General features: G+C 40.6%; 4 protein-coding genes across 8 annotated transcripts; 2 read left to right on the top strand and 2 right to left on the bottom strand.

Annotated features, from left to right (window-relative positions):
• Positions 1-9,755: 9,755 nt before the first annotated feature.
• Positions 9,756-26,749, bottom strand: LOC119776163 (homeobox-containing protein 1-like). 3 transcript variants are annotated; one of them, XM_038274440.1, is made up of 10 exons: positions 26,564-26,749; positions 13,610-14,101; positions 13,154-13,239; positions 12,969-13,079; positions 12,741-12,897; positions 12,508-12,590; positions 12,281-12,376; positions 11,461-11,555; positions 11,113-11,196; positions 9,756-11,036 (listed from the first exon to the last, which is right to left on the bottom strand). In XM_038274440.1, the coding sequence occupies exons 2-10, from the start codon at positions 14,098-14,100 to the stop codon at positions 10,734-10,736; spliced, it is 1,506 nt and encodes a 501-aa protein (XP_038130368.1). In that variant the 5' UTR covers position 14,101; positions 26,564-26,749; the 3' UTR covers positions 9,756-10,733. The 3 variants fall into 3 exon arrangements, with proteins under 3 accessions (XP_038130368.1, XP_038130369.1, XP_038130370.1); XM_038274441.1 differs by having other exon boundaries at positions 11,461-11,552; XM_038274442.1 differs by having other exon boundaries at positions 11,461-11,549.
• A 2,689-nt stretch (positions 26,750-29,438) lies between these two features.
• tdp1 (tyrosyl-DNA phosphodiesterase 1) lies at positions 29,439-53,369 on the bottom strand. 2 transcript variants are annotated; one of them, XM_038274443.1, is made up of 16 exons: positions 53,205-53,369; positions 49,667-50,276; positions 48,019-48,062; positions 47,750-47,805; positions 47,495-47,591; positions 47,371-47,405; positions 39,448-39,540; positions 39,179-39,349; positions 39,010-39,088; positions 36,715-36,891; positions 36,542-36,590; positions 36,206-36,272; positions 34,129-34,236; positions 33,910-34,012; positions 33,599-33,704; positions 29,439-29,639 (listed from the first exon to the last, which is right to left on the bottom strand). In XM_038274443.1, the coding sequence occupies exons 2-16, from the start codon at positions 50,235-50,237 to the stop codon at positions 29,566-29,568; spliced, it is 1,830 nt and encodes a 609-aa protein (XP_038130371.1). In that variant the 5' UTR covers positions 50,238-50,276; positions 53,205-53,369; the 3' UTR covers positions 29,439-29,565. The 2 variants fall into 2 exon arrangements, with proteins under 2 accessions (XP_038130371.1, XP_038130372.1); XM_038274444.1 differs by having other exon boundaries at positions 53,230-53,364.
• Positions 53,370-53,711: 342 nt separating this feature from the next.
• Positions 53,712-93,166, top strand: eprs1 (glutamyl-prolyl-tRNA synthetase 1). 2 transcript variants are annotated; one of them, XM_038274432.1, is made up of 35 exons: positions 53,712-53,891; positions 57,969-58,053; positions 62,931-63,030; positions 63,093-63,249; positions 63,353-63,489; positions 63,581-63,675; positions 63,756-63,882; positions 66,487-66,679; positions 66,763-66,934; positions 68,056-68,289; positions 68,377-68,461; positions 68,721-68,780; positions 74,653-74,763; positions 74,875-75,011; positions 75,085-75,292; positions 75,373-75,485; positions 75,570-75,687; positions 77,386-77,565; positions 77,655-77,834; positions 78,096-78,317; positions 80,246-80,467; positions 82,224-82,445; positions 84,634-84,923; positions 86,779-86,830; positions 86,919-87,128; positions 87,388-87,460; positions 87,543-87,622; positions 87,714-87,815; positions 87,895-88,050; positions 89,420-89,617; positions 89,693-89,866; positions 91,324-91,484; positions 91,618-91,696; positions 92,209-92,273; positions 92,430-93,166. In XM_038274432.1, the coding sequence occupies exons 1-35, from the start codon at positions 53,849-53,851 to the stop codon at positions 92,578-92,580; spliced, it is 4,992 nt and encodes a 1,663-aa protein (XP_038130360.1). In that variant the 5' UTR covers positions 53,712-53,848; the 3' UTR covers positions 92,581-93,166. The 2 variants fall into 2 exon arrangements, with proteins under 2 accessions (XP_038130360.1, XP_038130361.1); XM_038274433.1 differs by lacking the exon at positions 78,096-78,317 and having other exon boundaries at positions 92,430-92,580.
• A 2,736-nt stretch (positions 93,167-95,902) lies between these two features.
• Positions 95,903-107,749, top strand: glo1 (glyoxalase 1). Its single transcript, XM_038274431.1, has 6 exons — positions 95,903-96,056; positions 104,005-104,087; positions 104,290-104,430; positions 106,908-106,975; positions 107,149-107,238; positions 107,361-107,749. Exons 1-6 carry the CDS (start codon positions 95,991-95,993, stop codon positions 107,450-107,452), a joined length of 540 nt encoding a protein of 179 aa, XP_038130359.1. The 5' UTR covers positions 95,903-95,990; the 3' UTR covers positions 107,453-107,749.
• Positions 107,750-122,249: the final 14,500 nt, after the last annotated feature.

Raw genomic sequence — 122,249 nt, 5'->3', positions numbered from 1 at the left:
CAGTTTGGATTGCGTACATAAAAAACGCCTTCCAGCCGCTGCAGCAAACCGCGAAGAGGCGATCGGGCCATAGGCTGCTGAGGAATGGCATTAATAGTGACAGAGCACCGCAGGTGTACGGGGGTCTGAGTGGCTCCCACAGAAATAATATTGGATGGTAATCTGGATGAACTGACAATGTTTTCAGGTGGACTTTCTCACTTCAAAGTAGATTCAAAGTACTTTTTACCCACTGATCACAGCAAATATAGCTGCCATTGTTACAGGCAAAGAAAGGGTAGAGTAACTCCAGTGGCTAGCTTCCAGCCATGGCGTCCTGCACGAGCATTGGGGGGTCGATTCGTGGGACAAGCAGACGACCATGATTGACGTTTCAGGAACCAATCGTGTACAACGGACCGTCTTTTGTGATTGGTTGAGGTTATTCATTGATGTCTCACTGTAGCGGGGAGCATTTATTTTAGTTTCACTTCCAGGCCTCCTATTTCACTGCTTGCTAAGCAGCTGTGGGGGGATCTTTAAGCCACATGGTTAAAAATACATCAGAAAAGATCTCCTACGGCACCTTTAAAAGCTCATAAGTTTAATTTGAAATCTCTGGCTCTAAGGTCACACTACTAATAATCCTTATTGAATCACTCAGTGCGACTCCTAACCGGCTCATGACTCATGCAGTTATTGTTCAGCTCCAAGGCCTGGCCCTTTGGAGTCCTCTGATTGGTTGTCTTGCTGTACTGCGACCGCCTGCTTCTTCTCAGGTGGTGTTGAAGGAGGTCAGGAAGCGTTCTGATCGTGAGCGGCCCTCTCTGTGCGTGTGGATGGAAAGCGTTCCCCAGCTGCTTCCTGTCAGGCTGCTGTCGGACCGCAGCACGCCTGACGGGAGGGAATGGGGGCTGAGATCACTTCAGACTTCTGGTCGTTTCTTTTCGTTGTCGTGCCTCAGAAAACCTTTTCCTCATATTCTTTATATTAGATCAACTGTACTTTGCACAGAGGGGGGGTAGAAGTGCTCAGATCAAGACGACGCAACTGTTTGGGATTATGTTTTTATTTTTACTCATTTAAATATTTAATGATCTTGAGCTACAAGCTCTTCTTTTATTAAAAACGTTGATTCTCTTTCTGTTTTAAGTTAAAAAGCAGAAAAAAACAAATTTCTATCAGAGGTGCAGCGACCCAAGCAGACTGTCTCCTCTCTGGTGGGCTGAGCGATGCACATTTATCTTTAGAGCAACAAAATTTGAACTACAATAAAAGTTGTGTTGTTTTTACACTGGTGCCAAGCCAGCTTTGTTATTTATGGATCTTTATCAGCCATTAGAGGCACTTTATGTTGTGTTTTTTATTCCCAGATGGATCTAACATATTGAGTCTGTATGAGCCTTCAGACCTTCACACTGTTTTCTGTTTTTATCGTGGCGTTCAGAGTGCTTCGTATTTAGCAGCCCCTTGCCTTTAACGTGGCCTTCAGTCTGGATCAGAACAGCCTCACTTTTTTAGGTTCACCATGTTTCTCTGCAGGTTGTTTACTCACAATAATTAAAGAGCCCGCTCTACTTTCCAGCTGCAAACAGACAGAATCCTTTAGGTCAGGGGTCTGCAACCTGTGGAGCCACAAGTGACACTTTGGACCCTCTAAAATAACCGGTAACAGTGACTTAAAATGATAAAGAGCCAACTATTAGTTTATAATGGAGTAAATTAACAAATGCTTTTCTTTTAAAGGACATTTTAATTTAACTTCCTCTACAGAATGACATTAAAGATCCAGGAATATGTTTTATATTGTATTAAGCTTGGAAATTCTGCGTTTATTTTTACACAGCATAAAATCTTATAGAACAAGATCCAAAATCACGGCTTTGTCTTTATGAAACTGTCATTTTTTGTCCTATTTTAAAAACTAAAAAAAGAAAATAAACTGTTTGCTGTTTAAAATGGCTAAATATTTCGTATCAAAGATATTTAAAGAAACAATAAGTTGGGTTTTATATAAAGGCAATGCAGTATTTGTGGCTCTAAACATTTTTTTTAGACAGGGCTGTTTGGATTTAAAAATGTTGCAGACCCCTGCTGTTGGTCTCAGGAGCTGTCAGGTTGATCACTGCCCTCTTCCCCAGAAGGAAATGTCGCCCCCTAGTGGCTGCCGGAAACTGTCAGCCAAAGGAGGCTTGTCTGCCATGCAGGGAATTTTTGGTTACAACCAGAAAATGATGATCTGTACTCAACTGGGATCATAACAAATAAATTCTAGTTTCAGGAATTTTCTTTTTGGCTAAAACAGAATTTAAAATTTTGTTTCACCTTTGAACTACCTCAACTCCTGCTCCAGTCTCATTGATCGTTCTCCCTCCTGAGTACCTGCTTCCCAAACAGCAAATAAATAAATGACCACAGCAACTAGCAATACAAGGCTGGCAGGTGGAGCCACAGATTCCAGATCCGTTTCCCTGATTACAGGCGAAGGCTCATAAGGATTTGAAGGTTACTCCCCCTCATGCAGCGGAGGATACACTTCAATGCTCACACGTTTGTTTTGAGGTCAGCAGTATTATATCATGGGTCACTGCTGCTGTTGATTCTGTGGAGCGTCGTGTCTGCCTGCATCGTTTCTGTGTTTTCTCTGGATGTATGTGTACATATGATCATATTAAGACTTATAAAGGAGAGAAATCTGAGCACAAGTTTGGGTTTTGATTAATTTAATTGTTTTATGTAATAATTTCATGCTGCAATCCAAAGAATAAACGTGTATTATAATGCGTTTATTTTTATTTCTAATGGTCTGAACAGTAAATAGATTTAGGGGGATTTTTTGTACGTTTTTCTCTTTTTACATTGAAAAAAGTTTGTTTGTGTACATAAAATAAAAAGGCCAGATTTGGGGCAAATTAGTGACACCTGCTGGCCAATAAGGAGAATTAGTAGAGGTTTAATGGTGTGATTAAAGGGATACACATCTGTGAAGAAATACATTTAAAACTAACTTAAGTAAGGGAAAAATTATGCTTTTTAAATATTTAAATGATATTTATTGCCAAGAATGAGAGCCAAGTATCTTTGATGACACCATCTCCTACTTTTTTCTGTGGTGCAAAAAATGAAACATTAAATCAGATCTACAGGTAAACACGACATGATGCCACTTTTCTTAAAAGCTCAAATGCAAGGAGAAAAAGGGAAACCTGTCAAGACTTGCATTCAGTGGAACGAGCCCTTAGAACACATCTAGTATAAAAATGGTCTAGTCAAAGTCCTGCACAGAACCTAATGCATTTATTTTTATTTCTAATCGTCTGAACAATAAATAGATTTAGGGGGATTTTTTAAATGTTTTTCTTAATTTTACATTGAAAAAGGTTTTTGTTTGCTTACGGTACATAAAATAAAAAGGCCAGATTTGGGGCAAATTAGTGACACCTGCTGGCCAATAAGGAGAATTACTAGAGGTTTAATGGTGTGCTTAAAGGGATACGCATCTGTGAAGAAATATTTAAAACTAACTTAAGGGAATAATTATGCTGTTTAATTATTTAAATGTTAAAGTTAATTTCACTAAGAATTAGTTATTAGAAATTTTACCATAAACATGTTCTGAATAACAGAATCTTCAGATATCTAAATGGGAGTAAAGTTCTAATAAAAGAGCCCATTTAGCTTTTGTCCCAGCAGTAGAATCACATGCAGTTCAAACTCCCATCACTAGGTGGCAGCGATGCAGTTCTAATATGATCCTTGCTGTGATATTTTTCATCCTAGACCTGAGCTGCATAAACAAAGTCTGCATATTTATTACCAAGAATGGGAGCTAAATATATTTGGTGACACCATCTCCTACTTTTTTCTTCGTTGCAAAAAAAATGCATTTAATAAATGAAGCATTAAATCAGATCTACAGGTAAACACGACATGGGGCCAGTTTTCTTAAAAAGTCTAATCCAAGGAGAAAAAGGGAAACCTGTCAAGACTTGCATTCAGTGGGACGAGCCCTTACAAAACATCTAGTGTAAAAATGGCCTAGTCAAAGTCCTGCACAGAACCTAATGTGTTTATTTTTATTTCTAATCGTCTGAAGAGTAAATAGATTTAGGGGGATATTTTTTTCGTTTTTCTTAATTTCACATTGAAAAAGTTTTGGTTTGCTTACATAAAATAAAAAGGCCAGTTTGGGGCAAATTAGTGACACCTGCTGGCCAATAAGGAGAATTAATAGAGGTTTAATGATGTGCTTAAAGGGATACGCATCTGTGAAGAAATACATTTAAAACTAACTTAAGTAAGGGAAAATTATGCTTTTTAATTATTTAAATGTTAAAGTTAATTTCACTAAGAATTAGTTATTAAAAGTTTACCATAAACATGTTCTGAATAACAGAATCTTCAGATATCTAAATGGGAGTAAAGTTCTAATAAGAGCCCATTTAGCTTTTGTCCCAGCAGTAGAATCACATGCAGTTCACACTCCCATCACTAGGTGGCAGCGATGCATTTCTAATATGATCCTTGCTGTGATATTTTTCATCCTAGAACTGAGCTGCATAAACAAAGTCTGCATATTTATTACCCAGAATGGAAGCTAAATATATTTGGTGACACCATCTCCTACTTTTTTCCGTGGTGCAAAAAAATGCATTTAATAAATGGAGCATTAAATCAGATCTACAGGTAAACACGACATGGGGCCACTTTTCTTAAAAAGTCTAATCCAAGGAGAAAAAGGGAAACCTGTCAAGACTTGCATTCAGTGGGACGAGCTCAGACAAAACATCTAGTGTAAAAATGGCCTAGTCAAAGTCCTGCACAGAACCCATCACTAGACTTTTAACTGATTTTCTTTCTAAATAGACATACTTAAGAAAGAGTGACACAGTTTGAGTCTGATCAGCTTTTATTCCCTTGTAAATAGAATATCGATAAAAACACACCTTAAAAGTAACAAATCAACGCTTCGAACAGATGAAAAAGTAACAAAAGGCTTATGTAGATTTTCTACATAGCAAATACACAACAGTCTACTTGTCCAAAAAAGGCACTAAATCTTGAAATAGAAATGAACAAGAGAAAAAAAATAAAAAATGATCCAACATCCATCCAGTTGACGTTCAACATTTGTGTTACAGAGATTAATTAAAGAGCTTATTGCCAGAATGATGGGGCAGCCATCATTATTGAACTGTTGGAGAGGTGTTTGTTTTTAAAGTAGCGCTTCCAGTCCCTGGCTGACAGAACAAAGTAAATGGTGACCTTATGAGAGACACACAAAGCTGTTGCCACGGCGACACGGGTCGGACCGAAGCGGAAGAGCAAAGCTTCTGGGTTCTCCATTCATAATATCTCTGAGTGATTACATCACATGTTCCAGCACAAGAAGAGGTCATCAGAACCCAGAGAACCTAAATGAACAATAAAAGAGGAGACGGAGGCTGCAGGTATGAAACCAGGGGAGGGAGGGGTAGCTTATGTTAAATACTGGCAACTAAAGCGCTCATTTGTTTTAGTTTATGCAACACAGCAATGCGCCCTGAATGAATGACTCCTGACAACAGGATACAGAATGACGGGGGAGGGGAAATTAAAAGATCTGATTTCAAACGGCTTCCTCCGATCCTTTTCATGCCTCTGGTTAGTAATAAATACAGTACATGTCCAATGATACTCTTGGTTTATAATAATTTCAAAATGGCAACACCACAACGATTAAAATCTACCGTGAAGGCAGCGAATGAAATTATTTAATAATCTCAGGGCAGCAGATTTTCCTAAACTAACCTACAGCTTCCTTTTACAAAGGTTTCTGCTAAGCAGATTTAAACAAGGAAAAAAAAAAAACTTTGGTGTAAATAATTTAAAAAGATGACTACATAACTGATAATGCAGAGGAAGCTTAAAGCAAAGACACGGGCAGCTCAGCTGCCACAAAAATAAAAAAAATATTGCATCACCAAAACACTGATGATTTGGCTTCAAATCAACAAATTAGGAAGGATTTGAACATTTCATGACAAACACGTTTGACTCATGAACTTCCCTTTATATTCAGCTTTAATATATATTGGATCTTGTTTGAGAATCAGTTTCCCTAACAACATTTAGCTTTTTCATTTCTTATATTTCTTTAAAGAACTTCATCACAGTTTGCCGACAGCGAAGCTGTTCTGGGATCTCTTTGTTTTATTGACAGCCTGAAAACTGGAAGCAGCAGCAGAGGAACCTGGGAGGTGAAGTTTCTAACAGAAGAGGAGTAACTGAGGTATCTGTGTCGTGAACCAAGAAGCCAGTCTGTGCAGGACTTGCTGACCTGCTCTGCATGTACAGCCATTATAGAGCAGCACCTCATTTGCTTCCATTCAGATCTGACCTAGGGCTGGGCATTCATTGCATTTGCAATATAATCGCAAATATAATAGCAAATTTAAAAAACTCAATTTTCAAATCGCAGAGCCGCAGATTTTTAAATAACACTATAATCAACAGGAGTAAAGACCGATTTATGCTTCTGATGCATAGTCTGTGCATCCGTCAAACTTGTCTCTGTGCGCGACCACGCCCTCCGCGCAGAGGCTCTTCAACCGTCGTCGCGCACCTCAAAAAAATCCTGACTACATGGGAAGGCCGGAAGGTCGCAAACCTCAAGCGGAAGTGCCCAGACAAAAAGCAGCTGTGATTGGTCCTTGGTATGCCTTTCCGTGTGGTCGTCCTTCTCGATTCGGTGCTGGGGCGCGCCATTTTTAAAAACCGAGGAGTAATAACAACAATGGATAACTACGACGATAGGTTGATTGAGGAGATTCAGAAGTACAACCACTTGTATGATGCCTCAGACGTGTTGTTTTGGAAAATAAACACTCACGTCGGCTCCGTCGAAGAATTTCTCGTGACCACTCTCGCGAGTTCTCGAATAAGCTCCCCCTTGCGCTTTGGAGGGAAATGGCTGTGCGTCCCTAGAAATTCCAGACCGATGATGCAGAAGCATAATCCGCCCATTCGCGTTGGACCCACAACCTCAAGTGGAAGTGTGCAGACAAAAAGCAGCTGTGATTGGTCCTTGGTAGGCATTTCCGGCTGTCTGCGTGGTCGTCCTTGATTTGATGCTGGGGCGCGCCATTTTTAAAAACCGAGGAACAATTACAATGGACAACTATGACGAAAGGTTGATCGAGGAGGTTCGCTCCGTTAACAGAAACTGTTCCTCTTTGATGTCTAGCAACTCTAGATCCATCTCTGTGACCATGATATCTTGCAGATGTGCCATTGTTGTTTTGGAAGATAAACGGTCCCGCCGGCGCCGGCGAAGTTCTCATGACCACCCGCCGAAGTTCTTGCGAGTTCTCCAATAGGCTCCCCCTTGTGCTTTGGCAGGAAATGGCTGTGCGTCCCTAGAAATTCCAGACCCGACGATGCAAAAAGCATACCAGCAAAACTGGTTTACGACCAGACCCAAACGACATTTGATGTGTGCAGCTGCAGAAGTATAATCTGCCCTCTTGTGGTCATTAAATAAATGTGTGACAAAAAGCTAATGAACATATTAGACTTCTATAATGGCTGTACAGTCAGGTTATTATGATGAATGTTTATTTTTCAGTTCCTTAAATAAAGATATTTAACCATCTAGTTTGATTGTTTTAATCATCTGCAGAAGAATAAACTAAGAAATAAAAACCAAGCTATTATTTCCCTCCTCCTCCTCCTACGGCTGCTGCTCTGGCAGATCCCTCCAGGGTAGAACTAAAGGTTGGAACCAGCCGGGACTCTAAGCACCGTGGCCTTCAATAAAGTGTCACTCAAATCAAACAAAGTAAAACAAATACAATGTGTGGCAGTTTGTGTTTAAAACACGCGGCGCATCAAAATCACAGATATGCCTTAAAAAAAAAAAAAAGGATGGCATCGTTCACATGATTATTTGACACATCTAATGCGCCTTGGATTAGCATATAGAAACCATCCATGACTTGAACTCACCTTTAAACAGAAACAAATAATAAACTCAATACTTTGGTTAATGTTCCACACACCGTTCACCAACAACACTCACTCAGGATGAGACTTCCTCTCAATAGATGCTATAATGTTATAGACAGTATACCATGTGGGTGTGTGCACACTTACACCGTATATGTAGAGTCGTGGTAATAAAAAATAACAAGTACAGACTGGGAAACCTTCAGACGGAAGGAGAGCATGCTTAGGTCTTTTTTTTTATTATTATTATGACCGAATATCTTCGTCAAACTTTTCTGGACCTCTACATCCAAAGGCAGATCTCACAGTGATCAATCGCTCCTGGATTCAGATGAATAAATAATAATAAACCAATCAAACCCAGCTCTGTTGCCATGGCTATATTATATACAAACATCTGTGGTTCTGGCTTCCTTTTAAATCTTAATAAAATCTAATACTGTGTTTCTTTTTTCATATCTACCCAATACGGCTGTTATAAACAGTAATACATATATAGCATTAAAATAATCTCTGCTCACCAAGCAGCTTGTAGTTTAAATTCCTATTTAGTTTTTGAAGGGCATTAAAAAATAAACAATAAAATAATAAAATAACCTTTAAATTTTAAAGATCGTCCGAACAAAAACAAAATATAAAAGATAAAGCCCTGAACCTGGACTTATAAAACATGGTGTATTTTATTTTCAGTGCTAGAAAACAGACATTTTTTAGCCCTGGCTACATTTTATTCACTCCCCTTGAACTCTTCCACATTTAACGGCCAAAACTGCCTCACAGGATTAATACTGCCACCACCGTGTTTTAGTCTTTAATAGTGTGATCAGAGTGCAGTGTTTTGTAAGGGTTTGTGGCCTCATCTGACCAGATCATCTCCTTGTCAGAGGTTTACGATGCAAATGGATTCATAGCTGCTTTAAGCTTCTCTGTTTTTACTAATGAGGCGTCTTCCCAAGCCCAAAAGAGTTTTATATTCAGAGACTTTAACAGGGGGTTTAATTTGTTAGAAAAAAAAAACAAAAGTCCACCTTATAATTACGAACCATTCTGTGTTGGTGTGTCGCTCAAAACGCTGTTAAAAAAGTCGTAGGGAAGCAGCTGTTCCAACCGTTGCATTTCTGAATTCTCTGACTTTACACAAGTGAATAAAGTGAATGCGATTGGTCGTTTATCTAGGGGGCGGGATTGTTGTGGCAGAAGGTTTGCAAGCACGTTTGGTTGGCGGAAGCATCTTGCTAACCAGTTAGCAACTTAGTGCTAGTAGGTTCCCAATGGGAAATTCCATTGGGACAAAGTAGCACTAAATTGGTGACTTAGAAACGACACTGTCAAGGAACGCTATGGACAGCGGAAACATGCAAGAGGAGGAGAGTTTAGTGTTGGTGGTCGTGGATGAGTCTCCTCCATCATCCATTTTTTATTTAGAGGAGGAAAGTAGGGACGAAGATGTTGTGGAAGAGGACGCCAGGGCGGCAGAAGCTTGGTTTGGTGTAGAAGGCTTCCAGCCGTACATGTTTGAGCCCTTGCCTCGCAACGCTGCCAGTTCTGTTAGCTCTACACCTGCTGAAGACACAGACGTCCATCCCCGTGAACACTGGGATGGAACTCAATGGGAAAGGAAATTATTCTTATTTCAACCGCTGCGTATATTAGCTGCGACACATGAATCAAGCTCTGACCGAAAAAATTTGATTGACAGATGACCGTTGGTATATGATTGGCCGAATTTAGGTGTTCAGGCTGACGTATAACTAACTGGTCTGCATAAAACTCCCACAGATTTTAAGACAGGATTTTTTTTAATAGAAGTTTTGTAACTTTTGGGACAATATCATCTGATAAGAAGTACATTTATATACATGTTTAAGCCAGAATGATTTGACATTTAAATATGACTTCCCTACGACTTTAAAAATGGAGGTTCTAAAGTTACAGAATGTGAAAAAGTTCAAGGGGAAAGGAAATGTTACTGACACAAAGAAACTAAGATGTTCTCTCTAATTTCATACCTATATTTTAGAGCCGTTTAGCGTTTATATATTAAGATTATTCTTAGACGAGATTATTCTATTTCTGCTTCTTTGAAGATTATGTTTTTATTGTCATCTTCAGCTCAAAGAAATTTTGCAACCTTAAGCTTATTCTGCGCCTTCACAGATTCTCCTGCCAGAAATCTGCCATGAAATGCGACGTCGACTCCTTAAAGGATTCAGGAAAAAGGAAAAAGAGAAAAGTTTGTATTTCCTAAACACTGAGGCTGTTCAGTTGATATCACAGTGCGAGACCCTGAAAGCATTTGATTCCCAAGCCAAATACAGCGTAGCCCTGCTGAGAACGCTGCAGTCTGCTACGGAAACCTGCACAAAGCTTCATGTCCTGTTTGAAAGCCATCTGTGGAAGATTTAAATAGAAAAAAAAATCCTCAAAGAAATGGTCTGGGACCGCCCCCTGCTGTTTCCCTTGGAGTGGCACAGCAGAAAGGTCCAAGTAGTGAGCTTTCTTCTAGGGTTCGGCTTAAGTTGTGAGATTTGAATCTTCCACAGACCAGAGACGACTTAACGTAGAAAGGTTTGTCATTAATCATCATATTACACTATTAACAGCTATACGAGTGTAGCAGAGTAGGTTGGTGGTTGGAGGTAGGGTTGGGAGGTATCTCAGGAGTGGAGTTTACACGTTTGGTCTTTCTGTTCACTTATAACATTCCTAGAAAATCTGCTTGCATATAATGACACCTGTTCTGACGGCTCCAGCGTCCGCCGGCCCCGTCAGTCATGATCCATGCTTTCCATCTTGATCTGATTCCCCGCGATGCATCCTGCTCCATCCCCCTGATTGGCTGGGCTGTTGCGACCGGCTGCCGTCTTGTCTGACGTGAGCGGCTCCTGGGGGTCAGATTCTTCCTGGAGGGACGGGGACGTGGGGGACCAGGATGCGCCTGTCGTTCTGGATCCTTCTGCCTGAGAGCTGGACCCCGACACCAGGGAGCGTCCGATCAGGGAGGCGCCCCTCTGCCCGGAAGCGGCTCCTCTGGCCAGGGCAGAAAACCAGCTGGGGAGCTGCGGAGGAACCTGAGCAAAGGGGAGGAAATAGGAAAACTGTTAGCTTCTGTAGAGAGAAGCAGAGACAGTTACCTGGGTTATATACCTGGGTTGGAGAGGACAGGTCTGCTCGACTGAAAGGAAACGGCCTGGCTGAAGCTCTCTTTTCAAACAGGGAAACATCACAGCCCTGAAACAAGCAATGAGTTTATCTTTAGAGCAGACAGGCGGTACCGTGGATTTGAAAAGAACAAGTATTTGATCATCCTGCTATTTTGCAAGTTCTCATAAATTGTGATTTCAGGATTTTTTTTAGATCATGTCTCTCACAGTGGACATGAACCTACGAAGACAATTTCAGACCCATGATTTCTAAGTGGGAGAAGCTGCAAATTAGCAGGGTGTTCAAATACTTATCTTCCTCACAGTAGGTCGCGGTCCAGATCCGGCTCACCTGATCGGGGAAGTCGTTGCCGTCTACCTCGTCGCCGTTGGACTGACCTCCTGGACTCTCAACCTCGATACCATGGCTCTCCAAGATGGCTGCTTCTTCAAAAACACAAACCTTATCATAGCATATCGAAGTTGGAAAAGCAAGAGCTGATGGACTAGTCCCAATAACATCAATAAGCTTTTTGAATCTAAGACGAACATGAATTACTGCAGCATTTTAGTTACGTTACGTCTAATACAGATCCATAGAACTATTACTGTCACCTTAAATGATGATTTCCAGCTCTGACTTGAGTCATTTTCCACCCAGGTTAGCCAATTTCCAAACTTTCCACTTTACTAACGACACGTTTTGGATAGATCCCTGCTTTCCTAACATAAAGAAGCTTATCAAAGATAACGGAAACAATTTGTTTCATTTTATAGCTTAGTTTTACATTTTGAAGGGATCATGATGAAAAATGATGAATGTCTGATGATAAATTCCTCTCGACACGGATTATTGCTTCCCTGCATCAGATTTGGCGCCGTTTTATCACCCTAAATTAATAACACCCAAACCACTGAACAGGAAGCCTAAATTAGATCTAAATCAAATTTAAAACCGGGTTGTTTTAAGGAATCAAGCTCTCCAGCTTATGCTCGGGAAGAGAAAAAGGTTATGAGAAGCGATATAACGGAAAAACATTAATTCAAAGATCTTTCTTGGGGGTTTAATTTGTGTGATGAAGTGAAAATAACATGTGAACAGCTGCAAATGTCGTCTAACCTCATGTAAGGAAGTCTAACAGAAGCAGAAGCATCACTGAAGTAAACATTACCTATGTTGGCGCGCCTCTTGATGTCTTTGCGGCGGTTGGCAAACCAGTTGTAGACCTTGAGAGACGTCACTCTCTCCAAATCAGATAGCTTCTTTCCTGCAAAATGCAGACAAGATCTGTGAGCTGCTTCCTGCCAGCCTCTGTGTCTCCATGGTTACCGTGCAAAGGGTGGCACTGTTGTTTCGAGGTAATAAAAGGATAAAAGAGTGAAAATGAATGAATAATACCTGGTTTTTGAATGACAGCGTTGCAGGCAGTAGCGATCTCCTCCCTCTTGGCTTCATCGGGGTACTGGTTATCACTGAAGTAGCTGTAAATACAGGGATCATTGTAGCCATATCCTCTGGATTTACAGGCCTTGAAGTATGTTGTCATATCATAGGTCCCATGTCTGACCAGCACCACATCAGAGAACATTAAAGCTGCAGAACTAAACTGCTTAATCTCTGATGTTCCTCACCTCTCCATGACAGCCAGACACTCCTTCCTCCAGGTGAACCTGCTGCCTCGTCTCAGGCGGAAGCCTCCCGGGGCGGAGTTAAATGGGGGCGGAGTTTGATGCCAGTCCATCACGTCCTCCAGAGCCAGAGGGGCGGCTCTCATCGCTAAGGTGGCACCTGTTGGTTGGGTTGCAGACGTTAAACATGTACCTAAACATGTCGCATGGTTTTCATTCGCTGACCATTACCAGGGTTGTTCTTCTCCAGCTGGTACCAGCGGAAGAAGGCCCGTTTCTTCTGCTCGCTCAGGTCCGATCCCTGCTGCAGGAGCCAGTGGGAGATCCGACTCTGACTGATCCCTGGAGGAGGAGCGGCTTGTGTCACTAAATGAGTGTTTTCAGAGTTTGTTTTGCTCCTTCAGGGCAGTACTCACCTGTTACCTGAGCGACTACAGCCTGGGAAATCCGTCTGTTCGCCAGGAAGGACTTGATCTCCTCTTTGATAGCGCTGCTGTCCCTCCTACAATACACAGCCACAAAGTAGGAAACTAAATCTACGACATCAGAGGAGAACATTAGTTAACACTTACAGCTGCAATGGTCGTAAAATATGAACAAAATGGATGAAGGTGGGAGGAAAGCTAAGGGGCGTAATTTCATTTTCTTTTCCACTACTTTAGATTCATGTTCTCACATTTTCAGATCAATACTCCTGAGATGGCAGCAGTCTGCCTGGAGACTACATATGAGACACATTAGAGTCCATGTGTGTTCGTTTGCATCCGGCTTCAGACGGAGCTGCAGGTAATCTGGGCCGTGTGGATTCTTTGGACCCACCATCTTTCTCAGGCTGCATCTAAACAGTTTCTACAGTCTTAATCTCATCTTACCTCATCAAGAACTCCACTTTATCGTCCAGATCCAAGTCTTCTTCACTGGCCTCGAACCCAAAGCCTGGTGCAGCCACACTGCCACCAACCACAGCCAGAGGATACCGAGGCGGAGAAAGCTTCCCGTTGGTGGCGCCGGAGAGGCCATTCTGGACGACAACGGGCGAAGCTGTGGGGACGGGCAGAGGCGGGGAGACGGTGTCCAGGTTGGTGCCGGGAGACAGCGAGAGTGGGTTTTGTGGGAAAACCGTCTGAGTGGAGGCGGAGGTGGTGGAGGAAGAGGCAGAGACGGAGTTGGAGGAAGACAAGGAAGAAGTGGGCGGCAGGTAGGAAGCTTTACGGCTCTGCTTGTGGCCATTCTGGCGGTCCAGGTGATCGAGGGTGTCCAGGGCGTGGAGGACCTCCACCTGAGTGATACCGGTTCGTCGAAGCCTCTGGAGGAGATCGATCTGTTCAATGGTGAAACGAGGCTCCTCACTCTGCTGGAACATCCTGGAATTGATAAAGAAACAATCAAAAGCAGAACAGAAATTTAGATCGGCCTCTAAAGTACTGCTGGAACTAGCTGAGCTTGTTAGCTTCTAGTAAGCTCATATCAGTTACCTATGAAGGAAACCCAGACTACTCAACCTCCAACCAATTAACCAATCAAATCTAGACAACATCAACATTCAGCAAAGTTGTCTATAGTAGTCAACCAATAACTACAAGAGCAGCAGCGTCTGAAGTAGGACTGAAACAATAAGATTTATCATGATTAATCCATTATTGAAATAATCAGCAACTAATTTAGTAACAGATTAATCTTTAACTGGAGTACAGAGACTGTAAAACATGCCTTTACTGACAGAGCGACACACTTAGAGCAGGAATTATACCAAAATTGTAAAAGGATATATAAACATTTTGTATTTGAGGTTTTAAAAAAAACTTTTATGTCTGTCAATATGCTCCATCAAGAACTCCTTGGGTAGAAAAGTTTTAGTTACAACTGGTTTGATTTCGTTAAAAATATTTTTTAAGTTATCTGATTACTAATCAATTAACACCCATGATTAATCGATTTGTAACAATTGTTAAGTGCAGCCCTAGTCTGAACCTTTTTAACCATCAAGATCAAAACTGTGAGGCCAAAATAATTATTTTTCATTGTTTATTTACCGATTAATAATAAAGTAAACGCATTAGTAGTGACGTCTTTTTCATCAGGAAACAGAACAAAAGAATAACAAACATAAAATAAAACAACTATGGAAAGAGAGAATTGTTTAAATGCTGGGTTTTTCATCTCAGCGCTGTGTGTCACGAGCCCGTAACATCATCAATGACCCCTCACCCCCCCACCATGGACTGCTCTGGGAAGAGGCTTCACAGCATTCAATGCAGGACCAGCAGGTTCAGAAACAGCTTCTTCCCCACCTCCATCAGACTGCTGAAACCTTTGAGAAAACTCTAAATCATGTCACAGACTCTGCATCACCAACTTTTCATTTCTACATAGAGTGTACACGCTTGTTGCAAACTCTGTGTACAAAATGACAATAAAAGCTGAAGTCTACGTCTAATATATTAAGTGAGTCACAAAGCCAAGGATGCAGATCCCTGATCTAAGAGATGAAAACTGATTCTATTTTGGTACGGCTGAAGCTCAAAGCTGACTGTAACTTATAAATAACCTTTAGAGTTCACATATTAACTAGAGTTTAGGGAATAATCTGTTACAGTTTTCTGCAAGGCAAGGCAAATTTATTTGTATAGCACAATTCAGTACAAAGACAATGCCTTGTCTCCCTGTGGTTGCTGTAGGTCCTTTGGTAGAGGGGTTCAGTTCACTTCCAGCCAGTCAGCCACATGGTGAGCCGCTTGTGCATCCGTTGATCGGCCATCTTGTGAGGGGGTGGGGCGAGTATAGGCAAGGGTGATGCGATACCATATCACAATATTGCAATATTACATTATATTGTGATATTCTACTCAGCTGATATCAAAATTAAATGTATGTTGTTGCTTTAGTGGCCATGTTGTTTGGGTTTTGTGTCAGTCTGGCTCTTCCACCTTGAACACCTCTACAACAGAAAAGCCACAGCGCCACACTGCAAAACGCTTCACAGCACCATCTTTTAGAGCCGTGGTGCGAAAGCAGCGTTCTCCCCCATTGTTTTATTCATTGCCTGCAAGTCGAGGGGAGCACTTCTCCAAACAAATATTACAGGAAAGTCCTGCAATAATAAACTTTGGACAAGCAAAGCTCTCATAGGTCATGAAAAAACTAAAACCCTGGAGAAAACATCTGCATGCTTGTGGTTAGTGTGAAGGAAAGTCGCAATAAAATTGCTATCACAACTTCAGTTGAAAATAATCGCAATTTTGATTTTTTTTTTTGCAAAATCAGACAGCCCTAATTAGGAGCAGAAGAATTCTAAATAGTTTAGCAGAAAATCGTGATATATCACTACTTCGGTTTTTTTCCCCACACCCCTATGAGAGTCTGCTAGTGTAAGACTCAATGGAATTTCAGCCACATGATTTCTGATTGTGTGTCATGCATCGTGTAGTATACAGGGGGTAATCAGTCTCTCACGACCACCTCCCGATGAGGAGAAAATCGAACGTTTGATTTTCAGTCGACCGTCGTGGGCAAATCGCTCAGTGCGCAAACATGGACTCCTCTTCTTCCTCTTAGATGAAAACACAGAAGTATGGCTTCATGGGGTGCGAGTGAAATGGAGTTCTTTCTGTAAAATTGACAGACCGTAGTAGCCACATTTGCCCAGCCAGGTCTTTGTCCAAATATGTTGCAGTTTTTTCTTTTTAGGGAATTCAGCACAAAATTTCAAAATTTCATGAACCTCATATTCCTCTTCTACTGGTTTGGCTTCCGGATAGACGAGTCCCAGTAGTGCGATCTCTTTCCGGTGCTGAGTCCGATTTGGTTTTTAGATGTGCAGTATGAGCAGGTAGATCTGATTAGAGCGTCGGATCGAACATGCATCGTGACCAGTGAACCTAAAATGCACGACGAAACCCTCCAGTTCGACGTATAGTGTGAGCTGCATGCCCGGCTTTAAATGATTTCAATGTTACCAAAGACCACTGCTACACATCTATATGCTGTACATCATCTGTGCTGCTGATACAGCAGACATTTTCAGTGCCTCACAAAAGTCCAGCTAATTAACTGAATGTTATCAAAGACTTTACCTCAAGGTCTCGTTGATTTCCATCAACGTTAACTGGTCCTTTTATCCACCAAGTGTTTATTTCAGTAGTTTGTTCACATAGTTAACTAAGCAAAATAATAGAGTGATAAGGGGTATTAGGGTAATAAAAATGCACCCTAGTTTAATTTTGATGGTCTGTGAGTATTTCATAACAGTGACTGAACGTTTCTAAGAGCTGAATCAACTTCCTTTTAAATTAACAACCTGAACAGACAGAGACAATATTTTTCTTGGTGTTTAATGATTAATAACTCTACTTGGAATTATAATCCAAGTTACTGACATTCACTGGTGGTGAAGAGAACAGACTTTAGCAGAGCTGGATATCCATCCTCACAGGTAAGAGAGTTACCTGGTAATTAAACCAACAATCATTATAATCGTTGGACTAACATTCATATTATTGCTTATCCTTTATTGGAATGATAAATTAGTTAACTATGACCTCCAGTTATATTTTTTTAATATATAATCAAACCAGTAAGATTGCATAACACTCCTTGAATCAAGGGACACTAACTTCCAGAAAAATTGGCCAACCGCTACAGACGCACTGGCCCTGTTGGCCCCTGTCTAGAACCGCCCATGTGCATGATATTCAAATAAAACAAGCAAATTAGTTGAAGAATGTGATCTGTAATTACTTGCATAACAACACTAACGAGAATAAAAAGTAGAGGTTTCACAGTTTGCCCTAAATAAAATCCCAAAAAGTAGTCCAGTTTTCATTCTTGGTCTGACTTTGTCTGGGTGTGGACCCACTGGTTCTTTAGGGAAAGCCACTGAATGTTGTGGTCCTATTTACTCTATAGTTAAGAAAAGCAAACAAAAAAACATCAAGGCTGATAAGTAAATGCATGATGTAGCACCTCACATTTGCTATTGACAGACGATGGCCTATGTTGGTGATAGACGGGCCAAATAAACCAATCAGATCAACGAAGCATATGACGTACTAGCGACAACGAAAACACAACCACAAGCCAGGCACAAGCCAATTGATAGATCAAACTCTTGCCGAAACCAGTCAGGAGAAGAGCAAAAACATCTTTTCCTCTGAGAAAAGCCTCCAGAGCAGTGTTTTGCTCTTCTTTCAGTGAAGAAATACTCTGTAATTCCGATAAAACTTGCTCGATAGCCACGCTAACGCTAGATTCATCGGCTGAAGCCGCCATGTTCTTTAGACTGAACTGTCGCGCTTCTCGTTGCGTCACATCTCAACCCGCCTCAAAGCCAACGCTGACTGGACGTTCGTTTGGTGAACTGCTACAAATTTTCTTTAACGGAAAGCAGTCAGACTGATCTGCGAGTGAAACCTTGCGAGATCAGGATGGTCTCACGAGGCTACTGCAAAGGGCCCTCGGGTTGTACTTTGGACACACCTGTCCTATAGACTACAAATGTATTGAACCACTGTTTCAAGGTGACAGTACTAGTTTTACCATCTTAATTAGCTATTTTGCTTTTAAAGCAACGGGAACTAAGAAACCTTTCTGAACATATACATTTTTCTTGTTGGGTCATAATTATAAAAAAATAAAAAATAAAGTAAAGAATGGATAAAAAGGGTGGGGGCATAAGGAAGACGGCTCATTTCTAACAGGTCTCATCTCTGCAACATTCATATCTCAAATAACTATTTGAGGTGAATCCTTTTATATTTGTTGGCTCCTATATTCCTAGTTAATATTTTGTGTTTGAAAATCAAACTCCAAACTCTACCTGTTGTTATTGTTCCTGTGATTTGAAACGCTTTTCTCTAACACAGGTGGTCAATCAATGGAACATGAAACTACAGCAAAACTTTTATTTAGAAAATTAAGCTCGAAGCAGGAAGCAGACCGAACGGCCTCCTTTGAAGTCATAGGGAAAAGGCTGTACGAACCGTTGCATTCACTCCCACTCCCTGAACTCTTCCACATTTAACGGCCAAAACAGCCCCACAGGACAATACTGCCACCACCATGTTTTAATCTTTATTAGTGTGATCAGAGTGCAGTGTTTTGTAAGTGTTTGTGGCCTCATCTGACCAGATCATCTCCTTGCCAGAGGTTTACTATGCAAATGGATTCATAGCCGCTTTAAGCTTCTACTACTTCTACTACTTTAAGCTTTTACTAATAAGGCGTCTTCCGAAGCCCAAAAGAGTTTTATATTCAGAGACTTTAGCAGCTGTTGGGAGTTTAATTTGTTAGAAAAAAAAAAAAAAAAAAGTCCACTTTATAATTATGAACTATTCTATGTTGGTCTGTCGCTCAAAACGCTGTTAAAAAACTTTAAAGTCGCAGGAAAGCGGCTGTTCCAACAGTTGCACTTCCGTATTCTCCCAGTGGTGCCCGACTTTACACGAGAGAATAAAGTGTATGTGATTGGTCGTTTATCAAGGGTGCGGGGTTGTTGTGGCGGAAGGTTCGCAAGCATGTTTGGTTGTAGCCGGTGCCTCGTAAGCATTTTGCTAACCAGTTAGCAACTTAGTGCTAGTAGGTTCCTAATGGGAAATTCCATTGGGACCAAGTAACACTAAATTGGTGACTTAGAAACGACACTGTTAAGGAACGCTATGGACAGCGGAAACATGCAAGAGGAGGAGAGCTTTGTGTTGGAGGTCGTGGATGAGTCTCCTCCGTCATCCATTTTTTATTTAGAAGAGGAAAGGAGACGAAGATGTTGTGGAAGAGGACGCCAGGGCAGCAGAAGCTTGGTTTGGTGTAGAAGGCTTACAGTCGTACATGTTTGAGCCCTTGCCTCGCAACGCTGCCAGTTCTGTTAGCTCTACGCCTGCTGAAGAAACAGACGTCCATCGTGAACACTGGGATGGAACTCAATGGGAAAGGAAATGATTGTTATTTCTTATTTCAACTGTTGTGGATATTAGCTGCAGCATATGAATCAAGATGCTATGACCGAAAAAATTTGATCGACAGATGCCCGTTGATATATGATTGGTAGAATTTAGGTGTTCAGGCTGACGTATAACTAACTGGCCTGCATAAGATAACGTAGAAAAATAAACAACGGATTTCAATACAGAATTTTGTTTTATAGAAATTTTCTAACTTTTGAGACAATATCGTCTGATATAGAGTACATTTATATACATGTCTAAGCCAGAATGATTTGACATTTAAATATGACTTCCCTACGACTTTAAAGGCCATCTAAATACGCAGGTATTAAATCTATCTTACTGTTCAATTTCTTGTTAAATACATTGTGTTTTGGTTTTGTTCTTGTTGTTTTTCTCTTACTTGGCTGATTATCTTAAATGGTGCCATATATAAGAAAAAAATTAAATACTAGTATTGGCATGTCAATGTTACAAACATACATGTTCTACTTTCCTGGTCTAACCGGCTAACAAAACTCTGCAGGCGAAAACTAGCTAACACAATGTGCCATGGTGATATTAGCTCAAACTAAAAGTAAGACATCATTTTCAAGGGTCACCTATTGATTTAACAAATCCAACTGGCTCTAATATAAACACATCAGCCAGCTGATACATGGTGGTGGGTCCATCATGCTGAGGGAGTGTTTTGTTTTGGAGTTTTTTTGTCTTGCAGGGTCAGAGTTGATTATAATGAATGTGTGGCGGAGTAGCGCAAAAACCTCCCATTCCAAAGACTGTACCCATGTTTGCATGGGTACAGGCAAAAAGTCAACGTTTAGGCTTGTTCTCAGATTCAATCTAAAAAAAGCTGCTTTTAACTACAGCTACATGTTTGAAGCTGCGAAGCTAGAAAGAGGAAGCACTAGTGTGTGAATACTTTCTGTCCCTGCAACTCTTCCAGTCTCAGATAAGATTTAATGTTCATCATTACATCTAGAAATTCCAACAATTAAATAAGTGCTCCTGAAAACACAACTTTATTTGCAGCATGGAGCGATGAAAAAAAAACCAATAACGTGGTGAGGAATGACGAATTTGCATTGTGACAGCAGTAATGAAAAACACACATGGTCTCTTGAACGGCGCTCTGCAGCTGCTATCCAGATATGAAGCACATTCCTCCAGATTCAATCAGGCTTTTATCAGAGCCGAGACATTTTCAGCCCCAGTAATCATATATGGTTATGCAAATGGGCCCAGTTCAATACGTGCTGATTTCAAAGGAAACGCACCCTCAGTTCGATGCAGATTTAGCATGTGAAATGCAAAGTTCAAATCATTGCTTCTGCTGTTAAACCCGGTATCTTTAAGCATACAGTGAATACTTTATACAGCCTGATAATAACAACAAAGCTGGCCTGTGCTTGGGGTGGGGCGGGGAGTGGGGGAGAGTAAGATAAACAGAAATAAGAGATAACACATCCGTCTTGATGCATTTCTTTCTGGAGCAGAGAAAAAAAAGAGAGAGAGAGAAGAAACAGACAACAGAAGAAAATTAAAGTCAGCAGGCACATCTACGCATATAAAAAGAAATAGAGATAGAGAGGATATGTGTGTGTGTGCTTGTTTGTTTTGGGACAAATGCCAAGAAAATTTTACATCTCTGGCAGCCAAGCTACATACTTTCTCGTTCTGCTGCAGAGGATGACTCATGGTATACAAAGTCAGACTGAAATAAATACAAGAGGGCTGTGAAACTATAGCAGAACGGCATCATGCTATACACATACTTACATAATATATATATATATATATATATATATATATATATATACATACACACACACACACACACACCTCTATACACACATATATAAACAAACACATATATACACACACATATACACATATATACACATATATAAACAAACACATATATACACATATATACACACAAATATATACATTGATAGACATATATATGTATACATCTACATATATAGACAGATATACACACACACACATATATATAAAAACACACACAAATATACATATGTATATACATTAGGGCTGCAACAACGAATCGATAAAATCGATAAAAATCGACGTTTAAAAGCGTTGGCAACGAATTTAATCATCGATTAGTTGTGTCGCGCGATTAATGCGTCATCCGCCGCCGCCGTCATCCCGGGGAAGAAAAAAAAATATGGCGGAGCGAGTCAGCGCCGCAGTTGCAGTGTTGCCAACTCAGCGACTTTTCAGACCCCTCCAGCGACTATTTTTTTAAAAAGCGACTAGCGACAAATCTGGCGACTTTTTACGGTGTCACTGGCGGCTTTTGGTGACTCTTACGTGAAAGCATGTATCGTTCCTACTCTTGTCCTCCAGCGGCAGCTGCTGCCGTGGGGCGCCTCCCCCATCCCAACGCCTTTCTCCCTCTCCCACAGGAATCCCTCTCAGCGTGCAGTCCGAGCCGCAGGATTTTAGTGAGGAGTTTACCCTCAGCGTCCAGACTGCAAATGAAGCGCGCATGCCCCGGGATTGACGGCGCAAATTGATCACAATAATTAAAATAGCCTGCGCTTTGTAAAGTGAAAAAAGTCGTAACATGCAACTTTTGTAAAAAACAAATGAACATGGCACGGAAGCACCACTGTTATGACGCAGCACCTGAAAAGAAAACACGTTGGAGCCTTCAATGGCAGTGAAGAGAGCTGATCAGCAGGATGAGTAACCATGTTTGTTTCATTTTAAAGTGGGGAAACGTAAGTTAGTTTCTCAGATAGCTCATCTGATGCTTTCCTTAGCTTGTTAGTAGGTTACAGACAGTGATAAGGTTGGCTTCTTATTTTACTTTTAATTTCATTTGAATTAGCTTAAGCAGCGTTTATATTTTCTTTATAAATAAATAAATTTGCAAATTATGAGGGCAAGGCTTTTAAAGTTTAAATCTTCTGGCAAAGAAAGTAAAGAAGATCCTGCAATTTATGGAAGTAAAGCAGAATAAAATCCAGCAAGATCAGTAATATGTCAATTAATTATATGCCACATTCCCATGTAAATATCTGTCTTTGGAGGATGTGTTTTTTTAACACCCCTAGTTCTCTCATTTTTACAATTTATAATTTGAATCACAGGGCTATTTTTATCTCTATGGTTAAGTATTTTCTTAAGTAGCAACTTTAACTGCTATACTTTCCTGTCTTAAAAGGCAGAACTCTTCTAGTCTAAAAAAAACTCATTTGTTGAAATGGGGGGACCTATTGTTTGAACCCCTTAGGGGCTTTTAAAAACAAAAATGTCTTTTTTTGCGCTTTATGAAACAAAGTACCCTATATTTTGTGGATGTACAGCTACATTTCTCATGTAAGTTTGCATAGTTTTAACACAAACATTTATTTTTCATATAGCACCAGTACAGTTAATGAGAAACCTGTACTTGTGTGCTTGTTTGTTCTGTCTAAAATGTTTATTTTGGAATAAAGAGGTTAATATAAAAAAAATATTTTGTGTCCGATTCATCGATTAATCGAAAAAATAATCGTCCGATTCATCGATTTTCAAAATAATCGTTAGTTGCAGCCCTAATATACATACTTATATATATACATATTTATATATATATATATATATATATATATATATATATATATATATAAATATAAACACACACATATACATTAGGGGTGGAACGTTAAACAAAATCCACGGTTCGGTTCGATTCACGGTTTCGTGGTCACGGTTTTCGGTTCGTTTCGATTCGGTATATGTTGATTGTTACACCGAAATCCAATAAAAATTTATGAAATTAATGAAAAAATCCCCCCAAAAATAATGGATTGTAATTATTAAAAATGATTTGCGGAAACCCTGGATCATTTCCGTATGTTTTGCTGCTTTGAATTTAATCATCTCGCGCATGCTTTCTACCATCTCCAAGGGACTCAGAGGGGAGTGGACGGGAGCCACAGTGGGGGCTGTAGGCTTTGCTTTGAGCAGCCGGTCTGGAGCGCAGCGGGGCGGAGCGGGGGTTGCTGACGGAGTATGAGGGATTTCGGGGTTAGCATGACATGTTGGTCATGTTGCTGTTAGCATAAACAAAACGTGTTGCAGAATGCTTGCACACTGTTGCACTTTTATCCACAACTTTCTTTCCGCCGTCATCGTAGGTCACTCTAAATGCAAAGTGGTCCCATACAGCAGACCTATAAAGTGCTGCTGGCGCGTCTTCCAACTCCTGTTCTTTCCCACTCGCCATTCCGACACAATTCTCCAAAACAAGTGATTTTTTCCCCTGCTACACCCGCCGGCTAAGCTGCTTCGCTTCTTCTTCTTCTTGTTTACTACTGGTGGTTGGCTTTGGTCGCAGTACCCCCACCTTCTGCTCTGGAGTGTAAACGCTTCGCCTATGAGAAAAAGGAGCAGCGCATGAGCCGAACGAAACACACGCGAATCGAACCGAGACAGTCGAACCAAAGGGTTCGGGCGGTTTTCATAAATCGTCCCATCCCTAATATACATATATATATAAACAAACACATATATGTAAGGAGAGAGGAAAATGATAGGATGTTCTCTAGCTTCTTTACAAATCACATTAGGATGGCATTTCAGGACTAGTGGGAAGAAAAGGGTTACTAAAAGAAGTTCAATTTGAAGTTTGCTGGAAGCCATATAAAAAACTGCGTTTCAGCGAGTTCTGGTTGGATGAAACCAAAACTGAGTGAAAAAAAAAACTAACATTGAACAATCCTATCAACTCAGCACTGCCATGGTGAAACATGGTGGTGGCAGCATTATGCTGTGGTGATGCCAGTCAGAGTTGAATGGAAGATAAGCTACTGGAGCTAAATACAGAAGATTTCTAGAATAAAAAAGAGGTGTCCACTGTCCATCGGCATGGCAACAGCACACCCAAAGCCAAAGTTAGAGCAGAGTGGTTTAGATTGAATTAAATCCTGTTAGAATGGCTCTGTTATATATGAGAATCTTTGTGAATCTTTAATCTGCAAACAGTTCTTCCAAAGACGGGCAATTCCAGAAGCTCCAAATGCACGCCACACTTTTAGGATTTTACCTTGTGAAAAGAAAATTAAACTATCTATGCTTTTTATTCCTCTTCAAATTTAAGCGCAACTTTGTGTCAAAGGCATAAAATCTAAACAAAAACATATTGTTGAAATGCGATCAAATATTAACCAAAAAAAAACTAAGGAATAAAATACTTTTTCCTGTTTGTTCTGCTCTAATCAAAGTCTCTTCTGAGGTTGATTCTTGAAAACCACATGTGGCTTTGTGGCTTGAAAGATACAGTTCATCATAATGTTTGTCATCTTTCTTTAAACAGATGTTTGCATCAAAATGAGCCTATGAGCAATATGAAACGGCAAAAAACTTCAGAGTGAAACAAACTGGGAAGCTTAGATGCAAAGCGAGTAGAGAAAAAGAGGGTCAATCCTATAACGCTGACAAGATGCTGGGAGCTTCTTATAAAGTGTCTCCAAAGCAGTGTGGGGATTACATGAAAGTGCATGCACTGGCAGAAGGATGTTTGCACCAAACAGCTCAAAATCTGGTATTTCAAATGACAAGCAAGTGGCTTAGGAGATGGGGATTTAAAAGATTCTAGTTAATGAGGTTGACCTCAGTCTGATACATGCCTAAAGAGGATTAGACAACAATAAAGAAGTCCTGCACATTTATTATCGATGCCTGGACGGACGGACGGGTCAATGGATGGATGGATGGATAGATGGGTCGATGGATGGATGGATAGATGGATGAATGGATGGATGGGTCGATGGATGGATGGATGGAATGGTCGATGGATGGATGGATGGATGGATGGATGGATGGATGGATGGATGGATGGATGGATGGATGGATGGATGGATGGATGGGTCGATGTATGGGTCGATGGATGGGTCGACGGATGGATGGGTCGATGGATGGATGGTCGATGGATGGATGGGTCGATGGATGGGTCGATGGATGGGTCGATGGATGGGTCGATGGATGGGTCGACGGATGGATGGGTCGACGGATGGATGGGTCGATGGATGGATGGGTCGATGGGTCAATAGATGAGTCGATGGATGGATGGACGGACGGACGGACGGATGGAAAACAAACTGGAACCAGGTTTGCTCTCCTCCCTTCATCAAACCTTTCCATTCTTACTCAGGCATTAAAAACACTCAGACCTCATCTTCCAGCAGCTTCTCTATCAGACTGTAAAGGAAATCTGGATATCGGGTTCATTTCTCCAAGAATAACTGAAGGACATGTGGAGCGGATCCCTCCTCCAAAGGAAAGAATAAACTTGTTAAAGAATAACTGCAGAGCAGTGGCTGAACCCAGTGAACTGACCATCCTAACCAGACGTGGCATGGAGCCTGATCTCCTGCACACATGTGGAGCCAAAGATCAACTTTAAGGCTGGACTCACAACTTCAAGTGCATCAAGAAAAAAACAAGCAGTGCTAAGAAGTTCTGTGATTTATAATAAATCATTTCACATGTCCATGAGATTAAAATACAGTCCTGTTTAACTCATATAGAACAGCTGCAGTTGTATGTAATTGTGCATCAAACCAACATCTGGGCTGTTATTAGCATTTACCACCGGTTAGAAAAAGTTGACTCCATGTAAGACTGAGGACAGAGCTGCACATTTACCAACAATAAGTCTAGACCTTGGCTTTTATTTCGCTTAGGCCGTTTGGGAGGTGAAATACTAACTAAGTGAGGGGAAGCCAATCGGCTGTGGGGATTTTAAAGGACTTTTCAGTTATCGTCTTACTGCGAGGAATGAAAAAAAAAAAAAGGGAAACAGATCGGAGCTAGCAGCAGCAGCAGCAGCAGGACCGTTAAGACAGCAGTTGTTGGGGCAGAAAGACTCACCTTATTCCAGTCTGAGAGCCTCCACAGATGTTAGTTGGATCATAGATTTCCCTCCTCGGAGCGCAGAGATCCAGGGGCTGTTAGTTTCCCCAAAATGTCTCCCCCCTTCTTCTAATTGGGTTTCAATCCGCCGTCAGACAGATTCGCCTTTTGTCCGGCAGACAGACGCCATGTTGACACTCTGACGCAAGGGCCGATGGGAATTGTAGTTCAAAGGGTTGCTTTTTTTTTTGCCTTACCAGAAGATAGTGGCCGATTAATCGCAATAAGGTTTAAGAAACAAGTCGTTTTTCTGTGATATTTAATATAAATACTTTAAATTTGTAGGGCGCTCAGTGAAATACTTTAAAATTAATTTATATTTATTATATTTTTATGGTAAAAATTTATGTCAGTGAAAAAAAACAAGAAACGCCAACTTGCCCGAATATATTAAGAACAATAACAAAAATGCTTCTATAAGAAATTCATGAAAAACACTCAGAAAGAACCCCTTTTCTTGTCCAACATAACCTTAGATGTATTAATGCTGATACTGGCACTTACATTTTTTTGTTTATAAACCTAAATCGTTAACTAGGCTTATTAACTTTTTAACTTTACTTTTTAATTTTTTCAATTAGCTTTTTACCTTTTTTTTCTAACTTATTTTCCAGTAGGTAATATATCAATCAAGGTCTCATCTAATTGGTCAAATGCCAAAATAAGATGTACAGCCATGTAGCAGGGGCTACATGGCTGGAGCTTCTAGATCTCACTAAGGTGGTGGTGATGGGGGGGGGAGACTCCATTTGTAAGGGGTATGCAGTGATCAAAAACGCTAACTTTCCCTTTAAAGGGTTAAATCAGAGTTTGGTTTATAAGAAACCAAAAAATAAAAATATTACTTGATCCTCGCTTGCTATGTTATACTTTACAAATGTATATTTTTTTATTTTTCCAGCTATGACAATTAACAGGTTTTTGTTAGAAATTACCTCACATGCAAAGCAGGGGACTCTTGTTCATTTTTTCTTTTAAAGTCAGCTAGCACATTTAAGATCAGCTTCTGCTCACATGAGGATCTTCATGTTTTCACTCGATGTCCTGATAAAGAACCAACTCTAATGGGAGCCTGGTTCCCCCACATTAACCAATTAAACGTGTGGGAAGATGATAGATTTCTAGTTTGACTCAGTGTTGATCTACTGATGGTGAAATATAACAGATGAGTGGTGATGGCTGCAGGAGATGATGGAACTGGGCCTTGAACCAACCTGGTTTTTCCCAAACCTTAGAGCGGAACCCAGTTTGTTTATTAAAAAAAGACGGCGGCTGGAAAACATCACATGACAGATCAGATTCAGGGATGCAAGAGATTCCACTTCCATTCCTTCTTTAAATGGACATGGTGATTATGTCTTAAGTTCCTTATTCATTTTATTACCTTTTGGAGCTTTAATGATGTCAATACAAAAGCTCTAAAAGTCTTCAGCTGCTCATGCAGGACCTTTGTCCAGTTATCCATCTTAAATGTTAATGTAGAAAAAATAAATAAATCAAGTCAGCAATTCTTATGTTCCCTCTACAAACACAGTAAGGGAAAAATGTATAGGATTAGTCCTGGAACATTTTATATCCTTTTAAGTACAATGAAGAACCTGCAGATGTTTTACTTTTACTTAATTAAAGGAGTTTAATCTGTACTTCAGCAGAGTGTTTTTTACACAAGTATCCATACTTTTACATATCTGGTTTTCTAGTAGCTGTAATGTGGCCATGTGAGCAGTGGTGTCAAAAGTACACACCTTTGTTACTTAAGTAGAAGTATAGATACACAGTTTAAAAACACTCTGGTAAAAGTTGAAGTATCAACCTGACCTCTTTACTCCAGTAAAAGTGAAAAAGTATGTGCTCCAAAAACTAAAAGTAAAAAGTACCCTTTAAAAAAAAAACAGCCAGATGCCACTTTATGAATTGAAAACTCAATTTTTCGACTATTTCTAAAAATTCTTTGAGATAGGGCCAAGGATGAGGGAGGTCTTGTTGGTCTCCATCTCCCAATACGCTCTCACCTGTGTCCGACCTTTCAGACATTTCAACATCTTTTTCTGAATAATGAAACATTGTAGCATGGCATAGACAATTCACGTTTACAGTTTGAAGAACACCTGCTTGCTTCTGATGATTTCCTTCAGCTAACCAATGAGTTGTTGCGTTCTATGACTCATCCAATTACACTAGTTTTCACTAGATGCGGATGGAGCCAATGATCTGCATTAGATGGCAAACATGACGTGAAATAAATATTTATAAACATTAAACCGAAGCCAAGAGTAACAAGTAACGTTTGTTTTAAAATATAAGGAATAGAAAGTACAGATACTTTAGTGAAAATGTAATGAGTAGAAGTCAGAAGTAGGAAGAAAAATAAGTAATGGAGTAAAGTATAGATACCTAAAAAGTGTACTTAAGTACAGCAACAAAGTATTTGCACTTCGTTACTTGACACATCTGCATGTGACCTGTCTGCATGTACACTTTCATTTTCACTACTTTAATTGGGTGATTATGCATTTTGTTTTGATAGAGATTCTTGTGAATCCGGAATGAAGCTGCAACTTCATTGACAGTCTGGACAAGAGTGGAACTTCCTGGACTGCGAGAAGTTGTTACCTCACCCGGATCCATCCCTACTATGATCGCATTCCTTATTATGGATTTATATCACATAAAAAACTGTAACAGTCTTAAAAATGAAACAAAACAGAAAAAAAAACAATTTATAAAAAAAAAAAATAAATAAAAAAAAAATTTAAAATTAAATACCCTTCTCAACACAAATCCTGTTGCAACATCTGCAGGAAGATAGGTGATCAACAGAGCAGGGCAGACCAAAAATGATTTTATTTATTTATTTAGTGAAAATGGGAGTCTAGAGTAGAGTATAAAAATAGCTTATGTTCAGCTAATGGCTACAGAGGGGGCTATCAGGTACCAACAGTTTGGGTACAGGCGTGTTTCTAAGAGGGAACCCAGATATTGCCGTGGGTGTCCGGCTCCTGGCTGTAGGGGATGTTCCAGATCCACGGCTGGTCTGAAAGACACGATAAGAACAAGTGAAACCAAAACCAAAATAATATCTCTGTGTGCTAAATATCTTCAATTCTGCTTTTTATTGTGAAGCAGAAACAAAAAACTATTGTGAAAACATGTAAATATCTATCATGACAGAAAATGGGACTGCCACTGTTAAATGGAACTGAATTTGAAGTTGCAGAGAAATATAAAATATAGGTTTGTAATTGTAGATTTTTTTCCTAAGTTTTACACCTACAAAGGAAAGTTACACATCTTATAACTGGGAATTTTTAAATCCAGAACCTCTTGCATTCTCAGTTTTTCTCCAGTTGTTTAAAAGCTATGGTTGCACAGCTGTTTGTGCATTTTAACCTTTAGTTTTGTAATTGTAGAGTTTTGCTTTCTTTCACAATTACAAAAAAGTTTCACCTCTTCATATTCTTGAATACAACTGCATAAATTTTACTTTGTGATTCACACATAAAAGACTGTATTCTCAGTTTGATCCAGCTGATCTAAAATGAATGGTGCAAAACAAATCAAACGCTTGCATTGATATCTTCCCATTCTTTTATTATAATAGTTTTGTCCTTAACGCAACTAAAAATGAGGGAATACAGCTGCTCAAATCTGCTGAGTCACAAATTCAGCTTTACATGTTACACCTTTGCTAAGACATTTGCTCCAAATGTCATACTGGATTAGAGCAAAAATCATCTATGGTTTGTGGGTAGTACACAGAGCTGAACAGGAGAGGGCGCTGTCTGCTCAGTCAGTCTTCACCAAGCCTAAATACATATAGGACCCCATCTCTCCATCGAAGGACCCCAAACCCTCCTAGGTAGACCTTTAACCTCTTAACATCAACCTCATTTTGGTAAATTATCGCCTATTTTGCAGACCCAAATGGAGAAGCAAATAGCTTAGGAACTGCAAGACCAAATTACATGTCATACATTATTTGAAAGCTAACACCCTCTAGTTTCTGAATATATAAATTAAATTGGGTGACGAGAACACAGACCAAGCTGCATCAGTTCAAACATGACTCAGAATTACGTTTTTTTTTAATTCTCGGACATGATAGGTCTTTTTTGAACAGCAGTAATAAAGACATAATTGAGAAAATGCTGGTCTCATTTTCATGTCAACCACAACTGCAGAAAATGTCAGACCTCTAGCTACAACAGTTCCAGAGCTGTGGGGCTTTGAACTTTTGGTGTCACCAGCGTCTCCAAACCTCTCCAAATGTGCCAAATGCATTTTGATGGCCACAAAACATTCATGAAGCAAGTATTTTCCACTTCAGAATCAGTGTATATAACAAAATGTAGAATTTTACACCTATAATAACAAACAAATCTATAAAAGATAGTGGAACTACTGCTTTTCAAGTCAAAACAAGCCCCAATGCCTTTTCTGCCTTTTGTTTTATTAGGCATTGTAATAAAATCAGCGTCCAAACTTAAAAAAATCTGGCCGCTGTGTCACTCAGCTTGGAGCTCTCAAACCGCCTCAAACCAGGGGCGTGAAGGAAGCCATCTATGTTAAGGGAGAAAAAACAACTTAAAACAGAGGTGGTGGACTCAGATTCCAGCTTCCAAAAACTTACAACTCAGTTATAGAGATGATCTCTTCCAGATATCACCGCACCCCCCACCCCATCACAGAGGAACAAAGTACCTCCCCTCTCCAGTCGGTGAAAAATATCTCCTTAACGACCGACCCTTAACAATCATAGGCAGGTTTCAGGTATTACAGGAGACAATCCCCCCCCCTTTAACGACCGACCTTCAGAATCATAGACAGGTTTGAGATATTAAAGGCTAACAATGCAACCAAAGGACCCACTCATCGGTTTTCCATTTGCATGTTTCCAAGCAATACAAGGCCTTGCCTATATTAAGACTCAAACTCACTTCGGATCCAGACATTTGAATTGAGAAAGCTTCCTGGAGAGGTAGCGAAACGTCTTCAAATCTTGGAAACCAAAGTGGATTGTTTTTTTGTTTTTTTTTACTTTTACGGAATGACTATGACCTGGATGACTGAGAATCTTCATCAGTATCAATTCAGATACCAACTTCAGCTTCACTAGTCACCTCAGCAGTGGGGGATTCACTGCAGCGCATGCAAATAAATCACAGGAAACTCCATCAGGACCCAAATGGTAACTTTTTTTGGGCCACCATTACGCTGTGCCCCATCTACACAAACCCTACAGCTAATAGGAAAAGGGATACCAGATCGATTTACATCAATAACTGATCCATCTTAGTCATCATCCTTAAGACACACCTTTATTTTGAAATTTGTGTTAACCAGGTAATCTGTGATAACAGTTATTTTTATAACTAGAAGATGCTGTTTTTGATTCCAATATGAGGTGCCTGCAAGAGGTTAGAAATTAAATCCCATCTCTTTGAGATGATTTGATTAATGCTATTGCATCGTATCGATCGCAGACTTGTAAACTATTTTGACAGACTTTGTGCTACTGGCATCCATATCATCTTACATAAGCTTAGCATCAGTGAGACCTAGTTTTCTGCACCTCAAACCTGGGAAAATTTGTAACTATGCAGACATTTCAGCGTAGAAAACAGCTCCTACAAGTTCAATTCAATTCAGTTTATTTCTATAGCGCCAATTCATAACACGTCATCTCAAGGCACTTTACAGTTCACCAGATCATCCAATCAGATTGATCCAAAGTTTTCTATCTAAGGAAAACCAGTTGATTGCATCGACTCATTGACTTAAATGCATTCCCTCACACTAAGCATGCCTGTAGCGACAGTAGAGAGGAAAAACTCCCTTTTAACAGGAAGAAACTTCCAGCAGAACCAGGCTCAGTGTGAGCGGCCATCTGCTGAGGCCGACTGAGTCAGCCTCGGCATTACTCGCTGTAGTACTCACTGGTACTTTAGTGAGCATTTACAAATACAAATGTTTGTAGACAACATATAATCTGGTCCATAACTATCGCTACGATTAACAGATTGTAAACAACCCTTGGAGATAAATTATTGCAATCACAAAGATATAAAAAGGTTTTGAAAACTTTTTTCTGTGTGTCAAGCATAACCCAGCCTTTACAGCTCTAATGCCTATTATTAAAAAACACTAATGTAGGAAGTAGATGCATTTATACAGATTCAGCTCCGTTATAATAATCATTTTAACAAGTAAGTCAACTTAAAAAAACCAACTGCTACCTTTCAGTACAGATTAAAAAGAAAAACAGATATAGATTATAATGGAGACTTATAAAGCCTAGAGAGAAAAACTAAACGGAGATCCAAACTTCAAACAAAAGCAGCTAAGTTCTTTTACTGGCATTCATTACTTTAACAGTAGCTGGAGGAAAAAAGGTTCCAAATACGTTAAAAAAGTTAAAAACAATCCACTGGACTCTGTTCCCAAGTTTGAAGACATTTCGCTTCCCGTCCAGGAAGCTTTTTGAATGGAAAAATTGATTGGATTGTTCTTTTTTTTACTTTTTTTGGGATGACTATGACCTGGATGACTGAGAATCTTCACCAGAGTAAAAAGGTTGAAAAGGTTTGGTCTATTTGTCTGAGTGTCAATAGCCCTGCCTGAATGATGGTGGAGCCATGTCTGTTTACACCACTACTATATGTGCATTCATTTAATATACACTGCAAAAACGATGTGAAAATAAGAAAATAAAATCTTAAATTAAGTGTATTTAACCTTAATTTCGGTAGGTAAATAAGATGATCTACCAATGAAATTAGTATTTTTACTCTTAAAAGAAGATAATTAGATAATATACACTTGAAATAAGACAATGGAATTGTTTTTTCTTATTTTAAATGTAAATTGTCTTGTTCCATTGGCAAAGTGTCTCACTTACCTCCTCAATTCAAGACAAAATGCACTTATTTTAAGAAAAAATGACTTATTAAGATTTACATTTTTTGCAGTGTACCTGGAAAATAACAACTGTACCTTTTGATGTGTAGCTGGTAGGGGGGAGGTCAAAGGGTACCGGGAAACCGGATGTAGGGGAGGAGGCGGGAAACGGGTTGGTATCAACGGGGAATGTCTTCATGTTCTGTGAGAGACGCAGTCGTAAAAACTCAAATATCTTCACAAACTATGAAGTTAGGATTCACGTTAACACATTTACAATACTGATATGAGCAGTTTTATTAAAACACTCGTATCTGGACGTTCTATGCATTTAGAGAAGAGGCCCTTAATATAACACAAGCAGTACTCGAGTTAGTGGGGATGGTTTGTGCGATTGCTTTACTCACAAATGCTGATGGGACGTAGAGCACCCCCAGCTCGTATGACCGCACCATTATCTGAGTGTTGTTCTTCTCTAGTGCCCCCCATGCTGCCTTAGACAGGTTGGCACTGATTCCCCCCATTCATACAGTCATAAAAGAGACAAAGATCAATGCAAACATGAATCTGTACATAATTCAGAGAATAAAAACTAAGAGTGCAGCTCTGCAGGTCTTCAAACACACCTTGTGACGAGGAACCAGGCAAGCTGGGTGAAATCAGGTGAAACCCTCATGTAGGTTTTAATGTGCGGCATGGCGTGACTCCTTCCTGTCCGGCCTGCCTTCCAGCGGCTGCAGGAAAGTAAAAACACACCGACAGGACAGAACGGTCTCAGTTTTGGAGCCAAGGTAAAGAAAGGCAAAGATGTGCAGATGCATGCTGTCTAGATGATTTTATTTGTGCAAAAGAACCATGATTCCTTTTCTTTTGCTTATATTCATGTCTTCATGTTTACTCCTTGAGAAGAAACATTTAGGGTTGTAGGCAATGGCGGCTGGCCAATAGGGGGCGTTAGGGAGCCGCCCCAAACACTCGCAAAAACAAATCAAAATTTAATAATTATAAAATTGAAATATATTAACATATTTTTTTAGATGTGCAAGATAAATATTTCATAATTAATGACAAGTAAGGCTGGTTCGTTGGTGGTCAGATTGGTGACATATTTCCGCCCCGGGAAGCAAAAATCTTCCCCCATAGACTCTGGTTAAAAGTTATCGAGGTGCAGCAGCTCCTCCTCAATGCTAAAGATAGGAGCATCCTGGGGAGCAGCTCTCCTGCAACCAGAGCTTAAAGCAGCTTTATTTGCACACCACCTCCCGCCACAGCGCTGACATCACAGTCGTCTGTTAGAAAGTGCAGCTGAATGACAGGTTTATAGAATTATTTAACGACAAGGCTTGGCTAACTGCATGCAGTGAGGCTAACGCTTTATTATGCTTTCCCTCCCTCCTTTCTCAAGCGACAGGATCTGACCCCATTGATAAAGACAGGTAGGACTGATTTAAAGCACTTTGCAGAACATTTAAGAATATTGTTTTTCGGTTGTTGGTGTTCATGTAAATATAATCTTGTGATACCTTAGTGTTTTTCCCCCCGCTTTTATGGTCATTAAACTGGCACAAGTACAGAGCAACGGAATTCCCTCTCTGCATTTAACCCATCCCCTTGGGGAGCAGTGGGCTGCCATTGTGCGGTGCCCGGGGAGCAGTGTGGGGTTCAAGGTTAAGGGTCTTGCTCAGGGACCCAGAGTGGAGGCTGTGGGAGTGGGGCTCAAACCCAGAACCTCAAGATTCCAAGCTCTGTGCACTGACCACCACGCCGCCACTCCCCCATACATTTGATTGGTTTTTGGTATACGTCTATTTTGAAGTTATAGACCACCCCACCCCGGAGAAAATTCCACCAGCCGCCACTGACTGGTTGTGGGGATTTTAGCCTTTATAATAACTAGCCTAACTTTTAGTTCAAAACTTGCACAGTGATTGCAGTAAAGGCTGATCCAGCTTTAGATTCTCCCTATTATATCATTGACAATGGTGGACACCAACAGGAGGATGAAGGCCATCTGTAAAGCACATTTAAGGGACTTTTATTCATCACTTTTATTGTATTATTTTCTCCTTTTTTTCTGGATTCAAAGCCTTTCATAATGGAGCTCACAACTGAATGGCTTAGATCAGGGGTCTTCCACGTGTTCCAGGCCAAGGACCCGAAACTGATGGCGAGATGGAGCGGGGACCCCCTAATTATATATATTGTATGAAATTGTGTTATATCAAACTGGTCCTATAGTCACTCTAATACAGATGGAGTAATGTGACAAAAGTAATTTCTCCCTGGGATTATTAAAGTATTTCTGATTCTGATTCCTGGTTGATGGGACAGGTGTTGTGAATGAAACGGTTCCCAGCTTGAAAGAGCTCCTGTGTGTCGCTGAATGTGTGCATTGATGACTGAAAGACATCTTCTGCCTCCATTTATCTGTTTACTACAGTCTGTTGAATTCATGTTAATGTGGATTTAAAGACATTTCAATTAGTGGAAAAAACTGCAGGGGGGAAAAAAAGTTTAATCAACCAAAAGTTTCACGACCCCAATGCAGTGCCTCCGTCGGCCCCCTAGAATGATATATAAGTCTTAGTACTGAATCTCATAATCACAAGCCAAAAAACCCCACAAACATTAAAAAGGGACTCAAAACCTAATTATTTACCATAAATAACTGAACACATAGTTTTCATAGAGAGGACAACTTACTGGAAGTATGAGTGGAGCCAGATCTGTTTCTGAGCCGTCTGGATGCTGTAGGGAAGAGAACCTCCAGCTGAAGACAAAAGATAAAGATCCATCCATCAGCAACCAGGCAGCAAACACAGCCAGTCAAACCTATCTTTTCAGATCCAAGGAATATTATAAAAAAAAAAAAAGTATATTTGGGCAGAAAGATTTAAAACATCTGGTTGAAATCTCCTCCATTGTATTGATTTTACTAAGCATCCACATGTTTTAGGACTTACCGGTATCTGTTAGCTTTCAAACGTATCTATATCCATAAAGCATAAAGGTCTCAAAGGTAAGGAGGAACAAACTCACCAGGGTAACCCTCTAAACTCAGCCTCACATCTTCCACTGATGGGTACAGCTGCAAAAACACATCATTTAGGACTTAAGAGTCGTGTGAGCATGGTGATTACGTCACTACTGAGGTTATACAAAAAAAAAAAAACCTGTTTATATCTAAAATCATCATAGAGTAGAGTTTGTACCAAATACATGGGAGGGTCTGGACGGAGGGAGGACTTTCCCAGTGTGGTCAGAGTGCGCTGAAATTCCCCTGCCAGCCATTTGGTCTTATCGGCCCCCATGGAGCCGATGCTGGAGAACTGGCCAATCACAGGCCACCTTTCTTCACCTGGAATAGGATCCGTGTGCTCATGCAACAGCTAACGGAGAAAAAATTAAAACAAACTCATAAAGAGCCTCATAAAAGTCTTCAGAAGCACATCTTACACAGTTTTATGTTGAGTTTATGTAAAACAATAGCAGAACATGGCACAAAGAAAATCAATAGTTTTATTTTATAAGAGGGTTGGTGACAAATAGTGTAGCTTAATATGGCTACACTATTAGCAGTTTTATTCAACCTTAGTAATTAAAAATCTATTTAATTACTTACTTTTTGGTGTTCTTTGAAGCGTATGGCAATCTGACCTTAATTTTTTTTTTTTTTGTACATAACTAAAGGGATACACGCCTGTTGAGGTAGTTTAAAATCTATTTTTCATACAAAACTAAAGGGATAAATGCATTTCAGACATCTTTTGCATTGACTATGGGTATGCTGGTCTGATATAAATTAACTTTAATTAAATAAATTTTAGCAAATTAACTTCTAACATTTTTTTTAGAATATAGATGTATGTAGGTTTGAGCAGTTTTTTTTATTCATTTATGGAAGTTTTGCATTAAGGTTTGCACAAGGATGCTGACAGTGGCAGTAATATTCTTTTAAATCTCTACTTCAACAGATTGAAAGATGATTATTTTCCACACGTTTCAACATCCAATGAAAAAAATAAAATGCTTAATTAATTTTTTCTGCAATTTTTTACTCAAAAACCTAAAATTAGAAATAAAATAATGTCTTTGAGTAAATTTCCTACAATATGTTTATCAGAAAGTATACTTTTTTTTTTTAAGCTCAGGAAAAATGTGCATCTTCAAATAAGTTATATTAGCAGCCCTTAGACAGGAATTTTTTTCATTTTTTAGATCATAAAGGATGCAGACTCCCTGGTTCAGATGAAGATGAAGGATCAGATTAAAAATCAATAATCTTAATTGTAATAAAACCATTACCAAATCCTGCTAAAACTCGGCTCCAAATGGACACATACAGTGCAAATAGAATTACACACACCTGTAGAAAGTACAAAGAAAGTATATAGGATTAAAAAGATCCTCATTAGATAAAAACGCACATAGACAGGCTGCTAAAGTCTAGCTGTTCATCTGAAAATGGAGCTTAAAGGACAATATTCTTCTAATCTGACTGAGCATCAGCTTTTTTTTTTTATCTTTCAGGTCTTTAGTATCTTAATGCGTATAGCTAATGGAGACGTTCCTTTAAAATCGTAGGGAAATCATATTTAAATGTCAAATAATTCTGGCTTAAACATGCATATAAATGTACTCATTATCAGACGATATTGTCCAAAAAGTTAGAAAAATTTAATTTTTAAAAAACCTGTCTCAAAATCTGTTGAGTTTTTTTCGTTTACTTATGCAGGCCAGTTAGTTATACGTCAGCCTGAACACCTAAATTCGACCAATCATATATCAACGGTCATCTGTCAATCAAATTTTTTCAGTCATAGCATCTTGATTCATATGTTGCAGCTCATATACGCAATGATTGAAATAAGAAATCAGAATGATTTCCTTTCCCATTGAGTTCCGTCCCAGTGTTCACGGGGATGGACGTCTGTGTCTTCAGCAGGCGTAGAGCTAACAGAACTGGCAGCGTTGCGAGGCAAGGGCTCAAACATGTACGGCTGTAAGCCTTCTACACCAACCGTTGCATTTACAAATTCTCCCAAGTGGTGCACTTTTTAAGTAGAGAAATAAACGGTCAGTTCAGGTGTTTAATAAAATATGTGAATCAGGAAAATGTCTATAAACCAACCTCAACGATTGTTGTTCTCTACTTAAAAAGTGCACCACTTGGGAGAATTTGTAAATGCAACGGTTGAAACAGCCGCTTCCCTACGACTTTAAAATCCTAATAAAAACATTTTCCTTCATGTATCTTTTTTAAAATATCTCTAATTTCTGACTGCAATCTGGTGAAATGTAAAAATGCTCAAGTGATTCTCCTTCAAGGCACAGTTGCTGCATATAACCATTTACTGAACTGATCAACATGCGTTTCTAGACTGTGATCTCTCCTCTCTGCAGCTTGATAACCACGGGTATTTGAAGGTCTTGTGTGACGGTTCTTCCATAGGTCATGTTCAGTAAACAGGGGGATGAACTGTAGTGCAGAAGAGAAAAAGCTTAACCTTCCGGAGCCTCAGGTGGCCCCAGCGCTCCATGTCTGCACCCACGTATCTCCCCGGCATTGAGGCGACCAAATAAACTCTGAAACCAAACAAAGACCTTTTAGCTGTGACTCTGACCTTAGCTTCATCTACCAGCAGAGAATCTATACGATCATCCTGATGGTTTCACCTAGTCTCCGACAGGTCGTGCTCCTTGATCCGCTGGATCCAATCTTCCAGTTCTGGAGCGCGGTATGATGCTAGGTACTCCAGCAGGTCCCGCTTAAAGAAGGTGGGCGACTCCCCCGAACTTGCGCTGCTCCCCTCAGGTAACCGTGGAAACAGAGGGCTCATCCACATCCTAAAAGAACAAAAGAAGCGAATCTTACATCAGACGCTAGCACATTTGATTCACAGGTCCAGCCTGTCCTGCAGCTAACCCTCTGAGTAAACACTTACCCTTGGGTCTTCTGGTACCAGTCAGCTCTGATGAGGTTGGAGGTGAGGATGACCACTCTGAAGCCTTCCTCATACCACAGCAGCATCATCTTCCTGCTCAACAAACAAATAAAACATAAAAAAAAGTAGTTTAAACAAGCTCAAAAATATAAAACCTGACTTTAAATCCCCACTAAGACTAGACCAGGTCTAAACCATTAGCTGCCTCTGCAATGTCTTTGGATCCTCAGACTGCATTTCATTTGATTTGTTGTAAAAATTTGGTCAACCTGCAGAGAGTGAGTTCTATTTCATCTCTACTGACCGCCAGAGGGCGGTGCTGAAAGCACTGAATGTTCCCTTCGGGCATGCGCAGTTCGAGTAATTATACCAACAGAGTCACACCTGTGACGGCAGCGGTTTTCGCCCCCTCTCCCAGTATATTCCCTACTTTTGCATCCTTTTTTTCACCGGTCTGCGCTGCTATAATTACTGACGGCCGCGGTTTTCGCCCCCTCTCCCAACCAAGTGTGGTCTACTTCGTTGCCGAAGTTGGAGACGGCTAACGTTGTTAGCCTTTTTTGGTTTGTTTGCAGCCTTCTTCATCGGTCTGCTTAATTATAAATGGTGACGGCAGCGTTTTCGCCCCCTCTCCCAATATCAACCTTTTTTTGCAGCCTTTTCGTTGGTCTGCTCTCTTAATTGGTGACGGCAGCGTTTATCGCTCCTACTCCCTACTTAAGTTGCCATACAGCTAACGTTGTTAGCTTTTTTTGTTTATTGCTTTTATACCTGGTGACGGTAGCGGTTCTCGCCCCCTCTCCCGGTATCGGCCGCCTTGTGTCCGCAGCCTCTCTTGTTTTATCCGCTATAATTGGTGACGGCAGCGTTGTTCGCTCCTACTTCCAACTTAGGTTTCCATACAGCTAACGTTGTTAGCTTTTTTGGTTTATTGGTTTTATACCTGGTGACGGTAGCGGTTCTCGCCCCCTCTCCCAGTATCGGCTGCCTTGTGCTCGCAGCCTCTTTCGTTTCTCTGCTGTAATTGGTGACGGCTGCGTTTGCGCCCCCTCTCCCGATTTTCGATAACTTTCTGTTCTTTAAGCCTTGTCGGCCTTCGACATGGATGGCTCTCACAGCTGCATAGATTGTGGGGCTGCCCTGCAGGCAGAGGATGGACACGACCTGTGCCCTACCTGCCTTGGACATGAGCACCTTTTGGAGGCGCTGTCTGAGAACCCCTGTATGAACTGCAGCTTTATGCCCCATGCAATGAGGGTGGCCCGGTTGGCCCAGTTGTGCCCCCAGGAGGGCTCGGACCTTCCGCCCTCTGGGCAGGTGGTTCCCCCCAAGCGTTCTAAGCGCCGTGGTGGGACCACAGCATCTGTGCCCCTCCCCCGGAGGAAGCGGGCCAAACCTGACCAGGGCCTGTCCACAAGGGTGGAGCAGTTGTCAGCAGAGCTGGCAGAGATGAAGTCCTTGTTGCAGACACGGCAATCTGATCCCTCGCTCCCAGTGGTTGGGCTCTCTTCCCCACCAATGCCCGAGCTGGTTGTAGAGGATGACGTTATCTCTCTGGCTGCCTCCGCTTCTCATTTTAGAGATGAGGAGGAGGCAGGGTCCTCTCAAGCCTCTGAGGCTGGTTCATTTTCATCTCAGAGTGCAGTTGGAGAGGCCGGTGACGGTTCCATGCGGGAGGTCATGTCTATGGCCCTGAAGCAGCTGCAGCTGGAACTCCCACAAGGAGAGGCATCCAGCTCTGGCAGTGCTTTTTTCAGACGTGGAAGGGCTCCTACTCCTTTTTCTGTACCTCCATCAGAGGAGTACCTGAAGGAGTTACACGCCTGTTGGCGGGAACCGAGAGCGCTGTCGCGTCTCTCCTCGGATGGTCGTGTATTAGCTGCCATGCATGAGTCAGTGAAGGCCGGCCTGGACCGTATGCCAGCAATTGAACCAGCTGTTGCTTCACTGATTGTGTCACCAGATGAAGCCCTGCGTCCTGATGTCCGGTGCCCGCGGACTCAATGTCGGGTTACAGATGACCTCCTCTGTAAGGCGTACAATGCAGGAGCGCGTGCTGGCCGCCTTGGCAATTCCCTGGCGCACCTCATGTTTGCCCTGTCTGCATCTGTTCAGGACACTGGTGGTGCAAGTGCGGCGATTGGTTATAGTGACGCAGCGCTGCAGGCCTTCGCGCTGATGACCAGAGAGCTTGGACGGGTCATGTCTTTCCTTGTCCAAGCTCGTAGACAGGTCTGGTTGGCACAGTCTCCTCTGACTGAAGCATGCCGTAGGACCCTCAGGGGTGTCCCGGTTGTACCAGGGGAGCTGTTTGGATCAGCTGCCTTGGAGGCGCTGGAACGGACTGCTCAGGCACGTCAGACTAGCCAGCAGCTTTCCGGCCTTCGCAGGAGCATACCTGCCTTTCCCCAGCGTTCGGGCCGCCCTGCCACTACCCCCAGCGTTCAGCCACGACCTCAGACTGGTGGCAGACCTGTTGGTTCCTATCCCCATGATGTGCGGCAGAGACCGAGAAGGGACTTTCGTGAGCCAGTCTGCCGCCCTGTTAGACAGACCCGGGCCTCAAATCCTGGACGCCCTCCCCCCAGAGCCCCCAGGGGCCGTGGGGATAGAAGATGATGCCACCGGGCCAGCCGTCGGACATTTTTCCCATCAGCAGCTGAATTTCTGGGCTGCTCATGCCGTAGATCCATGGGTGGTTTCCACCTTAACCAATGGCTACAGGCTCCAGTTCCGACGGCGGCCCCCCCTCTCACACCGGGTCAAGATGACTGTCATCACAGACCCGGTGAAATCTCAGGCACTAGACCAGGAGCTTTCCGCCCTCCTGGGCAAGGGGGCAATCGAGTCTGTAGATCCTCTGCAGCAACCCAGAGGCTACTACTCCACATACTTCCTTGTGGCCAAGAAGACCGGCGGTTTTCGCCCCATTTTAGATCTAAGGGGACTGAATCGGTACCTGAAGGTCCTTCCCTTCCACATGCTCACCATAACAGAGGTCCTTCAGACCATTGTGGCGGGAGATTGGTTTACATCAGTAGATCTGACAGACGCCTACTTTCACGTGCCTATTGCGGCAGAACATCGCCGTTTTCTCAGGTTCGCCTATCGGGGGCGCCATTGGCAATTCCGGGTGCTCCCATTCGGGCTCTCCCTTTCCCCGAGGGTGTTTACTCGATGCGTGAAAGCAGCCCTCTCTCCTCTACAGGCCTCCGGAGTCAGGATTCTGCCATACCTGGACGATTGGCTTCTTTGTGCTCCCTCTCAGGTAGCTGCCTCTCGGGATACGTCCCAGCTTCTACTTCATGTGTCAATGTTAGGCCTCAAAGTCAACTTGGCAAAGAGTTGTCTGGTTCCATCTCAGACAACCACCTTTCTTGGGATGCATCTGGACTCTGCTACCATGATGGCCCGTCCATCTGTTCACAGGGTGGACGACATACTCCAGCTTGTCCGTCGATTCAGACTGGGCAGGGAGTTTCCCTACATCACCTTCCTGCGAATGCTGGGCAAACTGACATCAGTCACTCGTGTCGTGCCCTTAGGGCTGCTCCTTCTGCGTCCTTTGCAGCGATGGCTCAACAGCTTTCGCCTAGACACCAGGCTGCACAGGCATCGCAGGCTAATGGTGACCAGGAGCTGCCTCCATGCCCTAGCCCCTTGGCGAGACGGGACCCTTTTGTCCAGTGGTGTTCCAATGGGGCTAGTAGTGTGTCGAAGGAAGGTGGTCACCACGGATGCCAGCCTCATGGGCTGGGGTGCCGTGTGGCAACACAGAGCTGTTCGGGGTCTCTGGGACCCAAGGGAGCGCACCGAACACATAAATGTGCTGGAGCTGCGGGCTGTGCACATGGCCCTCAGGTGCCTTCTGCCCCACCTAGAGGGAAGGAACGTGCTGATTCGGACAGACAACACCTCTGTTGTTTATCATATAAACCACCAAGGTGGCACCAGGTCAGCACGTCTCTTGAAGGTGTCGAGGGATCTCCTGGAATGGGCGTATTCCCGTCTGTGTACCCTGCGCGCAGCGTATCTGCCAGGACGGCAGAACCAGGTTGCGGACTCTCTATCCCGCCAGGCACCTGCTCCGGGAGAGTGGTCTCTTCACCCCGACGTAGTGCGCATAATCTGGAACCTCTTTGGGCAGGCAGAGGTAGATCTGTTCGCCACAGAGGAGTCGACCCATTGCCCCCTATGGTATTCCCTAACCGGGATGGCGGGCGCACTGGGCCAGGATGCACTGGCTCATCCATGGCCGCAGGTTCTCCTGTATGCCTTTCCACCCCTCTCACTGGTTTGGCCGACTCTACGGAGGGTTCTCGAGCAGGGCCACAGAGTGTTGCTGGTAGCTCCGTTCTGGCCAGCGCGGCCGTGGTTCCCGCTGCTTTGGAGTCTGTGTCACGGTACTCCATGGCGTCTTCCAGCAAGGAGGGATCTGCTGTCTCAGTTGGGGGGACAGATATGGCACCCCAACCCTCAACGTCTCCAGCTGTGGGCATGGCCCCTGGGAGGCTGACTGGGTGTTCAGACACCGTGAGACACACCGTATTGAGTGCTAGGGCTTCCTCCACTCGGCTGCAGTATGCTAACAGATGGCGCCTCTTTTCTCAGTGGTGCTCTGCCCACAATGAGAACCCGCTTTTCTGCTCGGTGCCCACTATTTTGGAGTTCCTCCAGTCTCTCCTTGATAAGGGCCGCTCTCCTTCGACCCTTAAAGTGTATGTTGCAGCAATTTCATGTCTTCACCGAACTGTTGACAACCGTACAGTGGGGCGCCATGAACTGGTTTCACTTTTTCTGCGTGGTGCTCGTAGGTTGTGCCAGCGGCCAGCCCCACGAGCCCCAGATTGGGATCTGCCATTGGTTCTCACAGCTCTGTGCCACCCTCCATTCGAGCCTTTGGCACAAGCAGAACTCAAGTGGCTTTCCTGCAAGGCTGCTTTCCTGATGGCTATCGTCTCAGCTAAGAGGGTCAGCGAGCTACATGCTCTTTCTGTCAGCCCTAGGTGTATCAGGTGGAATCCAGATGGCTCTGGTGTTACCCTGTGGCCTAATACTGCGTTTGTGCCTAAGGTGTTGTCTCCTTTTCACCGTAACCAGCCATTGCGGCTCGCTCGGTTTCAGCCTCAATCTGGTACAACTGAGAATGAGTCGGAGTTGTTGTGCCCAGTAAGAGCGTTGGAGGCATACATTGCAGCCACCGCCAATCTGAGACGCTCGGACCAGCTTTTCCTATGCTATGGGGGTCCAAGGTTAGGCTGTCCTCTTTCTAAACAGCGTCTGTCCCATTGGATTGTGAGTGTCATCTGCCACGCCTACGCTGCAGGTCACTGCTCCCTGCCAGTCGGTGTGAGAGCACATTCCACCAGGAGCGTCACCGCTTCCTGGGCTGCTTTGAGAGGGGTTCCGCTGGAAGCTATATGTGCTGCTGCTTCATGGGCTTCCCCAACCACCTTCACCAGGTTCTACAGTGTCAATGTGGCTGCCCCTCATCCCCTGGGTCAGGTCCTTTTACAAGGTTCTGCTGGGCCTCCTCTGTGAGGTATGTGCTCAGGATTCCTTGTGACATCGTTGGCATTAGTCATTCAGTGCTTTCAGCACCGCCCTCTGGCGGTCAGTAGGGATGAAATAGAACGAAAGTTACGTATGTAACTACGGTTCTATGAATCCCGGATGACCGCCAGAGCTTCTCTGTCACTCAGAATCCTTGCTTTTGCGAGAAGATTCTGTAGGAGCAGAGCAAAGGATGACACCAGGCTATATAGCTTCTGAGTGGTCATCCGGTGTCACAGGTGTGACTCTGTTGGTATAATTACTCGAACTGCGCATGCCCGAAGGGAACATTCAGTGCTTTCAGCACCGCCCTCTGGCGGTCATCCGGGATTCATAGAACCGTAGTTACATACGTAACTTTCGATTTTAACTCTCCAACATGAACTGTGCTTAAATAGAGAAACAAAACACACATTTTTTACAAAGCCAGTTATGTTTCTTTCTATTGATTTCACTGAAAGTAGGACCACAAACATGTTGGGACTCATTTCCCATTCTTCTAGACCAGAGGTCACGGATTGGTGGACCGCGATCCGGATCCAGACCCACCTGCTGGTTAATCCGGACCCAACCTGATTTAATACATTTATAAATTACCGCATGTTGTCCAACTATAGTGTCTAACTTCACTTGCGCCGCTTCTCCTGTTAATACGGTAAAGCCCTACGGAGCACCGGGACCAGGCAGCATGTGATACAAATTAGCCAATGAGCTGCTGTCAGTCTGGGTTGCTGCTGCTGCTACTTTTAGACAAAGCATGCAAACCTGTGGCAAGCCGGGCGATGGGAAAGAAGGAGAAGATGATGAGAAAAAGAGAGCAGAGAAAGTGTGGACTGCTGGAAGAACTGTGGTGAACTGGTGAAAGAAAAGTGAAATGGTGCTCAAAGATGATCCTGAACATTTAGAGGATGTTTGGCTCAACCTGCTGCTGTGAAGCAGGATTCTCCACCATGAACAGAATCAAAAATAAATATGGATCCAGGCTCAAAATGAGCACCTTGATATGTGCTTTAGAATGGCTTAGTCTCCATTCAAACCCAGGTTTAAAGCCTTGCGGGGCAGCATAAAGCCCACTGCGAACATTAAGACAGAAAAAAGAAAAAAGAAAAAAAAATTTTTTAAACGGTCAGTTCAGGTGTTTAATAAAATATGTGAATCAGGAAAATGTCTATAAACCAGCCTCAACGATTGTTGTTCTCTACTTAAAAAAAACACTTCCATTTTAAAATAGAAAAACGTTTTTTTTTTTTTTTTTTATTCAATGTATAACATGGATGCATAAACACCTAATTTTATTTCTATGTTAAATTATGTTTAAAGTAACAGATTAAAAAAATATTACAAATTAAAAACTGCTTGTTTTGACCCAGATGAAATCTACTTCTTATACTTTTGTTTATTAGTAGTATGCTTTTTTACCGAGCCAGGAAAAAAATAAAGTTAAAAAAATATCTGAAATAACTGCATTATTTTACACTCATCCTCTGTCAGGTTGTGAGGAGGCTTTGAGGATCCAAATGCAGAGAGGAGTAGGCACAGATGAGTTTTTGATTAATGAAAGTCCAAAGAGAAACAGAGGCAAAAATCCAAAATACACAAATACTGAAAAGTGTTTTTGGCCTAATAAGTAAATCTGCTTAGTAGCTTTCCCTCGTCTGTTCCTGTTTGGCGGTGACTCCATCCTGGAGAGAAATATCAGCTGTGCTGCTGCTTTGAAGCACATACTTTTTCACTTTTACTAGAGTAAAATGCCTTTGAATAGACGGAATGCCTGAAATGCCTTTGAATAAAAGGGAATATATTTTCCTTGACATGTGTTTGCTACAATCTAAGCGTCTTATAGCTTTGTTTTGGATAAAAGTCCAAGTACAACATGTAAATGACTGGGTGAAAGAAATAGCAACTAACATGGTCATGGAAAAAATAACTTATATAGTGAAAGGTAAATGTAACAAATTTTAGGAGATATGGTACCTATTCTTATCCTTTCTGAAAGAGAGTGGAAGTAAGGGGATGTCAAGTGTAAGTGATACTGATACCAACTGAGAAGCATTTTAGTTTTATTATTTATTGTTTTGTTAATTCTGTTATATTGTAATTTTAATTTGTTTTATGATTGGATTTGTTTTTAAATGCTGTGCTTCAGTGTGTGTTTATAAGAATGTTAACATTTAATAATCTAAAGTTAATAAAACTACATATTTAATCAAAGTAAGTTTGCCTGATGAGGAAGATATAAAAACAGAACAAAGAATTAAAATTTACTTCTCTTGGCCAAGAGCTACTTTTAATATTTATTCTTTTGTTGTTGGTGAAGTGAAAAGTTTGCTCTGGTAGAAAAAAGCCATGCGGAGGGAGAGAGAAGCTTACGTGTGGTGAGTCCCAAAAGCAATGTCCAGTTTAGCCTGAAAAGAAAGAACTTTTAGATCTTGAGGAAAAGAACAAACTCAGAAATCTGTTTCTATTTGCAGCACATCTGGACTGGCTTCCTTACCTGGCAGAAACGAACATGTGGAAAAGGCTGGCCCTGCTGAAGCAGCCGTGCTTTGGCCTCCCTTTTATCTCCATGGACGATCAGAACCGGACAATGCCTGAAAACAAACACCAAACCTAATATAGTCCTTTTCAAAATAAAACAATGACTTCCTGTTTATTCATTTCCCATAAGCACAATATAGACATTATTTAAAACTATGAATAAGAACACCTGATCACATTGGTGGTGCCAAGAACAAGATGCAGGACCTACCTGAACTCTGGTGGGAACTGCTTTACCATCCAGGGAATATCAAAGCAATAGTTAAACTAGGAAGGACAGGAGAGGAGAGGTGTTACACATCTCCAATGCCTTATGAATAGAAAGGTACTGGAGCATTGAATAAAAGTTAAAAGTCAGGGTTATGTCTCACTTTATGAAACCAAATGTAAACACATCCATCCTTAATGTTTTAAACTGAATTAGCTTTTATTTTCATAAAAAATTATCTGGTTATCTAATAAGCAATATAAGTCACACACCTGAACGGACTCTTTTAGGGTGCCAAATAACGGGGACAGGATGTCTGTGTAAAAGATGTGCAAAAAGGTTTCACCTTAAATTTTTTATTTTGTACAATTTATTATTTGTTATTCTTTACTATCAGGAAGTCCACAAACTGTAGTTAAAAGCCTTCAGCTGATCCAAAATGCTGCAGCCAGAGTTCTTAAGAAAATTAAAAAGAGATCATATCTCTCCTATCCTGGCTTCTCTTCATTGGCTTCCTGTTAAACCTACAATAAAATTTAAAATTCTCCTTCTCACATATAAAGCCTTAAATGGCCAAGCTCCATCTGATATCAGAGATCTGATTGTTCCTTATGTTCCTAACAGAGCACTTTGCTCTCAATCTGCAGGTTTACTAGTGGTTCCTAGAATTTCTAAAAGTAGAATGGGAGGCAGATCTTTTAGTTATCAGGCTCCTCTCCTGTGGAACCAACTACCAGTTTTAGTCCGTGAGGCAGACACCCTGTCTACTTTTAAGGCTAGGCTTAAAACTTTCCTTTTTGATATAGTATATATAGTTAGAGTGGCTCAGGTTATCCTGAGCTATCTCTATCGTTATGCTGCCATAGGCTTAGACTGCCGGAGAACATAGGGACCCCCATATCTCTATTCTCCCAGTCTGCAGAATCTGTTAGTTTAATCTCTAACGTTCTGCTCTCTCTGTTTTTTCTCATAGTAGCTTCATCTGGTCTGTTCCTGTTTGGCTGTGACTCCATCCTGGAGAGAAATATCAGCTGTGCTGTTGCCATTAACTAACCTGACTCCGCCAGATGGATTTGCTCCGCATATCCATCTGGAAACCTTCCGTTGAAGTAATTTTGGGAAGGGGCGAAAATACTGGTTAGCTGATTGGCCTATGTTGGTGATAGCTGGGCCAAATAAACCAATCAGATCAACAAAGCATATGACGTACTAACAGAGCGACGACGAAAACACAACCACGAGCCAGGCCACTCTTGCCGAAACCAGTCGGGAGAAGAGCAAAAACATCTTTTTCCCTGAGAAAAGCTTCCAGAGCAGTGTTTTGCTCTTCTTCCAGTGAAGAAATACTCTGTAATTCCGATAAAACTTGCTCGATAGCTACGCTAACGCTGGTTTCATCGGCTGAAGCCGATGAAAAGCTCGCGAGATCAGGATGGTCTCACGAGGCTAGCCATCATCGCCTTTGTTTATAGATGTTGGAGATTGGCCTGTTTTCAGTGTGGTCCTGTTTCTCTGACTGTGACTAACTGGATGTGCTCTCTTCATCCTCTGACATGGGAGCTGGCTCAGAGCTCACCTGTCTGTCTGTGTGTTTCCGGGATGGGGTCGCCTTTTACAGTTGCTTTCTGTATCTCTGCTTCTGTCTCCTTGAACCCCAGTCGGCCTCCTATTATTATTATTATTATTAGATTCATCATCCAAAGGTGAGAAGAAGGCAACTAACCTGCCAGGGTAAAAATCCTGTCTTTCTCTTTTCTTTAGCACGATGCATGTGTCTCAGACCTGCACACCAAACCTTTCTGATTTCCACATAAAACAGGACTGTAGAAAACCGTGTGCATTTGTTTCTTTAATTCACCTCTGTGTTCATTAAAGCATGAAAAATAATTACATGTGTTATTTTCTTTGTACATCCCTCACCTCTGATGTGCAGAGCTCCACTGTTGTACTTCCTGTCCAGCCCTGTGACTTTGTTCAGGTAAAATCTGTAGGTGTCATTCAGGCAGGGAACAGAAGACTCGAAGAAGTTGTCCGGCTCGTCGATGTAGTACAGTCGGCCGTGGGGACTCGGCGGACGCTCGCTCTCCATCTTGGCTTTTTTTCTTTCACCGTTTGGAGGCGCCTGCTTTGGCGGATTAACCTGCCTGTCATTCTTCACCTCATCATCTTCGTCACTGTCTGAGAGAGCCCAACCGGAACCATCAGAGGCCTCCTTCTTCCGCTTCCCAGCCAGCGATGGGCTGTTTTCAAACTTTACTGGGTTTAACTGGTTCCTCGCTGCTGACTGTCTGGCTTCAGAGCCAATAGTGAGTGAGGAGGATACTGGCGTTCTGACTGGTTCTGCTTTCACCTCCAGAGGAGTTGGCTCTGGTACTGGAGAGGGAGACCTGCGGGGCTTGGGTGCAGTAGTCCCTGAAGGAGGAATGTCTTCATCATCATCATCATCGCTGCTAGAGACAGTCCACCTGCCATGCAGACTGGCCTGAGACATGCCTGGAAGGACACAGCGAGCAGGAACAGGGGCCTGGAGCTGAATATAACAGGACAGACACACACAGAAGCTCTCTTTATAATTTGCATTGGTCTTATTATTAGAACCACAATTAAGAATCAGCTTTACTAGCCAAGGCTGTCTGCACAAAAAAATAATTTGACTTCTTGTTTGTGTACACATATAGGGCTAAAACAATCAGATTAATTGTGATAACCGATTTTTGAAATAATGGTAACCTTAGTAATCTATTAATTATTAACTGGAGTATAGATACTCTTACACATGCCCTTGGCAGACAGATAAACCCACCTTGAGCAGCAATTATACCAAAATTGTAAAAAAAAAAAAAAGAAATGTAACATTTTGAATTTAAGATAAAAATCATTTCTCCTGTCAATCTGCTCTATGCAGAACTCCTAAAGTGGAAAAGTTTTTGTTTCACCTGGTTTAATTTCACAAAAAGTCTTCTTTAAGGAACCTTTGGCTATCTGATTATTAATCAATTAATAATTGATCCTTTTCACAATCTACAGATTAATCGATTTGCAAAATAGTCAGTTGCAGCCCTAAAACATATATATATGGAATAGAACAAAATAAAGGCAGAAACTGGTAAAAAAACAAAACAACAAACATGCTTATTGTTTCACAGCAGACTGATTGATTATCCTGTCTTTACCTGAAGGTTAAATTTAGTCTGTATCCAGGATGTGTTTGGTCTACAGAGATGTTAGCTGTCCTTTTTAGGGCTGAAACGATCAATCTGATTTATCGTGATTAATCCATTATGGAATAATAATTAACTCATTTAGTGATCAACTCATTGTTAACTGGATTGTAGAGACTCTAAAAGGTGCCTTTAGCTGACATCTTACCTTTGAAGTAGAATGAAGTCAATTAAATTATTTAAAATTCTAATCAAATCAAACCAAAATTGTAAAAAAATAAAAATAAAAAATAAACATTTAGCATTTAAGATAAAAAAAAAAACTTTTCATCTGCCAGTCTGCCCTATCCAGAGCTCCTCAAGTGGAAAAGTTTTAGTTTCACCTGGTTTAATTTCATAAAAAGTCTTCTTTATGGAACCTTTGGCTATCCGAATATTAATCAATTAAATGAAAAAAGTAATTGACAGATTTATCGATTTGTAAAACAATCATTAGCTGTAGCCCTAGCCCTTTCACTGACCTTAGTCCTGCACAAGTCCTCATTACATTTTAAAACAAACATGATTATCTTCTTTGATTGACTCTATCCAGAGACTTTATAATTTTTTATTTCAATTTATTAAATGAAAATGTAGAAAATTTATTTAACATATTGAGGAGCAAATTTCTAAATATATATATATATATATATATATATATATATATATATATATATATATATATATATACACATATTTAGAGAGAGAGAGAGAGAGAGAGAGAGAGAAAAAAGGTTTTTACATTTAACAAGTTGCAAAATTACAATTTCTAAACAATGTATTTATTTTGAAAATAAATAGAAATGTAGGTATGTTAGAAATTTGTGACAACAATTATATTTTCAATGATAATACATAGTTCGGAACCGTTGTAAAGGAAACAAGAGCTTGCCAAAGGTTCCTAGTTCCACACCAACAGTCTAATAAGTGGCACTGGAGGAATGCACACGCTATGTTGGCTGTGGATACAAATGGATTGTTGCATATATGAAGCCATGGGCATCAAGCGGTAAAAAAAAAATCTCATTAATAATATAATAATAAGTGACAGCTTTAGTTTTTAAAGGGTTGAATTTATATGGAGCTTTTCTAGTTACGCTACAATCCACTCAAAGCACCTAGAATCACATTCAGAAACACGTTTATATTTGAATCAGTAGACAACACTTAATAGATAACTTTACTTATCTAGCAAGCCTTCACCTTCCTCCCTCACCGGGTGTTTGACTGAAATTAAATCTTGGTTTGCTTCCAGTTTCCTGAAATGAAGCAGTGATAAAACAGACCTGCTCCTTGTAGGAAGTGCAGTACAGTATGAAGTGTTCCAAGCAGTAATCAAAGCAAAGGGTGGCTTGAAGAACCTTGAAGAACTTGTAATACATGAGACAAATTTTCAGTTGTTTCACACTATTTTGTTAAGTATATAATTCCACATGTGTTAATTCGTTGTTCTGATGCCTGTGTGTGAATTTACAATTTTAAAAGTCATGAAAATAAAGGAAACTCTTTGAATGAAGGGTGTCCAAACTTTTGGTCTATTGTAAATCTATATTAATTATAATATAAAGTTTTTCTCTATCTATTTCATCTTTCATGTCTCACATCAAGAATAGTCTCAATATTTCTCTCTCCCTTCAAACATCTGTCACACAACCTTCACCAACTGAAACCAAGACTCAGAACATGCCTCTTCAGTAGTATCCATTTTCCTTGAATGCAGCTTTTATTGATCATCTGTTATCTGTTTATTTTTTATCTTAATTTTCTAAAATGTTCAGGAGTGATTTTTTTAAGGCGCCTCTTAAATTTTTTTCCCCCTACTATCTTGTCCAGGGCCCCCATTAGTCAATCCACCAATTAGCAACAATAATGTTAGAAAAAAAAAAATCTAAATATAACTTTTGTTATTTAATAATGATTCTATTATAATTATTAGAATACTAAAATAAACACTCATCACATCTGGAAATGAATCTTTATTTTCTTTATGTAGTTTTTTTTTTCTATTTTCTATTTGATGTTGTTTATTTATGCATGCATTTCATGATGTAAGTTAAAACAATACTTTATAATCTAATGAAATCTTTCGCACAAAGAATCTCCATTAGCATATATTAATATTGCATTCTCAATGTTGGGTGAGAAAAACGTGTATTATGGCAAACAAAGGCGACCACAGTGTCCAGAGAGCAACAGGCATGCTATGATTGGACGAGTGAAATGATGGAAACAAACAAATGTCTAAATGTTGCTGTTACCTGCGGCTGGTCGCGTTTTTCTGACCAAATCAGAAAACAGAGAAGTGAATCTGGCTCACTATGCTGGACACAAATAAAGCCGTTCACTGATAGCTGCCAAACTTTGTTTTAAAGATCAACTTTAGGAGAAACTGCAGAAAATCAGGAGGCGGTCTTTGAAACGGACCCGACTGGAAACAGATGCTCTATTTTGTGTTCCGCCTCAACGTTAATGTAAAAAAATAAATAAATAAAAAATTATCTATCATCTATGTCTGTCTGTCTGTCTGTCTGTCTGTCTGTCTGTCTGTATGTATGTATGTATGTATTTATTTTTGTGGGAGAATTTTTATATAGTATACCGACCCGCACTCCATTCCAGTAGATGATGGTAATGCGTATCACATAATCACAATAAGTTGCTTTCCAAAAAACAAATAATAATAACAGTAAGAAGAACCCCCAGGACGCAGCGGTGTGGTTCTGCTTCCTCCCATACAGCAGGAGGCAGTGTTGTCTTGGTTGTTCGTCACAGTAATACTCTCTCTTCTTCCGGGCCGCTAGTGTGGCGTGTAGAGAGAAGCTCCTGTGGATCATTTCATTTCTCTTGGTTCTTTTTTAACAGTGTGAAGACAACCGGCTGTTTGCAAAGCTAATCCAGCAGGATGGCATTAAACCTGAGGATTAACACCAACAACCCGCCTCTAGGTGAGCTTCAGCTGTCATTTAATCATTATCATCCCAGCCTCTGTGAGCCTGCACGCGCCCCGGGTGACAGCTCATCAGCTAGCAAAACAAAACATCCCTTTCACTTTTAAAGATTTATAAACGAGTTATGTCTGATTATTTATTCCGTGAAATACTACAGGTATATAAATAGAAGTTTCCTCTCTCAGAAACTAGTGTTTGAAGTGAGTTATAGTAAGTCTATATAAGCTCAGCCTGGGCAGCTAACCTGTAGTCGTGGCGCTCTTTAAAATCCTTTAAAACCGAAGTTGTGACCAATTCCTGTAATTTTCCTGTCCTAAATAGTAACTTTAATACGTGTAATACTTCCCATGTCATCATGACATGTCAACATGACATTTTACCTAGCTAGTTGAAGTTCAAGATTAGAAAAAGAATTATTTCATTGGGATAGCCAGTATTTATCCCTTTGAGTTTGCATAGTTTAGTCCTAATTAGGTCGGGTTATCATATTTTCTATGATATCGTGTTAAATGTATGTTTTCCGACGCTTTATTCGTCCCTTTCTGTTTGGATCTTCTTGATATTGCATTCCTAGTATAAATCAGGACGATACTTGAATAAACCGAAAGGACAACAGGTGAAATAGCGCCCCCTGGAGCCTCAGAGTGAATACAGCAGGCTGATGCAAGCAGGCTGAAACATGTAAGGAGGTCCTGTTTAAAGCTACAACACGTTAACCAGGGCCGTGCAGAGACCACTAAAGGGGCAGGTGCTCAAAAAAAAAAAAGGGCACATCTTATCGCGTTTTAGGACAGAATATTAACAAAGTCACATAGCTTTCAGAGTTTAATGAACAATGATAAATTACAAAATTGTGAGACATACAATCAAAGCTAAGGGAAATATCTACAAAGAACATAGAACTATGCATATGTAAAATATTTTATTAGTAATTTCTTTCTGCAGGTCTATTTTGTTATAGGAAAGTATTACAATATTCAAACCTGCAATTTAGCCAAAGATGTAAATCAGAGCTGGACCACCAGACATATTTTGTCTTTACAGAATTAAACTGTTAAAAATGCATACAAGGGCACAATGCAACCTTTTAGTGTACTGTAATCTATAAAAAAGAATGTCTGCCTGGTTTGCTGTACTGACAGTGGAGATGGAGACAGTCCATTCAGAAAAGCAGAGCTGCTGCATCAAACTTTAACTAGAACTGCAGAAAAAAAAGAACAAAACAAACATTTTATTAATGCATGTCACCATGAGAAAAGCCTACTCTGTTTGTGTCTTAGTGTATTTTGTAAGTACCTATATACATTTTCTTCAATCTTTCCTCTTCGTTTTTTCTTGTCAGTTGCTCTTTTCTTTTTTTCCTCATTGTCTCATCTTTTCTGTGTTGAGTGAAGGTCAATGTCTTATTTATTTCAGTCTCTTGCCTTTCTTTTTCCCCCAAACTAAATCCAAGATTATGATGCAAAAACTTATTTTCCGTCATAGTGATTTAACTGTTTAAAAACAAATTTCCAACGTTTAAGTATTTTTGCTATTTTTGTTCTCTTTTGTTCACAGCAGCAGTTTTCTGTTAGCCATGTCTTTAAAAATGTTAATAACCTCACTGTGAATGATTGGCACATCCTTCTCGATTGCCAACAAAAGAAGGTCTGACAACCGATCCTCCTTGCATAAGCTGCGCAGTTTTGTTTTCACCAGCTTCATACATTATATCTATCATATATCTATCATGGTAGTTTTGGATGAGTTCTCCTTTAAGATACATTTACCTAACGCTAGAATAAATGAAATGTACATCATGCAGCAAAGGAAATTAGAAAATCAGACATATATCCATTATGGAGATGATAGGTTTTTGACGGGCGATGTGCCCCTATTGCATAAGTAATACTGAAGAATGTCCTACTATCATTAACGACACAGGGAAGCTTTTTAGTTATCTTGCTTTGCTAGCAAAGTCATTAGCTAGCAGCTAGCTCATAGCACAAGAACAACAGCCTAATGTCTGTATGATAAAAATACTGAATCGATAGATAAGAACAGCTTTTCCTCACCTTGCTGTCTCCTCCCGCTCAGTAGTTCTTCAGGGAAAGGCGCGTCGCGTCCTATACTTTCCTCCGTTTAAACCGCTACTCTTTGCTAAAGTAGAGAAATTATACAACGTTCAAAGTTTTCCGTTGTCTGACAAGTGGCAAGCCTACTCCAGTATTTTCACCAAAAATTATGTTTTTTAATTCATAAAAAACTGTTCTGTAATCATTACAGAACAGTTTTTTGTGAATTAAAAAACATAATTTTCAATGTAAAAGACTAAAAGCACAGAGTAAACAGTGTTTTAGATCAAACAATACTGCATCATCCATGGGGCTCATTTGGTTTCACTTACATGTCTATTCAGGTTGACATTGGAGAGGCGGTGCAGACTGAAGACATAGCCATCCGTCCGATCATGGTTGATCTTGCTTAGGGCCAAATGAGCAGCGGCCACAGTGTAATGTGGAATATTCGCTACCTTTAGCTCCGCAGTTAGTCACCTTATCTGACTGTGCGAGAGGCAAGTGTGTCGTCACCGGCAAAAGGTCAAAGGTAACAATGTGACCAGAGGGCTTATTGTATTGTTTTTCTCGCCAAAAAAAAAAAGATAATAATAATAATTTCAGTATATGTGTCAAATAAAAAAAAAAAAAAAAAAAAAAAAAAAAAAGGGGCCAAAAGGGCACATTGGGATCATGGAGCAAAAGGGGCAGGTGCTCAAGCCCCCTTAGCCCCCCCCTCTGCACGTGCCTGACGTTAACTATTAAAACCTGCGTTCAAATGTTCTTTAGTGACTATATGTATATATGTATGTGTATGTATATATGTATGTGTATGTATATATATATATATATATATATATATATATATATATATATATATATATATATATTTGTGTATGTATGTGAATATATGTATGCAAACACAGGTCATGATTTGTAAAAGCTTTATATTATTCATGAAATTGACAGGTAGCCTCATTCTATGGCTTTTCCAGGATATAGACCACACCAGGTCCTAATCAAAAACCACAATATTTAGATCCTTCGAACTTGGTCTCAAATCTTGTCCTGAGGCTGTACATAAATTCAGTTACAGTTTCTGATTTGTGAAAGCTTTATTTTATTTATGAACATGACAAGTTACGGAAGCGTATTGCATTCACCATAGATACCAATCTCGTAATTATGACAAAAGATCTTATAAGCTGTCAGATCTGTTTTTTCTTTGGTGAATTCAATATGCTTGCGTAAAAAATAAACCTAATTTAAAAGCTTTTTCTGTGCTTTGCTTGCGGTTCTGCATGGGACCCCACTTGTTTCTCAAGAGCAGGACAGTTTTGATTCAGACCCCTCAGACCTCCTAACTCTGTAACCACACCCCTGGTTGGTTTTTAGATCATTTTAGCTTCAGTCTAATTTATTATCAGTCTAGTTCTTGATGGCTCGTTATGGGCCACGTTTTGAGTGTCTGCTGACTTAATTGATACTGACAAAAGTATTGCAGAGCAAAGAAACCTTAATTTAGGCGACCAGTGAAATGCCATTATCAAATGTCTGAAAAATTTAAATAAGGCCAGGTCTTTGTGGTTTTTGATTGGGTGTGGAATAATGTTTACAAACTAATAAATACATAAAATAAAACAATTTAGCATTTTAACAAACAGCATATAGCTTTCAAAAAACAGAGACTGTACTTCTCTGCATATTTGAGGTATCCTTCTTATTGTTTTGTTTGCTTGAAACTGTGACTTTTACTGAAAAAGTAGAACACCTTCGTAAGCATCATGAAAAATCTCTGCTATGTAGAGATGACACTGAAACATACTAGCTGCTGTTGTTACGCATAATTAGGTGTAACTGTACCAGGAATGTAAAGATAATGTCTCAGAGACAGATGGTAGTTTTCCTCTTCCAGTTTAATTCTGTAAGTTTTGAGGACTTTTTAATGATTACTCAGTGAAAACAGAAAACATGTAAACTGGCCTTTAATTACACATCTGTTGATCTCAAGTTGACATAATTATATCTGGTTATACAGGAGCGCTTTTGGCTGCCGAGCATGTGAAGAGCACTGTTCAGGTGTCAGTGGAGGAGGGAAAAGACAACAGCCTTCACATCTCAGAGTAAGTGACATGTTTGGCCTGTTTTATAATGTTTTATGTAGTTAAAAAAGCTGCTAGTCTGGTTTGGCTCAGTTCTTACTTTCTGTTTTTTGGTTTGTTTATTTTAATATGGTGTGCAGGAGGTCAGACTTGCATTCATTATATTTTCCAATGCTGTAAACATTTGTATAATAAATACATTTAAAAAATATATGTAAACATTTATTTTAGCGAAAATGTGCATCATAGCCACAGAGATCAGTGGTCAAAGCCTGCAACACATATCTCAGCGTGGTGCGGTGCCAGGCAAAGAAAATGATGGGTGTGTCTTGGGCCATGGATCCCAAAGGGAAAAAAAGTAGGAATGCACGATATAATCGGCCCCCTATCAGTATCGGCCTGTATCGGCCTTAAAACTGAATATCGGACATCGGCCACCCCACCGATATTTAACCCGATATTTAATCAGCTTCTGAGTTTCTAAATCTAAAAAAAAAAAAAATATATATATATATATATATATATATATATATATATATATATATATATACTACTTCTTCTTCTTCCACAAAAACTTCTTTTTTACAGACTTAAAAACTTCTAAAGACGAGGAAAAAAATATTGATACATTAAAATATCACAATATCTTCATATGCTGATATATTGCCATTTAAAAACACCATATCAATCTCTTTTACTAATGAAATATTGCTATATGTCATCGTTATACTACGAAATCCCCTGAAAATTCACGAAATTTTGCCATATTATTATATGTTGATATATTGACGCGGTATCGATCTATTTTACTAACAAAATCTCACAAGAATTTGCAAAATATCACAAGAGTTTGTAACAGAAAGATGAAATTTCACGAGATTTTGAAAGTAAAATAGATCGATACAGCGTATTTAAAAGTCAATTTGATATCCGCGTATGAAAATATATTTGAGTATATTATTTTTCAAAGTGTCAGGAATGAATAACAAAACTGCTATTTTCAATGACTACTTATTTTTGTCCGGCTTTAACATCAGTATCGATATCGGTTATCGGCTACATGAGTTTTAAAATATCGGCATATCGGAAATCGGCCAAAATCCCAATATCGCGCATCCCTAGAAAAAATGAAGATACCTGATGAGAACAGAGGATTCTAAGAAGAATGGACCAAATAATTTGCTTTCATTATCAATGCGGAAGGATTGCCTGGATTTTTGCTTTGGTGCCAAATAATAAAAATAGTAATTTGGAAAGGCATTTCCAGGGAAGGCTAAATATGCAGCCAATCACAAAGTTGTGAGTGAGACAAAGAATTTGACTGCAGAACTTCTGGATAAATTAGAGGAGAGCAAAGATAAATTTAAGAAATGGATTGCATTTCCAAAATCCACTACTGCTGCTAGTTTGGTTTCAGGCATGAAAAAAACGTCCATGGATCAAACAGGTAGCGCTCTGATGCCGGTATTTGATTTTTTTCCCCAAATCCTCAAAACAAAATAACACCAAGGAACGCTGGTGACGGAGGATGTGGGATTTCGGGATTGGAGAGTGCTGCTCTGATGGATGTCAGTTCCTGCTTGGTTCCTCATGATTCAGTAGACTCCTCCCAACAGAAACACGTCCACCATAGAAAGATTCCTTTATTATGTTTCTATAATTTCATCAATGCAACTAAACCATGCAGTGAAGCGGTGCTCAGTGAGAGCATTCACTGCTCCTCCCTCACCTCATGCTGCTATGTGACATCTGCCCAGGATAAACATTTAATCATGAATGTTTATTATATATTTAAGCCCACATAGTTCTTTTTTTATAGTGGGATAATACTCTTAGAGCCCGTGTTGCCATACGAGGCTGATAGAGGACTTTTACATTTTTGCAGCTCTAGACAGATTTAGTTTTTGTTCCAATATGGCTTTTTGAGCAGTTTGGGTTGCCGACCCCTGCCTTAGGTCCAAAAAAGAAAAAAAAAATCACTTTTAAAAACCATTGTTGTAGGACTGAGTCTGTCGTTGATGGGCGATAGATTCGTCCAATCGCCTGGCCTTACCTTTCACCCTGAACAACCACTACCAACAATCAATTTGCTTGATTTTCATGTTAGATCAACAGGATACCACATTTATATAAAGAGCGGGGAAAAACTGCATAATTTCAATGTTTTTACAGATAAGCAGAGATGTGGATCGTAAATGGGATTCTCCTGTGTGTAATTTATTCTCGAAATGAATCTAACGATCCAGAGATTTATTAGATAATGTTTATAAACAATTGTAACGTTATGATCAAAGTACAAACCAGACAGGTCAGTTTGTTTTCTAAAAACCATAGGGTGAATAACTCATAGCTGTTTAAGCTAGCATCCAAAAATAGAAAGGGTTTGGCACAACATTGACCAGATGAAAACTAAATTGGTCTACATGCAGGCCACTGTGAGTGGTGGTTAAAAATAAAGCTGCATATTCGCCTAAACACATGCTGGTGAGAGCTTAAATGAGGGATAATTTTAGAAGGAAGCCTGTTGGAGTCTGAAAAAGATTTCAGACCAGGACAAAGGATCCACTTTCAGCAGGATGGATCTACAAGAGAAGTCCTTATTGTATGAGGAAAACCTCATCATTTTCACGCATTCATATTCCCTTTTCTGGATTTTTATTTATGAAAAAAAAAAAAGGAATCTAATGCTACGTTTGTACCGAACACTTTTAGAGCAGCAGAAGCAGCTGGTTTACATGTAAAGTCTCTGGTTTACGAGCATCAAGGCACATCAAAAGCTCCTGCAGCACATCAGGAGCAGCGCATCTTGACACATCTGAGCAGCAGAAGCAGCGCCTCATGAGCTTCTGAGGCGCATGACGCTCTTCACAAGCAGTAGATACTGGAGAAATGTGAACTTTTGCTGCAACCAATCAGAGAATCTGATCTGGGAGCTGGCAGGGAGACAGACACAGCACTGCTGATGCAGAGCGCTCTGATCACTCCTCTGAAACGGTTAATTAACGCCTAAATTGACTTAAAATGTAGAAACCTGCCGGGAAAATATGTTTGCTTTTATCCTGCTGGTGCCTGCAGTTTGGATTACTTGCATGAAAAACGCTAAATCTACTTCCAGCCGCCGCGAACAGTAGGGCAAAACCCCCAAGAGGGTTTCCCCAGTGACAGCGCACCGCCGCTATGTGGGGGTCTGAGCAGCTCCGACAGAGAAAGAATATTTGAAGGCAGGATGGTGATCTGGATGAACTTACTCAGGGTTTCTGCAGGTCATTAAAAATCATTAAGTCATTAAATCTTAATTTTTTTTTAAATTAAGGCCTTAATTGTCAATAAAATGCTTAAATGTGATTATCGTCGCATTTAAAATGCTTTATTTTCGTTGGCTATATAAGATCTTAATTGTTCTGCTTGTTTGCGTGGAATTGCTTCCGGTTGATCGTAAAGCCGTACGTTTGGAAAAGAAGCTTGAAGCAGCTGGAGAATGGGGGGAAAATGCTAATTTTAACAAAAGTGTCTGGAAAAGAGGAATTCTGGACATGGCTGCAGCCTGTCAGAGGGAAAAGATGACAAAGGATTTTGCCGTGTTTTATATTCTCTATATGAGAGTCATGGGTACTTGTTGATGCCATTAAAATTATTTCTAAGAGCATCAAAAGAGCATTAAATTAGAGTTACTCATTACTGTGTAAACCCTGTAAATGCACAGACGATGTTTTCAGGTGGACTTTCTCACTTTAAAACGTATTCAAACTACTTTTAACCCACTGATCACAGCAAATATAGCAAAGTCGCTCTCTGCCACAGAACACAGGAGCAGCAGAAGCATCAGACGCATCATCAAACTTTACTGGATGTGCTACAGGAGCATGAAAGATGCTGTTGAGTTGCATCTGACCTTAAAGGGGAACAGCGTTTTTTTTTTTACATTGGCCCCTTGATTTTACGTTATTACATCATGTTCTACTAACCCATATAAGTTTTGTGTCATTTTGAGCTGTTCTGAAGATATTCCGTTAGGTTATATCCAAGTAACGTCTTCCTATGGACAACGACTTGAAGGCACAAACTAAATTGTTCATAATTTATTATTTATGGTACGCCAGCATTCATAACATGTAGGCGAATCACTGTCCCCCAGACATTCGCGGTTATATTTTTATATTCATATGTTTTAAAAACAAAGCAGAGTGTGTATGACCTCATCCGCGCGAGCCGGCTACCATTCATTCTTCCTGTCCACTGAACTGCTGCTAGTTTTACTCACAGGCCTGGAATATGTCTAGTGCTACTACCATAGATGATCTCGCTCTCCATATGGAATTGCTAGCTTCAGATTAGCTAGCCGAATGAATAGAAGGGGTAGAGCGTAGCCGCCTGTGGCCCAGACTGCCTGTTACGACTCCAGTGCGCATGCGTGGATGACGTCAGACACACGCCGCTTTGTCTTTCAAACGTATAAATATAAAAAATATAACCGCGGATGTCTGGGGGACAGTGATTCGCCTACATGTTATGAATGCTGGCGTACCATAAAGAATACATTATGAACAGTTTAGTTTGTGCCTTCAAGTCGTTGCCCATAGGAAGATGTTACTTGGATATAACCTAACAGAAAAAAAGAAAGAAAAAAAAAAAACAGCGTTCCCCTTTAATGTGTACAAGCATCAAAAAAGCTTTTTTGCTGCTCAGGTTTGGTTCGGTGTAAACGAAGCATTAGAACTTTGCATTCTTTCCCTTCCACTACTTGTGACCATTTCTTGGTCGTTCACAATAAAGTACACTGAAATATGTTTTTTAAAATTTTGTCTTAATGTGAAAATGTGCAACGTGTTCTAAATTGTATTTTTTTTAGTGCTTTATGTGAACAGGAACATGATTAACGTTTCTTTCTCTGCTATCAGTTCCATCCAGTTCAGCGATGCTAACTCCATTAGCCGCTACCTGGCCCGGGTGGCTCCCGCTCTCGGCCTCTACGGCGCCAATATGATGGAGCAGACTGAGGTGCGTATATACAAACTGGCTTCTGATTGGATTGGCCATCTTTAATGTGATGGTGACTTTAGGTGGACCACTGGTTGGAGTTCAGCGCTCGCCGTCTGTGCGATCAACCCGATCTGACGTTGGCGCTGGCAGACTTGGACAAGGCCCTCTCTCTGCGGACCTTCCTGGTTGGACATGCCCTCACCCTGGCTGATTTGTCTGTGTGGGCTGCCCTGAAAAGTAACTAACAGCTCGGTTTCCCCAATTTGTTGTCAGTTTGCACTTTGTACATCCTGTATCTGATGTGTAGGCTGCAGCCTCACAGCATTTCCTCTCTCTACAGCTCATAGTGATTGGACAAGCCAGAGTAAATCTTTCCCTCACGTCAGCCGCTGGTTCTTCTTCCTGAACTCCCAGGTTCCCTTCTCAGCTGTGGGAAACAAGTATGCTAGCAAGAAATCTGAAAAGAACAATACCACTGTAAGTTTTTCAATCTCCTCTATTTCAGTGGTTTTTATCGTTTTATCCTTTAATTCATCTTTAATGACGTTGCTTTCCATGTGTGTTTTAGTCGGGGGAGAAGAAGCAGGATGTTGGGAAGTTTGTGGATTTGCCTGGAGCTGAGATAGGCAAGGTGGTAGTTCGATTCCCTCCTGAGGCCAGCGGGTACGGCTGCGTTTTGATGTGTTTGGCTCCAAATAAGGTAGATTTGCACAGCTCCTCACTCGGTCCGTCTCTGTGAGCAGATACCTGCACATCGGCCACGCCAAAGCTGCCCTGCTCAACCAGCACTACCAGGTGACGTTTAAAGGGAAGCTCATCATGCGCTTTGACGACACCAACCCTGAGAAGGAGAAGGAGGACTTTGAGAAGGTCTGGTACTATCAGAATTTATAAACATTAAGATCAATCATGAGTAGGGATGGGAATCAAAAACCGGTTCCTGTTCAGAACCGTTTCAGTGTGTTCCAATTCCATGGCACCATTTGGCAGCTCGCTTAACTGTTCTCTTATCGATTCCAGGCAGCACCAGAGCCTAGGGCGCTGGGCAGCACATCTTAGGTCACGCTTTTTACGCAAGTTATGCACACGCCATTCAGTAAGCAAGTACAGCGTGACCAGGGGTAAGTCTAGAAAAAGAAAACAAAAGCGCCCAAAGCGATCGAAAGATTGGCTTCATTTAAGTCGCTGCTTTGCAATCATTGAAAAGTAGTAATAACATCTGCGTGAGCAAATGAATCCAATATGCAGAAACACCTGCGCACACAACATGGCACATATTTTAACGGATGCCGTGTTTTTAATGCTTCTAAACAGAAGCTTAAGTTACGACCAGCATGGAAGGAAACTCTGGTTGTAAGTAGCTAGTTTTATATCACTGGCTGTGCTTAAGGTGGTTCCTAGTGAATCATATGCCATTTCTGGAAATAAACCAATTTCCTGCCTCTCTTTGGGGTTATTAAACATGCTACCAAGTTGCACCACAGTTCAGGGAGCGAGAGAGAAAGTTGACGCTTGTTTCTTTAAATCAGGGGGAGATGAGTTTATTTCCCGAAATTGTACAGTAATGCTTTTTAATGAAACGGATGCCTTCTGCATTAGATATAGATGACTGTGAAGAGACTGGTAGTCTGGCTGGTTCAGAGGCTGGCAGCTCCCGCTCATTGCCTTCTGTTTTCGCTGAGGCAAGCAGAAATAGAATGTCACAGGTGAAGGTAGACGAATGTCACCATGCACTTACCAAGTTCATTGTTTCACAGAATCGATAAGAGAATCAATAAGGACTCGAAACGTTTCACAGAATCGATAAGAAAATTGGAATTGTGAAAATCAATTCCCTACCCTATTCATGAGGCTGTAAAATCAGAGCTTTTTGTATAATTATTTCTGAGCAGCAGTCAAACTCTCAAAGAGAAGGTCACCAGAAAAGCCTGCTTCTTATAGCAGGCTAGTGTTTGGGTGTTAAAGCAGCTAGAAGTCTAACTTTTTCGCAGAGGATCTGTTTTATTTATGATTAAATTCGTGGGATGCTGTAAATATCTGTCATTCTGTTGTTCTACCTGTATTTTATTAGTCCATCTTAATTGTGCAATACTAATACACAATCTGCTTTAAACTTTCATTTTACTCATAAAAATGTTAGATCTGATTTATTAAGTTACTCGATGAAAGCAGAGACTGACTGAGATATGCATAAAATAAAATTCAAATGAAAAGAGGAATTATTTTTCTTAACCGATAAACACCAGGAACCTCCTCAATGGTCTGACTGTCGACTCACTGTTTGTATGATCTGTTGTTTTGTTTTATTGGCTTAGAAAACATTTAATTTCCCCCTTTTTTTTTCGGTGAATTTAGGACATCCCTATGTCTCAAGAAAAAACTTATCAGGTCCCAGATCTTAGGAATAAACGTATAAGGTCAGAGGTTTCAGGAAAACAACAGAGCTCCTTTCTTAAATATTGTCCAATCTTCACCAACCAAGCAAATATTTTAGATTAACTAATCTATGTTATTTATTAAAAACACCTTAAAATTTTATTTTAGGTTTGTAGACCAAAGGTGTTCTTCTTGTATTGATTTAAAAGCTGCGTCCGGAGTATCCTTCTTGGCCTACCATTTCCCATGATTCATTGCGGGTCAGAGCAGATTGTTAAAGCAAACTGTGAGGGAGTGTTTATTTTCCAAAACAACAATGGCGCATCTGGAAGGTATCAAGGTCACGGAGATAGATCTAGAGTTGCTAAACATCGAAGAGAAACAGGTTCTGTTAATGCTGTTGGCAAAAAGACAAAAGAGGAAACGTAGGTTGTGTGTACGGCCCTTAAATCAGACCAGGGAAGAGACTGGGGAGTTTCGACAAGGCACCAAATCGAGAAGAACGACCACACAGACAGCCGGAAAGGCATACCGAGGACCAATCACAACTCAGGCTCTGCACGGGTTTGCGACCGCCCGACGTAAGCAGGATTATTTTGAGGTGTGCGATGGCGGTTGCAGCGGGGGGCGTGGTCGCGCACAGAGACAGATTTGACGGTTGCCGAGGCTATGCGTCAGAAGCATAAATTGGCCTTAAGGGTCTTGCTTAGGAACACAGGCTGTGGGGATCGAACCAGGTACTTCCAACCTTCTCAGAACACAAGCGCACTGCTCCAGTCAGTACGCCAACACTCCACCATTTTATGATGTTTTAAAGCAAGATTGTGACTCAAATATCAGTGACTTTGGTGAAGATTTCACTGAATTTAAAAAAGAGCTCCGCCCCTTTCCTGAGACCTGAGACTTGATCAATGTAGTCCTCGGACCGGCGAGCTGATGGGCCTTTTTCTGACACATAACTTATTTTCTGAAAACTGAGAATGTCCTAAAATTTACACCGTAGTTAAGAGCTGTCCTCTATGGAAGTGAGTATCCTAGAAAAGTAGAACATTCCAGTGAAGTTATTTTTTTGCTCTAATTGTCGATTCTTCGCCTCAGGTCATTCTGGAGGATGTCGCCATGCTACAGATTCAGCCGGATCAGTTCACATACACCAGCGACCATTTCCCCACCATCATGCGACTGGCAGAGAAGCTCCTGGCTGAGGGCAAAGCCTACATCGACGACACCCCTCCTGAGCAGATGAAGCAGGAGAGGGAGCAGCGCATCGAGTCCAGATGCAGGAACAACAGTAAGATGATTGAAATGCAAAAATGCTGCTTTGTTAAACTCAAGCGCCTCTGTTCCCAAACTAACATTCATCTGCCTCCACAGCTGTGGAGCAGAACATGAAGATGTGGGCCGAGATGAAAGCGGGGACCGAGTACGGTCAGACCTGCTGCATGAGAGCCAAGATGGACATGAGCTCCAACAATGGCTGCATGAGAGACCCCACCCTCTACCGCTGCAAGAACGCCCCCCACCCTCGCACTGGAGCCGCCTACAAGTACTGTTCTTTATCTCAAGGAACCAATTTTACTTTTCACCTGCTTTTGCATTCTTTCAAAAAAAATAAAAAATTGCAAGATGCTAAAATAAAATAAATAATGGGGCTTTTCTTTGCGTTAAGTTAAAGTTACATTTTTAAAACCTGTCTGCATCACTTACTGCAGAGGTCACGGATTAGTGGACCGCGGTCCGGATCCGGACCAACCTGCTGGCTAATCCGGACCCAACCTGATTTAAAACATTTATAAATTACCGCATGTTGTCCGACGACGGTGTCTAACTTCACTTGCACCGCTTCTCCTGTTAATACGGTAAAGCCATCCAGAGCATCCGGCTCAAGGGCTGCCTGTGATAAAAATTATCCAATGAGCTGCTGTCAGTCTGGGTTCTGCTGCTGCTACTTTTAGACACAGCAGGCAAACCTGTGGCAAGCCGGGCGATGGGAAAGAAGGAGAAGACGCTGCAGTCTTTCAGTGGTAAACTCTGTTTAAGGTAACAGATTATAATTAAAAATGTCTCCGAACCTTTACTGGTTGTTGATTTTCTTTATTCGGACCCCGCTGATTTTTAACCGGTTACCCCTGACTTACTATGTGGAAATAAAAGGTTAATTAGACATTAATTTAGACTTTTTATGACTTGGTATTGCAGAACTATTATATAAACTTGTATCAAGATCACAAACACTAATTCTTGACAAGATATAAGCAAATTGATGTAGTGTATCCCACAACGAAACACAAACTGGATGGTGCACAACAATCAGACCGATCTAAGCTTTCCTCTAGCTTCTGAACAGAACCCCATGTAATCTGAAATTTTTGTTATTGTTTTTATTCTAATCTCTGGGCTGAAGCATGGTGGTGACAGCATTATGCTGTTCTTGCTTCTCCAATTTTTTAAAGCATATGAAGAACTCAATCTCTTTTCATTTCCCAATTGCCCCCCTTAGGGACCCAGTAAATGTGTCAAATCTAACGATCATGTTAAACTTCTCATCAACTTTGAGTTAATTAGTTCAAAAGCAGCTTTTTAAAATTTTTTTAAAGATTTTTGTTTTAATCTTGAATATTTCCCAATATTCATCAATTAGTTTCTCCAATTCCCCCTTTCCTCCAGAGTCTACCCAACGTACGACTTTGCCTGCCCCATCGTGGATAGCTTGGAGGGGGTAACTCATGCTCTCAGGACCACAGAGTACCATGATCGGGACGAGCAGTTTTACTGGATAATCGAAGCTCTTGGCATCAGAAAACCTTATATCTGGGAGTACGCCAGACTCAACCTTAACAACACAGTGCTGTCAAAACGGAAACTCACCTGGTTTGTCAATGAGGGATATGTGGATGGATGGTGAGTCATCTTCATGTGCAGCTTTGTGCTGTGTTTCCCACTTGTAGTTTTAGTGATTTTTGACCTTTGTGCCGTCATGTTTGACAGGGACGATCCTCGCTTCCCTACAGTGAGAGGAGTGTTGAGGAGAGGAATGACCGTGGAGGGCTTGAAACAGTTCATAGCGGCCCAGGTACGTCCCTGCTGTTTATGAAGGAGGAATGTGCTTCATCAAACTTCATAAAACCAGATTATAGCAAAGGACCAAAACATTTCTAAAGGCATTGAACAAGGTTTGAAATTAAGATCTCCAGTTTGTGTCACAGTATACAGCTGTGAAGCCCTTAAACAGCATCTTATTTTAGAGATCAGTGGAGGTTTTATTACCCTTAACATTGTCAAATAAACAAATGAATGAAAATGTTTTTGTTTTTCTCCGTTTGTCCGTTTAGGGCGGGTCGAGGTCGGTGGTGAACATGGAGTGGGACAAGATCTGGTCCTTCAATAAGAAGGTACTGATCATGAACTGTGCCAAACATATTCTGTGATTTTTTTTTTTTCCAATATTATACCAATAAATAGTCATGTACTGTTATTATCACCATGGTTTAAATAGGCTGTTTGCTTCTTTTTTTTGGCAGTCTGCCAGTCCCTTAGTTTGGAGTAAAATAGTTGTTGAAATTAAGCTGACACGTAAAATTGAATTAAATTAAATCAATTCTCAGTTTTTATTTTCTACTTTGACCTGGGGCCCACTTTTTTTCCATTGCTGAGATTAAGCTGAAGCTGAAGCTGTAACTGAAACCACGCAGCCTGTCAGCTGATCATGTATTAGCCTGTGCTAAGATAACTAGCATCTTCTATTTAAGGAAGACTCATTTTCAGTCGGGTTCTTCCAGGTATATTGCTGGGTCTGGCAGCCTCGGCCTTCAGTGTGGAGAAAATCCTGTCACCTAGGTTTTCAACTACCGTAGCATGGCTTCCTGCTGATTTTTCCGTCCATTGCTTTTTTCCGTCCATTGCTTTTTCTGTCCATTGTGTTGACCTATCTTTGTCTGTTTTTCTGCTCTGCAGCTCGTCACTTGTCTCTTTTATGTGCTTTTAAATCAAAACCACTGCCTCTTTTCACGGCAAACATTTTTTACATTTTAATTAGATATTGAATTAGGATTATTTTTTAAATATCTTTACTAGTTAAAATGGTGAAAATGTACCTCTGGAAGTTCATCCTCCTACATTGAATTCTTGACATTGCAGTAAACTGCTGATCTGGACCAAGCACGTGGTGATGGTTGGAAGGAATAAATATTTTTAAGGGGAACAAACATCCAGTAGATCCCAGCTTTTTATAAATGTGAATCTGCTGTTCTGTATGGCTTGAATCTGATGGATAAAGTGATGGCAAATGGGTATTGAAGTCATTAGCAGCTATATTTGCAAAATATGCAGCTGTTGCTGGGAGCCTGGAGAAAATAGTGGATTAGAAGTGTTATGATGTTTATTTTGCTTTCTTATTATTCCCTTATTTTATATTTTTATGCTGTATTTCATTCTTTTTATTGTGTTTTATTATTTTTAGCTATGTTCAGCACTTTGTTTTCAGCTGTAGCTGATTTAAAGTGCTGTGATGATGAAGAAAAGTAGTGTTTGAGACCTGTGACAGCAGAACAGCTAGAGAGTTCATGTCTTCTTTCTGAAACTAGCTTTTTAAAGTCTTAGGGAAGCGACTGTTCCGACTGTTGCATTTGGAGTTCTCCCTAGTGGTGCCCGACTTTACACGAGTAAATAAAGTGATTATGATTGGTCGATTATCAAGGGGGTGGATTGTTGTGGAGGAAGGTTTGCAAGCAAGTTTGGTTGTGGCCAGTTTATCGGAAGCATCTTGCTAACCAGTTAGCAACTTAGTGCTAGTAGGTTATCAATGGGAAATTCCATTGTGACCAAGTAGCACTAAATTGGTGACTTAGAAATGACACTGTCAAGGAACGCTATGGACAGAGGAAACATGCAAGAGGAGGAGAGTTTAGTGTCGGAGGTCATGGATGAGTCTCCTCCGTCATCCATTTTTTATTTAGAGGAGGAAAGCGGGGACGAAGATTTTGTGGAAGAGGACGCCAGGGCGGCAGAAGCTTGGTTTGGCGTAGAAGGCTTCCAGCCGTACATGTTTGAGCCCTTGCGTCGCAACGCTGCCAGTTCTGTTAGCTCTACGCCTGCTGAAGACACAGACGTCCATCCCCGTGAACACTGGGACGGAACTCAGTGGGAAAGGAAATTATTCTGATTTTAACCGTTGCGTATATTAGATGTTACCAAAAAATTGATTGACAGATGACCGTTGATATATGATTGGCCGAATTTAGGTGTTCAGGCTGATGTATAACTAACTGGCCTGCATAAGATAACGAAAAAAAAACATAGATTTTAAGGCAGGATTTTTTTTTTTATTATTTTCTAACTTTTGGAACAATATGGTCTGATAAAGAGTACATTTATATTATTATTTAACCCAGAAATTTTGACATTTAAATATGATTTCCCTACGACTTTAAATAGAAATGCAGTGTTGTTTTTTTTGTTTTTGAGTTTTTACAGCACTAGTGCTTCAGTTTTTTCATGGAGAGTAGGCTAAAAGGAAAGGGGGTATGAGAGAGAGGAAGAAACATGCGGGAAAGGACCACAGGCCAGATTCGAACCCGGGTCATACGTGTCGAGAACTAAGGCCTCCATACATGGTTGGTGTGCACTAACCACTGCTACATCTAAGCACACCCCTATAGTGTTTGTCTGCAGTATATAAATGTCCTTTTGGAAAACATTGCTGCTGGAACCGGTGCTGCACGGTATCCTAATTATCCTTTACAGTGTTGTTTTTGCAGAGGAAGATCCGTTAGAGGAAGGCGGTAATTTGGGGGATATTATCACTGCAGCAATAGCATGATGTATTAATATTACTGATATCATTTGGCATTGCTGGAAGTGACTGTCTGCTTCTCTTGTTCAGTGTTTTGGGGTTTGGCCTGTGGTGCATCTGTCTCAGGCATCTTTAATGTTTCTGTTGCTCAGTTAATATTATTTCTCTCTTCATCTCAGCTGCTTTCTCCTGATTTCTACCATATGCTCTGGCCATGTTTTTAAAATCTTTTATTTTGGCCTGTTGCTGTCATATCGCTGAGGTAAACCAAGAGGCTTCATCAACATCATAGTGTGTTTTTCTTTCTAAATATGTTTGAAGAGGAGTAAAAGGCTCAAAGTAAAAAAAAAAGAAACAGAAAAACAGTCCATTATGTGTAAACGTGTCTACCTCTTTCCTTTCTCTCTTCCTCCCTCTTTGTACCTGACATTGAACAAACATCTCACTCTTCTGTTTCCAAGCTGCCTGTTAGCTGTCTGAAGGTACTCCTCCACTACGTCCTCCTCTTCCTCCTCTTCCTCATCCTGTTTTTGTCATGCGCTCTTATCCAAAGGTCCACTGGCTACCTGCAGTATTTTACCAGCCAAGCACAAGCTTAGGGAGCAAAGTAAAATATTGATATTTTGAGCATCTCCCAGACATTATTAACAGACATTTCAAGACATTTTAACAATCCCAGTTAAACTAATGGATTCCCAATTCAGTCATCCCTTTGCAGATCTCCCTATCCATTAAGTCATATTTCACCTTTTGTTTGCAGCTTTTTGAAAACTGTTCTTTTATTTTATTTATTTTTTATTACATGTTCTAAATGCAGCAATACAAATTTGACCAAGTTTTAAGATCCTGTTTATTTTTCAGCTGTTGTAATGAAATATATAAGAAAGAATTATATAATTATATATGCTCTGTTAAAAAGAACCAAATGAAATGACTAAATATATCATGAAACTTTATTGTAATCAGCGCTGTAACTATTAATCAGATTAATCGTGATTTATCAGTTATAGAAATAATCGTCAGCTAATTTAGTAATAGATTAACTGGAGTGTAGAGACTGTAAAACCTGTCTTTAGCTGACAGAGCGACCCACTTAGAGCATAAACTATATCAAAAGGGTAAAAAAAATATATATATATATATATAATTTTGCATTTAAGACAAAGAGAATAACTTTTTCATCTGTCAATCTGATCTACCCAGAGCTCAAGTGGAAAAGTTCTAGTTTCACCTGGTTTAATTTCATAAAAAATCTTCTTTAAGGACCCTTTGGCTATTAATCGATTAATCAGAAAAATAATCTACGGATTAACTGATTTGCAAAATAATCTTTAGTTTCAGTCCTTTTTGTAATGTAGGAAGGAGGAAGTATGTTTGAAAATTGCGAAATAACCATGATTGATCCTGTAGTGGTAAGATCCATAAATGACCTTTTTAGTTTAATTAAGCTTCTGACCTGAATTGATTTTATTTTCAACCTAAATCCTGTGGAAGAAAAGTCTGGTGTTTACTAAAGGCCAATTTATGCTTCTGACGCATAGCCTCTGCAACGATCAAATCTGTCTCTGTGCACGACCATTCTCCCCAGAGGTTCTGCAACCGTCGTCGCCCACCTGAAAAAAATCCTGACTACGCGTCGGACGGTCGCAAACCCGCGCAGACCTCAAGCGGAAGTGCGCAGACTAAAAGCAGCTGTCATTGGTCCTTGGTACGCCTTTCCCGCTCTCTGTGTGGTCGTTCTTCTCGATTCGATGCCGGGGCTCGCCATTTTCAAAAACTACAATGGACAACCTACGTTTCCTCCTTTGTCTTTTTGCCAACTCCATCAACAGAACCTGTTCCTCTTCCATGTTTAGCAACTCTAGATCCATCTTCGTGACCGTGATATCTTCAAGATGCACCATTGTTGTTGTGGAAGATAAAAACTCACGCCGTCGAGGTTCTCGTGACCATCCGCCGAAGTTTGCACGAGTTCTCAAATAGGCTCCCCCTTGCGCTTTGGCAGGAAACTGCTGTGCGTCCCTAGAAATTCCAGACAGACGGTGCAGAAGCATACCAGCAAAACTGTGTCAAGACCAGACCCAAGCGACATTTGATGTGTGCGGATGTATAAGTATAATCTACTATTAAGCAGTGAATGTATCACACAGCCAATAGGTGGAGTTCATGACAAACCTCTCTAGTGTAAAAGGTTATGAATTTTTTTTTTGTGATAGAACAAGGAACATGTCCTCAGTTGATACAAGGAGGGCTGAGTGAAGCTTTGCGTTAAGAGGACAGGATGGGGAATAAACTTTACAGCTGGAGCTTACAGTTAGCAATACTTATCATGCTACATGCTAATTAGGGATGGAACGGTTTATGAAAACCGAATGTGTTGCATTCGGTTCATGCGCTGCTCCTTTTTCTCATAGGCGAAGCGTGAACACTCCAGAGCAGAAGGTGGCGCTACTGCGACCAAAGCCAACCACCAGTAGTAAACAAAAAGAAGAAGAAGTGAAGCAGTGTAGCCGGGTGTAGCAGAAAAAAATCAGTTGTTGTGGAGAATTGTGTGGGTATGGCGAGTGGGAAAGAACAGGAGTTGGAAGACGCGCCAGCAGCACTTTATAGGTCTGCTGTATGGGACCGCTTTGCATTTAGAGTGACCTACGATGACAGCGGAAAGAAAGTTGTGGATAAAAGTGCAACAGTGTGCAAGCATTGTGCAACACGTTTTGTTTATGCTAACAGCAACACGACCAACATGTCAGGCTAACAATCAACATATACCGAACCGAAAACCGTGACCACGAAACCGTGAACCGAACCGTGGATTTTGTGAACCGTTCCACCCCTCATGCTAATACAAATTTCTTAGTGCAGTTAAAACATCAACTGGGACATTTTTATTTTCTTTATTTGAAAGTATTAGCATAACCTGTTTATCACACCTTTAACTGCAAAAAAAACAACAATTTTTTTCTAGCTTTAATTGGTTTTAGCGGGTTAAATGATACCAAACAAACATAGCTTCAGCTTCTTTTACTATGTGGTTGCTTCCACTTTAAGATTGTGTTTAAATTCTGTGGTCGAAGTGGATCAGTGGAGCTTATTGTGAACATGGTGTGTACGGTGTGCCACTTTCAACAGCTAGATTTTTTTTTAACTCTTTAGCATCTCTGGCTAATTGTTAGGATGTTAACATTAACCTGGCTGGTTAAAATAAGGAAATGAATTAATGCATCATTTTCTGACCTTAAAGCTTCATTATTCCCTCATCTTTTTCTTTCATTTAGTTGCATACACTCTCCATCCGTCGCCCTCTGAGCTGAGCAGGTTTTTCTTTGTGGTTTCCTTTCAAAGAAGCTTTTTTAAGTTCCACCATTTGTGCCTTTAATTCTTTCCGTATTGATATATTTCAATGTTGATGCGATCAGACTGCGCTTACTGACCTATGTATATTTATATATGCTCTCTGTGTGTTGGTTTGTTAGGTCATTGATCCCATAGCTCCCAGATATACGGCTCTGTCCAGCTCCTATGTGGTTCCGGTTTCAGTCCTGGAGGCAACAGAGGAGATGAAGGAGGTGGCGAAGCACCCAAAGGTCAGCAGGATTATTTTTCTGCATCCTAATGCTTTTTCTCTGCTCAGTACTTGATATTAAGTAGCCAAATCCAGAAAACATCACAGAGCTCCATATTATTTCTATCTCCAGAACGCAGAGGTGGGGATGAAGGAGGTTTGGTACGGACCTCGAGTTCTGGTTGAAGGAGCCGACGCAGAGACTTTTACCGAAGGAGAGATGGTCACTTTCATCAACTGGGGCAACCTTATCATCTCTAAAATCAACAAGTATGTTCAGGTGGTTAGTGATGCATGAAAACTGCACCTTCTTCCCTCCTAACCGCCTTTTCCCGTCATTCAGAGGGGTTGACGGTAAGGTGGTGTCCATGGAGGCTCGCCTGAACCTGGACAACAAGGACTACAAGAAGACAACCAAGATCACGTGGCTGGCTGAAACCAACAGCGCCCCCCTGCTGCCCACCATCTGCATCAATTACCAGCCCCTCATCACTAAAGCCGTCATCACTAAAGATGATGATTTCAAAGACTACATCAATAAAAACAGCAAGGTGGGTGTGGTGCTCTGTGTGCATCGCTTGGATTTCTCTGTTTCTGTTTGTGAAATCTCCTTTGATTCTCTGACTCTCAGCTGGAGGAGAAGATGCTTGGCGATCCATGTCTGAAGAGCCTGAAGAAAGGAGACATCATCCAGCTTCAGAGGCGGGGCTTCTACATCTGCGACCAGCCCTATGAGCCAGTCAGGTAAGAAGAAGGGGTGTTTGTTATGGTGACACTTTGCCGCCGTAACCACCAACTGTTTGGTTCTAAGTGTGTCTGCTTGTGCAGTCCCAACAGCTGCAAAGAAAGCCCAGTTGTCCTCATATACATTCCTGATGGGCACACCAAGGAGATGCCGACTGCTGGTTCAAAGGACAAAAGCAAGAGCCAAGCATCCAGCAACACAGTGAGTGTTTCAGGGGGAGATCATGTTACTGGGGCTGTAGATTGCTCACATATTATTATTCTAAATCAAGTTCAATCCTTCCTCCAGGGATGAACAGGGCCTTTTTAAAAAAGGCTTTATAATCACTACAATGAACGCTTTTTGCCGTTTCTCAATATGTGCACTTGTGCGTTCTAATGTGCTCGTGTCCTCGTGAAACGAGGAAACGAGGAAACTTTTGTTCTTGTGAACGTGAAACGTTCACAAGAACAAAAGACAGAGAACAGACAAAGTCCCCAAATGTTGTTCTCGCCCCTCCCTCTTTACCCAGCATGCATCAGAGCAGACTTGTCCGTTCTTGGGATTGACAGCTGTCCCAGCATGCATTGCAGCAGCAGCAGCTTTCAATGGAGCCCTCACAGAGCTCAGAGTATTAAGTTAAATGTTCTCTGTTGCCATTCAATAAAAGTACATTTTTAGATCTTTTGAGGCGAGAACATTATACTTTAATGCATCACAATATGGCCAATTTACTGATTTAATGCGTAATTAAAAAAAAAATGTTCCGAAGTTGAGAGGACCGTGGCAAAAAGGCTAACAGCATTTTTTTTTTTATTTGGCAAAATTTTCATTTGATTTGTGTTTTTCTGACCATGTTAATTATTATACCCCACTAAATAAAAAAAGGTCATAATTTATTATTATCTAGAGACTATTAATAACAGGAGATGAAATGCATCTCCAGAGGAGCTGAGCATGTGGTGATGTCATCAGTACGCTTCTGTTCCAGTTGACCTAGATTTATGCTGCGAGCTCCCGTTCTCCCCAAGTCCAGACTTCTGTGTCAAGAACATACTTGGCGAGGACACAAGTCCGTACCAGCGTTCTTCTGAACTGAGAAACAGCCTTAGTTTTTCCATGAAAGAGTTCAGATCTAGCAGTGATGAACTGATAATGTAAAGCGGTGTAAAGCTAATAGTAATGAAATGATTGAATTGTAAGGTGCAGCCTCATTTCCACTCGCTGATGGTCCAACAGAGATGAAATGACTGGTGGCTTGTTTGTCCATTAAACTGCATCACTAATCAGTGCATTTTTATCTTTCTGGTTGAGATGCTTGTTCAGTGAATATCTATGAGGTTTTCCTGTTTGCTTTACTTGCAGATTAGCCACAAATTATTCATACTCCTGGTAGTATTACTCTCATTCAGATTCCTTCAGGCTGGGAGTAATGAGGATTTGCTTTGGCAATTGCTCCTCCTACGTCGTTTTTATTTTATTATTTTTTTTACAGATGTTCCTGAAGATGAAAATCTTGGTTAAACAATGATTGTAGTCCTAATCTGTGATGCCAGTCTGAGTTTATCTGGATGCCTCGCCCTTTTTCCCGCGCTTTGTTGAATTATATAATACTGCCTGATCGAAGAAAGTATTGTGTAAGAATCAGATTTTGCAAATTAATGTGGATTTGGTTTTTTTGTAACATATGAAATATGTTTTATGGGAGGATTTCTGGTATTTCCTCATTGGTGCCGAACTTCAGGTTGTTTGGATGTAGAGAGGAAATGTGCTGAGATCTGTGTGTTTGCACAGTTTCATATGTGTGTTTCAGTGGGAAATCTGTGCGACGCTTTAAACACGAGGAAACCAGAAAAAGCCACTTAAAAAAGGAAAAAGATGTCCTGCAATAATTCATTTCCTGCTTTTTCCTTTTGTTAGGTTGCTAAGGCAACCAAGGCTCCTTCGACCTCTGCTTCTGCTCCTGCATCAACCCCCGCCTCAGCAGCTGACCTCTTCTCCAGTATTGTAGCACAAGGTGAAGCTGTTCGTAACCTTAAGGCGGCTAAGGCCCCCAAGGAGGAAGTGGATAAGGCCGTTCAGCAGCTCCTCTCTCTGAAGGTATTCCAGCGTTGCCAGAAAAACCTGAAATAACCAAGGGAGGTGTGGAAGTTTTCAGAAATATCACCTTGTAAACAATGCTGTTTCAGGCCCAGTTTAAACAGCAGACAGGTGTAGACTACAAACCAGGCATGAGTCCACCCACCTCTGCACCAGATACAGCATCTACCTCCACGGCTCCGGCATCAGAGCCATCCTCTTGTCCGTACACCCGTGTTGCCCAGCAGGGGGAGCTGGTGAGGCAACTGAAAGCCGAGAAGGCACCGAAGGTACAGGACATCATATTCTACCTAATGCTCATATCTGTTTGTTTCTACATCTGTTTTTGCTTTCATCCCAAATCACCGAGTCAGATTTGTCCTGCTGCCTTCATGTCCTCATCGCATGTCCAGTCATCTTCAGTTTTGTCAGTCATCTGCTCGCCCCTCCTGACTTGTCGAGCCGCCGTTCGTCTTTCTGTTGCGTTTGCATGAGAGTGAAGATTAATCATAAGCAGCTGTGGTTCTAAAATATGTTGTCACTGGTACCAGGACCAGATTGACGCTGCGGTGAAGCAGCTCCTCGCTCTCAAGACTGAGTTTAAAAAGCTCACTGGTCAGGATTACAAACCGGGGATGGGAACACCCACTTCCTCTGCTGTGACCACTGGGACCTCTTCTTCCTCTTCCTCCTCTTCTTCCACTGGGCTGTATGAGCGTGTCGCACTTCAGGGTGAAGTTGTGAGGAAACTGAAGTCTGAAAAAGCCCCCAAGGTATCCAGATGGAACAAACTGAATTCTGAATAAAAAGATCTTGGTGCTCATTGCTAGGGAAGGATAAAGCGCGCTGCAGTGAGGTACTGCAGATTAAAATTCTACCAATAGGCAGAAAAACATTCAATACTTGATCCCATTTTCGACACCATTGGGACAAATACTCAAAGCAGGGTTCTCTGCATGGAAATTCAGCATAATGGGCCTTTTGCTAAAAAATTAAGCAAAAAAAACATTTTTTTTATGGGCGTATCTGCCCTTTGACTGACATTTGGTATTCCTTTCCATAGTGTTTCTGCACAGATGCTGGTTATCCTGAAACTTTTAGAATTACAATGAAATTTTGCCCTGATTTTTAAAGAGTAACGGCTGCAGAAACTGTTTTTAAATACATGAACCCTGCGACTTTAAGGCGTTCATCGGCTCACCGAGGCTTGTGAACATGCTGCAGCCCCCGACAGATGAGGCAAGGCAAGGCAAATTTATTTGTATAGCACAATTCAGTAGAAACACAATGCAAAGTGCTTTACATGATTAAAATACAGGAAGATAAAAGAGAATCAAAGCAAGTAGGAAAAAAAAAAAAAATGCAGAAACAAAAAAGAATAACATATTAAAATGTGTTTCAGTTCAACTGTTTAACTAGAACAGTCGAAAGCAATCCTAAACAAATGTGTTTTTAGTCTTGATTTAAAGGAACTCAGGCTTTCCGCACTTTTACAGTTTTCTGGAAGTTTGTTCCAGATAAGTGGAGCATAGGAACTAAATGCTGCTTCTCCATGTTTAGTTCTGGTTCTAGGTATGCAGAGCAGGCTGGAGCCAGAAGACCTGAGTGGTCTGGAGGGTTGATACACTGATAGCAAGTCTGTGATGTATTTAGGTGCTCAGCCATTCAGAGATTTATAGACTAACAGAAGTATTTTAAAGTCTATTCTCAGAGATACAGGGAGCCAGTGTAAGGACTTTAGAAGTGGGGTGATGTGCTCCACTTTCTTAGTCTTAGTGATGAGATGAGATGAGAGCACGCTTAAAAAAAAGAAAGGAATCGCACCCCCTATGCTCATAAAAAAATGCAGGTGAGGATGCTGTAAAGGCATCAAAAAAATTTTTATTAACATGAAAATCTGGACGTGGCCCATGCTTTCTCAACACATCACAGATGCTAGGTATGTGTGGCAGACAAATGCAAAATAAATGGCCACAATATGATCAAATTTGGCCGTTTTTAAGGTAGTCTAGGATATTCTTTTATTGTGCAAATAATCCCTAAGTCTTAAATTAACACTAGCAAAAAGATGCAAGCACTTAGTATTCATACCAGGCCAAATTAGCATTGTATCCAAATACAGTTTTTGATTATCAAGACTTTCAGTATTCGAGTATCGATAAGAATAAGAATAATAATCTTAATAAGAACCCACATACCATTTACTAGGACTGGAAGTTTCATTCCTTTAATCGGTTGCATCAGCAGGAAACCGACTTTACCCCGCTACCTGTCAAAGTACTGTAGTCAACGCACATGGAATAAACAGATTTTTGCTCATTATGAGGGATTGCTGTGAGGTTAAAAACTGGAGCTACATGGGGTGATGGTAATTAAACGGATACAGCCTGCTGGGTTTCTTCCTATGGAAAACCCATTTACAAATGGGATTAATACGTTTCAGTCCGATAAAGGAGGTGATACCAAACTATAAATAAATGCTTTTGATTTGTAAATATAAACGGGCTAAGTTGTTTCTTTGGTAAAATGCCAAATCAACTAATCAGTTTTGATTTGGTGCTAAAATAAGTGAAACAATGATCATGTGATCAGTATTGCTGAAAGTAAGATTTATGCAGGTAAAGTTTTTGAGTTCGCCATTTGCATTAATGGTCAGACGGAGGCGATAAATATGTGGGTTTGCTTCTTGGTGTTTCTGCAGGACAAGATTGATGCAGCTGTTAAACAGCTGCTCACTCTGAAAGAAGAGTACAAACAGGCCACAGGGCAGGACTACAAGCCGGGGGCAGCACCCGCTCAGAAGACCACCGCCCCAACCCAGAGTAGCACCAACCCGGCTGCCCCTGCTGCCTCTGGCCTGTATGAGAAGGTAGCAGAGCAGGGAGAGATGGTCAGGAAGCTGAAGGCTGAAAAGGCCCCTAAAGTAAGTTTTTACATTTCGCACATCTTCACCATTACATAGTGATTTATTCCTAGCTGTTTGTGACATCAAAACCACATACACTATATTGCCAAAAGTATTTGCTCACCTGCCTTGACTCACATATGAGCTTAAGTGACATCCCGTTCCTAATCCATAGGGTTCAATATGACGTCGGTCCACCCTTTGCAGCTAGAACAGCTTCAACTCTTCTGGGAAGGCTGTCCACAAGGTTTAGGAGTGTGTTTATGGGAATTTTTGACCATTCTTCCAGAAGCGCATTTGTGAGGTCGCACACTGATGTTGGACGAGAAGGCCTGGCTCTCAGTCTCCGCTCTAATTCATCCCAAAGGTGTTCTATCGGGTTGAGGTCAGGACTCTGTGCAGGCCAGTCAAGTTCATCCACACCAGACTCTGTCATCCATGTCTTTATGGACCTTGCTTTGTGCACTGGTGCACAGTCATGTTGGAAGAGGAAGGGGCCAGCTCCAAACTGTTCCCACAAAGTTGGGAGCATGGAATTGTCCAAAATGTCTTGGTATGCTGAAGCATTCAGAGTTCCTTTCACTGGAACTAAGGGGCCAAGCCCAGCTCCTGAAAAACAACCTCACACCATAATCCCCCCTCCACCAAACTTTACACTTGGCACAATGCAGTCAGACAAGTACCGTTCTCCTGGCAACCGCCAAACCCAGACCCGTCCATCAGATTGCCAGATGGAGAAGCGCGATTCGTCACTCCAGAGAACGCGTCTCCACTGCTCTAGAGTCCAGTGGCGGCGTGCTTTACACCACCGCATCCGACGCTTTGCATTGCACTTGGTGATGTATGGCTTGGATGCAGCTGCTCGACCATGGAAACCCATTCCATGAAGCTCTCTGCGCACTGTTCTTGAGCTAATCTGAAGGCCACATGAAGTTTGGAGGTCTGTAGTGATTGACTCTGCAGAAAGTTGGCGACCTCTTCGCACTATGCGCGTCAGCATCCGCTGACCCCGCTCCGTCAGTTTACGTGGCCTACCACTTCGTGGCTGAGTTGCTGTCGTTCCCAAACACTTCCATTTTCTTATAATACAGCTGACAGTTGACTGTGGAATATTTAGGAGCGAGGAAATTTCACGACTGGATTTGTTGCACAGGTGGCATCCTATCACAGTTCCACGCTGGAATTCACTGAGCTCCTGAGAGCGACCCATTCTTTCACAAATGTTTGTAAAAACAGTCTGCATGCCTAGGTGCTTGAATTTATACACCTGTGGCCATGGAAGTGATTGGAACACCTGATTCCAATAATTTGGATGGGTGAGCAAATACTTTTGGCAATATAGTGTATATCAGTGGAGGTTTTATATGACTGACCAACAGGATGTCAGGTCTACTTAAAAGGTCAAAGGGAGGCAACAGTAGGTTAGAAAATGTTGAGTCATAGATATAGAACAAGTCTGGTGTGTTTTTGGCTTAATTATACTTCATTCAATACTTTGATTTAAGATAAGGATATTCAGTGTCTGCTTATTGAAGGTTTTAAGTCAAACTGAATAAAAGCAAAGACTTTGACTAGGCCATTCTAATACATAAATATGCTTTGATCTGAACTAATCTCCTTTTGCTCCACGCTACATATTTATTGTTCTTGTCTTGTTGCAAGGTGAATATATGCCCCAAGAAATCTTTCTTTTATCTTATGTATTTTTTTTTCTCTTTTACTTTTTATCTATTGTGACGTTGATGTCATTAAATGTTTTCTGACCTTTGCTCAGGACCAGATTGACGGGGCTGTGAAACAGCTCCTGGCTCTGAAGGCAGAGTACAAGCAGCAGACTGGACAGGACTACAAGCCAGGCTCAGCTAACCCAGCTCAGACTAAAGCCAGCAATGCCTCCGCCCAACCCAGCAATTCACCGCAAGCTCAGGAGCTCCACTCACAGGTGGCCCAGCAGGGAGAGTTGGTTAGGAAACTGAAGACAGAGAAGGCCGCTAAGGTAAAAATACGATTGCATTATTTTACATCCCAGATGGGAAATGAACAGCTAAAGGGTTCAATCTAATCAAACCAGCTCCAGGGTAGGAATGTAACCAGGGATTAAAGCACTCTGACCCTAGGCCGGATTTCCGTCTCGTATCGATTACGTAAAAAAAATTTACTTGAAAATAAATTGACGATAAATAAATTTTAAAAAGTCAATCGAAATCCCTCTTGCGTTTGTCAGCCAATGGTAGCAAAGGTGGGGTCTGAAACATTTTATTTATATATATTAGGGTTGTAAATAATAGTTTTGTATCGATGCATCGATCCAACAACTGACGATCCGATGCATCGACACATGTATCGAGTATCGATTCATGTTTTTGTTTTTTTCCTCCGGTCTATTTTTATCCATTTGCTCCTGGGCATAATTCTTCCTCCCGTGCTGCGGTGGCACTAAACCTATTTTGCCCTCCTACCGCGCTTCCTGGTTATACTCTTTCAGCAGTGTGTCACAGTGAGCTTGACAAAGACATTTGATTTATGCTCAGTATTGAGACGTGGTCTGTGCTACACGCTGTGGGTCTAGATACGGCCGAGGCGATGAGAAGGTGGGGGCAAGTTTAGTCCGGCGATGGAGGGACATGATGGCGAAAAATAGCGGGGTCCAGGTGGAAAAAGGGTCCCAGCATTCTCGCACACCTCGCTCTTCTAGCGGGTCAAACTTCACAAGTCGTTTTCCACAATTTCGGTCATAAAAACAAAACAAGCCGGCCTCCTGTCTGCGGCACTGTCTGCGGTCAGCTACAATTTTGGGGAGGTGCAGCAGAGCGTCTGTGGAGGGGGCGGGGACGTCTGGAGCCGAGGTATTGCATTGCACTCATTGCACTGATTTTGTGCAGTATTTTTGATGCAAAACCTTGCAGAATCTATAACGCAGGGGTAGGGCTGGGCGATAATTCAATAACGATATATATCGATCGATAGACGTGTGGCGCAATAGAAAAAAATAGGCTCGATAAAAGTTCGATAAAAAAACGCAGTTTTCCTTCCTTCTCATTGTAGCCTAGCATGTAGGTTTATGCTAGACACTACTTCCTCCCAACCAATCACAATCGCGGACCCAGGCACGCCATCACAAAGCGCCGCCCTCTCAAACCACAACACAGAGCACATGAAGATGTCGCAGCAAGGAGAGGCGGATGAAATTGTTCCAAAGAAGGGTTTTTGTAGTTCGCCAGTATGGAAGTATTTCGGTCATGGCAAGTCGGACAAAAAACAAACCACAGTCATCTGTAAAACGTGTCGGGAACCAGTGAAAACGAAGTCTGATAACACAACCAACTTTTTTTTTTTTTTTTTTTTCATCTCAGCCGCTCACACCCGCAGGAGTACGAGCTGTGTAGGCCCCGGCGCGGCTCTCCTCCGAGGAATCTTCGGGAAAATATATATATATTTTCAGTTTTGGGCAGTTTCCCACGTAGTTCCAATTAGTAGTAACACTTGAGAGAAAAATGCAGAGGTGCCAGCAACTTCAAAGTACTAACTCCGGTTAAAGCAGGAAACTAAGCTGAACCAGATTCAGCTTAGAAGAATGGGGGCAGCGGGGGTGGGGGGTGGGGTGGGGGGTCCATTTATTTGTTATATTTATTTTGGTCACTTTAGTTTATTCTTTGTCAGTTTTAATAACATAACTCATGTCTCTTAAGTTATTTTTCTTTAAAACAATTCTGTTATGGTTAAAAAAGTTGGTTAAATAAAGATTTAATTGGAAGTCTGTGTTTGTGTTCTTTATTAAAATTAAATCATTTAGCAATATCATAAAATGTCCAGGCAGAGCTGCACATAAAATATGGTTTCAAATCTTTTCAATAATTATCGATATCGATCAATATGCATTTTTTTTTATCGATAAGCTTTTTTTCTATATCGTCCAGCCCTACGCAGGGGTAATATTATTTTTCAGTGAATGAGGTTTTAATAGGAATAGGTGGAGTAAAACTTTTCTATTTCTGTTATTTGCTGTTGTTTCTCAAATAAAATTATTAACGATATTAGCTTTCATTGATTTATTTCAAATTTGAAACATTGTCTAGCCTGTAAGGTATAAAAAATTAAAAAAAAAGTTAAATATGAGTTTCTTGCCTGTTCAGGCTCAGGATTTTTTTTTTTTTTTTTTTAATCCCTGTGTAACGCTGTTTCAGGAACAGGTGGATGAAGCTGTAAAGACTCTGCTGGACCTGAAGAGCAAGTATAAGTCCCTGACTGGAGAGGACTACAAACCAGCTGCTGCTGCTGGAGCCTCTGGGGGGGAAGACAAGAACCGTAAGGAGAGGGAGAACAAGTCAGAGAAACAGGGAGGAGGAGGAGGAGGGAAGAAAGGGAAAGGAGACAAGGGAGGTAAAGGAAAGGAGTCATCAGGAGGTCAAGGAAAGGAGTCATCGGCTGGAGCAGGAGGTGCAGGAGAGGGACAAGGCCCCAAGAAACAGACACGGTGAGAAAAGGATGACCAAAGGAGAGAGAAGCTCTAAAACACAATTAAGAGAAACCTGGACTGCAAAACTGGAATTTGAATTTAGCATATTATTAATAAAACATGTAATTTACAGGAAAATGAGGAACAAAATGTTTACTTTTCATATCTACAGGTGTTACATCAACATTTAAACAAAACAAACTTAAATGTCTGACCCTAGTGAAAGGTGTAGAGCTGTGTGGTTCATTATGCTCCAGATGTTCTGCTGTAAACTGATTGTCTAAAGCTACTTGATCTTCTGTATTAATTTGGCTTCAGAGTTGGAAGGACTTGGCCAATAAAAAGTCTGAATGTTTAGTCACCTTGTCAGAGGTCGGTGTGAATTGAGTCCTCCATAGTTTAGTGCATTGCTGTAGAGCAGTGCTGGCATTCATTAAAAAAGGACACAGGATACGAATCTCTTAAGGAGAACAACAGGCTGCTGTGATTCAGTGACTGAGGAGGGATTTTCTGTTGTCGGATCGGTGAGTCAGAACCCTTCTGGTTCTAATATGCATCGTCGTAGCTTGTGGTCTGCTTTTTATCCTCCAGATTACAGGCTTTGTTGTCTTACTGCACTACTAATTCTGTGTTCTTTCGGTCGAGATGCACCGGTTTGATATTGATTTAGTTTCTCTAACCTGCAGCAGCCCAGCTTTCTTCAAAACAAATTGTGATCATCAGCAATCAAGCTGCCAGAGAGCATTTTTAGTCTTTGCTCATAGTAGAAGCAGGACACTCTTTGATGGCAAAACGATTAGAGAGTTCCCATTTTGAATGATTATCAACCATTGTTGGTAATCAACGAGGTTAGCTTCACTTGCAATAAAGAGTGATCCCAACAGAACCTTAACTCTTAGCTTAGCGTTTCCAAACCACAGAAAAGTTTTTATCATTTCTGCTGTTTAAAGTCATTTTAACAGGAAGCATAGTTAGCAAAATATGAGTGATTTGTTCTTAAGAAAATGGCTGCCAGCTCTGCTACTAAGCTCATGGCTGGGGTTGTTTTATAAGAATGTGAACAGCAAAATGGGATATTTCTGCAAAGAAACGACATCTAAAAAGCTTTAAAATACATATGTTTTTGTTATATTAACAGGAGGTATGTAGTCTTACTGTCGGTTATATTACATATTCTCATACCAGCCTCTGCCTCACAGGAATTTTTTTTTAAATCTAGATAAGTAATTTTTTTCTTAAAATATATACATTTGTTTTTGGATTGAGGAGGTAAAAGATACATTTCTCCAATGGAACAAGACAACTTACACTTAGAATAACACAATTGCTTTGTCTTATTTCAAGTGCATATGATCTAATTATCTTACTTTAAGAGTAAAATTACTCATTCCATTGGCAAACTATCTCATTTACCTTCTCAAATTAAGGGTAAATACACTTAATTCAAGAAATTTTTACTTATTTCTAGATAGTTTTTCCAGTGATATAGAGTTAAGAAAGATTCCCTTCTTTGTAATGTTGATCAGAAAACCAGGTCAGTAAATAAACCTTTAAAAAATGTGACTGTTTAAGATGTGAAAAGTAGGAAAAATTTTGTTCCTCAAAACAGAAAACGCCTGAAATTGGTGTTTTGTTTTGTGAGTTTGCTGCAAACGTCTAACTTGTATTGAGTTGCATTGTTTTTCTGCATCATGGATTGCATGAAGTAAAGTACCTGTGAATGTGTTTGTGAGTTTAAGCCAATGATTTTAAGTCTTTTATCTCACAAATATGCAGCATTTTCAACAGAGAATGCCCTAATACTTAAAACTCAATGGATCTCTGGGTGCTTTAATGCTGCATTCAAGGACTAAATGTTTTTTTCCCCTCTCAGGTTGGGTTTGGAGGCAAAGAAAGAGGAGAATCTTGCTGACTGGTACTCTCAGGTGAGTTTCCTGTTCTCCATGTTAATTTCAATCTCTTGGAATAAAACTCTCCCCCAAACTCCTAATGATATACACGTTTATATTCCAGGTCATCACGAAAGCAGAGATGATTGAGTATTACGACGTGAGCGGCTGCTATGTGCTGCGGCCCTGGTCCTACTCCATATGGGAGGCAATTAAAGACTTCTTTGACAGGGAGATAAAAAAACTGGGTGTGGAGAACTGCTACTTCCCTATGTTTGTTTCACAAGCTGCCTTGGAGAAGGAAAAGTCTCACATTGAAGATTTTGCTCCTGAGGTAATCCTGAAAAAAGACAAATCAGAAGTATAACTAGTTGAATTACTTAAAATGATGCAGAGCGGGACTCTGCAAAGATTAATTCTACCTGGATAGATTGAATTGGCCTGTTTATGCAGTTATAATCATAAGAATAAAAAAGAATGAAAGCCGCTAGTAAGAAAATAAAACCCTAGAGTGGTTTAATCGTGTGCATATTTTTGCAAAATAACACTATTACGGATATAGAAATGTGTTTGTAATGGTGTCATGTCTTCAGGTTGCCTGGGTAACTCGTTCAGGAAAGACCGAGCTGGCTGAGCCCATCGCTGTCCGACCCACCAGTGAAACAGGTCCGTCCCAGCGCCTGCATTTGATGCTCTGCGTGGTTTTAATGAAGCTGCTGCTGATTTTCTCCGTTTTTCTTCATGGCAGTGATGTATCCGGCTTACGCTAAATGGGTCCAGTCTCACCGAGATCTGCCCATCAAACTCAACCAGTGGTGCAACGTCGTGGTGAGTAAATAAAACTCACCTTCCCTATTAGTGCAAGCTGATCGGTGCACAGAGCTTTCGTATTTTAACATTTCTCCATGTCACCCTTTAGAGATGGGAATTTAAACACCCCCAGCCTTTCCTGAGGACCAGAGAGTTCCTCTGGCAGGAGGGACACACAGCGTTTGCCACGAAGGAGGAGGCGGCGGAGGAGGTATCAGAAGGGACGCCCCTCCTAATCCACGGCACCATGGGAGGACTGGTTGACATTTTCCTTTTTGGCTCTTCTGTAGGTGCTGCAGATCCTGGATTTGTACGCCAGGGTGTATGAAGAGCTGATGGCTATCCCCGTGGTGAAGGGGAGGAAGACGGAGAAGGAGAAGTTCGCTGGAGGAGATTACACAACCACAGTGGAGGCCTTTATCTCTGCCAGCGGCCGAGCCATTCAGGTAATACGCTGGCCTGCCTGCCCTGTAGAGACTGACACGGGAGTGGATTTTCACTCCTGTCCCGTCCCACTCCCACAGAAAAAAATGGTGTCCCGTCCCGATCCCGGGCCAGAGTAGAAATCTAAATCCTGTCCCGTTCCACTCCTGGTGAAATTACTCCCACTCCCATCCCGCTCCCATTCAGAATGACTCTCGTTCCTGCACCACTCCCATTCTTGTTGTTTTTGAGCGCGGGTGAAAAACTCAGAGCGGAAGCACTGTTGGTTTTCGGGTCATGTAGTTTTTTTGACTCGCATTATAGTGTAGGCTTCAAGGAAAAAAAACTACAAAATGGCGGCGCCAGTACTGGATTTTTTCTCTTTGTATTTTTTTTTATTTTTTGGCATCGATCCTAGTTTTTTTTAGTTATTATTGGTTTGCTCCTGCTCCCGTCTGCTCCCGTTAATGTTTAATCCTGTACCGTCCCAATCACGTGATCGCTACTAATACTGACTCCCATCCCACGGGAATCCCGTGACCTGTGGGATTCCCGAAAAAATGTCAGTCTCTACTGCCTTGTTTGCTCCGTCCCATTTAGAAAACCAGAGCAGAAATAAGGCCATATTATTCACACTAAAGTCAGTGGAGTAGAAATTCTGTGGAAACTCTTGAAATAATTGAGACACACTACATTTAGTCTGACTGAGCTTCAACTGATTTGCAAAGAGGAATGGACAAACATTTTTAATTTACAAAAAAACAACCTTAAAACTTGCAGCTGATTTACAGGGTTTGCTCTATCCAATTAAGGACGCACTTTTCAGATTTCTGTTTATAAAAAAAAAAGAAATATAATTTTCTGCTCACCTTAAAAATAAGCACTACTTTATGTTGGTTTATTACATAAATTTGGGGCAAACAACATCAGTAAAACATGTCACTGCGGTGATAAATATCAATTAACCCATCTTTTTACTTTTTTTTTTTTTTTCATTAATCTTTGATCTCCACACCCTTTTACGGGATGTTAAGCTTAAAATATACATAAGGTCAGTGCATCAAAACCCAAAAAAAAAAAGTCTGTCCAGGAGTCTGAATAGTTTAAATGATTTTTTCGGGGGCAGCTGAAAAAAAAAAAAAAAAAAAAAAAAAAAAAAAAAAAAAAAGTGTGTAAAGAAGACATTTATAGCTATTTAGATGCTCAGTTAACTTGGGGAATGACCCTAGTAAATAAACATGGGTTGACATGATGCGATTGGGAATATCAGGATCGGAGCATGATGTTTCCCAGAAACGTGGCTCACTCCGGACTTGCTGTCTATTCTGGAACCATTCAAACTCCCTGTGGGGAAGCAGAAAGAATGTATAATTGTTTTCTTTGTTCATACAGGGTGCTACATCTCACCATCTGGGTCAAAATTTCTCCAAGATGTTTGAGATTGTGTTTGAGGACCCCAAGAAGCCGGGTGAAAAGCAGCTGGCCTTCCAGAACTCCTGGGGCATCACAACCAGGACCATCGGTGTGCTCACTATGGTTCACGGAGACAACATGGGACTCGTACTTCCACCCAGGGTGGCCTGCCTACAGGTACGGTCACACAGAAGCTAAATGCACTAATGAGATTTACTAACGGAAATAAAGTGACGAATCTGTTGTCCTCAGGTTGTCATCATTCCCTGCGGGATCACTGCTTCCCTGTCGGAGCAGGATAAGGAGGCCCTTTTGGCTCAATGCTCCAAATACCTGAGGAGGCTGCTGGAGGCTGGCGTCAGAGTGAAGACTGACCTTCGAGACAACTACTCTCCAGGATGGAAGTTTAACCACTGGGAGCTAAAGGTTTTTGATCATCTTAATTTTAAAACAATTAGCAATGAGAAAAAAGAAGTAGCTATTCTGTAAACTATCAAATAGTTCAACTGGTGTTGGTACCAGATCTGCACGGGGCCCCGCCCCTTCTTATGACGTCAATATATGGCAAGTCCACTTGGACAAACTGTTTTGCACCTTTTTCTTAAGGATTGAATCTCTTTTGGAGTTTCAACAGGTTATTACCTATATTTACTATTATTTTACGTTTCATTGGCGATCTAAAGTAGCTCAAGGTCGAAAACGATCATTGTCAGTCTTGAAGGAAAGTACTGCCTTCTAAAGGCCAATTCATGCTTCTGACGCATAGCTTCTGCAACCGTCAAATCTGTCTCGGTGCGCGACCACGCCCCCCATGCAGAGGTTCTGCAACCGTCGTCGCACATCTCAAAAAATTCCTGACTGCGCGTCGGACGGTTGCAAACCCGCGCAGACCTGAACCGGAAGTGTGCAGACAAAAAGCAGCCGTGATTGGTCCTTGGTATGCCTTTCTGGCTGTCTGTGTGGTCAGCCTTCTCGATTCGGTGTTGGGGTGCGCCATTTTTAAAAACCGAGGAACAACTATATGGGACAACCTACGCATCCTCTTTTGTCTTTTCCATTAACAGAACCTGTTCCTTTTCGATGTCTACCAACTGTAGATCCGTCTCCGTGACCGTGAAATCTTGCAGACGCCTTTGATCTTTTGGAAAATAAACACTCCTGCCGAAGTTCTCGTAACCATCCGCCAAAGTTCTCGCAAGTTCTCAAATAGGCTCCCCCTTTGGCGGGAAACTGCTGTGCGTCCCTAGATATTCCAAACCAACAGTGCAGAAGCATAGCAGCAAAACTGGATCGCGACAAGACCCAAGCGACATTTGATGTATGCGGTTGCAGAAGTATAATCTGCCCTTAAGACTGAGCTCTGCTATTTAACAACGTGACAAAAAAACTCTCAGCTTATTTTTAATCTTTATTAAGATCTGAGGGCAGAGGACGACAAATGGAACATCCTAAAAAATGACTTTTGCAGAGATTTTAGACGAAGAAAACAGTTATTCTACTTGTAGAAAACAAACAGTTGTTGATACGAATTCAAAAGTAGCGTAGCTTAATATAGCTAACTGAGCGAGCTAAAAGAGCACAGCTGACTACACCCCTACCCAGCTCTCCCCCTTTATACCACGGTCTTACAGTAACTTTGTTCAACATAAACATTTTTTTTTTTTAGTTTTGTTATCGGTCAGGTAAAACATAATCGGTCATTTGACACACTAACGGACACTGCGTCATGTTATTATCGTTGACTGGGCAACCACTGTTTTACATCATGTGGCAATGTTCAGCCAATCGTGTAGCGTAACGTCACTGGCATGCAAAGGACCTGAACAGATCTGGTACCTACACCGGCGCTAATCATGTCCTGTTGGTCTGTTTGTTTTGTGCAGGGAGTTCCCATCCGTCTGGAAGTGGGTCCCAAAGACATGCAGCAGAAGCAATGCGTGGCGGTCAGGAGAGACACAGGGGCAAAGGTGACAATTCCAGAGGCAGAGGTGGAGAAAAAGCTGCTTAGCATGTTGGAGGACATCCAGAACAACCTGTATAAGAAGTAAGGAACATGACTGGACCCCTGCAACATTACAACTAATATACATATGCAGCGTGTCAGCAGCTCAGAATTAGACTTTTTCACCTTCCTTAAGATTACATTCCCTCTATAAAAATGTATTTTTGTTCATCAGAGCTTCAAACGACCTGAAAACTCACATGGTGGCTGTAGACACAATGGAAGAGTTCCAGAAAGAGCTGGACCAGGGCAAAGTGAGTTGTGCTTGATTAAAGTAAAAGCTTTTCTTTACTTCTTATCCAGTCTGGAAACAAATTATATGTGAGCTTTAAGGTTTGGTTCAATATATAGGGAAATATGTGTTTTTTAAACCTTTTTCCTTGTATCCAACCCTCTGTCTACCCGTCCATTTGTTTTTCTGCCATCTTTTTTTAATCCATTTGCTTCTAAACTCTTCTATGAAACCTTCCATTCGTTGCCCTATCAACCAAGCAGCCATCCTTTTTTTACCCTTTATTTGTCTTTCTGTTCATTCAGTTCTATTTTTTTTCTACCTTTCCCACCCTGGTCTTAGATTTTGCAGGCTCCATATGTGAAGCTGCACCATTGTAGAAATATTTGTAATTCGTTGCGAACATTTGTCATTTTCGAAAACCGTTTAAAAAATAATAATAAAAAAAGTAACAGGATTTTAATTTTAGAAGTATGTGAAGACTAAGTGTCTCCCCCTCCTCCTCAGTCAGTGATGCATTTGTTTGTTTCATAGATTGTTCAGATTCCTTTCTGTGGAGGAATTGAATGCGAGGATTGGATCAAGAAGACCACTGCCAAGTATGTGCAAGATATTTTGAGTGTATATCAGGAACTGAGTCACTTCCTTCTTTTGTTTAGGAAAATCTACAGAATTGATCCTTTTTTTAAATTATTTATTCAAACTAGTTTATTTATGTCAGATCAGTCAGAGTTGACCTTTTCTCACCCTCACAGGGACCAGGACCTGGAGCCTGGAGCTCCATCCATGGGAGCTAAAAGCCTGTGCATCCCTTTCTCCCCTATCAAGACCCTTCAGCCGGGACAGATGTGCGTCAGCGGCAAGGAGGCTGCACAGTATTACACTCTGTTTGGACGCAGCTACTAAACACCTTCCCAGTAAAAATTGCGTCCTTGAACAAAAATGGCTGCCCTGCATTTTCTGACATGTTTAGCCTTGGGGCGGGGGGAGGTCACTTGTATGGTTTAAATTTAAAATCTGTTTTATTTGTTTTCTACGTTGTAACGATTTAAGGGAAGTTGGGTACCTAGAACATGTTAATTTGCAATAGGCATAAAAGTTTTACTGTATCCAATGAGCCCTGTGCTGGAATCCATTAGTGAGTGTCAAAGTTTTGGTTATAACTTCTGACTGTAAGGGGTTTGGGGGTTTTTGAAATCTGGAAAACGCTAAAAATAAGACGTAGCAATGAAAGGAAATCTGCACTTCTAACTTGCAGATGAAGTGTCTCAGGAACATGTTGAGCATGAAGACTTGCAATGGGAGTGTAATTCCCACTGGTATGTCAGCTTTGCTGTTTGTCCAGTTCCATCATGTTGGTTCAATGGGATCTTCTGAAGCCTACAAAATGAAATAGCGATATGGTGAAAAGTCAACTATGTAGCTGCCTACAACTTTGGTCATACAACATGTCTTTGCAGTCTGTATAATAAAAACAATTTCCACAGCAAAATGTCATGTGTTCCTTATAAGTTGGGGTCATTAGTCCCGGTGTCAATAAAAGCCTCATTGGGAGACTAATGTAGGTGGAGTCAATTTTTGATATATTTCCAAAACTTTGCTTTATTATATGTGTGTAATACTTTATGGCTTCCTGCCATTGGCAGAACAGTGATTAAGTGTTCTTGTGAGCACTTATGGAATGTGTCTTATCTGAACCATAAGGCGCTTTAAATTAAGAAACTATAAAAAGCAAAACATATAGTCTGAGTCTAGTTAAACAGGAGGAATGGAATTGTAAAGGAAGCTGTACAAAACGAAATTTCATTTGTATACACTCTATAAAATGATAAAGTGTCTAAGTCAAGGGGAAAATAAACCACTGTGATAATGAGTGCTTTATTACGGTAAAATCAATATTTTTATTATTTTAAATGTCTCCCTAATTTCTTGTAGCTTTGTAAAGTTTAGTCATCTGTTTTTATGGAAGCCCGTTTCCGCCACTCTGTAAAAAAAAAAAAAAAAAAACTATCAATATAATGAGATAGTAACTCAATATAATGAGATAGTATCTCATTATAATGAGATAGTAACTCAATATAATGAGATAGTATCTCATTATAATGAGATACTATCTCATTATAATGAGATAGTTTTTTTTTTTTTTTACCAATTTTTTAAGTTAAAATTGAGTATTTTTGGTCAATAGCTCCCAGGTCATGTGACCTATTGATGCAAAATCAGTGTGAAATTGTTTTACTAGTCTCTGTAGATGGGGCACACTCATTTGTTTTTCATTTTAACTCTTTTTTTTATTTTTTAGCAATTTTTTAAGTTAAAATTGAGTATTTTTGGTCAATAGCTCCCAGATCATGTGACCTATTGATGCAAAATCACTTGGAAATTGTTCTACTAGTCTCTGTAGATGGGGCACACTCATTTGATTTTCATTTTAATTCTTTTTTTTATTTTTTAGCAATTTTTTTAGTTAAAATTTAGTATTTTTGGTCAATAGCTCCCAGGTCATGTGACCTATTGACCCAAAATCAGAGTGAAATTGTTCTACTAGTCTCTGTAGATGGGGTACACTCATTTGTTTTTCATTTTAATTCTTTTTTTTTATTTTTTTTAACCAATTTTTTAAGTTAAAATTGAGTATTTTTGGTCAATAGCTCCCAGGTCATGTGACCTATTGACCCAAAATCAGTGTGAAATTGTTCTACTAGTCTCTGTAGATGGGGCACACTCATTTGTTTTGCATTTTAACTCTTTTTTTATTTTTTACCACATATGGACACCCTTATGCTTGAACATGGTGTTCGTTATGGACAATCCATGACGAGCACAGAAGTCCAACAACAGAACACCACTCGAGTTCAGATCGGGGCGACCATTCCTCCCAACCATGCCCCTCCAGGTCTCACTGTCATTGCCCACGTGAGCGTTGAAGTCTCCCAGCAGAACAAGGGAGTCCCCAGGAGGAGCACCCTCCAGTTCTCCCTCTAAGGACTCCAAGAAGGGTGGGTAATCTGAACTGTTGTTTGGCCCGTTAGCACAGACAACAGTCAGAACCCGTCCCCCCACCCTTAGGCGGAGCCCTCTCGTTCACCGGGATTAACCCCAACGTACAGGCACCGAGATGGGGGGCAACAAGTATGCCCACTCCTGCCAAGCGCCTGTCACTGTGGGCAACTCCAGAGTGGAAGTATGTCCAGCCCCTCTATAGGAGACTGGTTCCAGAACCAGAACCATACGTCAGGTGAGCAGACTATTTCTAGCCGGAACCTCTCAGCCTCACACACTAGCTCCGGTCCCTTCCCACCAGCGAGGTGACATTCCACATCCCAAGAGCCAGCTTCTGCAGCCAAAGAACGGACCACCAGGGTCCCCTCCCCCGGCCAACACACATTGCATACGACCCTTATGGCCCCTCTCACGGGTGGTGGGCCCATGTAAGGGGGGACCCAACAATTCACACTGATTTTGGGTCAATAGGTCACATGACCTGGGAGCTATTGACCAAAAATACTCAATTTTAACTTAAAAAATTGGTAAAAAAATAAAAAAAGAGTTAAAATGAAACATAAATGAGTGTGTCCCATCTACAGAGACTAGTAGAACCATTTCACACTGATTTTGGGTCAATAGGTCACATGACCTGGGAGCTATTGACGAAAAATACTCAATTTTAACTAAAAAAATTGGTAAAAAAAAATAAAAAAGAGTTAAAATGCAAAACAAATGAGTGTGCCCCATCTACAGAGACTAGTAGAACAATTTCACACTGATTTTGCATCAATAGGTCACATGACCTGGGAGCTATTGACCAAAAATACTCAATTTTAACTTAAAAATTGGTAAAAAATAAAAAAAAAAACTATCTCAATATAATGAGATAGTAACTCAATATAATGAGATAGTATCTCATTATAATGAGATAGTAACTCAATATAATGAGATAGTAACTCAATATAATGAGATAGTAACTCAATATAATGAGATAGTATCTCATTATAATGAGATAGTAACTCAATATAATGAGATAGTAACTCAATATAATGAGATACTATCTCATTATATTGAGTTACTATCTCATTATATTGAGATAGTTTTTTTTTTTTTTTTTTTTACAGAGTGGCGGAAACGGGCTTCCATAGAAACGGGCTTCCATATGTTTTAAATGTTATTTTCGGGGTAAAGTTTAATTCTGTATTAAACATCAGCCCTTATTTTGAAAGCCCGTAGCGGAAGTTGCTGTCACTTCCGGTTAAAATAGCTTTCCTTTCCCTGTCAGTCCGTACAAGGCTCAGGTGTGTAGAAACTTCTTTTCTGTGAAAATGAGCGACACCGGCTTGTCAGAGGCAGCAGTAGCAGCTTGTAAAGATGGAGACCCTTTAACTAAGGTAAGCAGACAGTTGTTGGGGTGAACTAACCAGTAATAAACTAACTCAACAGGCCAAACACTTTGACAGGTTAACCCGTTTGCGCTGCGTCCATTATCGGACATATCTCTGTTCCTAAAGGTGGTAAATTTTTCGATGGATATTGAATTTTGTTTATTAGGTCATGGTTGGGATGGGGAATGCTAGCTGCAAACGTGTTATCAGCCATTTAGCTTATTTAGCCTAACTTAGCTCAACGTTGGCGTGCCCTTTTCTCGCGCGGCGATAATTTATCTGCTAAACTTGTCTGAAGTCTTGTCTCGCGTCATGAACGTGCGCGTGTCCGCCGAGTGCGCGCAGCAATCAAGAGTTCATTATTAATTGCAACGACGGGATGTTAACTGGCTCTACCGTCGCAGATTGTGTCCTGCTGCTGACTGCGGGAATGAAATGGACGGGAGTGGAGCTCTGTCTGCAGGAACAAGTCAGAACTTGCTGAAACTCCAACATGGAGGCTAAATTTTCTTCTCTATTTCACAGAAAATTCCTTTAAAACAGTGAAGCAGTCAAACTGATGGATAAACATGCCAGCAATTCCCAAATGTATCCAAGCTAAATTTGAAATAAACAGACTTTTTTAGGAACTATCCTTGCAGGTTAATTAATTCTATCATTAAATTTGACTTGATACATGCAAATGTGATTCATTTTGTTGCATTTATTTTCGGGGGTTGTGTAAGACCGATACACAAAATGTCAGATAATTATGGTGGGAAAATAATGCAGTAGACACTAAAAAAAATGTTGTGGGTATGTATTTTGGTATTTCTTTGGCAGCTGAACTGTTAAACATTCTTCACACTCATTTGTGAATATTCCTCCAGGCTTTTCACCAGTTTCTGATTAAGCTTAGGTCTTTACTTTGATTAGACCATTCAAACAATATTTTTAGATCTGGTTGCCTTTTTAGTCCCGTTAGATTTTCATTTTCTCCAAATTTTTGGAGGTTCCCAGTTACTTCCACAGCCAGGGGGCCGCCAGGAATTTGGGGCCCCATGAAAGAGATTGATGTTGGGCCCTCAATTCTCCAATAAAAAAAAAAATCAATCAAGCTTTTAACCTGCTATAAAGATGCACTGAAGATAATCATTTACATTGTCAATGTAATCTTTTTAGTAATATTTCTACAAAGGAAAATTATCAGAATGGTATACAATAACTTTAAACTTTACATTTACATCCTATCAACGTAACTTCTTATTGAAAACAATAAGCTGTATCTATGTACCGTACACATAAATAGAAAATAGGTTTAGGGTTGAGAATATATATTCCTATTAGGTTTCACTATAACTTCATTAAAGGACAGATTATTTTTATGCTGGCCCTGATCTGATCCCAGTTTATTTTTCACTAATCTGTGCTTGTAATGACAAACCATATATTTTTTTTTATGTGGCAGCTTCAGGCTGCTCATGAGAATGATCAAGATTTATAGATGTCTTTTAATTGTTATTTAACCTAAATATAACAATCTAACTAAACAGTTTTAATATTGACACAGATTTTATTTAATGTAAATATCATGTTAAACATCTACTAGCATTTAACGAATGTTAAACCTCTGATAACTACGTTGTTTTCCTCTTGCCTGGTCTGGTTGGTAGAGGTAAATTCTCAGCTCTGGGAGATTTCTGGCTCAGCTGTTTGGCCTTTTTGTTATTTACAGACACACAATGGACTCAATAATTGCTGGATTAATCCTGTTTTTTTTTCTTGAAAATTAAAAACGAATCAACAAAATAATAATAAAAAACGTACAATCCTGCTCTGTTTCAGACGCACCCAGTCTCATTAATGATGTGATTCCCCTCCGACATTAAGGAAGAATAACTAGTTGTACCCAGCAGATAGCTGTCTTATTTTACTCAACAGGTTAATAATCTATCGTTAATTTTAACTATTCAGTTAAAAAAACCTTTCTGAAAAAAAAGAGGGCGGAAAAACTGGGTCAGGGTATCGGACAGTTTCTCTCTCCTCTTTCTCCTTCATTTCTCTTTTTAAAATCCAGACTTTAGGGTGCTGCATTTTTCAGCCATGCTGCTATGACTTTTATTTTATTATTATTATTTTTTTTTTTTTACACATTTTCTTGTGCATCTGTTTCTTTCGTTGTCTCTACGTCAAATGACCTGCATGTAGCATTTAAGCCCCGGTACGAATGAACTGCCGATGACAGACGAGGAGACCTGATGCGATGCAGCCAGAATGCGAGAACCAAAAATGTATTGCAATTTCACGAGAGGGGGAGTGTCAATATATTCATGCTTTGTTTCACTGTTTACTGCTTTAAATATAAGGGAGAACATGAAGATAAGTTATCTTACTGCTGGATTTTCTTTTCATATTTCAAATAATATAGTGGGACAAATCTTTTCTTCTTCTTTTGGGCCCCCCACACACACACACACACACACACACACTCAAGGCCCTTAGAATCTTCCTAGAATCAACTTTTCCCCCATACGGCGCCCCTGCCCACAGTGTTCATTCTCCGATGATGGATGGAAGTTCAGTCAATCATTTCACAGCGTTGTGATATTTTCAAAGCTGGGAATAATTTTTTCATAACATAGCCCTGCTTTAAACTGAACTGAGTGGCTGAAATATAATTTAAAAAGGACACTTTAAAAATAAAAAAGAACCCTGAAAACCATTTATCTGTCTTGTTTGCTGCAATTCATAAAATTCCAATTTTAAGCCATGCTTTTAACTTAACATGTAGAAAAGCTCAAGCGGTGTAAATACTTTAGCAAAGCAATACTACATGGTTTTTCCCCCAAGTAACAGTTGTTCAGAAGGAAGGGAGCAGGAAAGAGGTGAAAGCCATAATCAGCAGAGATAATGCTTGTCTGTAGCAGACTCTGACAGCAGAGGGGTTTTGTGCTTTCAAAGAGACGTTTTTAGGGCAAAATGGAGGCAGCTTTTTGTTTGACACAGTCTTAACAGGATTTGTATCACCAGATTAGATCTTCTTACATTAGCTTTGGTACATCTGGTATCGGATCTCATCTAGGTTTATGGCTTCTGCATGTCTGAAGCCCCAGAACTGAGATTTGCACAACACAAGCAGCATTCATGTACTTCTTACTCTGCATGGAAGTTACAGTAAACAAGCATAAAGAGACCCATATTGGATTACTAGTGTGAGCTGTGATGGTGAGTTTTGGTGTTATGGAATTATCTATATTGGACAGGCTTCAACATTTTGCAACTCTGACCCACTTCTAAGATAATGCATTTAAAGGGATAGTTCGGGATTTTTGACATGAATCTGTATGGCATCCCCATCACCAGTGTCATGCAATCACACTGACTTACCCCTGGCAGCATCCTGTGAGCAGAGTTCTCGTCCAGCTTTGGTCAAGCCGAAAGTAGTCCGGCAGGTTTGCTAGACCCAGCGAAATAAAACGTTTCTCTTCCCAAAACATTGTGTTCAAAAGAGTGATATTTTTGCATCCCAAAAACATTGTAGTGGAAAAAGTCACACGTCGTTATCACTTGGTCCTATTTTCTCTCTGTTCGTATCAGTGCGCGCCGTCATTCTGACAGCGAGCTCAACTTTTCCAGCTCATTTCAGTGCTGTTGTTTGTGATGCAGACAGCAGCTGCTGCAACTCCGACATCCTCATCAATGGAAAGGTTCTGTATCTCGGGCATTACTAAATCCCACTCGTGGCAACAGTAGCATCCACCTCTGTCTGCATTAATTCGCACTTGAAACAAGTGCACCATGATTTGTCGGCCACCCTGGATATCGCAGCTCCAGCTGAGGCTCCTGTGGCTCCGGCTTCAGCTTCCATCACTTCTCTGTCCACCCTCTCTCTTTCTGCCCGATCTAACTCCATTTGTCGAAGTTCATCGTCAGTGTACTCGGGTTCATAAAGATATCCCTTTGGCTCTAAGTGGAAGTCGATGTTTTCCTCGTCGCTCTCGTAGTCAGACATCTTCCCCAGTAGTAAACAATCGTGAATCAAACAGGTAGGCCCTTAACCTGACAACAGCCAGATGCATGCCTCGCTCCGCCCAGCTAGGAGCTAGGTGGAGCGAGACATGCATCTGGCTGTTGTCAGGTTAGTAGGCCCTAGCTGTCAGGTCATGGTGTCGCGCGCACTGATACGAACAGAGAGAAAATAGGACCAAGGGATAACGACGTGTGACTTTTTCCACTACAGTGTTTTTGGGATGCAAAAATATCACTCTTTTGAACACATAATGTTTTGGGAAGAGAAACGTTTTATTTCGCTGGGTCTAGCAAACCTGCCGGACTACTTTCGGCTTGACCAAAGCTGGACGAGAACTCTGCTCACAGGATGCTGCCAGGGGTAAGTCAGTGTGATTGCATGACACTGGTGATGGAGATGCCATACAGATTCATGTCAAAAATCCCGAACTATCCCTTTAAATGCAAGGACAGAATAGATGTTTGTTTAATGCATTCTGGTTGGTTCCTATTTGAATGTAACATGTTTAGTCAGAATTAGGGCTGCAACAACGAATCGATAAAATCGATAGAAATCGACTTTTAAATGCGTTGGCAACGAATTTCATCATCGATTAGTTGTGTCGCGCGATTATTGCGTCATCCGCCGCGCCGTCATCACTGCCTCTTGACTGAAAGAGGAAGAAAAAAAAATGGCAGAGCGAGTCAGCGCTGCAGGTGCAGTGTTGCCAACTCAGCGACTTTTCAGACCCCTCCAGCAACTATTTTTCAAAAAAGCGACTAGCGACAAATCTGGCGACTTTTTTCGGTGTCACTGGCGGCTTTTGGAGACTCTTACGTGAAAGCATGTATCGTTCCTACTCTGCCGTGGGGCGCCTGCCCCCACTCCCGCAGGGGTCCCTCTCAGCTGCAGTCAGAGCCTCAGCGTCCAGACTGCAAATGAAGCGCGCATGCACCGGGATTGACGGCGCAAATTGATCACAATAATTAAAATAGCCTGCGCTTTGTAAAGTGAAAAAAGTGATAACATGCAACTTTTTTCAAAAGAAATTAACATGGCACGGAACCACCATGTTTGTTTGGTTTTAAAGTGGGGAAACGTTACGTTAGTTTCTCAGGTAGCTCATCTGATGCTTTCCTTACCGTGTTAGTAGGTTACAGACAGTGATAAGGCTACTTATTTTACTTTTAATTTCATTTGAATTAGCTTAAGCAGCGTTTACATTTACTTTATAAATAAATTAACTTGCAAATTATGAGGGCAAGGCTTTTAAAGTTTAAATCTTCTGGCAAAGATAAAGTAAAGAAGATCCTGCAATTTATGGATGTAAAGCAGAATAAAATCCAGCAAGATCAGTAATATGTCAATTAATTATATGCCACATTCCCATGTAAATTGGAGTCTTTGGAGGATGTGTTCTTTAACACCCCTAGTTCTCTCATTTTTATTCCAAATACAATTTATAATTTGAATCACAGGGCTATTTTTATCTCTATGGTTCAGTATTTTCTCAAGTAGCAACTTTAACTGCTATACTTTCCTGTCTTAAAAGGCAGAACTCTTCTAGTCTAAAAAAACTCATTTGTTGAAATGGGGGGGCCTATTGTTTGAACCCCTTAGGGGCTTTTAAAAACAAAAATGTCTTTTTTTGCGCTTTATGAAACAAAGTAGCCTATATTTTGTGGATGTACAGCTACATTTCTCATGTAAGTTTGCGTAGTTTTAACACAAACATTTATTTTTCATATTGCACCAGTACAGTTATTGAGCAACCTGTACTTGTGTGCTTGTTTGTTCTGTCTAAAATGTTTATTTTGGAATAAACAGGTTAATATAAAAAATATTTTTTGTCCGATTCATCGATTAATCGAAAAAATAATCGTCCGATTCATCGATTTTTTTAAATAATCGTTAGTTGCAGCCCTAGTCAGAATATAACCGCTGCCTCTAACTGCACTGATAACAGCCGACTATAGAGGGGTGCATTACTCACTTGCACTAAAGACAGAATGCAGTGAAGAAAACTCTGCAATAGTGGGACGTTTCTTGGGGATTTTAGCTGGCCTCAAAAGGGGAAATGATTAAACAAGGTTTGGTTTATTTTCCTTTAACCTGCTCTGTTGGAAATTTGCTGCGTGCAAATCTAATTTGTTAAATTTCACGGTGTTAAGGTTTAGTTTAGAGTCCTGTTAAAGTGTTGGTACCTGCTTCTGTTAGATTTTGTCACATTTCAATGACAGTGAAGCATCCACAACATTCCCACTAGGCGTGTAAATCACAACAATTCATGGCAATTCAATTTCCTGAGGCAACAATTCCATTATTTTCGATACTCAAGAATCCTCCACGATATGATTCCGATTAATTTATTTTTTTCTTCTGTTTTTTTTAACCTTACAGGCTAGACAATGTTTCAAATTTGAAATAAATCAATGAAAGCCGTAATATTGTTATGTATTTTATTTGTGAAACAACAGCAAATAACTGAAGTAGCAAAGTTATAATCCACCTAGGCCTATAAAAACCTTATTCACTGAAAAAAATAATGCCTCTGTGTTATAGATTCTGAAAAGCCTTGTATCAGAAAATACTGCTATGAGTGCATAAGTGCACTAGCAGATTAAGTAACAAAAATAGGCCTATACTACATTCAGTATAGAATAACAATGCTCAACAAAATCGGTGCAATGAGTGCAAAAGTGCACTAGCAGCAAATGGTTACAAAAAATAGGCCTGTACTTCATTCACTATGTCTGTCTTTACGCGAGTGTGTGTGTGTGTTCATGCGGAAAGAGCTCAGTGGCTTAAGGAAGCGAGGTAGGAGGGCAAAACGTCCAGGAACAAATGGATAAAAACAGACCGCGGGGGGGGGGGGGGGTGGATGAATCAATACTCTTCGGATCATCGACTGTTGGATCGACACATCGATACAAAACGATTATTATTTCCACCCTTAATTCCCACTCTGAGCCATTGTGGTGGCAGAATCATGATGTATGGATTCTTCAACTTCTGCACCATGGATTTAAGTGAATGTAAAGAGCTTGCAGAATATGGACGAAAAACAGTCTCATTGGAATCTGCCTTTTTTTTTAACACCGAATTTTAAACACTGAATTTTTTTATTATTAAGTTTTAAACACTGAATTTTTACACCCCTGTCTGCCAAGGCTCTTGGTTTGATCCGGAAGAAGCGGCCAGCGGCAAACTTTTTTTCTTCATTTCGGCCAAAGGCAACATGGCGGCGGCAAACAGACAGGGGTGCAGTACTAGCTGTCATCGGCTCAGTTGTTTCACCCACTCTGATAAGAGGAAAAACTCTAATAGCTGTCTGTTAGTAGCTAACTGACGTTTTGTAATTCTATCTTACAAAAAAAAAAATCCTCATTTAGCTTTATTCAGCCGGGAACAGCGCTGAGCGCAGTGTCACGTGACCAAATGAGCTAATTTCATTGGCTAGAAGCTGCTCGACTCTATCGAGTGTAGATTGCTTTGGCTTGGTCAACACTTTTGCAGCTGAATTTTTTCCTGGTGAATTTTTACCAGATAAAAATTGAGTGTAATGTCTAAAAAAATGTAGTGTTTAAAATTCGTTGTTAAAAAAATTCAGTGTTTAAATTCGGTCTTAAAAAAAAGGCAGATTCCAATGAGACTGTTTTTCTTCCATAGCAGAAGACCATTGCAGAAGTTTACCTTTCAACGGATCAAGGATATAAACATGTGGTTTTATGGAGCCCTGACCTGGTTGGGCTCCGAGTATAAATGTTTGCCATACTTTATCATTTTTGTTTATGTAGAAAATCGTTAAGCGGTCTGCTAGAATGATTTACTATTGATTCAGAGCCTCAGACTGCTTCACCACGAGTTTGCTTCTCACCATGACTGGCTGAGCTGGTTATTGTTGTTGGTGGAAGTGATATATTTTTGTCTTTGTAATGAACCTCTAATTTTATGGCTGTGTTTCAGGATTTTATGATGCAGCAAACTATGCTGAGGGTGAAAGATCCAGTTAAGTCCTTGGATTTCTACACCAGGATCCTTGGCATGACGTGAGTTTGGGTTTGCAACCTGAGTAATTAAATTAAAAAGCTCTGCTATTTTCATTAAATTTGGCAAAAAGTGTTTAACATTTGTATATGTATGTTTTAGTTCTTTTCTTCAGCTCATGTTTGTACCAAATGACTGGTGGTTTCCATACATGAATCAATCCTGCCTTATGAAGGTTTCTCTCTGCTGTGTTATATGTTGCAGGTTACTGCAAAAGTTTGACTTTCCCTCCATGCGCTTTACGCTCTTCTTTTTGGGCTACGAGGACAAGAAGGAAATCCCTGCAGATGTGAAGGAAAGGACAGCCTGGACCTTTTCAAGGAGAGCCACCATTGAGCTGACACAGTAAGGATGACGGGTGACACTATGGCAGTAACGCTTCTGACCTTAATTTTTCAAAAAAGGCTTTGAGTTTTGTAGTACTTTGGCCATAATTTAATCAAACTAAATGATTTAATGTAGGGTGAATGCCATAGTCGATGCAGGAGTTTTAATGTATGTTTCCAGTAGTTATAAATTAAGTCTATAAATGTTATGAGTGCTTAAGGTGTTGATGATTTATATTAATCTCATGTAATTTTACATCAAAATCCTGCAGCAGGACATACCAGATGGTTCTGAGTTATGAATCAAACAAGCTTATTTTTAACGTTATTATCCTACATTCAGTAGCTCCACAGCAGCACTCTGACTTATAGCTAGTAAAAACCCATGTGTGTGTGTGTGCTGACATCAGAGGGAGAAGTCTTTTGGAGCTAGCTTAGCATTCCTTAATGGAGATGGATGGAAACACTGATGATTGTTCCAAAACATCTAATCTGTGGTTGAAACATCAGTTAGTTTAAATTCAGGAGACAGTAGTGATGCTGAGGGACAGGGAGGAATCGCACCTTAAAGTTGTAGGGAAGTCATATTTAAATGTCAAATCATAAATGTACTCTTTATCAGACGATTATGTCCCAAAAGTTAGAAAATTTCAATTTTTAACAAAATCCTGTCTTAAAATCAGTTTTTTTTTTTTTCATTATCTTCTGCAGGCCAGTTAGTTATACGTCAGCCTGAACACCTAAATTCAGCCAATCATTTATCAACAGTCATCTGTCAATCAAATTTTCAGTCATAGCATCTTGATTCATATGTCGCAGCTCATATACGCAACGGTTGAAATAAGAAATCAGAATAATTACCTTTCCCATTGAGTTCGGTCCCAGTGTTCACGGGGATGGACGTCTGTGTCTTCAGCAGGCGTAGAGCTAACAGAACTGGCAGCGTTGCGAGACAAGGGCTCAAACATGTACGGCTGTAAGCCTTCTACACCAAACCAAGCTTCTGCCGCCCTGGCGTGCTCTTCCACAACATCTTCATCCCCGCTTTCCTCCTCTAAATAAAAAATGTATGGAGAAGACTCGTCCACGACCTCCGACACTAAACTCTCCTCCTCTTGCATGTTTCCGCTGTCCATAGCATTCCTTGACAGTGTCGTTTCTAAGTCACCAATTTAGTGCTACTTAGTCCCAATGGAATTTTCCATTGGGAACCTACTAGCACTAAGATGCTAACTAGTTAGCAAGATGCTTCCTAGAAACCAGCCACAATCAAACTTCTGCCACAACAATCCCGCCCCCTTGATAAACGACCAATCCCATTCACTTATTCACTTGTGTCGGGCATGTCTCGGGAAAATTTGGAAATGCAACGTTTGGAACAGCCGCTTCCCTATGACTTTAAAGTATAAATAAGTCTCTGTACTTAAAGCTAGTGATGGGCAAGTGAAGCCTCATGAAGCAATGAAGCTTTCCAACGCAAAGTGTTAAAAAAAGTTCATTACTCGATGCTTCATTCATCACTCACTAGTGACATCTGCTGGTGAAACTGTAACAGCCTTGTTACTCAGTTGGATCATACTTCCAAATATTAGGAAATGCAATATTGTCACAAAGTTTTCACCAAACTCATGTTTAGTAAGAGGAGAATCCTATTCAATTGTCATGTTTTAATTATTAAAATGATTTGTAGCCAATCTAATCCTTGACCATCAGTGGTGGTGTTAGGTTTTCTTTTATGTCATGGACTTATTAGACAATGAAGATGTGTTACTTTAATGTATTGAGAACTGAGTGACTGTTGCTGCAGACTCTGTGTACTTTGAGCTTGAAACTTGCTTCCTTAAAGACAGAATTTGTTTAAAATCATCTCTTCCTAGGAGTTCTAGTTCTGATTCTTAATATCAAGTTACACATAGAGTTTGCCTCTTCTAATGGCTTTTAGTCTGGTTTTGATGTGTGATTCTGATGCATCTCCTGATTAAACAAAAGAAAATATAGAAATTTCTGGATTTTAGGTTTAATTGTTTTTATTTAGGAATAGGACTTTTTTCACTGTTTCAGGTTGTGATCTGTCATCTCATAATACTCCCACATATGAGAGGTTTTTCTCTTTTTTGACGGCTCCATTTCAACCACTGCTGATGAAAACTGTTCTGCTGATACCAAACCACCTACTACAACCCACGAAGAAACAGGATTCATCGCGCTTTTATTTTGAAAACCGACACGCAAAATGAAGCAGTCACGTGACCAATGCAATGCGAGGCCTCGTTTGTTGCCAGTCACGTGGTTTTCAACAAGACAACACAGGCCTCGAAGCGGGGCTTCATTGACACGCCCCCTTATTACTCGGTACAAGCCTCGAAGCCTGGCTTCAGATAGCCCATCACTACTTAAAGCTGTAGATTGTGATCTAATTGTCTTGATGAAAGCTCCAGGTGAAATCAAACTAAACAGGAAGATATTTGATATCAACTTTTTCTGTTTTTCTTTCAGTAACTGGGGTTCTGAGTCTGATGACAGCCAGTCTTATCACAACGGGAACTCTGATCCACGGGGATTTGGTAAATTGTCCTACTTCTACAAAAAATCATAGATTAGAATCCCAGTGGACGACCAGCTTCCTACTGGTTTATTTTCTTAAAGATGTCAGACTAAAGCCTCTTGGTTAAGATTTGTATAAATGTATCATTTTAGCGTGATAGGGATGAACCCTTTCTGTGTGTGTTTTTCATAGGACACATCGGGATCGCGGTTCCAGACGTTTATGCAGCTTGTAAGTTGTTTGAGGAGCAAGGAGTAACATTTGTCAAGAAGCCAGATGATGGTAAGATGGAGTTGAAAATAAATATCTGTCCAGTCCCTACAGACCTACAGTAAATATTTAAAGTCTTAATGTATTTATCAGATTGAGGTTAATAAAAGAAATGTTCAACTCCTCCTCCTCAGGTAAAATGAAAGGCCTGGCCTTCATCCAGGACCCTGATGGATATTGGATTGAGATCCTGAGTCCTAACAACATGGTGTCAATCACGTCCTAAAACAGCATCCTTCCTGCAGATTTACATGAGGCCTGGCCTGCTGTGGCTTCACTAGGAGAGAGCAGCAACATTAGGAAACGTGTGTGAAAGAGCTGTGAGCCAGTGGATTGAGAACGGTATGAGAGGCAGTAAGGATACCCCAGCATGGCTCGGACGAATAATGGACTGATTAGACACGACTTAATGCAATTATACATTTCTCTACTTTAGAAAGTTGTTGCTTTTTCTGTCATCATCTTGTCCGAAGCTCAAATAGTTGAAATTACAGTAAAATAAAAATAAAATCCACAGCTTAAACTCTGACTTTTTCCTGTTTCATTTTAGGGATTTAGACATGAGAAAACATTCTGTCAGCTAAGATGATGGGAAACTGAAAAGGCTTTGTGTTAAAAAATACCTTATAGCTTTAATCAGCAGACTTCATTTTAGTGAAAGATTTACTGGCAAGTAAAGGCTAGACACCAATGGGGGACACCATTTGTAAGGGGTATGCAAGTGATGAAAACTGGTAACCTGCCCTTGTTCAGTGTTATAAATCAGAAAAGATTACTTTCCCTCGATCAATTAGGTTTTTTTTAGGAAAGCAAGTTCTACCTTTGCAGAGCCAAATCATATCCCAGAGGTCCAAATTTCACAGAGAATCCTCCTAAAATAGAATAAAAGGTTACTCAAATTTGCTAGTTCTCTACACTGCTTCTTCACCCCAAGTAACTTTTAAAAACTTTCAAGAGAATGGATTGAGTTTCCCCATCCTTGGTAAGTGGTTCCTTTAGTTTAGCTCTGAGCTATCATTATTACTGTTTTGATTCACAGTGTGATAAATCATAAAGCAGGCTTTTAAAACAGTTTAGAATAAAGTAAAGTCCCACAATTATATTTTATTTGTGCTGCAGCTCTCCAGGAAAAGCATGGTTGAAGTCATCATCCTGCACCACCTTCCTTATAAAAGGACTTTTTTGTCTTTAAAACGAGGAAAGAGAGAAGATACAATGCTAAAATGAAAGGGATTAATAAACATAAGAGGGGCAAAAAAAAAAAATCTGCTTCTCCTGCAGAGCGGGAGAACAAAACAGAAAACATTTCCGTTACATGTAGCTAAAACGTTTAATTCCTTAATCAGTTATAAAACTGATAAAATTGGTAACTTCTCAAAGTTATGAGCTTGATATGAGCCCAACTCTGTTTGTTTGTAGGCAAGAGGAACGACTAGGCTCCTCTTGCTCGTCAACTCCAGCTGTCTCATCATGTTGTATCCCATATCAAAGAGGTTTCCAGAATTTCCTTCTTTCATCTGCAGAATAAATGGCCAAGCTCCATCTTATATCAGAGATCTGATTGCTCCTTATGTTCCTAACAGAGCACTTCGCTCTCAATCTGCAGGTTTACTAGTGGTTCCTAGAATTTCTAAAAGTAGAATGGGAGGCAGATCTTTTAGTTATCAGGCTCCTCTCCTGTGGAACCAACTACCAGTTTTAGTCCGTGAGGCAGACACCCTGTCTACTTTTAAGGCTAGGCTTAAAACTTTCATTTTTGATAAAGCTTATAGTTAGGGTGGCTCAGGTTATCCTGAGCTATCTCTATAGTTATGCTGCTATAGGCTTAGACTTTTGGAGGACATAGGGACCCCCATTTCATCATTCTGCTTCATTCTCTCTCTGTTCTCCTATTCTGCAGAATCTGTTAGTTCAATCTCTAACGTTCTGCTCTCTCTGCTTTCTCTCATAGTAGCTTCATCTGGTCTGTTCCTGTTTGGCTGTGACTCCATCCTGGAGAGAAATATCAGCTGTGCTGCTGCCATCAACACCTTTGTTTATAGATGTTTGAGATCGGCCTGTTTTTCAGTGTAGTCCTATTTCTCTGACTGTGACTGGCTGTATGTGCTCTATTTCATCCTCTGACATGGGAGCTGGCTCGGAGCTTGTCTGCCTGGCTGTGTGTTTCCTGGATGGGGCCGCCTTTTACAGCTGCTTCTTTCTGTCTGCTTCTGTCTCCTTGAACCCCAGTTCAGATGAACCCTCGGCAGATGGCCGCTCACACTGAGCCTGGTTTTGCTGGAGGTTTCTTCCTGTTAAAAGGGAGTTTTTCCTCTCCACTTTCGCTACAAGCATGCTTAGTGTGAGGGATTGCATTCGAGTCAATGAGTCGATGCAATCATCTGGTTTTCCTTAGATAGAAAACTTTGAGTCAATTTGAATGCATGATCTGGTGATCTGTAAAGTCACTGAGATAAGGTGTTGGGAATTGGTGCTATAGAAATAAACTGAATTGATTTAAATTGCCCTGATTGCTCTGTTGCTTTAAAGCTGCCATGCATGTAGCAGAAGGAGGGCTTTTTCCTCTCCCTCATCAGAACCCCATTTGGTTTGGTTTTTATTGGTTTGGTTGGGTTTTGTTTAGTCTGTTTTGTTTAATTCTGTTTAGTAATGGTCTTTTCATAATCTATTTTGGTTTCTTATTTCAGGTATTCTCTTTCTAGTTTTTTTCTATTATTATTATTTATTAAAGATCATTTAATAAATTAAAATGTCTTTTAATCAGAAAATCCCACCAAACAAGCCTGGTGGATGTAACGCGCTGCATATGCATCCATTCACATTGATCTGAATTTTCTTTAGCTTGTTATCGGATCCGCTTTTTTGCCACTAGAGGGGGCTCTTAACCAAGTTTAAGTTTTAGGCCAAAATTTTAACCATTCATTGCTGCCAGTTCATCCATCTCTTCTTTTCATCTTTTCTATTTAAATCCTTAAATACCTGCAATATATGTACAGTGATTCTGTGTATGTATCGCTCCTGAATGGATTGAGAACTCTAAAATAAATTGGAATTTTGACATAAAATGTGGAGGAGGAACTTCTCAATTAATTGGAACATATGTATATTAGGCCTTCCTTCACAATCTGGAGAACTCTAGTAATATTTTTTGCTAGGTAAATGTAAAAATGTTTATGTGTCATGGCTGTGCTGTTGAGGTGAACTCACTGCTAACAGCTGCAGGCTGTTCACTATGAAATCGTAGGATCAGTCCACTCTCCTGATGGCATTGTTGATTTAGAAAATAAGCAATGTTCTGTTAGAAATCCAATGGTCCGACCTCAAATTAAAGTTTTTTTTTTTTTTTTTTAAAGCACCATGTTATTAAAAAAAGGAAAGATATTTTTCTGCTCCAGTAGAATATCTTTTTTATTCCAGGGACAGAACTGGGCCTTCGGTTCAGAACCAGCTTTAATGACCAAACTTTTTTGCATCAATTCAACAGAACTTTGTGGCTGTCAGCGGACGGATATTTGAGTCTAGACTAAAAAATATCTTTAAAAACATGTAAAGGGATTTTTCTAGTTTTTTTTTTCATACACATTATAAATACCTTGAATATATTGTTCTAAATGTGTAAAACGTTTCCTAACCATTAAGAATATTATCTAAAATGCTTTGGGTATCTGTGGCTGTGTCCAAACATCAAAATTTCCCACAATGCACCTTGAAAAGTAGCACGTATCCATGGCCACTAGATGAGCAGGTATATCTCAGACAGAGGCTAGATGGGGGGGCCAGGGGTGGCCACCCTTAGCCAATCATTGGTCACCCCTTTGGCCACCTGTACCATTTTTTTCTCAAGTAGAATATTCAAAACATTTTAATTTTATATATATTAACAATTACTTGACAACAAAAACAATGTGGTTAATTATGCACATCAACATTAGAGATGATTAGTACAGAATTCATGCAGATTTTGTGTTATTTGCTGCAAAGAGAAAATAATGTATCTCTGCAAATCATCTAAGAGTCTTCAGTGAAATAATAGATACTGTAAATAACTATTTAAATAAAAACCTATTAAATTATCAATTTATGTAGATATTAGTACTTGTAAATATCAATTTAATGCAGAATGATATGGATAAAAGTAGGCAAGTAATGACGATGGAAAAGATGTTCGCTACAGAACTGAAACCTGAAAGAATTTTATCCAATATACCTTTTATCTAGACAGATGTTTAAATATATGCATCTATTTGTTAGCAAAGGCCGTAGGAAACTATAGTTAGTCTTTATTTAGAAATATGGATGTTGTGCTTGTTCCTGTTGGAACAGTGTAGATTGACCCTGAGGTCAACTTTTGGCCCCCCCTCAGTATACATTGGTTGGTGCCTTGCAAGAGCTCTCCTCGCAAAGCATTATGGGATTTGTTTTTGGGACCAAAGAACAAAGATCACGTGGGGAGTCGGAGTCATGTGACCAACAGGGACTTAAAATTAGTGATCATTTGTTTGAATGGTGAGTAAACTGAGGTCACTATAAACTCTCCTTACTAGTCCCCAGTCTATATAGCGATGGAGGGGTTAGGGCGGACGCACAGATAAAGCCTGTGTTTCAGGTTTTTTTGGGTGCGGCTAAAGGGGCGGTCTGTGATGTGACGCAGCACAGTTTTGGGTTAATTTTGGATTTTCTTTTTTTTTTTGCTCTATTTATTATGGCAAGCTGTTGCCATGGTTAATGGGAAGGTTGTTTTGCAGTGAATTCCAGAGGACACACCTGCAGCATTTCAGAGCAGAACAACATGTTGTTTTTTCATTACTTTGAGATCTAATTTTAAATGCTTAGCTGTGTTTTTTATCATAATTTGGCTGGCTGCTTAATAACACACATTTCTTCGGTTCGACAAACTCAGAAAAAATATGTATTGCTACTTTACAAGGACTTTAACAGAACACAAAAAATGAAACAAATATCTATAGTCTTTCAAAAAAGGTATGAGAATACTCTGGTGACTGATGGGTTTTTTTGTTATCATGAGTGCGAAGGCCATGGGGAACAAACTCGGGGCTTGCCTGGAAGCAAAACTTCGAATACAACCCCATTTTACAAAGCAGGGTTTTCAATCCAGAGTAATCTGGGGTTTATTCTAGCATATCCTGAATTTTCCATAAGCTAAGAAGCTGTTGAGGTCAGAGTTCAAATACCCCAAAGACGTCTTTGTCTGGAAAGGGTAACAGATGTTTTATTACTTCCGGAGAAATGTCTCATCTTAAATTGACTTTAAAAATACATCAAATTTTAATATATTCAGCAAATTAGATACTTGTGAGAGCTTTTTCTTGGTACTAATAAGTGAATGGTATAAAATATTGGCAGTTGTAAAATGATCAGTGTAACATAAATTTTTTGAGAAACACATTTTGACTCAGAGCCAATCTCAGATAGGAGCTAGATCAAACCCAAGGCCTTATCGCCATCCAGTAGATCATCCAGTCTTAATCTTATCACCAGTTACTTACATTGCTTACCCAACAGGAGAAAACAAGAAATGTGCATCAAGATTTAAAACTCCAATATAAGCAATATTCAGGGGGAGTGTTGGCCTAGTGGTTAGAGCAGTGTGCTTGTTCTCTGAGAAGGTTGTAAATACCCGGTTCGATCCCCACAGCCTCTACTCTGGGTTCCTGAGCAAGGCCTGTAACCCCACACTGCTCCCTTAGCGTCGCAGCCCACTGCTCCCCAAGAGGATGGGTTAAATGCAGAGAGTGAATTTCTCGAATGTGGGATCAATAAGGTTCTATTTCTAAATGGTGAATCGCATTATCTGCATGCATTCCTTTGATTAGGGTTTTTGGTATACATGTGCTGGTGCTTAACTCAGAGTTAATTAGAAGCTGAGTTAAGTTACCAAATTAAGTTACCAAAACCTCTCCTCTCTCCTACTCTTTCGTTTGTCGTTGGGTCAACAGTAAGAACACAATCCAGGTTAGGAAAAGAACACCAGACTGCTGTGCTGAATCTGGACAGCCTTATGGCCGTCATTAGGCGACAGACACACACATAGATGATGTTTGTTAAATTGGTTCTACAGCAAGTTTCAGGAATTCTAGTTCTGGAGATCAGCTGTTCTGACCCTTTTTGGATGTGTTTCTGCTTTGACACACCAGAGTAACTTACTCAGGTCATTAGGACTCATAACTTGAGAATTTGACTGTATACTGAGAAGGTAATTCATCCTTTGATTTCAGTGGAAAAGCAGTGACACATCTACTGGAAAAGAACTACAAGAAAGGAAAAAAACGGTAGAAGCTCTCCAGCATAATACCCCAACCCTACATTTTTCTTTATCTTCTTAAAACTCCCTAAATCTGGGCTTACACTATGCAATTTCTTGCCCTTTTCGGTGATTAGGGTGGAATAATATAATCTAGGTTTGAAGTTTCTGAGTGCTGTAGTTTTTAATCTAGAGCAGAATAAATATGGTTAAGGTAGCAAGAAAAGAGGTTTAACGGCCTTTTAGCAGTTTTCTAACTCAGAATATGAAATATGAAGCCAATTTCAGCTTTGTGCTCAAATACATAAAATTACCTTAGAATGTGCTTATAGGAAAAGTCAGGTCAGCAAGGAATAATCAATGGATCACTATTTACACCTAAAACTAATACATTCACTGGGATTTAATGAATTTAGCGTTAATCAGTAAAAATATAAAATAATATTTTCCTCGTGATCACTAAGTCTGGGAGCGGTCCATTTTTGCCCAAATAGGGTAACACCAAACTCCTACCATCTTCCAGCAGTGACGTCACGGTGCGGTAAGCCTAGCGCCATTCTCCCCGATTTACAAGCAAAATCAATGGGAACTACTAGACACATCTGCAATCAACAACAATTATTGAAGATTTCCAGATTGAAATTCACTAGAGCTATAGTGAAACTGACAATGCCCACGTGCATGGCAGTTGGATGATGTAATACATCGAGTAAAAGTGAAAAAAAAAAGAGTTATTCCACCTTTCTGATTCCTGATCCTCCACGGACGGGTTCGTTGTTGGATTGCCAACTTGAAGAGGGAGGATTTGCCATCGAACTTCTGGCCAGAGAAAAAACACGTAATATGTAGCCAACATTTGGAAGAAGAATGTTTTCAAGATGACTTGCATAATAGCGAGTTGTGATAAACACCAGATACAGCACTGGGACTTGATCAACAGCCGATACCGCACCGTGACGTCACAAGTCCATTTGAATGGGCTTTACTCCATCTCCAGTAAAGCCCATTCAAATGAAATTGTTCTTGATTAAAAGCACTTTATTGAAGAGTATTTAATGATTTTATATTTAAAGTACTTTCAGAAGTTTTAATTCTAAATATGACCGGACTTTTCCTTTAATGGCATACACATTAAATCCATATTTGAATAGAAGAGCTGATTTCCAAATGGACTCAGATCTCTAACTGCGCTTATATTGCTAAGTGTTATCTGTGAATTGCTTTTATAAATGTATAAATCTGTACGCAGATCTGTGAAGCTGATGCATAACTGGGTCTCGCTGGTTCTAGTGGCACATTGGCCGACTCAACGATTCCTTTATCTTGCCAAACAATGTTGCCAAAATCAACCCCGGATTCCTTTAAAACCAAGATAATTGTAACCAATTAAATAATAATTGAATTTTAAGTCTTTTTTCTTTTATTTACATTAACTGTTGAATACTTCAAATATCTGTGTGTTTGCTGATGAGGTTCCTATTATCATTCTTCACACCTGGGTTATTATCTAGTTACAGGTGTCTCTCCAAATAATAAAGGAATGTTGGCGCCGTTATCAAAGAATTGCAAAAGGCAGCCAAAGAAAATACCTGTCAGGTATTTCTAAATGATTCATATAGTGGCTTTATGCAGACCTCACCTGCTGCATATGAAAACTTATTACACTTTTTTGATGAGAAAGTTGCCTCTATTAGGGCGCAGATTATCACCTCTTCTTATGATCCTTCGGTTGTGGTGACTTGTTCTGGTGTTTTCCACAGCTTTGAATGTGTCAACTTGCAATCATTGCAGGAGGTGGTGTTAAAGAAAAATGATTATTTTTAGTTTTTAATACAGTTAATCTTATGGCATGTGTAAAAGGTATGTTGAACACTCTCATTTTGAACAAGTGTGTGTTAATAATTTAAAACTAAACTATTGATGGGTAAGTATTCAAAGTACAGGAAGGAAAATGTAGATCAAAGGGGATCTCGTAATGAGGCTCCTGTTGTTTATCAGGGAGGACAGGAGGCCATAAAATGAGTATCTCCTGGGGGGGCAGCATCATTTGAGCCTCGAGGAGAGAGGTCTGCTTGGTTCACAGAAGATCAAAAGTCTTCCAGAACTAACATCTGGGATGGTGTGAAACTGAATACAACGTAGAATGTTAAAACACTAACATTTAGTTTTTAAGACATTTTTCTAAGTACTAATAGCATGTAATAGCATGAAAATTGTATTATCTAAATTTACAATTAACTAGTTTAGTAGATGATGAATGTATTTGAAAATTGTACTATCTGGGACAATATCAGAATCAAATGGAAATTGTTTGAATGAAAATGTTTTGTTTAGTATTAGAAAATTGCTCAGGATCTATGCTAAATGGGGTTTGAGAAGATAACCTTTCCTTGAACCATATTACTGAATTTAAGTTTGTTCCTGAGAATTTATAGCAGGAGAAATTGCAGGAAAGCCTTCGCATTCCACAGCTGTCTGTGAAATCTTATCTTATGTTTTCCTTAGCCAGAAGACCTTAGAATTCCTGGAGGCCAGGCCGTAAATTAGGGGAAGTTCTAAGTTTTTCTGAGTGTCCAAGATAGCTCCTGGTTGGAGGAGCAAAGGTACGCCTTATTTGAATAAATTAAATACAAGAGGATAAAACTTTCTACACAGAAGTAACAAATCAGATTTGCTCTTGCAACTCTCCAAAGATGTCTTTGTACGTCTTTGCTTTCTTTTTTTCTCTCCATTTATGTCAGGTAAATGAATGTATGTCTCCGTTGTTCTGCAGTTTCTGGTGTAAGTTTGTGCATTGTCTTACTTCTAAGTTTATGCATTGTCTTATATTGGATTAAACTCTGTGATTCTGTGACGTCCACACGCAGCTCGCCGGGAGGGCCTGGGATCCAAAAGGAAGAGAGAGAGCCAAACTTTTTCCAAGTTAACTATTTTAGAATAATTTCTTCCTTAACAAACCAAATGAGTGAGGTGAAGGGGAAAGTTTCACAACTTGAACAGGCTCTGGATGAAGAAAAGAAACATGTGAATATGTTGGAGTCACGCATCACAGATATGGAACGATACTCTCGGCGGTGGAACCTGGAGTTACACGGCGTGCCAGAGCGCGGGGAAGAGAAGGATTTACGGAGGGAGGTGATTCGAATCTGCCAAGCGTTACTTCCTGGGAATGCCGAGAAACTTCCAGATGTTATTGACTCCGTGCACCGTGTGGGAATAAAGAGGCCGAACAGCATCAGGAGCATTATGCTGCAGTTCCCCTCCCGCATGCACAGAGCAGCAGTATGGGCGGCCGCCAAGAATTCTTCTTTCCTTAAGGAGAGCAATCTTCGCTTCACTGAAGATCTTTGCAAAGCCGACAGAGAAGCCAGCATGAAGCTGTGGCCCCTTGTAAGTGAGGCTCGAAAAGCTGGGAAGATTGCCTACTTTGTGGGCGGCCGTGCCTTCATTGATAAGAAGGAAATCCTCCCTCCAATTTAGAGTGGAATTATGAAAAACCCTGGAACCGTTTGTTGCTGGTCTCTTGTTTGAACGTTGTTTTTTTGGAAGGCTACCAATATACTGTGATTCTGGTTCTGATGCTGTTCTCGCGTCATTTACCACTGTTTTCATCGTCAAAGCTCTTTAGCTGACTCTTTTCATTTTATGTCTTTGTCTGTTGTTTCACTTAACACCAGGGGTTTGAGGAATAATTTGAAACGTAAAGCTCTTTTCTTGTTTAGTAAGAAATGTAAAACGGATTTTTGTTTTTTTCAAGAAACTCACACTGTTTCTAATGACATGCAGTTTTGGAGGTCCCAATGGGGGAATGATGTTTTTTTTCACATGCTTCACAACATTCAACTGTTAAAAAAGTAAATGGCAATTGTTGTTCTAAGACACAATTGTATTGTAATCTGACTCAGAAATATAAATTTGACATCTAACAAATACAAATACATGTTTGCCAGACTCAAATTCTCAGAAGTTGGTTTAACAAGGAGTTTTAAATCGCCTATACAAGATTTTTTGAGTTCCCTCAACTGTAAACTCATGGGCATGCGCACTGCTCATGTTCATGGACACGCCTTCTACGGTACGGGGTTTCCTATCCCTTTCTTCAAGAGCACAGCCTTTTTCCCTCGCCTTTGAGAAGATTGGCGGACATTGTGGTTTTATGTTTGTATCTGTTGATATAGTAGCCTTGTTGCACACATCATTGTTCCTGCTGGAACCACTATAGCCCAGACTGCCATTTACCACTGCACTGCAAAAAATGGAAATCTGTATGAGTTATTTTTGCTTAAATTGAGTGAATTTTGTCTTGAATTGAGGAGATAAGTGAGACACCTTGCCAATGGAACAAGACAATTTACATTTAAAATAAGAAAAAAACAATTGCTTTGTCTTATTTCAAGTGAATATTATCTAATTCTCTTATTTTAGGAGTAGAAATACTAATTCCATTGGCAAATCGTCTTATTTACCTACTAAAATTAAGGGTAAATGCACTTATTTTAAGACATTTTGTACTTATTTCTAGATGGTTTTTGCAGTGTGCGCGCACACACACACACACACACACACACACACACGCATACATTCAGGTCTCCAACTCCTGAATAAGCAAACGCAAACACGCACATGTGGAGAGGAAAGTGCAGTTCTCAAGAGGCTTTCAGGTTGCTTTGCTCTGTGCAGTTAAGATTATGTTGTTGAACATGGTTTTATACTGTATCTATTGACACAATGTTTGACTTGAAGCAATAAAAATGTTGTATTAACATAATTTTTTTGTGTGCTGAATGATGGGTAGTGAAGACCATTGGTAGGACTAAAAAAACTGAGTTGATAGAACTCAACTTACAGATAACACTACAAAATCTGGGTTTGTAGGACTCAAAATCTGTATGTCAAACTCATAAAACAAAGTTGATAGAACTCAGAACTTAAAGGTGAAACTCAAAAACCTAAGTTAGTAGAACTCAAAATTTCTATGTAACACTCCAAAAACCTAAGTTGGCAGAACTCAAAAATCTTTGTAAACTCAACCACAGTGAATTTAAGTAAGGAAAACTCAAAAAACCAAATGCATCACGTTGCCTAGAAAATATAAGTTCTGTCAACCTCTCTTTTTTTTCAGCTGGGGTTTGCACATTTAAAAACCGATTTACAGGTTCTGTTTTACACTCTAGCAGGAAAGGTCATTATATTTGCCAAGTTCTTAATGTTTACGATCTTCATTTTATAACTATTAATCTTTATGGCTACAACACAGTACATGAAAATAAAGACTTGTTAAATGAGGTAGAAAACAAAATTCTATTTTGGCTGGCTAAATTTCCTAATGCTTACCCGGTCTGTGGGGGGGATTTTAATATCACTGTGGATGATTTAATGGATAGATGGCCAGCTGGAATTCGTGCTAGTTCCAATGCAAATTTAAAAATATTTCTGCAAAAATTAGAGAAAAAAATCCCTCTGTTCGTAACTTTACTTGGTGCAATAAATCAAGATCTAGACAATCTAGAATAGAATTGTGGTTAATTTCGAATAATCTTAAAGATAATACAGATGTTGAAATTCTCTCCACTCCTTTGACCGATCATAAAGCAATTCAAATCAACATTTCTGTGATCCCTTCCTCTTGCCGTCCACATACTTAATATTGGAAACTTAATAGTTCTATTCTATTTCATGAAGCAGTTCAATTTATTGTCAAGAGGTTGATATTGAAATTTTGGAATGAGGCTGAAGCTGACGAAATGTATATGACAAAATGGGAACTTTTGAAATTCGAATTAGGCAAATTTTTTAGAAAATATTGCTGCGATTTTTCAAAGCAAAAGCGATCTACTGAAGCAAAAGTTATTTCTAAGATAGCAGCTTTGTCTTCTGTTTCCCCTGATAAAGTTGTGCTCTGCAGAAAAAGTGGATTTATCAGAAAACCAAAACAAATTAGACAAATTATATCAAGTTAAGGCTGACGCGTATGTTAGATCTAGAAGGCAATGGATAGAGGAAGGGGAGCAAAACTCAGCATATTTTTTTAGACTGTAAAAATCACAAATTGCTACCAACACAATTCACCGACTTCTTATAGATAATGTTGTATGTAATGACGCAACCAACATTGCTAATTACTGCTCTAATTTTTATAAGGATCTATACAGCTCCAAATATTGTGAGAATAATGCTAATAAGTTTCTAAATTTGTCATGTTTGGCTTAAGGTTCCTAACCCACATGCAGAACACACTGAAGCAGGAGAAAAGTTCAAAGGTTTATTGAGATTACTCTGTACAGAGAATAAACAGATCCAGGGGTTAATCAGATTCAGGACTGGTCACGAGTGGGTTCACTGCAGAGGGGGACAGAGGAGTTAGCAGATGTCCAGGTAATTTGCAGGATGTGAGTGAGCAGGACAGTACCTGTTCTGGAGTTTGAGTTTAGCGGCTGAGGGGGGGAACCTTGAGGGTCCAGAGGCTGTAGGCAGGCTGAGGGCTTGGCGGAGGTAAAGCTTGGTTTGAGTGTTTGCAGATCACAGATTTGAGTTTCCCTTCCAGATTCTTCAGAGAGCGGGCAGGCAGGTCTTTGACAGGAATGATTCTCCAGGGTTCTTTCAGAGATCAGACAGGCAGATTCCCAACAGAGAAACTCTTCAGGGTTTCTGGTTTCAGGCAGGTTCAACCTGGGAAGCAGAAAGGAGAAAACAGATCAGGTTCAGGTTTTCAGGGAGTCAGAGATTTAGACAGGCAGGTTGGCTCAGGCTTGCTAACCATAACTGGCAAACACTCTGGCACTGGAGAGATGTCCTCTGCCTCCTTAAATACAGATCTCCTGATGAGCAGATGAGCGACAGGCGGTAGCAATCAGCTCTGGCTAGTACTGGCGTACTAGCCAGTACGCCCTCTGGTGGAGAAAGTCGACAGACCTCCAGATCCCAACCGTACCCCCCCCCTCAACGACTGCCTCCTGGCGGTCCAAAGGAAGTAGATGGCAGAGACTCACGGTATTCATCGATAAGAGCAGGGTCCAGAATGAAGGATCCAGGAACCCAAGTGGGATCCTCCAGACCGTAGCCCTCCCAGTCGACCAGGTACTGCAAGCCGCGGCCCCGGCGACGGGAGTCTACAATCCAGCAGACGGTGAAGGCAGGGTGACCATCAATGTCCCGGGCGGGTGGAGGGGAGTCGGACGGAGGGCAAAAAGGGCTGGTCAGGACAGGTTTGATCTGGGAAATGTGGAATGATGGGTGGATTTGGAGTGAAGATGGCAGATGCAGGCGGACAGCAGACGGTTGATAACGGACTTGATTTTGTAAGGACCGATGAACCTAGGAGAGAGTTTACGGGACATGGATTTTAGGGGAATGTCACGAGTGGAGAGCCAAACCTGTTTTCCGGGTGTGTAGGTGGGAGCAGGGCGTCGTTTGTGATCAGAGAATCTCTTATTTTGGGCGGATGTCCGGTTCAGAGCAGATATGGTGTCCCAGATTTTATGGCAACGGCGGATGTGATGTTGAACTGAAGGAACAGATTTCCTTTTCGTTGGCGGGGAACAAGGGTGGCTGATAACCTAAGGATACCTCGAAAGGGGACAGACCGGTTGCAGAAGAAGTGTAGGAGTTGTGTGCATATTCTACCCAGTGAAGATATTGGCTCCAGTAGATCGGGTTGGTTGACGTGAAACATCGGAGGGTTGATTCCAGTTCTTGGTTTAGTCGTTCTGTTTGTCCATTGGATTGTGGGTGATAACCTGAAGTTAGAGAGATTTTGGTGTCAAGAGCAGAACAGAAATGTTTCCAGACCTGTGTGGTGAATTGAGGGCCTATGTCAGACAGGATCTCTTGGGGGATTCCATGAAGTTTGAACACGTGTTTGATGAGGAGCTGTGCTGTTTGGAAGGCAGTCGGAAGTTTTCTGAGGGGGACAAGATGGCAGGCTTTTGAAAATCTATCAATGATTGTGAAGATGGTTGTCATACCTTTGGATGCAGGCAAACCGGTTACAAAATCCACAGCAATGTGGGACCAGGGGCGAGATGGTACAGGTAGCGGATGGAGAAGACCAGAGGGAGGTTGATGTGACGGTTTGTTGCGAGCGCAGACGGGACAGGCTAGGACATACTCTTTGGTGTCTTTGTGCAGGGATGGCCACCAGAAATGGCAAGAGATCAGGGCTATGGTTCTGCTTACACCGGGGTGAGCTGAAAATTTTGCGGAATGTATCCAGTGGATGAGACGGGATCTGACTGAAGAGGGTACATACGTTCTGTTGGGCGGACCATTTCCTTGGTCGGGTTCAGAAGCTTGGGCCAATTTAATCAGGTCGGAGATTTCCCAGGAGACAGTAGCCACCGTGCAGCTGGCAGGGAGAATGGAGTCCGGAGTTTCAGGTTTTTCGGGCGAGTACAGGCGTGAGGGAAAGTCGGGTTTGATGTTCATAGAACCAGGCCGGTAGGAGATAATCAGATTAAATCGTGAGAAAAACAGAGACCAACGGGACTGACGGGGATTGGATAGTTTGGCAGACTGAATGATATGATACGTTTTTGTGATCTGTCCATATGCTCTGCGCCCTCCAGCCAATGCCGCCATTCTTCCAGAGCCAGTTCAATTGCGAGGAGTTCTCTGTCTCCTACATCATAATTTTGCTCTGCGGGCGAAAGTCTGCGGGAGAAAAATGCGCATGGATGAGTCTTTTGGTCAGAATCAGACACTTGGGACAAGACTGCCCCCACCCCAGAATCAGAGGCATCCACCTCCAATATGAACTGCTTGG

Source organism: Cyprinodon tularosa, unplaced genomic scaffold (assembly GCF_016077235.1).
Source record: "Cyprinodon tularosa strain WSP-4 unplaced genomic scaffold, ASM1607723v1 ctg916, whole genome shotgun sequence".
NCBI lineage: Eukaryota > Metazoa > Chordata > Actinopteri > Cyprinodontiformes > Cyprinodontidae > Cyprinodon > Cyprinodon tularosa.
Note: the sequence above shows the minus strand (reverse complement) of the source record. Positions and strands in the feature narration are given on the sequence as shown.

Bases quoted from the DNA above. Each gene is read 5' to 3' on its own strand.
- LOC119776163 (XM_038274440.1), bottom strand. From the start codon at position 14,100: ATGTTCCAGCAGAGTGAGGAGCCTCGTTTCACCATTGAACAGATCGAT. The intron at 12,898-12,968 runs GTAATGGTCAGC...CCCAACCAACAG, and splicing joins GCTGGAGAAGAACAACCCTG to GTGCCACCTTAGCGATGAGA. The intron at 11,037-11,112 runs GTATATAACCCA...CCCTTTGCTCAG, and splicing joins ACCTGTCCTCTCCAACCCAG to GTTCCTCCGCAGCTCCCCAG.
- tdp1 (XM_038274443.1), bottom strand. From the start codon at position 50,237: ATGTCTCAGGCCAGTCTGCATGGCAGGTGGACTGTCTCTAGCAGCGAT. The intron at 36,591-36,714 runs GTACAAACTCTA...GTGTTTTTGCAG, and splicing joins CAGACCCTCCCATGTATTTG to CTGTACCCATCAGTGGAAGA. The intron at 34,237-36,205 runs GTAAGTTGTCCT...ACTTTCCTGCAG, and splicing joins TGGCTCCACTCATACTTCCA to CCGCTGGAAGGCAGGCCGGA.
- eprs1 (XM_038274432.1), top strand. From the start codon at position 53,849: ATGGCATTAAACCTGAGGATTAACACCAACAACCCGCCTCTAG. The intron at 68,462-68,720 runs GTACGTCCCTGC...TTGTCCGTTTAG, and splicing joins AACAGTTCATAGCGGCCCAG to GGCGGGTCGAGGTCGGTGGT. The intron at 87,816-87,894 runs GTATCAGAAGGG...GCTCTTCTGTAG, and splicing joins AGGAGGAGGCGGCGGAGGAG to GTGCTGCAGATCCTGGATTT.
- glo1 (XM_038274431.1), top strand. From the start codon at position 95,991: ATGAGCGACACCGGCTTGTCAGAGGCAGCAGTAGCAGCTTGTAAAGAT. The intron at 96,057-104,004 runs GTAAGCAGACAG...GCTGTGTTTCAG, and splicing joins ATGGAGACCCTTTAACTAAG to GATTTTATGATGCAGCAAAC. The intron at 104,088-104,289 runs GTGAGTTTGGGT...TATATGTTGCAG, and splicing joins ACCAGGATCCTTGGCATGAC to GTTACTGCAAAAGTTTGACT.